Source organism: Argiope bruennichi, chromosome 10 (assembly GCF_947563725.1).
Source record: "Argiope bruennichi chromosome 10, qqArgBrue1.1, whole genome shotgun sequence".
Classification (NCBI taxonomy): Eukaryota; Metazoa; Arthropoda; class Arachnida; order Araneae; family Araneidae; genus Argiope; species Argiope bruennichi.
In genome coordinates, this window is record NC_079160.1 from 5,550,465 (window position 1) to 5,694,643 (window position 144,179).

Below are 144,179 nucleotides of genomic sequence, written 5' to 3' on the forward strand. Positions count from 1 at the left end.
ACATGCGCAGTATCCACTCCTATACTTAGCATTGCTTTTTGACCAGATTGACACCATGTTTAATACTTTTATTGGCTAGTCATAATGTGAGTCTTACACATTTCAGACGCTCTCGGAGTACAAGGATTGGTGTCTAGGTCGGCACAGCGAGACGCTAACTTTTGAAGTTCTTCAGTTGAAAAATCGCGAAGCGGAAAGTTTATTTCTATTTCTTTTTCTTTCTTTTTTTTAAAAATTTATTTAGGTATTTTCCAACAATTTTACGAGAGTTACTATAAATTATTCCAAACCATATATTTCAAAAATAAAATTTAATTTCAAAATATTTTATATTTAATCAGAATTTAAACAAGCAAGTTTACGCACATGCGTAGTATCCACTCCTATACTTAGCATTGTGCTTTTTGACCAGATTGACACCACGTTTAATGCTTTTATTGGCTAGTCATAATGAGAGTCTTACACTTTTCACACTCTCTCTTTGTAGAAGGATCGGTGGCTATGTCGGCAGGGCGAGACGCTAACATTTGAAGGTCTTCAGTTCGAATCGCGAATCTGAAAGTTTTTTTCTTTCTTTTTTTTTTTAATTTATTTAGGTATTTTTCTCCAATTTTACGAGAGTTACTATAAATTATTCCTAATCATATATTTCAAAAATAAAATTTAATTTCAAAATATTTTTATATTTAATCAGAATTTAAACAAGCAAGTTTACGCACATGCGCAGTATCCACTCCTATACTTAGCATTGTGCTTTGCAATCGGATAATCGGACTATTTTGCAATCGGATAACGACAAACCGTGGGGTAAACGAATCATTAAAAAGAAAAATCTGAATTTAAAAGCTTTGCAAATACAGTTGCATTGATCTTTTTTACTTATTACTTTTACATTATTTATTGCTTTTGGTGATCAGCACATGTGTTACGTCGAGGTTACTAGCCAATATAAAATTTTTAATTAAATGTTTTCTTCAGCAAAACATCTTGAAATTTCAAATTTTGATAGTCATATAATTCATACTATTGCAGACTCATTGTACCATTCTGTATTGCAGATTTTTTTAATTTTCTGTCAGCTCCTTGACAGTAATTCCTTAATTTAAAACGGGAGTGAATAAACTTCAATTAATGCAAAACCTTTTTTGTTGAAACCAATCAGGCTTATTAAATTTCTAAATACAGGGAATAGAATCATTCAGCAATAAAGCTTTATGTATATACTGAATATTTCTTTTTAATTTTTGAAATGACTTTGAATGATCTCTTATTCAATAAAAATTTCCAAAAATTCCTTCTTATTCTGTAATAATTTTGAAAGTTATGATGGAATACACTTCAAAATCTCATTTTATTTTTAATTCATAATTTTTAAAAATTTTCAGAAAAAAAAAGAAAAAAAACATTTTACACATTTTTATTTTCTAAGATGCATATTTCACTAAGATATATATAGAAGATCTAATAGACGCCACGCACAAACATTCGTCTAAGTTAATAATAAAGATGGACAAGTGTGTGTGTCATTACTTGTCTGGTTGTATTGGTACTTTTCAGACCAGACAATTTGAAATAGAATAAACAAAATCTGCATCTACATACATTGGACAGTGGGAATCATTTCTTTAAAATTTTAATTAACCCTTTCAAGGGACAAGGGAAGTATGCTCATCACCAAATTCAACAATTTTTGAATAAAGTTATGTAAGTTGGCATAAATTCTTACGAATTTTTCAGTAAGGTTTCAATTGTAGGTTAGAGGTTTCAATTGTTTATCTCAAATAAAATGAAGTGTCTTGATTTATTTCTTAGTTATTAATTGGAAAAATTAATTAATAAATCAGATTAAACTGATCTAATAAGTTGAATGAATTACTTTTCCTAGGCCAATCTTAATTTTAAAAACATTTTACTCCAACATGACTAGGAAAAAAAGGCCCATTAAAGGGTTAATAAAAATTATTAAAATTTTAAAGTTCATTCGAAAATATCACAGTAGAAAAATAATTTGTACATTAATTGTGAATTCAAATTTTTTTCCCCCACTTTAAATTAAATTAAAAATATTTTAGCATATTTTAAAAATATATTTTATTTTTGAATTGAAACTAAACGTTTTCATTGTTATCCTTATATTTCATTCCGGCTTTTTACCCATTGATGATGATTTAGTTAAAAGGTTAAAAAGATCTAAGCTAAAAGCAAAGGGGTAAAAATTTCTTTACTGAAATACAAATAAACCATGTGGCTGAAGAGAATGCTCCATAATTAGCATCTCAATAAATAAGACACTAAAAGTTCAAGATCTTAATTTTACCTCAAAGAATGATTTTTCTTGGTGATACATTCAAATGTATAAATGACACATTGTATAAATTATATTAGAATAATTTCGTATTTTATCGCTGATAAATGGTAAAATTTTAAATAATTTTTAATTAACAGAAGTTTTAATTAAAATTTTGAAAATTTCCTCTCGAGGTGAACGTTAACAGTTTTCTAATTATTTAATGGCGAAGTGCGTTCGCTCTAAGTCAAACAGTTTGATCTGGAGATCACCAATACGAACATTCATATTCATTATAATTAGAGATATTCGCAAGCGACCTTCATGTCTGACACCCTTATTCAAACTAGTTCTGTTTTTAAAAAATGAAAATGTGAGGCTATAGGTTATTAAGAATAAAGAATTTCAAATTACATGGAAGTGGGAGTTTCCGAATTTTTTTTACTCTCGTGATCAAAAATAAAATAAAACAAAGATCATATCCCGTCTTGTTTGTTAAAAATCACATCCAGTGAACTCGAACTGACCAAACAGGAGAAGAAAATAGTCTAAATGCCAGTTGTACGCATTAAAAATTTTTTAAATGCTAACATATGAGATAAAATTAGATCAAGGATTTAAAATAATGGCAACAATTTTAAAATTATTTATTCTCACATTTAACTCACACATTCACTCACTTTCAAGTGGATTAAAATTCGTGGATTAAATTACTCAGCATTAAGAGTAAAAATGTCAGTATAAACCACTTTCATATAAACAGAATCGTGCGATGTATATATAAGATTGTACAGCGAAATAAGATTAATATTTCAATACAAAAAATAGAACCTTTAAAAACTGCGCTTATATTAACTTTGAAAATATTATTAAAAACCAGAGGAAAAATATAAAAATAATGAAACTTATATCTCTACAATGCTTACATTTTTGTTCGAATTCGTCAAAGAGTGTGAAATTCTATAAGGTTTAAAGAATGAAACAAATATTCAATTTTCATATATAGTTTATTACGTTATAAAAATAAGGATTTAATGTAACGAATACTAATCTTTCCGAAAAATCGCACTTTAATATATTGGTTCTATATATCTCCCCGTTTTGAAATACACTTATTAATGAACACTAAAAAAAATAATTCATTAAAAGTTAAAGTTTCGTTCGTTAAGTAAATTCTGTAAATAAGTTAAGTGTCTTATTTCCAACAATAAGTTGCATAAGCAATGTCAATTCTAAAATCCTTAAATGAAAGCACGCTATAAAAAAGAAACTTGTCAAATTTTAATTATATATTTTTTAATTATTTTTTACATTAACTATTTTCTTATGCTAGAAAGCTTTAAAATCTTATGTTTCAAATTATTAATAATAATACGTTTATGTATGTATTCATTCCAGGTATATATTTTCATACTTTCAATTTTATTCTCGTTATTTAAATTTCATTTTGGATACGTAATTATTATCAAAATCTCAAAAGTAACACCTCAGAACGTAAGCGAGATTTTAAAATGCTTAAAAGGGCACGAGCAGGAAGACATCAATCATATCGTCCACTGATAACGATTCACTTTTCCTTATCTCACATTCCCTTCTCATTATCTTACAGCTTCAGATTAGGGGTAGGAAAAAACTGGAACCCGTAAAAATACGGGCAGTGACAGTTTTAAGGGAGTTTTTGTTTCCGTCTATAGACGGGTCCGCCGTTTTGAAGGGAGAAAAGATTCCGTCTTTTTCCAGGGTTGCCGCTTGGAGGGTTAAACTTTTTTAGGTATTTTTCTCCAATTTTACAAAAGTTACTATAAATTATTCCAAATCATATATTTCAAAAATAAAATTTAATTTCAAAATATTTTTATATTTAATCAAAATTTAAACAAGCGTTCACGCACATGCGCAGTATCCCCTCCTATACTTAGAATTGTGCATTTTGAGCAGATTGACACCATGTTTAATACTTTTATTGGCTAGTCATAATGAGAGTCTTACACTTTTCAGACACTCTCGGAGTACAAGGATCGGTGGCTAGGTCGGCAGGGCGAGACGCTAACTTTTGAAGGTCTTCAGTTCGAATCGCGAAGCGGAAAGTTTTTTATATTTTTTTTCTTTCTTTCTTTTAAAATTTATTTAGTTATTTTCCTCCAATTATAAGAGGGTTACTATAAATTGCTCCAAATCATATATTTCAAAAATAAAATTTAATATCAAAATATTTTTATATTTAATCAGAATTTAAACAAGCATGTTTACGCACATGCGAATTATCCGCTCCTATACTTAGCATTGTGCTTTTTGACCAGATTGACACCACGTTTAATACATTTATTAGCTAGTAATAATGAGAGTCTTAAATATTTTAGACGCTCTAGGAGGACAAGGATCGGTGGCTAGGTCGGCACGGCGAGACGCTATCTTTTGATGGTCTTCAGTTCGAATCGCGAAGCTGAAAGTTTTTTTAATTTCTTTTTCTTTCTTTTTTTAAAAAATTTATTTAGGTATTTTTCTCCAATTTTACGAGAGTTACTATAAATTATTCCAAATCATATATTTCAAAAATAAATTTTAATATCAAAATATTTCTATATTTAATCAAAATTTAAACATGCAAATTCACGCACATGCGCAGTATCCACTCCTATACTTAGCATTGTGCTTTTTGACCAGATTGACACCATGTTTAATACTTATATTGGCTAGTCATAATTGGAGTCTTACACTTTTCAGACGCATTCGGAGTATAAGGATCGGTGGCTATGTCGGCAGGGCGAGACGCTAGATTTTGATGGTCTTCAGTTCGAATCGCGTAGCTGAAAGTTTTTTTCTTTCTTTTTTTTTTAAATTTATTTCGGTAATTTTTTCCAATTATAAGAGAGTTAATATCAATTTCTCCAAATCATATATTTAAAAAATAAAATTTAATATCAAAATATTTTTATATTTAATCAGAATTTAAACAAGCAAGTTCACGCACATGCGCATTAGCCACTCCTATACTTAGCATCCACTCCTTACTCTGCTCTTTGACCAGATTGACACCATGGTGCGAGACGCTAACTTTAGAAGGTCTTCAGTTCGAATCGCGAAGCAGAAAGTTTTTTATATTTTTATTTCTTTCTTTTTTTCAAATTTATTTAGGTATATTTCTCCAACTATGAGAGAGTTACTATTAATTGCTCAAAATCATATATTTCAAAAATAAAATTTAATATCAAAATATTTCTATATTTAATCAAAATTTAAACCAGCAAGTTCACGCACATGCGCAGTATAAAATTCTATACTTAGCATTGTGCTTTTTGACCAGATTGACACCACGTTTAATACTTTTATTTGCTAGTCATAATGAGAGTCTTAAACATTGCAGATACTCTCGGGGTACAAGGATTGGTGGCTGAGTCGGCAGGGCGAGGTGCTAACTTTAGAAGGTCTTCAGTTCGAATCGCGAACCTTAAAGATTTTTTTTCTTTCTTTATTTAAAAAATTTATTTAGGTATTTTTCTCCATTTATAAGAGAGTTACTATAAATTCCTCCAAATAATATATTTCAAAAATAAAATGTAATATCAAAATATTTCTATATTTAATCAAAATTTAAACAAGCAAGTTCACGCACATGCGCAGTATACACTCTTATACTTAGCATTCTGCTTTTTGACCAGATTGACACCACGTTTAATACTTTTATTGGCTAGTCATAATGAGAGTCTTAGAATTTTCAGACGCACTCGGGGTAAAAGGATTGGTGGCTGGGTCGTCAGGGCGAGACGCTAACTTTCGAAGGTCTTCAGTTCGAATCGCGAACCTGAAAGTTTTTTTTATTTCTTTTTCTTTCTTTTTTTTAAAATTTATTTAGGTATTTTTCTCCATTATTCTTATAAATATTTTGGATTATTCCAAATCATATACTTCAAAAATAAAATTTAATTTCAAATTATTTCTATTTATTCGCTAATTATTATTCGCTAAGTTATAATAAGAGTCTTAAATTTTCAGACGCTCTCGGGGTACAAGGATTGGTGGCTAGGTCGGCAGTGCGAGACGCTAACTTTTGAAGGTCATCAGTTTGAATCGCAAAGCGGAAAGTTTTGTAAATTATTTTCTTTCTTTTTAAAAAAAATTTATTGAGGTATTTTTCTTCAATTATAAGAGAATTACTATAAATTCCCCCAAATAATATATTTCAAAAATAAAATGTAATATCAAAATATTTCTATATTTAATCAAAATTTAAACAAGCAAGTTTACACACATGCGCAGTATACACTCTTATACTTAGCATTCTGCTTTTTGACCAGATTGACACCACGTTTAATACTTTTATTCGCTAAGTTATAATGAGAGTCTTAAATTTTGAGACGCTCTCGGGGTACAAGGATTGGTGGCTAGGTCGGCAGTGCGAGACGCTAACTTTTGAAGGTCATCAGTTTGAATCGCAAAGCGGAAAGTTTTGTAAATTATTTTCTTTCTTTTTTAAAAAAATTTATTGAGGTATTTTTCTTCAATTATAAGAGAATTACTATAAATTCCTCCAAATCATATATTTCAAAAATAAAATGTAATATCAAACTATTTCTATATTTAATCAAAATTTAAACAAGCAAGTTCACGCACATACGCAGTATCCACTCCTATACTTAGCATTGTGCTTTTTGACCAGATTGACACCATGTTTAATACTTTTACTGGCTAGTCATAATAAGAGTCTTACACTTTTCAGACGTTCTTGGAGTACAAGGATCGGTGGCTAGGCCGGCAGTGCGAGACGCTATCTTTTGAAGGTCTTCAGTTCGAATCGCGAAGCTGAAAATTTATATTTCTTTTTCTTTCTTTTTTTAAAAATTTTTTTTAGGTATTTTTCTGAAATTTTACGAGAGTTACTATAAATTATTCCAAATCATATATTTCAAAAATAAAATTTAATTTCAAAATATTTTTATATTCAATCAAAATTTATACAAGCGTTCACGCACATGCGCAGTATACACTCCTATACTTAGCATTCTGCTTTTTCACCAGATTGACACCACGTTTAATACTTTTATTGGCTAGTCATAATGAGAGTCTTAGAATTTTCAGACGCACTCGGGGTAAAAGGATTGGTGGCTGGGTCGTCAGGGCGAGACGCTAACTTTCGAAGGTCTTCAGTTCGAATCGCGAACCTGAAAGTTTTTTTTATTTCTTTTTCTTTCTTTTTTTTAAAATTTATTTAGGTATTTTTCTCCATTATTCTTATAAATATTTTGGATTATTCCAAATCATATACTTCAAAAATAAAATTTAATTTCAAATTATTTCTATATTCAATCGAAATTTCAAGAATGAACTTCACTCACTTGCACAGATTTCATTTCTATTCTTATCTTTGTGCTTTTAAACTATATTGAAACTGTATTTAAAACTTTTATTGGATATCCCTAATGGAATTTCAGACCCTTCAGACGCTCTGAGGATTCGGGGCTTGGTGGCTAGATCGGCAGGGCGTATAACTGAGTATTGTAGGTTTCATGTTCGAGTCTTGAATTCGACTAGAATTTAACCTTTATTTCTGCAGAATTGGTTTTAAAATACCTAATAAGCTATTTTAATACTGCTTGCTTTGACTTTCAGTATATTTACAATCATTAGCAATTAATTGTTAAAATCATAACTAACGTTTAAAATGGCGGAGGGGGAGGGGAGAGAATTTTATCTCTACAAGATGAAATTCTTTGCTAATCTAACCTTTGTGATTCATTAAAGAGAAATTAAAGGTTTAAGAGAAAGATTTATTTTAGAATCAGAAGTATGTGTCAAAAAAGTTCCCACTTTCTATGCATGAGTTTTTTTTATCGTTTTACAACTGAGCATTGAAGTTATCTTAAATTATTTCGTTTAATATTCTAAAAAAAAATGGTTCAGTACATTATAGCAGACGAAGAGTTGCGTGTTCCAGAGATGTAAGACTTTGCTAGATTTCATATTTGGTCTGTCAAGGAATGAGTTTCAGACCAACCTGGGCCATCACTGACTGTGGTTATTTTGAGAGGCCTTTAAAATTTTCTCTTTAATGAGCAACGCAAGAACCATACAAATTGTAATTCAAATAGATGTACAATGTGATTGTCAATGGTGTGGTGGAGCCGAACTACCGATCCTGCAGTTTTCCTTAATAGAAAGAAATAGGAAATCAAAGCCGGCGTCCTGGCCTAGGAATATCGCGTCTTCCCCGTGATCTAGGCGTCCGGGTTGTTCTCTACCCTGTGTTCTATCTGTGAGGTGCGTGAATGAGCCCTCCTGTGAAATGCGGTTGTGAAAGCGAGTATGTTCGAGTTTCTTCTTTATATGAGCTAGAAGTCAGACTTCTGCCCTCGGGTGCTCAGGGTTATTTACCCTCAGAAGCTACTGTGCAAAAACTTGGCTTAAATAGACACACGACAAAAAAAAAAAAAATTACGTGGAAATGACTTAATTTTAGTATACATAAAAGTTAATGCAATTAAAAAAAACTGACAATTTCACCCGTATTCATTTTTTTATTCGCCATGCGCATTGTTTTAATGCTGAATCAAAATATATAAATAATTCTTTTAAAATAATGCAAGCTAACAAGCACATTTTTATTTGTTTGTTACGTGTGATCTCTATGTTCAGTATGCTGTTTTCAAATGTGAAAATAATTTTTTCCCTCTGTTCGTTCGTTCGTTTTTTTAAAGATTTGTAAGATTTAAAATTTATTAATTCTTACTTTGGATATACTAGCCGCTTTTGCCGACCAGTTGATTGGCAAGGAATTAATAATTCCTAAAGATATCAATTAAATATCATTCATAACTTAGTTTGAAGATCTTCACTAGCAAAATATTTTTAAATCTCAAAATTTTGATAGTCATAACATTTTTTACTATTTAAGGGGGGAAAAAACCCCATTTTGTTCATTCTGTTACACATTTTCCTAATTACTCTGTCTAGATCCATTCAGTTATATCAAAAGAAAGAACACAATACTAAAAAATGGGTGCTTGTTAAAAATATTTCACCATTTCTTGATTCTGAAGTAAAAGTTTAATTGTAAGTACAGCAAAATCTCAAAAATTTTATTAGGAGCAAAACTTATATTGAAAGCCTCAGCATGGAAATATAAATAGAAACTTTATATCTTGTTGAGCAGCATTACGATAAAAGGCAGGATGCAAAATTAATAACAACGGAACAGTCGACACTATTAGTCACTGTTATGAATTCATTTATTTACTTAGGATTCAAAAGTTTTTTTATGTATGTGTATTAAAATATAAATATATTAAATATCCTTAAAAGAATTCTTTAAAACGAAATACATTATTTTTCAAAAATTAAAAGATATATAATTTTAAATTTCAAATTTTTCCCAATGATTTAACTTTTTTCTATTATTTTTTCCTTTTAATCCTATAAAAATTTATTTGGAACAGAATTAGGCATAATTTTATAATTGCAAATAAAAATGATTTTTTTTGTAATATTTTCATGTACATGCTATGAATTTTTACAAGAATTTTATGTTTTTCTGAACTTAAATTGACTTTTACTTCTCTAAAACAATTAGGAAAACAAAATACATTTCCAGTTGCTGTTTCATTGCAGAATTTGAGAAATTTCGATTATAATATTCAAAGTAAAAGAATGTAAAACAAATTCAGCAAAAAGCGCGACTCGAACCTACGACATTCAACACACACATCATTCACGTTGCTCTAACTGACACTACTCACATGCACGTGAAAAAAAATTGAACAAAAAAGTATCTAATCAAAGTCAAAGAATGACGAAGAATTCTGGAAATGCGCTCATACTTCCGCGTCTCTCCCCTTAATGAGACAGAATCGTCGAAAAGTGGTCGTCTCAGAATACTGTAACGAACAGTACATTAGAAAGATAACAAAATGTGACGGTTTCGCAAATCAGTAATGTGCCATGGTTTGTTAGGAATAAAGATACCCAAAAAGATCTTAGTCTCACAACCTTGGAGGATTTCCCAAGAAACTATCAATATCAGACTAGAAAAAATCGTCAAAAGCGATAACATTGGATATAAAAAAAATAGAAAATTACGAGCCTTCACTTCCAAAAAATACTCTATTAAGAGACTTCGTCATTCCCTTCATGTCGGAGTCATCATCATAGCTTTGCCAAACCGACTTGACTTTGAAGAGAAATTGCTGAATAAAATTCATGTAAAATCTTTTCTGTCTCTCTTTTTCAATTCGCCCCCCCCCTTCGAATTCTTAGTAAAAAGGTAGCTATTAAGTAAATCCTTTATTTTTCTAAGCACAGCCATTTACTAAATAATCTTATTGACGCATTTAAGAATACTCAGATCAAAAACACCGTGACATTTCCCTCAAATCAGCCAATTGACTCTGAGAGATTTCGATTAAAATATTACATATAACTGAAGAAATAAATAAATAAAGCAAAATACGAGCCTCGAAACGACGACATTCCACACATGTATCATTCATGTCGCTTTAAACATTATAGTGGCATGTCCATGCTTTCAAGAGGAAGTTAAATATACTAAACAGAATATATTAAACAGAAGATTGAGTAAAAACAATGTAATTCTATGGCAAAAATATAGAGTTTATTTAACTACCTTTCCGATATGATTCCGTTATAAGGAAAGTTTCAAATTAATATTTCACAATGGAAGAAAAAAAAATCCAATAATTTGTTTGCTGAGTCAGAGAAATTTCGATTAAAATATTAAAAATAAATGCATAAATAAAAGTAGAAATATGCAAAAAGAGAATTTTATAACAGTTTAATTCGATTATTATAATAATTTCAATTCGAATATACAGGTTTCTGATTACTATGTCTCCAAAAGATACATTTTTTTTAATTATATTTTTCTGTGAACATGATAAATTAAAACTGAAATATGTATATGGGACCTTACATCATATTTGCAAATTTCTACTGAAGGAAATCTATTAAGAGGAAGTCTGTCTGAAAACCAATTTTCTTAACAAAATGAGTTAGATTAATAAAATTTGATACATAGATTTAGCATCTAAAATGTAAATTCAATTCATATTAGAAGCAAAATCCAACTGAAGTTATCATATGTCATTCTGTATTTGTGCATAACAATTGTAGATACAAGATCAGATTGGCAGCTGTAGGTCAAATGGTTTGGCCTGTAATGCACCAACCACACAAACTTATTCCATCTTTATTAGTAGAAAAGATGGCTAAGTTCAATTTTACGAATTATCCTTTGTGTATTCTACACTTTTTGGTTCTGTTCATAATTGGGGTTTACTGAATTGTTAAATAAAATGTAAACATCTCCATTTTGATTGTCTCATGGCACATGTGCAAAAGCATGAAGAGTTTCCATAACCAAGAATAGAAAATTTTTAGATTAAAGAATAAGATAACACATAAATATATATTTTTATTCTTATAGTGATAAATAATTTATAAAATGCTACCATAATGTAAAAATACTGATGATGGTTGAAAATACTGTACAAATTGTACTATTAATTATTAGGTGCAACATTTCGGAACGATATCTCACAACATAAGCAATTTATGTTTTCACACTTTGGAGTCTCACAGGTAAAGGCACAGTCACCGCTTCCACACTGTAAAGAGAAAAATCATTATTTTCCTGTAATAAATGCCAAAAATGAAAGAATGAATAAAGTATATCAAAGGTTACAACAAATTTAAACAATGAACATTTTATTGTCCTGTACTTTTTTTGGAAAATATAAAAATAATAAACTATTTTGTAGACCTTAAAAATTGAAAATCTTTAATATTACAAGATGAATTTACTAGGTAAATACAAATCAAATTAATTTATTTTTGAAATTTTGGAAAACAAAAAAAAAGTTAATTCACATCTGAAAAATTCTAGTTGATTTTTCTCTTACCTAATTTGTTGCCAGCGTATTTTATTAAAATAAATGTCTTAATTCTGAATTTTTTTTACCCTCTTCAAAATTTTTTAATATGTTTATACTACTTCTTTATTCTATTTTTTACAATATAAATTTCCAAACATATAATATAAAATGACACAATCATATTATAAACTTGAATATCAAATCTGTCTTCTGAAATTATTACATTTCATTGAAATAATCAAATAAAATCAACCATTACCAGATGTCTCAATAATTCATTTTAAACTTTTACTGATTCTACAAGTTTCCTATTCTTTTAAAAGAAAAAAATAATGCAGAATAATTGATATATTAACATAACCAATTAACTCTAAAATTAGCTTCGTCTAAGAATATAAATATATAGCTGTTTTCACAGAATACAGAGGAAAAAAAGAATCATAATGCTGCTCTTTAAAATAAACTGCTGTATTATATATAGCCTTCAAAATGAGTTGTACATCCATTAAATCCTTGCTTTTAGAACTAAATGTAATTGACATTTTAAATTTCAAACACTTTTATTTAAATAATAAAATATTTGTATGCTAATTTACTCATACCATTAATATGGCTCAAGATTAACAATTATATATATATACTAGCTGATCAGGCAAACGTTGTTCTGCTTTATAAATTATTTCTAGTGAATATTTTGGTTGTTAATTAAAAAATAACGAATGCATTGTAAGTGTTTGGGGATGGCATCTATGACAGAAAGAGGAATGAAGCGCTGTACACGATGATCGCCGATAATAATTAAAAAAAAAAAAAAAAAAAAAAAAACATTCATTTTCTCAATATAATGTATTTCATTAAAGTAACGAACATATACATTGTTTGATCTCTTAAAAATTAAACGTAAAGTGAAAAAAGTAATATATTTTTAATCATAAAGTTTAAAAATGAAACAAAGAAAATCGATATTCATTTCGCAGAGCAATTGAGTGTACGATATTTTTTGTCAGTCCGTCTTTAGCCAACACAAATAACGTCGATGGTTTGCCCATTCGAGAACATGTCACATATAACTGACCGTGTGAAAAACATGGTGTGCCCAAATCCAAACCGCAAACAGATATCGTTCGGCCTTGCGGCTTATTCATTGTCACTGCGAATGCCAATCTAATAGGAAATTAAACGCATTTGAATTCAATTGGCACGTCTGTGAGAATCATTGGAATTCGTGGCAGCAAAACATTTTCGGCTCGGAATTTGCCATTGAAAAAGGTGGCTTTGGTAATGTTTTTCATCTATTTTTTAATGATCAATCGCGTGCCATTGCACAGTCGTGGTGGGTTCAAATTCCGAAGTAAAATAACCGGAGATCTAACTTCAGTCGTAGAAGGTGTGATGACATGCCTGACAAATCCAGTGAGTTCAAAAACTCGATTGGATAATTTACAGCTTCGTTAGCATCGCAAACTGTATCGATCGATTTGTATGATACCAAGTCGCCTGGCAACGACTGCTGTATCTTGAAGTTTAAATCGTCGACGTCCACATTTTTTTGCTGCCAAAATGGCTCTTTCTATCAGCCACACATGATTTAGATATTGTGCGCGTACATCGGGAAATATGCGGTCAATGAGAGTATTTTGCGAATCAACGATAGTGCAGAAATTGGTGGGAAATTTTATGCATCCAGTGTTTTCATAGAAAGCAACTTTTCCATCGCCGATATATAACAATTGGTCCGAAAATGTATCAGCAGATAGATCTTGTAGCACTTGGACGCGCATGTTTATTTTTAGCTGGACTTTTTCAACATTACGCCATAGTGGCGATGATGTCAAGCAAGCGTTGATTTCATCAGCTTACGTTGAACATGGATAGGGACACCCTTATTACCCAACGTTATGAAATATACTTAACGACCTATTCTCATACCTACCAAATACACATAAAAAATTTCATAAAAATCGGTCGAGCCGTTTGGGAGGAGTACGAACACAAACACCGTGACACGAGATTTTTATATATTAGATATAATGTTATGAATTTTGTGTAATTAGATGTAAATTTTGTAAATAGTTTAATTGTATAAAAATTATTTGTAATGTAATCACGCACCAGGGAGAAAAGACTGTTCTACGGGGATTTCCAAAAGAAGATCGCCATATTTCACTAACTTGGCGATGTAGGTGTGTTGGTAACATAATGAGGACACTAATGACTTTTACTACACGCTAAAATGTGAAGTGGAAGCTGGGAAATAAAGATTTGCCCCGCCCTCTTTAGAGGGATGCTATATAAGACGCGGCGTGGTAGGAGCGAGAAGTCAGTTCAGAGAGAAAGCTGAGATAGTCGAGTTGTTCTAACAAGAGTTTGGCTGTAGCCGTAATTGGCCGATTGAATAGTGTCAATTAGCCGAGTATTTGTAGTTTGTGTTGTATATATTTGATACACGTTTCGTAGATAATAAAGTCTGCATTTTATAAGCATCTTCACATCATTCTTGAGAGAATTTTCTTAACAATATATAAATAATATTAAAGTTTAATAATCAGATTTAGTATGTATTTATGTAACTGATATCAAATGTTAAATTTTTTTAAAAAATTTATAACCCATATAAAATATTTGACACATAGCTAAGGGATTTATATATGTTTGAAATAAAAATGTATTTAACAACAGTTATAAAATTAAATAATATCTCTAAAGATTCAATATCCCAAATCTGAAAAATGAATATTTTCAAAAGGATTCTTTATAATTTTAGAACTTATTTTATTAAACACAAATAAACAATTTTTGCCAAAATCCATTATAATCACATGGAAATTATAAAATACAATAACCTAATTAATTTCAAAACATTGCTTACCGTATAGGTGCCATTTTCATTGCAACACTGCCCATTTGCCCAGTCACAAATAAGAAACTCTATACAGTTTACTCTCTAAAAAATAATTCTTTATTATTTAAATGGTTTAGTATATATGTCAAATTATTTTTTAGTATAAAAGAACAGTACATTTATAGTTCTGATCTAATCATTATTTAATAGAATCATTGATCTTTTCTACCCACATAATTTCCTAGATCTGAGTAGAAAATGATTTTTTTTCAAAATTACAGTTTGGCTTTCTGAGCCAGTCAGTGTTATGATCTTTTCTGTCATCATAATTTCACCTGAGTCATGGAATTTTGCATAAGATATCTCTTTTTCTAAAAAGTCTTAAATATACCAAATACAATTTTGCTCTCTTTTATCTAAGTACAGTGCAGATGTATGGTTCGAAAGCTGTCAAATATTAGTCAAGAACTGTCTCCCTCTCACCATTATTTTACAAATATATAAGACAATCTTTAAATCACAAAGGTTTCTAATATCTGTTATAGTTGACAGCTTTATGCTAAAGAACTAAAAAAAAAAAAAAAAAAAAAAACTGATACAAGATTTTTTCAACCAGCAGTAACATCCATAGCAGCAAAACTTCCAGCATTCATTTAAAAATTGCATTTCTGATCCCCTTCAAGGAAAATATCAATGTGCTAAGAATTTAATCGCCTTATACAAATAAAAAACCTTGTTGTTGAACACATTCCATGACAATAATTTGCATCCAAAAACCCATACAGACCACAACATCTTAAATAAAAATCGGCCTTACTTATTATCAATGCAACAAGCAAAGTCAGTCTTAGTGAAAAATAACTTAAAATAATATTCAAACCTGCTACATGTATTTAATAAATGATCCATAAATTGGGAGAGACAGCCTTTCATATTTGTGCTGAAAACTGTAGAGATAGAAATTTCTACTTAATCATATGGAAAAGTTAGAAATTGGCATTCTATCCATCTCCAAATTTCATTACATCATCAAATAATAAGGGCATTTGATCCTCAACTTCAAATTTAAAATGCTCTAGCCCTATATATACAGCAATCCATTTCAAATTTAGATATTCTGAACTCAAATCAATAATCTTAATCAATAATCATGCCACTGTGGTTCTAACCAGAGCCATTGTGATAAAAATACATCCAATGGGACTGGAACAGCTGAGAAGGGAGAAAAAATAAGCGCTGTTTGCTTTTTGCTTACCATGTTGTTTTCATTCTTTCTCATACTATCATTTTAAAATTATATCGTATAAATTTCAATTTATAACAATATTGTTTACTTATTTTAAAATTTTAATCATTTTGCATAGGTTTCAACATAAACTGATCAGTATATATATATTTCAAAATTAATTGGAAGCTTTCGATTTAAAAGAACAGTTGATTCAGAACAGTTGATTCTAAAAAATAATTTAAAGAATTCATTAGACAAATACAATGGCAATATTTGAAAACTTGTTACAGAAGTCAAATATTTTAAAATTTGTTAAAAGCATTTAACAGTGTCTTCATTTGGATATGACAATTTTCACAAATCAAGTAAAGATTATTTTGTCCCGGAACTTATTTCAAATATTAATTTTTAAAATGAGACATTATTATTCAATATTCAAATATTAATTTAATACAATCACTTCGTTGAAAATGAGGCTTCACATTATGAAATATGTATCCAAATTCCAAAAAGGCTAAGATACATGATTATACAAACCTTCATAGAATTCATATTATTTCAAATGTAGCTTCTACTGTTATTGGTTCTTAACTTTCTTCTGTTTGATGCTATTCAATAGAGATATAGTAGATGATACCAGAAAATTATTGTTCAATAGAAATACAATAATTGCAACAACAAAATTAACATTATCTGCTGAATCTGCCTCCAATAGGATCAGATTAATATTTTATTAACATAAGAATAATTCAATCCATATTGAAAATCTTAACTCTGTTATATGTTCTAATTGACAAAATATTTCTGAAGTATGTCTCCTCAGGTTATTTATTTTGATCTAGAATTGCATTTCTGTTTTTCTATAATATATCCAGTGAATAAACTCGTCTTTCCCCAAAAAAGCCAAAAATTATGCGATTCTATTTTTGTTACCGTACTAAAATTCTGAATCATTTAATAAATATAAGCTGAAATGACATAAAATATTTTTAATATTTAGTAACTCTTCTAAATTGTAATTTTAACAATTAATCACTAATAGATATAGTATTTAAGAATTTGAACTGTGAGAATTTTGTGAGTTTTCTCTATTAAATACAATTGAGAATTTTGGAGATACATGTACTAATTAAAACAATAGTGTTAATTTTATTTAAAAATAGAACAATTTCTTATTATATTAAGTATAAACTGCATTTATCAAAATTAATGAAATTGCTTTTGTTGTTGTTGCTCATGGCACTTGTCATAGACAAGTCTGCTGACAAAGTCAGTGAATTTAAGCCGAGTTTTAGCATCTCTTGTTTCAGTAGCGACATCTAGGGCCAAGGGTACGTCTTAGCTACTCATGCATCACAGCCTTATTCACGGGGCAGACTTCATTCATACATTTAATTCAGTCATCCACAGATCGCAATTTACACCTGAATCAGAGAATGATCTCCTCTGATCCAGTACCGCCAGTGGTATTGTCTCGACTTGGAGGACTTTGTGGCTATGACAGATTTATATGTGCACCAGCCACCATATACACCAAGAGCTGGCGGGGTTCAAATTCACAACCCAAGGGATGCAAATCCAGTGCCCTACAAACCAGGCTATCCTGGCCCTAAGAAATTGCTTTTTAGAGAATTATTTCAAAATTTATTTAAAATGATAGGATACAGTATATCATCTTTAGCATTCACGTAAGTACTTAAGACAATTTATTTCTTTTTATACGCAATAGTTTCTAAATTATAAGATAATTGAAATTTTATACACCTTTTTAAAAAAATGGATAAACAATTTCCAAATATCACTCGACAAAAATTTTTAACATTAAAAAAAAATTTTTAACAAAAACAAAGATTTTTATCATGAAAAGCAAAAGAGAATTACAGCAAATAATCTATTCTTAAAATGGTAATATAATATTCGAGTTATTTATATCATCAAAACACGCTTCTCTGCTTTTTACAATGAGTAGTCTAATGCTAATATAATCTTAGACTTAATGTTCAAGTAATTGCAATCAAAAAGTTTAAAGTGGAAAATACTGCTAAGAAAGAGAAATAAAACATATTAAGTCCTTACATGAATGTTAGAGATGATATATATTATGTTTTATGTAATCCGTTGGCAAACTATAAATATGTGCAAGAATTTTAAATTCAAAAAGTGTTTAGGAATCCAAAATGATTGTGAGGTTCCACTAGTTTGCTATAGGAAACTGACTGACCACAGGAGGAAACAGTCCATCACTTATTCAAGAACAGTAATGGCAGATGGAGTTAGAGTTCCAAGCCCATAAAACTTTATTGCTTTCTCAATGGATCCATTCTGACGCATGTGTGAAAAAGCTCTTGTTAGGTAAGTGATCAACATATCTTAAATCCTGCTCATTTAATTCTATTAAAATGCAAAAAAAAAAAAAAATTGCAATAGAATTATATGGCAGTTTAAAATAGAGGTTTGTAAAAGTAAAAATGCATTTTTAAAAAAATGCCATATGCAACATTAATAATTTTATTTTTTAAATGCAACATAAAAATGATTTTTGATTGATAAAAAAAATATATATACTTGTTTAGAGGGACAAATGACATCCAGACAATTATCCACTGTTGGTAATTTCCAGTTACAATGTTGTGCACAATCACTGCATGAATTGCAACAGCTGGAGTTTGGTTTTAAAGAAGAGCAACAATTCTTGCAGATGCCATGAGCCTAGGAATGCAAAATCTTTCATTGTTTAATATTAAAATATTTTCTAAAGCAAAAATAATATTTATGAATATATCAATTGAAAATACATAAATAAAATTTACATTGCATAAAAAATGGCAATTTGTTCCTTAATTAATGATTAAGCATTATCACTAATATTTTTCTCTTCAGCTGAATTTTTAAGGACCTTTTCTTTCTACTAGTAGCAGACTGAAAGGTTTTTGGAATCAAGAATGAAGAGAAGAAATTCCTTTGCCTCTTTAATAAAATCAATTCAGTTTCTAAATTCAATTGTTAATTAATGACGACACTTGAGCTTAAAATAGCAAATCAAGTATATTTAGATTTTTATCACATGAAAAACCGCAGAGAAATTTTATGTTAAGAGGCAGTTAATAATGTTTCGTGTTGGAATGTTACTCTCTCAAAATACTATAATATTCGGTTATAGGAAAAATAAAGATGTATTGATTTTCAAAGTTGTTTATTTATATAACCAATCAAGATATGTTGGTAATTTTTTTTTCTAAAACTTTTGACATCTCTACTTGCGTTTCATAATACATTCATAATTAGACGAAACTGCCTTTTATCACTGAAAAATTGAGCAAGATGCATATTTACATCACATCAGAATTAAAATTTATACCGTACAAGGAATTTTGTATACAAAACAAGGAGAAATGATTGATACAAGTCAGGGAAATATGGTAAAGTGGTAAAACAAACATTCCATCCGAATTCCAACAATTTTTAATGAATGATTAAACTTGTATGCAGTCTTACATTGATTGGTACACTTTCTTTTATCTATGAACTCTTGAAATTTATGAATGATGGATTCATTCTAATGAACAATTTGATGATACTATATATCTAAATTTATTATTTAATTCTTTGATGAGAGCGTGAAAAACACAATTGGTAAGTGATAAATTGTTTACATTGTTAAAATTGTTTACATACTACATACAATTTACTTATCATCACTAGATATCAATCACTTAAAAAAAAATCATTTTCCTCATATTTAATGAATGTATAACAAATCTTTATCCACACTGCCTAATGAACTCCTTTGAATTCATGAGGAACTAAAATATTGAGCTTGCTTACATATCCAGCTTCTTAAGGTTGCCATTAATGCTTACATGATAGATGTTTTACAACTATGCAATCCCTTGTGTCATACAGTGTGAATTTGCTTCAATTAAAGCCTAGACTCTTTGTCATTATGAACTCTGGTGGGCTACTGTGAAAAGGAGTGTCACTAAGATAAAAATTCCCTACATAAAACTTTAATAACCATCTCTGGCACTGATGTTCTTGCAAAGCATCATCACCATAAGTTTGATGTATGTTCTTCACTTTATAGATGTAAAAGAATAAAATATGGCAAAAATACATAATTTAATCTTCTATTTTACCTTGTTGTGTACCTTCCCAAAACTGTCAATTACTTTTTGAAAACACAGCTTGAACAATCAACTGCCTGACAAAATAGCAATGTAGACGGGAATCATTCTAGTTATTAAAATATGAAATGTCACCATATGTTGAATAAAATATAGCTGATCTTCTCCAACAACATAACAGTAACATGATAATTAATTTGATAGTTAAAATGTATTGCACTACCTGCTCAAAGTATTATGGGTATTTTTGTAGTTTTCCATTAAAAAAGGCCACTTTTAATTCGAAAGAGTAAAAAGGCTTAGTAAACATTTGATGATCAATGAATACGGTTATGATGGTTAAAAGGTAAGTATATTTTTTACAACCACAGAAAAGATTAAAAATAATTTTCAAAAATAGATTGTAAAAGAAATTTCATTTAATCACCATAATGATCATAGCTTGCTTTACTTCAATTTTATTTTATTACTCTTGATCACATTTGATATTTAAATGAATAAAACAGATTCCAGAAAAGTCAAAATTATATATTTATTTGAAATTTTTAATAACTTATTATTATTTAGCTAATAAAGAGGAAAATATAAATACCTCAAAAAACATAATCAAAAATAAAAACATTTACAGCACATTGGACTATTTTCCTAAAAATGTACAAAAATTTAAATGAATATAAAACAATTAAATTAATTACTTTACATTCAATGAAATAAAGAAATAACATCAAAAAATAAAATGATAAAAAAATACCTAGTGTGTGATGCTTTTACCCCCCCCCCCATTCTTCTTTTAGAGTGAAGAAATGCAAACACACACAATTGCTAAATAATGGTACAAAAGATATTCGGCAGTCAATGTGAATCTAATAAGATTGGAAATTTAATATTTCTTAATTCATATATAATTTAAATAAATTTAAGATGGACTTATTAAGACTGTCAAACAAAATCTATGTACCACTTTTTTCTTATCTCACCAAGCAAAAACAATTTTCTGCTCATATAACAAGTTCACAAAGCCAACTTAAGCTATAGAATGAATGGTTTTTAGATAATTTTATGTAATAAGATTTTTAAGTCATTCATTTTTTTTTTATTTCTCCATTCATCATGCTTTTTAACCACTGAAGAGCTAACAAAAAAAATTATAGTATATTATTAAGATAATTAAAGTCAATTGCTTAAATTAATTATTCAAGAAGGAAATATCATACTATAAGGCATTTTCTGATTAATAATCCAATCATGAGGAAGATTATATATAAACTCATAGCTAAACAAAATATTGCAGCAGTAGGTAAAGGCCATATCTCTACATTCTTTTCACTATGGGTTTCATTCTGTAAAGAGAAAAAGTCAACATCAGACGGCTAAAATAGTCACAATTATAAAGCATATATGTAAAAGTAGAATTTAAATGTTAAAAATAGAATAAATTAAATCTAGTGTTTCTAAAATCTAAAAATATTTTATGTGCTTTTTCCATTAGAAGAGTCCCAATTGTCATCAAACCTAAATATTGATTATGCAAATTTTTTCTGAAGCCCCACTAATAAAATCATACCAACCAATTAATATATATATATATATATATATATATATATATGTAATGATATTTTAAAATCTAATTTAAACTTAATTAATTTCCTAATTTTTAGCTTAATTTAGCCCATAGTAACTTTATTCTAAAATGTTCTCTTATTTCCTGATTCAATTCCACCTTTTTTATTTAATTAATACAACAGAAGCTCTGTAAAATTGCTGAGATTCAGCAGTTCACATGCTCTAAGTGAAGGGATAAAAAAACTGTCGAGCTAAGACATTCTTTTAAATGATCACTATAATTCCCTTACTATAATCGACATGTGTAGAGAATTCCCTATCAAAATCTCACAGTATATAATCACAGGGATAAAATTTTCATTAGCTTTTCCTCATTTTCACTCGTGTCATTCTGTGTGATGTGTTTTGTCACTTCTGCTTGTAAATAAATTATGTCTCTGGGAATGCAATAAAGCAAACTTAAAAATTCAGAGTGTCTTCGGTCATGATTCTACTGCTTAAAAATTATGATTACTTAAATATATATATATAATATTATTTGAAATATATTCCACATTTATAAATTGTGCATAACAAATAGTTCTACACACTTACTGTATTAAACAATCACATTTTATATTCCAAATGCATAAAACTGTATATTTAATTTCAATACAAACCTACTAATCTTAAAATTGCATGGAATCCCCAAAGTAAGATCTTTTTTAATGTAAGCATTGTAATGCAATGAAACATTAAAATGTATTTAAACAAAATTGCATTTCAATGGAATTTTTTTTAAGGCTGTGATTACATTTTTTATTACTTGAAAATGTGAGTTTTTATTGCATTACCTTCTATTTTAGGTTTTTGACAGCATTTAATAAAACCCAACCCACAGTCATAGGAAGGGAGGAAAGAAAAAGTTAAACTAAAGGTAGAAGCGAAATCACCTAATAGCTATTGATTAAAACATACTTTAAAATCTGAGAAAAAAGTTTGGATCATTTAAAAATACATATATCAAGACAAAGATTTAATAAAAGTTATGAATAAATGTAGCAAAATATAAAAAGACATTGTATTCATAAAAGCAGAACATTAACTACTTATTTCAGGTAATTACAAGTGCATACACAATCACAAATAACTTACTGATACCATTCGAACAGTAGTTTGGATTTAAAAAATTCCTTCAACAAAAAGTAAATATCAATAGAAATTATGCAGCAGGTAACGTAGAATAAAATGTATCGATTACAAAAGGCACTTTATATCAAAGGATTACATATCATTGTATACAATATAAATAATTTGTATTATATACAATTAGTAATCCGACAGTCATTCGTTTTTAATGAATATAGCTTTCTGGTACTTTTTAAATCATCATTCAATTTTCAAGAATGGTAATTTGAAATGGCTTTTTTACGAGATGAAATTTTTATAAGATCTATGATAAAAGTAATCATCCCCAGCTTCTGATTTTTACATGAATAAAAACAGAATGAAATAGATGCAAAAGTTGCTATACCCAACCTACAGACTACATAAGTTAAAGTAAACAAACACTCAAGAGTAGTTGCAGTTGAAGTTAAATTTTACCGGCTTGTGCTGCTTGGACAGAACGAAAAGTGCTCAGGTTTTTTTTTTCTTTTAGTAAACAGAAAAATTTCTAAAGTCTTATGGTAAATCTCTTAAAATTCCATATTATGTTCACAAATGCGAAAAAAAGAAGGGAAAAAACTTTACTTACGATGATAACCCTAATTAGAAAGCTTATTTATATTTTCCATTTCTTGCTACGCAATAGGATGAATCTTACTCGTTTTCTCCAGTTAAATGTGAGCATGTGCAGAAAATATTCTAGATCAATTCTGTCGGTATGCGCTTCCCTGTTTATATTCAATTGAAGCTCTGCTATGTTACCGTTGTCATACGAACCAAAGCCAATGTTTGATGTTAAAACCTGCAATAATTAACATTTGTTATTTTCTTTAAATAATACTGATTCGGTTGCAATGGTGTCTAAATTACATGTTTTGCCAAAAGCATTTTCCGCTATTCAACGAGTAAATACTGAAGAACTTGCTCAGTTATCAGAATCGGAAATAAGACCTCTTTTGCCATGCTTGGTTCGCATGGCCCTTTGCGCTCCTTTGGATCAAACCTGGGACTGGGCTCAAAAACGAAAAGTGATTTTGCAACTTTTATCAGGAATTGAAGTCGTTAATTCGCTTGTTGCGTTATTATCAATAGATTTCCATGCTTTAGAAGTGGACGTCCGGAAAGAACAACAACGGTTTGTACATTCAATTTCGTTTGGATTTCCTCTCTCTCTCTCTCTCTTTTTTCCTTCCCCTATTTAAAAGAATAATGTTAAGTTCGCGCTAAGTTGGTTAGTTGGATAATAATCTTATTTTTAAAATTGCCTTTCTATGATGAAAAGTTGAAGATACCTTGGACATCGAATTAATTACTTAAATCTCTAGCTTATATTTAGTATATGGTCATCGTATTTCTTTATCGCAATTTCTTTCAAAATTATTATTTTACATTGTACAGGAGTTCGTGTTTTTTTTTTTTTTTTCAAAATAAAGTTTTATTGCTTATGAATTTAGATCTCTTGTATAATGGATTTAGGAAACCCATTATACAATTATTCTAAAATTTTTACCTGGTTTCTACATCTACTCAGTAGCAGAACAGGCCAGCTTACCTAGTGGCAAAAAGGTCCTCTTGGACCTAAATCAATGGGGGGGGGGCTTGGATATTTATGTCTTTTACAGATCAAATTCAAAAAATTAATATTAACTGTGGCAGAGTGAATCTTGGTGCAAACAGTTTTCAAGTTTGTATTATATACAAATACATAAAATAAGAATGCATTACTCATAATGTGTTTAATCCAAAGTATTAATCATCTTAGTGACATTGAAATACATTCTTGAAACATGCTGCTATATGCGATTATTAAAAATTCCAATCTTTATTCTTAAGTGAAAAAGTTCTATATGTTGCATTCCACAGAAATGTAATAAGTTTTAATACATTCTTTGACATGCAAATGTTTGGGGATAATCAATTAATAAATATATTACGAATAAACTTTTTATAGTATATGATCAGTTACTACAGTTTATAAATATTTCTCTTTGGTCTTTCTTGCTATTTGGCATTTATTTGTAATTTATATATCATCCTTGTCATTATTTGTAATTTATGTATCGTTTATATAAATCCAAAGCTCTAGTCTTGATATGTGGCTTATTTACGCATTTGACTTAAATAGGACAGTGTGAAAAATAATGAAAATTATTTTGCAGATTTCTTTTCAGTTTATATATGATTAAATTTATTTGTTTAAATAATTAATTGATAGGTCTAATCAGTTTCAGCAATTCCTCAAAAGTTTATTTGTGGACTTTGTGACTTCTATCTTCTAAAATGTAAATTGTTGCTATGACTTCTTTTCAATTAGTAATGATTATTATTTGTTTATATTCTAAATTTGATTTATTTATACAAATACAAACAATTATTGTGAAAACAGATATTTATTTTAATGACATCTGTATCTGAAACTGAACTGACTGTATCTGAAAAATATTAGCCCAGGTTGGTTTCACTTCAGACATCGTTTCTATAAGTATATGATAAAAGCTTCAAGTATCAAAGAATATTGCTGTACAGAATATGGAAGAGCATTCTCCTTATAGCAGGCTGCTTTGAAGTTCTTCTTGCCATGCATAGTGTAGATTGATTTTTTTTTTTTTCTTTTTTTTTGAAACTCAAACAGACTGCATATTATCACATACCAGTAATATATGTCTAAATTCATAAAATTTTTACATGCTAATTTTTATATAAATTATCAGAACTAATACAGAATTTTGCATTTTATTGTGACCATAATGGGTGTCACTGAAAAGTGCATTTAATATTTTCTGGAAGTGAGACCAGAAAATTGAACAAACATAATATTTTCAGATTTCTAAACAATAATATTTGTCATTTATTTTACGCCATGTATAACATTATTAATTGAAGAAGCTCTGTATTTTATTAAATAACGGTACAATTCCTACTGTAATACATCAGTGGACTATCATTGGATGGAATATGTAGGACGGTCAAAGGAGATCAAACAAAACATTAATAAATGTTACCATCTGTTGTTCTATATCAAATGACCTGCTCCCTTTTGCTTTTTTTTCCCCACATTGTTTGTATATTTGGTATACCTCTTGTAACTTTTCTTTATCACCTCTTTGGGCTTTATTGTACTTAGTGTGCAAAGAACATTGATCCTTTCTGCAAGTTTCATGTACTAACTCTCTCTCTATGTCATCTGCGATTTTCTGTTATTTTACCTCCAATGTCCACTTCCAAATGATATTGAAAGCAATTATTATACCATTTCTTATAATAAAAACAACAACAATTTTTTTTTTTTTTTTTTTTTTTTTTGTTATGCATATCTCCAGTGTATCTAAAAAATCATCTCGCTTAATTCCCTTTGTGAAATATGGAATCTTTGTTACTCTGCAATAAAATTCCAAAACAGTTAAAAGCTTGTATTCCAAAGGAAGTCATGAAATAATAACAGTTTGGTATTAGTGCACAATATAGTTGCATTGCCAAATGTGCAAAATGTTCATCTATTATTTAGTTTTAATCATATTAAATCTAATATTAAATGTAGTGAATTATTAAATGAAAAAAATTCAAGATTGATATCTATTCTGTTTTTTTAAGTCCATCCATAATCACATTGTAACTTTTCCTTTCTTTTAAAATGTAATCATTACTACTTTTATATTAAAAATGCTATGAATTATTAGAAAGGAAATATTCTTAAATGTAGCCTTTTTCATTTAAAAAGAATTTCTTTCTTTATTACTAGCTCGGCAATTGTTAGTAAATTCAAAATAATACTTACCTATTAAAACAGTAGCAACCAAATTATGCACTAATACAACAACTTTGTATTGTAAAATATGATATTTTTCTCTAAGTTCTCTCTGTAAGGCTTTTATATTTACTCGCATGTTTGTTGTTGAGCAATTTCATATATAATTTCATACATTTTTGTTGAAAATAAAAGCATGTAAATTAATATAAAATATTGATTTTGAAGCAAAAAGTTATAAGTTGCTCATTTTCTAGAATATATTGCATATTAATTTTTTTATGTTCTCAGATGCCGACTTGGACCTTCAGCTGGAGAAAATGCTCTCATATCCTCTTCACCAAATGGTTTGGCTTTGGAATTTGAGCGTAGTGATGCTGCGAGGAGACTCAGATTATTTCTGAGTGAATTACTGTCTGTTATGGCTCAGGTAAAAATAATAATAATAATCTTGTCCTATTTTAATGTTAATTAGAATTTTATTAGAAAATTTGGATATTTATTTTATTATTAGTTCATGTTTTATCATATCAAACAATTAGTCAGTGCTTTTATAATATTCCTGATTATTTTATTTAACTAAATTAATCATTGATTATATATATCCTTTATATAATTCCTCATTTCTTCATGAATGTGTTAGAGTAACATAAATATAAAATTCATAAATTAACACAAAATCCAATATACAGTAAAATTTATTTTTGAAAATTTTAACTTATTCAAATTTGGAATAAACTTATCAATGAACTCCTTTTTCTATATGCATTTATTATTGTTACGAAGTATATCTTTATTATTCTATTTTTATATTTATTCATGAATTTTAGCATTAAGTTGTAAAAAAATTATTTATAAAATTCTTATAGATAAAAAGAGAGATATAATTCTAAATCTTTGAATATTTTAAATTCTAATTTTGAAAATTTATCTTTTTTGTTTTATGTCATCATAAAAGTTTATTCTATTCCTTTATTAAAAAAAATATCTCTGCCTGTAAAACTAATAAATATTAAATTTATGAAGCAGAGTTAAAATTGATAAAACAGTTTAAATATTATCAAGCATGATTTTTTGTAATAAATTTATTCTGTTTTGCTTTTTTCGGGGGGGGGGGGGTAATTCTTTTTTTAAATTATCAACTATGTTTATGTTATCATAGAATGTTATATTATCAACTATGATATCAATTATGTTTATTTATTTTGCCAAATAAGAATCATCCAGCTTGTTGGCATAATTAGTAGTATTTTATTAGTAATATCATTTCAGTAGCAAAGTCCTATAAGACTTTTCTTTTAAAGCTAAAATGGTAGTTATTTCAGATACTACAGGCATTATATGTGTATTTAATCTTAGGGGGGGGAATTCAAGAATGTTGATTCTTTACTTTCATTTCTCTGATGAAGGTATGTAATTAGTTTTTTAAAAATGATGAAAATTGCTTGGTTTTTAATTAACAGTGTACAGTTCCAATTTCTGCTTCAGAACTTGCTATATATCTTCTAACTCAATATATTGAAAATAATATAAACTTGGTGATTTTATAAATTATGCTAAGCAATTTTCTAAAGCATAACTTCATCCAGCAGTATTTAAGTATTAGTACTTAGGTTTCATATTGTGCAAAGAATTGTCAATTTTTTAAAATTTAAATAAAGTGTTAGATTATTGGTAATTTTATGATTGATATTGTATTAATAACATAGTTCAGTGAAATTTAAACTATCTCTTCAATTTTAATACATATGCTTTTTAAAATAAATTTTCTGGAACTAAATTTTTAAAACTTAGTTGATTTTAGATTTTGCTTGCTTTCCTTTGTTTTCATTTTAGAATAAAAGAAAAACGAAATAAAAAAAGAAATGTCCAATTCAGATCTAGTTTAAAAGTTTTATAAGGTAAAACTACTTTGAACAGTCTGTAAAATTCTGCTTCCATGATTAATTGGTCGAAAACATGATTTGTTTATCAAATTCTGAAAAGAAAACTGCCAACATAACCAAAATAACAATTTTAATTTTTGAAAATTCTCTGTAATTTAATCTTTATATGTATACTATTGCAGCTTTTCACTCTTCTGGTTTGTCTGAAAACCATTATAAATTTTTAAACATTAAAAATATTTCAGTAGACTTATCAACATTTGGAATTATATATATTTTAATGTTTATAGATAATGCAAAATTAAACTTTTATATTAGTAATGTTTTCAACTTATTTTTACTGTTTTTAAATTAAGAGAAAAAGTTCAACGGAAGCACCAGTTTATAAAAACAAAGATTTTAAATATTATAAAATCTTCAAAAAAATTAATTCTTTTTTTTTCTTTCTGAAAAATAAACTGTAATTCAGATTTCTTAAATTTGCTAGTAATGAGATTGTTTTATTAGTATGATGATACTAATTTCTATTTATATAATTAATTTATAAGTTGAAGAATATGAGAAACTATTCACAAATTTTATTTTTAAAAGGTCAAAGAAGGGAATGTCGATGGTGTACAAAATGCAGAATTATTTGAAAGTATTGTATATTTAGATGAAATTGCTGATGTTTTATGCATAGCACAAGCAGGTATGTAACATTTTTTCAGGTATCATTAATTACATTAGACGTTGACAAATAATCTCAGAGTTTTATTCATTTTTATTCAGTTCTTTACAAAAACTAAGATTTCCAATATGAATATGTGCTTTAGATCACTATGCCATACAATAACATTAAATATTTTGTTATTCACAAGAGTGAAAACCTTGTAAGTTTGCTAGTACATTACCAGATATTTGATTTATGAAAATGAAATAGGATAAGCTATGCATGCAATGATTGTGGCATCTACTAAACATTTTTAATTCAGAAAAACATTTTAACCATAGAAGCATGGTTAGCTAATTATTTAGTTACTATGTCAAAAAAAAAATCTGCCAAATGGTAGCAATAGCTGTACATTTGGCTTTTTTTTTTTTTTTTTTTCCCTTTCTTTTTTTTCTTTTTTTTTTCATGATAACATTTATCACTTGAAAGAAAAAAAATTGTTGCAAACTAATATCCTGATCTGAATTCTGCACCAAACAGTTGGGGAACTTCCCAAGGTGTATTATAACTAGAATCTATTCCATGAAATTTTTCCTTGTGCTACAATAATTTTATTTTAATCTTTAATGGTCTGTGACCTATTTATAGGACAGTTACATTTCATTTACATGACTAATCGAAACCCATGCCATTGTTTTGTTTTATGCAATGTATTTTCCTAAGCTCTTAAAAATTTTCAAACATGGGCTGCCTATTAATGAAGTTTTTAAGTCAGACTGTAATCATTTTCAGATTTGATTGAATTAAATAGAAAAAATGAGATTATTACATTGCATTACAAACAGTGAATGTGATTGTCATTACTAAGCGGTTAATTGAAAGCAAAAATTAGTTATTCCACACCAATGTAGTAAATGCATTACTACAGTAATCCAACTTTACTCTGAAAAATATTTGATGCATTATTTAATTGAAAAAATTCTTTTCATAAAAATGTAGCAATGACACTCAAGAAGAGGGAGATTAATTTTTAATTGTTACTCATGTCACTAATTGTTAACAGCTTTGACCTTAATATTTGAAGGGGATTAGAAACCTCAGTAGTTTGGTTAGATTTATTTGTAGGAAGTTTCTGTAGAATTTTAGTGAAAGATGGGATTATTTTTCTGCAATTTCTCGTTTTAATCAATAAATTATTGGAGTTTTTTTAATCAGAGTGATAAATAATATCTGTGCTTTTTCTGGGAACCCATACTGTTGTTATTTTCTCACTCTGATTCTGTAAACTCCCTCTTGTCTCATCTGCCTTCATAGAATTGAAATACTGTATTCCTTATATGCTTGATAGAATAATTTGGAACCTGCAAGTTGTTTTCATTAATCTGCATGCATAAATGCATATACATAAGATTTTTTTATACATCCAGCACAATATTCAAATACAAACAGCACAATATACAAATTTCAGTTGTATTTTTCTTAGTAAATACAATAGGGTTGGGTTTTTTTTCCCTTGTGTTTAACTAAATATTCTTTCATGAAATCATTATTTTGTTATCCAGGAAATTTTTTTAAGTCAAATTCTTATTTGCTTGAATACTGTATATTATTATTTCTGTGTGCATCTTCCTCTCCACCAGTTTTGTATTTTTAACCAACCTTTTCCATAAATATTAATGCAAACTAAGAAATTTTAACGAATATTTTTATGTATTTATAGTTTCAATATTTTTTAGATATCATTATTTTTTATGTGCTTGTTTCTTGTATTTTTAGAGCTTCCTGGACTTTTGTACATTCCAGATATTGCTGAAGCTCTTTTACACATTCCAAATGGAATTTATTTACTGTGCAGATTAGTAGCTAATTCCCCAGATAGCTTTCAAGAAGGTATTTGAAAAATCTTGTATTTACAGAAAAGTAATAATACATGAAATGTGTTTTACAAGAAATCTGTATTTTTTTAAGGAAATGAATAATTCAAAACTAAAAACCAAATGTTACAATTTTGAAAGTTCTATGAAATCGAAATAGTCTTCTTTTCATAACAACCCAGCAATAACAGTTCATAAATTTACATATACCGAATATAATTTCTTATATTTATAAATTTTTCAAGGTGTATGACTGAAATTTCATGAATCCTTATTTTCATTTCCATATTATTACTTTTCAATTTTTATTTGCTTATGCTGTGATTTCCAAAGCATTACTGAGCTTCCACTGACCACATAAATATAGCAAGATGTGTTCATCCCATAATATTGGCAGATTTATATTTGTTACTTTTGCCTGAAAGCATATCTTGATGTTTAAAAATTTGTGAATCATAGTTCTCTGCTCTTTTACTTTGTATATTATTAAGATATATGATTTGCAAGAAATGGTCAATGAGTGAAAGATCGTGTTTTTCTAATAAAATATCTTAATGTGATTTTAATCATTTTAAAGACAATAATATCAATAATGATGTTTATATATCAGACTTTCCTTTAGTTAACGATGAGTCTGTAAACAACGTATTAATCATTAAAAATGTTTGGCAGTATAACAAAATAGATATGAAAAATATTTTGATGCCTTCTTTCCTTTTTCTAGCAATTTTTAAATCATTGTATGTGAGAAGTGATTGATATTTTTAATTATTTAAATTTTTTTTTCGATCAAATTTTGCTGATGATATTCCTAGAAACAGACAGACACTTTGAACAATGTATCAACAAAATCGCTCTTAAAGATAAACCTAATTGGATGGGGGGGGGGAATCACAGAAAGCAAATGAGAAAGAACTTAGATAAGTTTTTTCTGTTTTGTTATTTCAAACAATTGAATATTTGAAGGAGAAAAAAAAAAGCCTGAAATATTATTGGTCTAAATGACAAATACTATTAACATTTAATTTTAACTAATATTATTGAGTAAAATGGATTAGTTTTCTTATGAAGTTTCTTCAATTTGTAACGGTTGAAAAATTTGATAAAGATAACTACCCATACCCAAAATTAAAGTCTATGACCTAATAGAATATCTCTGTAGAAGATTTCTAGGATTTAATATACTTGGAAGTATTTTAGCATAAATGATATACTTCAAATTTATACAAAGTTGGAAAATGTTTCAACAGTTCTTGGATCAATCTTTTGGAATGCTTACATACTTTATAAAAAAAACAACCCAATGGAAGGAGGGGAGAGGGACTTCTGGAGTTTCACATACAAATGATTATGGAAAGAATTCAAATGGAAAAATCAACTAAACTGAAACATCTAATTATACACTCAACCATTTGAGATTGGCAGCTTATCATTTGAGAAACCATATATCTCCTAATTCAATAATAATAATATATATATATATTTAATAAAGCCTCACAAGGAATGATTATTGTTGCTCAAGAAAGCTAGAGGAAGAAGTGAAATTTGCTAGGATTAGTGAACCTTGTTTTGGAGCTTACATGTTCAGCAGATTTTCTTAATTTCTGTAAATATTATATATTTCAATTGATGCATATATTTTTTTTTACATTCATTGTTTCATAAGACAAATAGAAATATAATCATAATTTAATTTCAGAATTTTGTATTTACTTGATTATATTTAAAATTAATTTTTTTGGGCATCTGTCTTTATGATCTAAATCAACATTAAAAAAAATCTTTATAACAAAAGTATGCTTCATATTTAAACTTCTAAGTATGTATAGATTTCATATATATATATATGCAGAGGGTTATCAAAATAATGGGAACACCTGTGAATAAGTGACATTTTTGAATGTGCTTTGTAAGCATTAAAATATAATAATAGCCACCAGTTTTATATATATATATATAGCAATGTATATAGTCTGGTAGTGTGTGTTAGCTTTATTAAAGTTCTGTAATTCTTGTATTTTTTTTAAAAGCGTAAAATTCCGGACGTCTCAGATTTTCAAAGAGACCAAATTGTAGGATCCGGTATAGCTGGAGCAAGTGTGACCGAAACATCCCAACTTTTATATGTTTCTAGAGGTACAGTGTCTAAAGCCATGACAGCATACACACAGTGTGACAAGACAAGCTCAGCAAAGCAAAATAGTGGGTGGAAAGAGAAGCTCAGTGAAAGAGACCAACGAGTATTGAAGCAGATTGTAAAGTTTAAAAAGCGAACAACTGCAGCAAAAGTGACCACAGAACTCGATACCCATCTCAATCTTCAGTTTCAGTGATTACAATTAGAAGGCACTTTCATAAAGAGAATATTCATGGCAGAACAGTAATTCCCCAAGCTATATGTCGCAGGTGTTAATGATAAACATCTATAATGGTGTTGCACTCACAAAACCTGATCAATTGATAAAGAAAGTAATGTCTGACAAATTGCATTTCACACTTTTCTCTACAACAGGATGAGTGCATGTTTGGAGAACACCTGCGCAAGCGTATGATCGTGATTGTCTCCTTCGAACTGTCAAGCATGGAGGTGGATCTGTCATGATATGGGCAGCCATGTTGTGATATTCTGCCAGACCAATCGTAACCCTGAAAGGAAGGATCATTGGGAAGAAGTATAGAGAAATTTTAGCTGACCAGGTCCATCTTATGATGTAAACTTTGTTTCCTGCAAGAGATGGAATTTTCCAGGATGATAATGCACTTATCCATGCAGCAAGACTTGTCCAGTCATGGTTTGATGAACACGAGGATGAAGTTAAACATCTTCCTGTCTTGCACAATCACTCAACCTCAATATAATTAGAACTGTTATGGTCTATTTGTTAGCATTTAATGCGGAATCGATATCCTCCACCAGCATCTCTCCCGGAACTTTCACAATATCTCCAGGAAGAATGGTACAATGTTCCTGTAAATACTATTCAACATTTGTATGAATCAATTCCTAGGCGAATCCAATCTGTTTTACTTGCTAAAGGTAGTCCTATACTAATGTACTAATGCTAAGAAAGGATTCTTTATAAATATGAGGTGTGTTCTATTATTTTGATAACCACCTATATATATATATATATATATATATATATATAAAGCAGTTTTGTTTGGAAACATGAGATTAATATAGTATGATGTTGCTTTTGAATATGCTAGATTCTTTAGATTCTAGATTTTATACTTTAAAAATATATATAATTATGTGCTGAAAATACTCCTTTAGAATAGACTTTCTTTTACTGCCTGATTTTTAAAATATACAACAAATATGTATTGAGTATTGACATGTACTAAGAAATAAAAATATATGCATATGATTGAGTTTTGATATAAACCAAATGATTTCAATAGGTAGAAATTAAGCATTTAAAGAACCTCAATTCTATTTTTATCTGTCATGCCACATGAGACTGGGCAGTTGGAGTCTATTATACTTCCAGTTTATTTTTATTCAATGTTTATATGAGAGTATAATACCTCTAACTTTTCTTTAAGTGTTTAAGCTGATGCTTTTTTTAGTTTAGAATGTAACTTTCTTTCATTTTTCCTTTGAAAAATCTATAGTTTGTACAACCTTGATCACTAATGGGGATAAACAGGATGAAGATTCTCCTGCTGGGAAGATGAGAATACAAGCTTTAAGAACATTATGTCAAATGAATAAAGCAGAAATATTGTCAGTTAGAGGAAAAGCTGTAAGTTTTTCTTTTAAGCTAAAAAATGTTTTATTTTTAAAAAATTGTGACAGAAGAAAAATCAATACCTTCATCAAATAGATGACATTTTATCTTGTACTTGTCCAAGCAAAATATTTTATATAAAATATGCTAATTTTATGCCTCCTGATTTTTGATATGAATTGAATTGTTTATTATAATTTATGCAGTATTCCTAATATCAGTCTGGTTTGTTATATGAATTTTCTACCATTAGTGACCTACCCAATCATTCCTACTATAAAATCTGTTTCATCTAGTACCAAAATTATAGAAATCAAACATATAAGGCCCTGTTGAAGTGCTTTTTTTGTAAAACATCATGATTATGTAAAATTCTTTTATTAGCAAATGTCAAAAAAAAAAATTTTTTTTTTGACAACTTAATAAATTAGACAATGTTCCATGATGTGTATCTTAACCATTTGAAGTATATATTTTATCCAAATTCAGCCTGTTTCATACTATGCCAAAGATTGGCACACATCCTCATGTATTGTTAGAGATTAATATTAGAATATTTGAATTAACAAATCTGTTTGTAATCAAGAGTATGGTATTTATTGCTTTAATTATCATTTTTCTCTCTTTAACTTTTCAGTTTTAGTTAACTTAGTTTAGTAACTAACTTTAATTTAGTTCTAAATTTTGTTTTGTTCATTTTTTAATGGATTTATATTTTTTAACCTTCTGAATTAGGTTGAGTTTTGTCATATGCCTGGCCTAGCAATTCTTTTAACACTAGACTATTGTCGTATAGAGCAGGAAATTCATGGAAACCATAGTTCAGTTTTAGGTGATCTAATTGCATTCATCAGTGGTTTGCTGCTTGGGAGTGATGATAAAGTCAGAAATTGGTTTGGACAGTATTTCCGAAATAGCCAAAAGGTGAATATTTTCTTATAAACTCATTGGTTTCTTCCTGAATTAAATTAACTGTATGGAAAAATTTTTATTTCTCATCTGTTATTCTCATATTTAAGCATGTAAAACATATATACAGATTAAATTATTTTATGAAAATAAGAATTTTAGATGTTTTGAAAGAAATTTCAATTTTTTAAAATCAAAATTGTAATAATTGTTGCAAAGTGATTGTAGCAGTTGAACACTGGGGAAAAAAAAATTTTTAATACAATTGTGAAAGTTGTCTGATACCATCTTTTTTTTTTTTTTTCTTTTGAATCCTTGATAATTTTTAAATAGATTTTTCTAGGATATATAGAAGTCTCTATATATGCTATTACAGATAATGTAATAATGATAGTAATATTAATAATACAGCACCCATTAGAAGTATAAGATTCTATGAATGTATTTTTAAATTATCTAGCAAATAGGTTTATTTATATATATATAATGAATGCAGAAATCAACTTTATATTGAAAAGACATATTATAGATATATGCAATATTAAGAAGTAAAAACTATCCAAAAATGTTCATTATTTGATTCCATCTGACTATCACTTCTCAAGCTTCTCCTGGTCATAGAAACTTGGAATTTTAAAAAATTGAAACTTTTATTGTGTTACCAGAAGTTTTGTGGCTTTGCCATTGGATAGCTAGTTAAAAAAATGTTGGAAATATCCATTACATTTTCAATGCTTAGTTAATAATCTGTTTCTAAATTAAAAATGACAAACAATGAGCTGATTTTATTGCTTTGCTCCTCCTACCCAAGAAGCTTTATATCACTGCAAAAGTATTTTAGTTTCTCTTTTGATTTGCTTTGCAGTATTTTATGTGATGTTTGTGATCCATAGAATGAATTCCACTCTTGGCTTATACATTTTTTTATTATTTTGTAATGGGAGAAAAGTTAAAGTTTGTTTTTACTTTAAATAATAAAAGCATAGTAATTGGGACATTAAAGATGCATAAAGTTTGTTTTTACTTTAAATAGTGAAAATATAGTAATTGGAACATTAAAGATGCATTGGACTTAATGTATCAATACTGCAAGCTATTTTTATTAATTAGTATAAGTGTTAACTATTTTATTTCAAGTAATTGAAGATAGTGGAGAATTCCCCCCCCCCCCCCCCGTCTTTCATGAAATATTTATTTCTAATAAGTTTTAATTCTATTATTATTTTTTTAGAAACCAGAAGGAGATGGCAATCCTACACATCTTTTAAGAGAGGAATTGTTGCAAAGATTGAAAAATTTAGTTTTATTTAGCATTGATCACCATAATCTGCCTGATGCAAAAGTTGTCCAAGCAAGCTCTCTGCTACGATTATATTGTGCATTAAGAGGAATTGGTGGTTTAAGGCAAGTTTCTATTTATATACATTTATTAAAAACTTATCATTATACAGTTATATTTTAAGATTTGATATTACTTATTAATGTCTATTTTATGAAGCATCAAATTAGATTTGCATGCATTTTTTTAAATAGTTTCTTTAAAATGTTTTTCTTTTTGTTTGTGTAAACAGAAGTTAACTGTAGTTGTAAATTATCTTAGTCAAATGGTTAAATGTATATTTTTAATAATCATGCAGAATGTATTGGGGGGGGGGATAGTAATTAAACTTGTAACTGTAGTCTTTTATTATCTTTTTTTTAATATTTGCTAACAAAAAAATGGTGGTGGTTGTTAATTTAAATAAGTAAAATATTAATTTTGCCAAGCATCTGATATTTATTTACAATAACAAAATTGTCTTTATTTCCCTGTTTAAAAACATTCCTGTGTTATATTTGCTTTTATGCATTAATATATAATTCTGTTATCAGGAAACATTTCTAGTGAATTGCTATATCTTATGTGTCTCCTATTTTTTATTTAATATCCTGATATTCTCTTATTCATTTCTGTATAGCTTGCCATGTGTTTTTTTTTTTTTTTTTAATGCTATGTGTCAAAGCATGACTAAATTTCAGCCATAATGGGCTCTATTTACTCTGTTTTATATAAATAAAAGTTAATAAAATTCCTAAAAGTTTTTCATTTAATATTTTGAAAAATTAATAGTGATACCATTAATAAAATTGATAATTTCTTATAAACTGGTTATAAAGGAATAATATATATTTATATAATATGAGCATTTTTACTTAAATATCAAGCACATTTTCAATCCCACTTTCAAAGCAATGTTTCCATTTTTTTAAGATTTTTAGATCAGATATGTTTAAAATTTCTCTCATGTTATATAATAGCTTCTTCCTTTTTTTAAAAGTTATCATCCTTACATGCATACTTAATCAAACCAACAATTGCTTTTACTTATCTTGTTTAATTTATCTTGCTGCCATTTTTGATCAATTTGTTGAAATATGAAGCAGAAGTTATTTCTCATCTTGGTTGTTCTCTGAATTGAATACAAAAATGAATTATTAAATATATATATGAATGAACTTGTGAGCAGTTAACAGAATACACAAATTAACTTGTAACTGGACAACAATATGTTTAAAAGTATAGGAGTTTCTCTTAGCTGGCACCTAATTGATTGCTAATAATAATTCTGAAAGTATGAATTTTAATCCAAAATTTAGAACTATGCAATTAAAAAAAAATATATGTAATAAGTTATTGATAAAAGGATGCAGCTTTGGGTAGATGTAAATGATTTTGATCCCATCACACTCTCTCTTGAACTTGTATTAAAAGAAGAGAAAGATAGTGAAGCAAGAGGGAATAAAGATGACACAGTGACCAATAAAGTGACACAGGAGCAAGCAGACAAAGGATTGTAGTCTATTATAATGTTTGATAAGAGTATTTATTCCTTTTGGCATATAATATTATGAAGCTTTTTTGCCTACACTGTAAATTTTTTAAATTCTCCAGACAATTTTGTAAATAAGTAGATTTTTAAGGATACATGCCATTATACTAACAAGTGTATAATTTGTAATAATATGGATGGTAATTTTAAAACATTCTTAATTACTTCCTTGAAATATAAAATTATATGTATATGTTTTAATTTGAGAATAATCATTAAATGATTTCTTTCATAACAAAATAATTTTGTATTTTATTTCACCCACGTCCTTAATTTTGTATGACTTGCAGTTAAAGAGCATGAGAGGCAATATATCCACTCTCTTGATATATAAATTTTGTCATGCTAAGTTCTACATGATAAATTACGAGAAATTTTTTTGTATGTTAATATAATTAAATAACTTCCAAATTATATGAAATAACTTCTTTTAATATGCTGTTATTTCAAATAATAATAATAATTCATTGTTGCTTCCCCTCCTTGCTTTTCCCACTCCTTAAAATCATATTGCATCATAGCTAGCACATGAATGCTATTTGTGCATTTCCTCGTGTCTTGAACATACGTACCAGCGGGGGGGGGGGGCAGAGGATTTTTTCCCCTAGATTTGAGTGGAAACCCAGATATTTACTTAAGTATATACGTAATGTTTTGAATTAAATTTTGCTTTTAGCCATGCTTCAATTAAATAGTTGTGTAATCTTACATTTAATTAATGTATGTGCAGTATTTAAATTGCTGTTCCTTGCAATTGACCAGTATGGTTCAGAACATTATAAACCTTAGTTCATAAACATTTCTATATGTATTTCAGTTAATTTGCATGATTTATATTAAAATGCATATTAATATTGAAAAGAACATCAGCATATTCAATAGAAAATCAGTTGCATATACGATTTGCACTTTGTGTTACTCTTGATTCAATTTAAAGATACAGTTTACGTGACATCCTTCTCCCTTTTTAAGTTTTTAAATTATGATTACAAATCACAAAATCATTTAAATAAGATGGTGGTTATGAACAATTTTCTTTACATTACTATTTAATTTGCTACAATGCAATTAAATTTTATAATTTAAATGTAATTCTGATTCAATTTGAGAAATATTTATTATATCACTAAAGCAATTATTTCTATTTTAGAAAGTTCCTTTTCTTATAAGCTTCTGTTTTTTTTTAAGATTTTGCCAATCTCATCTTTAACAAAATAAAATATAGGATACAGGTTTATGAAACTATTGCTAAAAGTTCCCATTTTGTTTTAATATTTAGTATTTTAACATTTTTTATTTTGTTTAAACTCAAATAATGAATGAGAAGTCTTGTTTATAATATATATTTTTCCTCTTTTTTTTGTTGATTTGATAATTTAATTTTCAACCTATGATTAAAGATCATTTGAGCTGAAGGTAGATCAAGATTTGATATTTGATTATTTTTGTTCTCCATATAATACAACAAAATAATTTCCAATTTCTCTTTGTTTTTCTTATAATACATTTTGGTATTCTTGCTCTTAAATTGCTCCATTATTTGTGTAAAAATGAGAATTAATAAATACTTAGTTTAAAATACCTAATTAAAAGTGCCAGCTTAATAAATATAGCTGTTAAATAGAATTTTATCAAATAGGGTTAGAAATATCATAACTGGAAAAAAACGTGAGTTTAGTTATCATTTTATCTGTGTATTTATTCACAAATTCATTCCTACATTAAAAAAAAAAGTCTAATATATCAGTATTTGATGTTTTAATAGTTTTTTTTTTATTTGCCTTTTTAAATTTCTCACATATTCTAAGTTGTAATTTTATTTTCTGTGTGTTTGAATTCATACCTGCCCAGTATTAATTCTCTAGCTTTTTTTCTTACATTTCCGTATATTAAAATAAGCTTCATGAATTAATAATAAGATTGATTTTCTCAAAATATAAGGAATAATTATCTTTTCATTAATAAGCAATAACTTATTATTAATATAAAGATTACTTTTAACTTTATAATGTTTTTACACTGCAGTTTTACTATGTTTTTACAAAAAAATTTTATGATTTTTGATATATTTCAAAACTATTTGCAATTCTAGATCTTGTTCAACTTCTTCCCTAAATAGTACAGCTCTCTTTTCATTCATAAGTAAAACATTTTGAAATAATTTGTAAAATATTTAGCTTTTCAGGATCATTAATTGCAATTCATTAACAGAAAATGCACATGATAAAGTATTACTTAAAATCTTCAATTACCTTGCATATAATTTATTTCATTATCATACTTCAATAAATTTAAAATAATTTTTGGTATTTTAGAAAATGTAGCTATAGAATTTACTTTTAAATGCCTAATTATGCATGTGAATTATAATTGAGAAGTATTGAAACGATCAAGCACACAGCAAATGAATTTCGGTTTATGTGTGTATGAAGGGAAAAAGCATTTATATCAAATAAATATATCTTTTTGATAACATATTTGACTACAGTAAGTACTTACAATTCTTTAGGCTAGACTTTTCTTAAACTGTAGAGGTCACACATATATGAATTTAGAAATTGTAAAAAACTGCTAGTGCATCTAGTAACTATATCAAGCAAAAGTATTTCTTAAAATTATATGCCTAAGAGTTTTTTGTAATATTAAATCTTCATCAGTAGGTAATGATCCAACAACATATTTCCCAGCAAGAATAAAGTAAAAGTTAGAAAATGTTTTATGTATTTAAATGAGGTTACAGTTAAATTAACAAAATGTGCTTAAGACATTGCAGTTTTATCTCTTTATTTTTATCATTTAAATTTGTTCATCTGCTTATACTGATGTAAATATTTAATCTATGTCTTAAATTTATTAATTATGTTAAAAGGATTTTTCATGTTTTAATCTGAGGTTATAATAAGTCATTGATAATAAGTAAATATATTCATTAACTAATTTGTTAATAAATGTATTTACTTATTCAAAATTTGCTAAAATATAAATGAAAAATTAATTTAATTATCAAATATCAAAGCATGTTTTTTTAAGCTTTTTTTTTTTTTTTCATGTAACAAATATAATGATTAAATGCACTTCATTTTTATTTTTATGTAACGTTAGCTCCCTTTATTGTTCAGGGTCAAAATTTTGGTTTTCATATTCAATTGCTTCTAATGTGCTGGTATAGCTATATTTCTTTTAGACAACATCTCATTGATTTTCAAATTCAGGCTTTTGCAATGTTTTGGCTCATTGCAACAAACAAAATGAAACATGAAATCCTTACTGTTATTGATTTCATGTTTCCAAATAAAATAAAGTTTGCTCTTTTTATTTTTGTTTGAATTTGGATGTACATTTCCATCAGACATCATCAAATCACTACATAATGTTTTTTTTAATTTAGTTGTATTCTTTTAAATATTTTTAACAGGGTAAGAAACATAATCAAGGTTCTTGTCTTTTTATTTAGATTTAATGAAGAAGAAATCAACCTGTTACTCCAGCTTCTAACTTCACATCCACCACCAAGCCCTGCTGGTATTCGATTTGTGTCCCTTGGTTTATGCATGCTTCTTGCCTGCCCATCGCTGCTCACATCAACAGATCAGGAAAAGCGAGCCACTGATTGGATCCAGTGGCTGCTCAGAGAAGAAAGTCATTTTGGCAGGTGATTATAGTAATTTCTTTTTCCTCTGGGTTGCATAGTTTCCAATTTTATCATTTTTGAGTTGTTACTAAAGGCCCTCTTTTTCTCCCCTTTTGAAATAAGATGCCAATTTTCAAATAATGAATTACCGATATTATTTTATTCAATAACAATTTGCTGGGGTTTTTTTAAACTTTATATAATTGTGGGCTGAGAACTTCTAGTCAGTATCAACCAAAAATTTAATCAATTTCAATTTTAGAACATCATTATCAGTAATTAAATTTTACTATTCAATGAATTTTACAAAAATCAAAGTGTGTAATAAATTAATGGAGCAAAGTCTAACTACATGTTTTTAAATAACAACACTTCCAGGCCAAAGTCCAATAATAATTATTGATGAATTGCTAAAAAGTATGTGATTTGAGATTATCTTGTGAAATCTGATTCCTTTTCAATTTACCAGTTTACTACATTTTTCTTTGATAGTTCCTTCAGTTTTGCTATTTATTGACTATTCACAATTGAATAAATTGCATTTTCTCTATTTGAATTAATTACTTAATATTTGGGAACTAAGATTATTACATCTTTATAATCCCACAAAGATGATGGCTTAATTTTCTTTATTACAATGCAATCTTTCAGACTTGTTTATTTCATATGCTCCAGGATCTTTTTCAGTTTTAATGGTAAATATTTAATTTTTTTAATCATCAGTTATTATTTATTTAAAAACTGCATTATTTTAATTTATTTTAATGTAGAAATTGCAGATGTTGAATTTGTTGTTGATGTTGATGAGGATTTTTGAGGTAACAAATCCAATATTTTTCAAATTCTTGTTGATGGGTAAAATATTAATTTTGAGTCTTTTATTAATCTCCTATGCTTAAATATGTCAGTCTGGGTCAATTATGATTTTAATTTGGTCATTATGAATTTCAGTTGATTGGTAGAAATGTGAATTATCATTTAATGAAAAGTTATTTCTACAAAATTTGATAAACCGATCTGATGCATGCATTTTTTTTAAAAATCATCAACACTTTAAACTACAATAACATTGATATTCTTTTTTCTTCAAAAATAAAAATTAGACAATTCCATTAGAAGTAATGCTCATTTTTTTTTTTAACTCGACATGAAAATAAACTCAATCTAATAAGCTGTTGAATAGAATAAATCATACAGCTGACATAAATTATTCATAAAGATAACACTATTTATTTGGAATATCAAATATTTTTCCTGCAATCAAATATTATTAAATTTTTCCAAATATGGGGTAGATTTTTGCCTTATTAAGCTATGAAAATGGTTATTTTTTATGTATGCAAATTGACTGTGACAACCTTGTAGCTATATTTAATCAAAGGGATATTGAACAACAAAAAAGAATAGCAACAATGTGTGATTTAGTTATGAAATTGAGAAGAGATATTAGATACAAACATCATATTTCCAACAGAACAAACAACTTAGTGGGTAGTATACTACTTATTTAGTGTTAGATGTGGTACATGATGATGCTACTTGTTCATAAGTCAGTAACTAAGTAAAATCATATATTTTTTTTTCAAATATAATATTTAAATTGTATAAATTGCTACTATGAATACTTTTGTATTAAATGTAATGAAGAATCTGTGTGTGTAAAACAAAAGTAATTGTGAAATTTATAGTGTACTGAATGAACATTTTTGTGTGTGTTTATTTTACTTTTTAGATTGTATATATTTATTTTTCAGGATGTTTAAACTTTGTGATGTTTGCTTTTTGTGTGTGTGAATAATAACTTAGTTTATTTTTTCTCTTCCTCTTTTACTGAACATAGTACAAGTGGTGTTAATGCTTCTTTTGGTGAAATGTTGCTTCTGATTGCTATTCATTTTCATAGTAATCAAATGAGCTCTATAACAGAATTAGTTTTTTCAACACTGGGAATGAGAATTCCTATAAGATCCAACAATCTGGCAAGAATGAAGACTATATTCACTCAAGAAATATTCACTGATCAGGTAATAATTTATATTTTTTTAGTGGTTAATGTAGGAGTTACTTTAGAATGTTGTTATATATATATTTTTAATATTTTGCCATTTAATATTTTTTCATTAATAAATATTTGTCTGTGATAACTGAAAAATATTTTTATTCAGTATTTAAAATGACATATTAATATGTTATCTTTGTGCAGATTGTTACTGCACATGCCATAAAAGTTCCTGTTACGAAAAACTTAAGTAGAAATGTAACTGGTTTCTTGCCTGTGCATTGTATTCATCAGCTTCTGAAAAGCAGAGCTTTTACTAAGTACAAGGTAAGAATTGTGACTTGAATATCATATATTACATGTGCGCATTCTTTAAATTTTTTGATACATTAATTTTATTTCTTTCTTTTAAACATTTATTAATAATAATATACACATTCCAATTTAATTTCCCATACTATTTTTCCCTCTTTGTATCAAGTATATGTACATAGTATTTTATATAACATGTGGCAAAAAGAGGAACTGGTTGTATCAGAGTATTAGCAATCAAATCTCACAATTGTAATCTTTTTTTGCATAATTTATTTTTATTTTTTATTTTTGGGGATGAAAAGAAAAAAACATGATTGTATCCATGCCTACAGGCTACTTATAAAACAATCATAATCACTTTGAAAATTGATGTTTAAAGGCTAAAATTCCCATTTTGTCCTTGTAGAGGTCTTAATTGTCTATCCTAACTTAGAACATACTTAATCTGATGAAAGAAATAATCTCAATAATGACATAATTATCTGTAAAATTATTTTCTACTTTTTAATGTAGAGCAAAAAAGCCTTTATCTTTCAGAAATTTTTGGTAAAAAAATGTAAATGCTCAAAATTTTTAGCATTAAATAATAAATTTATTTAAAATTCTGAGATAAAAATTTAATTGAGTTGGATTCCAGAGTTGCCAATCTATGTATGTAACTAACTTTAAGACTTCTTTGTTTATTGTTGTTGAGTATTGATTTCACATTTATAGTGAGGTTATCTTAAATTTAAATTGTATTATTTTATTTGTATGTATTAAATTTTATTTTATTTTATTGTATGATTTCTTTAATCATACAAAATCATTTCTTTTTTCTTATATTTTGAATGCAATCTGTGATGTATTAATGTGCGGTAAGAATTTACTGTACATTAATACATCACATTTTCTTATTACGCAATCTAAATTAATCCAGAATTTATAATGTTTTATATCATATTTTGATGTAATTTAAATTATATTGCAGTTTCTGGCAAGAATTGTTTTTAAATGTCTGTGAATATATATATATCTTGACTGTGCTTTCCAGTTCCTTTTTAATATTGATTTTATCATATTTTTTAGGTACCTATCAAAGAATGGATATATAAACAAGTTTGTAATACAATACCTCCACTGCATCCAGTTCTTCCAGCACTTATTGAAGTGTATGTGAATTCTGTTCTTATTCCCAGTTCAAAGAGTTCAATTGACACAACAAATGAACCAATAACAGAGGAAGAAATTCTTGCTGTGTTCTCAAAATCCGTTTTCATGCCTCAAGAACAAGGAGCTTCAATAGAATCGGAACAAAAACCTTCTTCGTTAACTTCACAACTTTTACTTCTGTATTACCTCTTGCTTTATGAAGATACAAGACTTTCGAATATGAAAACAATTTTAGCTAGTGATCGAAAAGTCAAGCGTTATTCTCCACAATTTATTGCTAAAATTCCAGTGTTTTACTTAATACAAAGAGCACAGAAAGATCAAGAACAGTTTGCTGGATTATTTTCGCCCCTTTTGCGTTTACTAACTACACATTATCCTCATCTATGCCTTGTACAGTCATGGTTAACTGAAGAAGAAGACATAGACTGTGCCTTAAAAATCTGCCGTGTTAAATTACAAGGCTGGCCAGAAGGTGGATTTAGCAAAGATAGTCTTGACAATGGTAACTACTTAAAATATATTTTTTTAATCATTGAAGGAGGATGTTGACTAAAAATTAAAAGAAAAATAGCATTAAAAGCAAAGCCTAGCATTATAAGCTTCTTTTTCTCTTTATATACTTAAATAGCTAGATAGGAAAAGTGTAGATAAAAATATTTTAATGTGTATTTTTAAAACGTTTGACTTATTACCTTTTTGTCTATTCTGTTTGAAATTCTTTTTATAAATTGACTTTATTTGTATTTGTATCTCAAAAGAGTTCAAACAATTTTTTTATCCATAATATTTTATATTTAAAAACACATTTTCTTCCCAGCATTTAAGCAAGTACAAAGCTGCCCATTCCAACTGCTTTCCCATCTGAATCACCTTTTAACTCTTCCGGTTCAACAGTTGTGGCCATATGCATCAAAATTTGTTGCATATTTACCAAAACTACTGGATCATTCAGACTGCTTACAAATTTTAATTAAAGCCAAGAAAGTATGGTGGAAATTGAATTCTATTTTCCCTCGCAATTTGTGGGTAATGACAGTCAATGCATTTCCTCAAAAAACTTTTTCAGCTGCTCGAAAATTGACATTAGATGACATCATACTAGATCCCCTCCATGTCCTCAGGTGTGATAAAAGAATTTTCAGGTGAGTTCCTTTGTTAAAGATATTGATTTGTTGCAGAAGAAGATTTTGTCCATAATTTGATTAATTTAATGTGTTAATTAAAAGTAATTACATTAATTATATATTATAAAGTCTTGTTTTAAGCATTGATAAGCTACCTTGCTCCTTAACTGCTTTTTCGAGTTCTGTCCTCTTCTCTTGTCAAAGCATAATATGGTAAATAATAGAAATAGATGAAGATTATTACTACAGATTACAGAAGATTGTAATCCATGAAAAATTAGATTCTTTAAAGGTTATTTAAATGAGATATTACTTGAATATATAAAAAATAAGCATAGATGAAAACATGGGAAAATAAGGCTAAGAATAAAAAATCTGGCGTGTTTTTCCTCAAGAGCTAATTTGAGTTTTCCTCTAAAGCACTCTATAAGAAGTAAACTTTAAAGAAAGTAATTTTTCCAAATTTTTAATGGTTGCTTACTATGTATGTTCAGCTGCTAAGTATGCAATCAGTAAGATTACTTCATTAATCGCTTGATGGATGAAAGGCTAGTGCTATACTCTTAATATTCCTTGATATAATCATTTCTAATCCAACATTACTTTTAACTGAAAAGTGTTAGTGTTTAACTGTTATCTGACTTCAAGCCATTTCCCTTATTACTCTCACCTCCAGAATGTTCTTAAATTATAATGCAACCTTTGCATGCAACTGATATTGATTTTGTTGTTAATTGATAACTGATATTGGTGTTAGCAACAGATAATGATATATATAACGAAATATCGGTATATTTTATGTTTCTCTCCCTTAAATATACAGTAACTTTAAATCATGGTAATGCTTTTAATTGCCTTAGTTTTTTTTTCCCCTATAACTAAACTGTATTTCTTAATTACTGTGTCTTCCAAAGTTTACTCTACTTCTTGCTACATAACAAATGAAACTATTTCTTTTTAATTGACATCAATTATGATTTTTAATGTAAAGAACTTTGTAGTAACATGCATATCTTATAAAGTTTTTTTTTTTTTTTTTTTTTGGTATAAGTTTTACCAAAAGCATTTTGCTTTTCAGAGGCTACTAATTGTTGTCATTATAGAAAAGTTACTCTTGCATGATTTTGCTCTAATTTTACTGCAATAAATAAATAAAATATCTGCTTTACCTTTTTTTGTAATTTAAATGTACTGTCATCAAAAGGAACTTCTAAGCAATCTTTTATATTACATCTTGTAAATTCTATTCATTCAATCATTATAATTATTTCTAATGATAGATTGGTAAATGTATGCAATTATTCTTTCTGAAATGGAAAAATTCTTTAATATTTTTTAGGGAAGGCAAGATATATTAAGAATGATATTAGCCAAATTGTTTATTTTTATTTTTAAATTTTTCCATTCCTTTAAAATAAATGTGAATTTACATAGAAGAATTTTTCAGGAACTCTTAGCTTTATTTTCAGATCTGCAGTTTAATTGTTTGATTTGCCTTTTTCTCTCAAGTTAAAAAAATAAAAGAAAAAATTAAAATGTGGGAAATTTTAACTTAAGTAGCTGTTTCTGTATCTTTAAACCCTTTGTAGCATGGTTGTCACAACAACAACAAAAAAAAAAAAAAAAAAAAGTGAAAAAGTTGCACATATTAAACTTTGCTTTAAAAAAAAAAAAATCCATTTTGGAGTTTGAAAAATTACTGGAAAAGTAATACCTTTAAGTAGCATCTGGTCTCCTTTCAGAACTATAAATGGTAGCTGGATGGACTGTGGCTTTCTTTATAGAATTAATTTTATACTTAAACTATACTAATCTATACTTACTTTAATATGGGATTTTTTGTAATTCGTAAAGATTACTGTACTATATTTCTGCAATATCCTTGAATCATTAATTCATAATTTTGTATATGAATGAAATTCATTTCTGAATAGCTCAAAATCATTGTCCCAAAGATGCTCTCATAGGAAGGCACCACCCACTTTGCAATATCTCTCAATTCTATATATGAAAAGTGTAACTTTATCTAGAAAATATGCTTAATATATAAAATATGCATTATTCTCTTATGTGTGAGGCATATAGGCACTGTTAACTTTGAGCAATTTCATTCAAAACAATGTAAAATTTTCAAATGTTATTATTTTTTCTGTGATATTTTAAATTCTAATAATTTAAATATAATAAGCATTTATTTTTATATCTTTGGTAATTTTAATTTTTAATTGCCATTTAAAAAAACAATTTTTTTACATTTATTAAATTATAATTTTTGTAAGAGTTATATAAATTATGTATTTTTAATAATTTAAATTTCTTAGAATTTAAATAAAAATGTCTATGAACTTTAGTGAGAAATCCAGTTAATTGTTTTAGCCTCTTCATACTTTTGAATCATGTAGGAATAATTAGCCTAATGTTACTGCATCTGAAACTTTAAAAATTAATGAAATCTAAAATTGGTTGCGCTGGTGCCTGAATGGTTATTTTGTAGTAAAAGATTTAAGCAAATTCCATTATTTTTCTTTTGTGATGCTAGCCACTAGTCTTTTTCTGCGAAGTGGGGTAAAACTATGTTTTATGTACTACTATTATGCAATAAAACTAGAATTTCTCCTTGCAGAAAAAAGGAAACAATGACTAAGTTGGAACTTTATGAGACTAATATCATTACTTGTTTTTCCTCTAAGCTCTGTACACAGAAGTTTTATTTCAGAACTGATTCTACTAAAATACTGACTTAGCTAAACACAGAAGTATCTGGTAATGAATTTGTCCAAAACTACATTAAAAAAATCAGAAAACTTAACCTGCCAAAGTATGGAGACAGTTGCTTGGATTTTTTAATTCTCTAGACGAACCAAGTAGAGATTGCTCAGTGCAGCAACTGTTCATTTGAAATTGGTGGAATTAACGATTGCTCTTCGTTATATCATCCACCTTATGAATCAAAGGTGATGGCACTAGGAGAACAAGGGGAGGGGAGCAGTTGCTCTCTCCCCATTGGGTGAAAAAATAAGATTTTTTTCAACAAAAATCTGCACTGTTTTGAAAAGGAGGTGCAGAGAGCTGGATATCAAAAATTCTGGTAATTTAAATCCTGCTTTAAAATTATAGTAAACAGTCAAAATAAGCAAATTTTCTCCTTATTTAACAACGATTATATCTGGAAGTTGGATATATGATTCTGTTATCAACCACTCTATCTGCTTACATTTGGCAAAATAACTGACATAACAACAAATGATTCGGATGTCACATTTTGCCAACTTTCTTTTGGTTACCAACTAAAAAATTAACGAATGAAAATTTATATGGATTGCTTCTTTCATCGACTGTTTTAATCTCTTGTTAGTGGAATTGTTAGGGAAATGACAGTATCAGTATTAGACAATTTTTAAACACTAAGTGCATGAGTGCTTTTTGACTTATTTTCCCAGATTCAAATCTTACTGAACACTTGAGAAAAGAAGAGACTGTTTATTTATCTAATTGTTTATTTTTGCAGCAATAAATTTTCAAGTTTTTCTAATTTATTATATTTCTTTATAAAAATATCTTGCCTTATTAATGGTTAAAGCTAATCTAGTCAAATCATAAACATTTATTGTCATCATTCTATTGCAATATGGGCTTATCTGACTTGGCAGAAATATCAAACGGAAGAAGTTATTAAGGTCAATAATATGGTAATATAGCAAAATTATTAAAGGCAGTTTTAAATTTTTTTTCAACGTTAATAAGTTTGAAATGCTAATCAAGCCTTTTTTTGTATTTTATATTTTAATTTTAGCACTATAAATTTAGTTTTCAAATTGAGTATTTTCTTCTGTTATCTTTTAACATATATCATACTTACGAAAGAAACTTAGAAAACAATTCAAATATCTAAGAGTTTTGCATTAAAATTACACTTATAAATATTTCACTGTAACTCATGTTGTTCACTATAAATCTTTTAAAAGAATTATAATTGATATAGTTTGAGGAATTGAAAAACATAAACTTTTAATTAAAAAAAAATATTTACTTTTAGAAATTTATTTAAAGGAATATTTTCTTCAAAATGCATTTTAATTATAAAAAATTTAATGCTAATAATTTTCAGTGTGAAATATTCATTTTATTTTAAATAAATATTTATATGTCACCAAAAATACCAACAAAAAGGATGATTTATACTTTGTTGAACAAATCAAATTGATTTCACTTTATTTGATGTCCATTTAATAAATTCAATTAACATAATATATCGTTCATTAGTGAAGTTTAATAACACATTATTGTTTTCACTTATGGTCATTATTTATTTTGTTATGTTATAAATTTTAAATAATGAAGTAAAGATCTATTTTTAATATATCAGGGCAGTACATTTTATGGGAGATTATATTATTGATTGTTTGTTTATTGCATTTTTATTCCCTAATACAATACAAATAATTGTTTACTATAATTAAATTTTCTATTAAATAATTAACTTCATTTTAATAGAGCATTAACTATTGTTCGTCATTTTGAAGATAAATAGGAATAAAATCCCCCCCCCCCCCCGAGATGTCTTGCTCTTGTGATGGAAAATTTCTGCTGCTGTCTCTGTCTTGAATAGTTAATGATGATGTAATATGTAATGGTTAATGATGTAATTGTAAATATTAGTAAGGAAGAAGTGAATAAAGAAAAAAAAGGACAATCATATCTTCTATGGTAAATATTCAAGTAATAGGTGTCTGGAGTGATAGTATAATTGCCTACTGTAGAAACATCAAAGCAGTTACATGTATTTCACTTTTCTTCATAATATTTCAATTAGAAATAAGTTTTTAAAAAAATAGTTTGGTCTGTCAAGAATTCAAGCAAGCAGAAGTTTTTATTTTCAAGTCAATATATTGAAGGCTTTTAAATTGTAACTTTCTGTCTTAAAGATTTCTGAGAGTAAGAATCAAACATGTAGATAGTGATAAAAAAAATTTTTTTGAAAAGGAGGATTTCTTAGATAAGAAGTTCTGTCCATTTGTTAGGACTTATTTATTAGAATTGTCAACTGTTATTGATATTTTAATGAGATTTCAAGAAAAGCTAGCTTACCTATTAAAAATATTTTCAGCTTCCTTTTTAGAGAAACTGGCTTATTTGTTGAATATATTCTCAACTCTTGCATTGAGATCACTAATACCTCTAAAGAGAGATACCATATCAAAAGCAGATCAGGAGAAATCATAAGAATTTTTCATTGATTAGACTTGTGAACTGATTTTAATTTTTAACATATGCAGCTGCATGACTTAAGTGTTACATTTAGATAGTGTTGTAAAATTTACAAATCAAAATTCAATTTGTAAATTTCACCATGTGGTGTGCAAGTATTCTTCAGATTGTAAAATATTTAATTCATCTTAAATACATCATACATAATTTTCTACTGTTTGCATCGGGAACTGGAAACTATTACTTTTAGAGGATTTTATCTCTCAAAAGGGTGATAATTGGTAAGATAAGCACATTTCTAGGGTTCTTTGTTAGGACTTGATTTTAGATTCCCATTAGATGCATTTGTGTGTGTGTGCATGTGCTTTTTGTTTTGACTCATAACATATTAAGTTAAAGCTTGTGTATTTATTATTCATGTTCAATTTTGAGGATTATCAATATTTCTATGGCATCTAATTCCACCCATGTGCAGGTTTTGCTATATACTCTGTTACATGTTTTGTATAATCCTATTTTGATAAAATCAGTCTCATGGTGCATATAAAAAATATAGAAGGTTTCTGTATCTGAGAATAGACTGTACTTATGTTTTTGGCTTATATAATGAAAAGATGTTTTGTGCTTGTTTTGGAAAGTTAAGATGTTAGTTATGCAAAAAATAAAGATAATTAATTCAATAAATAGTTATTATTTATTTATTTGTTTTTCGTTCATTTAGAGACTTTTTAATCATTCTGAGTGAATTTAAAAGGTATCTGTACATTTGTTTTTGGTTAATGTTGTCTAAACCTTTCTAATTTTTATTATGAAATACCATATAGGTGCCCACCTTTCCTGGAAATCATTTTACATATGCTTCAAGCATTTTTAGCTGCATCCAGGACTCATCTGTACCACCACACACTCGAACATCCTATGTTAGAAAAAACCGGCATGTTAGAGAGTGAAAAGGACCGAGATGATTTAAGGACAGCTTTAGTGGCTGCTCAGGAAAGTGCTGCTGTTCAGATACTGTTAGAGTGCTGCTTACCGACTGAAAAAGATAAAGTAATTCCACTCATCTATAAATAGCTATCGATGTGGAGTGAAAAAGTGTCACATATTTATATATAGTTTATCAGAAAATTTATTGTCTCCTTTCCTTATAGAAAGCCAAGGGTCTTCTTACTAACTTAAGAGAAATTCAAAGCCTTATTTGCTCTCATTTGCATCAGGTTTTTATTTCTGAACCCAGTTTGGCTAAATTAGTTCATTTCCAGGTAAGTACATCTCTCAAATTAGTTTATAATGAAATTTATTTTTCATAAGAGCTGATAACTACTTTATTTGTATTTATTTAAGTCTATCCAAAATTTTAAATCTTGACTACATTAAAGAAATAAATTATAAAAATATTTTCTATTGACATGCAAAATCTAAAGGGATTCTCTAGTATTTCATCAGGATTCCCGTGACACCGAGAAAATGTAGGGAATTTAAAAGTCATCTAAAAAACAGGGGATTTTGAAAATTTCCATAAGAACTGGGAAAATGCAGAGAGTTTTAAGTTTTGAGGGTTTTTTCCTCCCATCTAAAGATGCCGATCTCAGAACATTACAAGAATAAAAGATCGTAGCTATAGCACCAAAACTGAAACTACTGTGTAATCGAGGAAACTCGCACCATTTTTACTCTCTCTCTCCTCTTTTTTTCTGTATAAACCAGTCTAATTTCGATTTCAGTTATTTGCTTTCCATGAGATTCCCGGATTACTGCTAATGAGCATGCGCGAGATCTATAATTGCTTGAGAGAATGGAATAAATTTCTTTGGCGGGAATAGAAACATTCAGTCTACGGAAACATCGCGGCGGTGTTTAGTCAATCACACATAGGTTTATTAAATTATTTGTTTATTACTTGAGAAATTGTGTGCTTATTCAGAGTAGATTAGAGGATTTTTTAAAATAAATAATGAGTTGCGCAAAATAAGTTTTTTATGCAGACTTGGCGGATAAAAATATGAACTAATTAGTTTCGTTGAATGGTTTAGAAGAGTTCCACGGAATCCGTTTGCTCCATACTGCTCGCTTTTGAAGAAAATTTATAAGTTTATGGGAAAACAGGCACTTATTAATCATGTCAAAAGAAAAAAGCATACATAATTGCGTGCTAGTTAAAAAAAAAAAATCATAACTGATATTGGACTTCATATCTAAAAGGAATAGAGGACACGTGAAATTCGGTGTTCCGAAAATAAGCCGATTTCAAACTTTTTAATTTAAGAACAGTCATTTAAAGCTGAAGTCTTACGGACATTAAAACGTGTTGCATCACATTCGTCCTTTAGTGCATTCAATGATATGTCAGAAATATTTTCACATATGTACACTGATAATGAAACAACTAAAAAGTGTACATTATTTCATGTAAAAATGTTCTTCATTTTTTACAGATTTGCAACAATCTATTAAGAGGTCTTTGAACAATAAAAAAATTTGTAATATGCTCTGGCAAGGTTTTGAATCGCATTTCGTAAAATGGGTCTCATTGTAAGATATTGATGTGAATCAAGCAATAGGGTCACCACAAGATATTAGAATTCAATATTTTTAAGACATACCACTGCTGAAGTATTGCTTGAGAATTTTAAAGAAGTTATATCAAGTTTAGACATACAGTTACTTTTACAAATTAGTATGGATTGACCAAATGCAAATTTAAAATTTTTGAAACATCCAGCAGAAGAACTTCTGTTCAAAAATAATTGTAAAATTTTAAATCGATGTACTTGTGGACTATACATAACCCCTTGTGCAATTCTGTATGAACAAAAATCTATTGAATGGAAAACACGTTTTGTTCTAAGAGCAACGTATAGAATATTTAAAGATGGTCCAGCTAGATGTGTTGATTTCCTAGAAATTACTGGTTCTTCTAAATTTTCATTGATTTTTTTTTTTTTTCCTTTACATTAGGTAAAAAACTTCAGTGTTTGCGAAGGTTTTTAACAACATAAAATCATACACAATTTCAGTAAAAAAAAATTTAAAAAATTCTTGAATCTGCCGCGAATGATAATGTAAATGCTTGTCAGGACAAAATTAGCTTCTTTTATATTGCTAATATTCTTCAGCCATTTTTTTTTTAAAAATTCGGACATTTGAACCAATCATGCCTTGAAATGATTGAAAATGTTGGGAAAATGAAAAGATGGGGGGGGGGGGTGAAAATCTTTCCATTTTTTTCTGAAACAATTAATAAAAAACATTGTCAAAGGAAGCATAATCAAAGGGAAAAAAACATTCTATACTTATTTTTGATAGAGATCCTAAAAGTCTAAAGTTGGCGAAAAAAATACCAGTTTTGGAGTAGATTGATTACTAGTAGTTACTACTTGATTACTAGTAGTAATCAAGTAAAACTAAAAAATACTACTAAAACTATTTATGTTAAAATGTGAACAATTTATATCTTCAACTTACTTTTTCTCTGAAAAAATTCGTGAAACATGCAATGCAGTATATAAACTATCAGTACAGGGCCTTCTATTTTAACACGACACAAACGGTTGAAATGATTCACCGGGCCACGTGCACGTTCTACGTGGCTTGATATAAATGAAGGGCTTGATGCTCAATACGAAGTAAGACAATATCTATTGTAACAGTGAATTTTGGTATAAAAACTTTGTCTTCTGGTATTGGTGGGCAAATAAATAAGTTCATAGAACTCCAGCCTATCCGGCTGTTTTTTTTTTTTTTTTTTATCCGACCAGATATACTCGGATATGCTTCCACATATACTTCCGCCACATATACTCGGATATGCTTCCACATATACTTCCGCCACATATACTCGGATATGCTTCCACATATACTTCCGCCACATATACTCGGATATGCTTCCACATATACTTCCGCCACATATACTCGGATATGCTTCCACATATACTTCCGCCACATATACTCGGAAGTCTACTGTATTAAGATAACGTTTAATGATTCTTTCTCTTTTCTTTCTTTCATCCTTTCCCCCCCCCCTTTTTCTTCAACAATGTACATTGCCATTTATTAAAATATTGGAATAGTTATCCGAAAACAGCAGGTGGAAATATGTACTATGTCCAAAAAAAACTGTGGTATATGCTACTTAAAATTTTTTAAAGAAATTTTTTTAAAAGATTATTATTTTCCAGGGCTTGGATTCTAACCTTTTATAATGATTTTTTCTTTCTTTATATAGAATTTCTTTTTTCCAGTGAAACCTCTCTTAATATATAAAGGTTTGTCCTAAGCAACGTGCAGCATAAGCCATTGAAGTTGGGAGTATGAAATTTGGGAAGTTATTTTGGGGGCATTAGAGGTCCACTAAAAACGGATTTCTCAAACTTTTAATTCGAAGTTTAATTTTTAAAAAAAATAAAAGCAGAGTTTTAACGTATTTTCATCATAACACAAAGCATATTACCTCACAAAAATTATTTTAACGCCGTTATAAAGGTTACAAATATAGCTTTTCAATTACAAAGTTTTGTTTGTTTAAATGATTTTTTTTTTCTTTAGTTTTAATAATTTTTAAGAGATTAGTTTTGGACACAGTTTATACGTTTACGTAGTATAGAGAAAGTATAGTGATCGACAAAAAATTCGAACTCCAGATTTTGACGAATCTCCACTTTTTAGACCCCCCCCCCCCGCTGAGTTTGAAAAACACATTTTTGGAAAATGTATGTCTGTTCATCTGTCTGTGACAAAGATCACTCAAGTTAACTGTTCAGTTAAACGGTTGAAATTTGATAAACAGCCTTTGCAACAAATTTGCAGATTTCTATTAAATTTTGAGTAAAATAGTTTCAGAAAAAAATCCGGCTGTTCAAATAGTAGTTAACACGGTGATTACAAAATGAAGAGAACTAGATAGATTAAATTCGGTACACTGATTTAACATCTATAATGTCGGCAAATTTCAAATTTTGAGCCAAATCCAACCATGGGCGGCTGACTGTCTGCCAGTCTGTACGCGTTAGCTCAAAAACGCAGTCACTTAAAAATATCAAATGTGGTATGGGATTTTATAACTACAAGCGCAGTTTTCTGTCGAATTTTTGTTTCAATCGGTTGAGAAACACGTATTTAAAATAAAAATTCGATTTTTGGTTATCATTAACGCATGCCAGGGATTAGCCGCCAAATAACTCGCCAAGGATGGCACGATAGATTCAGTAAAAATTAAAATTAACGCCGAAAGTTCATATTTCGTAAATATTGTACGGCAGTGTCATGTAAGACGTTTTCTGGCATGGCAAGTTTATTAAAGAGTATTCAAGAAAGTTTTGGGAAGACCATTCCTGCTGGTTATTATAATGAAATTGAAAATAATATCATTGCTTCCTTATTTTATCCATTGCTGAATCATTTTATTCTGCAGATGTTAAAATTGAGATAAAAGAAAGAAAAAAGTTTTTTAAATTTGGAAAATTTTACAGAAGTTTATGGAATAAAATTCTTCATTTTATGAGTTTTGTTAAATTTTAAAGTAATGCGGTATATTGTCTCGCGCTGGCTTAAAAATATAAATTCTTTTTTTAAAAAATGCTTCAACTTACATATTTACTTTGTCATATACAAAATATAGAGAAAGATTTGAGAGTTTGACGAAACTCCACGTCTTAAACCTCCTTGAATTTGAAAAACATATTTTCGGAAATGTCTGTTTCTCTGTGAGAAAGATAACACAGATACACTTTGAGCTAGATCGATGAAATTTAGTATACGATCTTTGCACCAAATGTGCAGATTCTTACTGCATTTTGAGCAAGATCCATTTAACGGAAGTCTGATTGTTCGAATAAAATTTCGCATGGTAACTACGAAACGGAGAGAGCTCGATAGATAAAATTCAGCACACAGATTTAACATCTGTCAAGTTTTGAGTCAAATCTGTAAGGGGTTCATGGTCCGTACTTTCAGAAACGTGTAAATGCGATACTTAAAAAATGCATTGACTTAAATATATCAAGTTTGTTGTTTAGTTTTGTGACTACAAGTGTAGTTTTGAGCGAAAGTTTTGTTTTGATCAGTTAAGAAGAATGCGTCTAAAACCAAATTCGCTTTCTAGGCACTTCCCACCGCATATCAGGGATGAATCGCCAAAACATTAGCCAAGGTCATTCGACAGAATCAGTAAAAATGTTTTATTCACTCCTGAGGTTAATATTTCGTACCTTTTGTCGTCAGTGACATGCGAGGCATTTTCTGGCATTACGTGAGAAAATTTTGGAGACACATTTGAGAGGATTTATTTTCATTTTGCTTCTAACTATCGAGCGGTGTTTTTTCCCGACTTCGTAAATTTGCTCTTGTTTTTGAAAGCTACGGCTTGCTAATGCACTTTTATTTCTTCATAAAACATATATAACATTTCTTCTGTAATTTTTTAAAGTAAGAATTTATACTTATAGGTTAAAATGCAGGTTTTCATTAAATTTTAGGAAAAAGTTTCAAAAAAAGCGTTTATTAAGCTTTAGAAGTGAGAGGCGATTAGACAAATTTTATTTAATCTGATCATTTGTGAACAGTGCTATTATTTTATATTAAAAAAATTATCTAAAAAATTCACTTCGAACAGGAAGTTGTTCTGTCATCAATTTCAATACAGTTTTGCCAGTCATACATTGACAGTCAGAGGAATGCTTCAGTTCTTGGTTTTATAAAATTGCAAATAAAATTATTAAATGGAATGAGTTAGTGCAGGAAGAAATTTGATCTTTCCATTCCAGTCATATTGTATCTTATTTGTTGTTGCCTATATAAATATCAGATACAGAATTTTCAATCATACTATACTTCTGCATCAATAGAAATATTTTATCTGTCTAAATGAAGTGGTAAAATTGGTAACTTTAATAAAGGCTGGAAAAGATCACAGAACTTTATTGTTAATCTTAAAAAAATTGATTTAATTTTTTGTTATTGATAGATTCCCCCCCCCCCCTTATTTTATGATCCTTTTTGTGTTTTTGTCAAAACTAAAAAAGCATTATTTTTGAATAAAAGACGTTGTGCAAATACAGAAATAAATATTAAAATGCAAAAAAATAAGCATTTCAATTTTTTTTTTCAGTGAAAGCTATGTATTATTAGAATAAATGTTAGAGTAACAGAAAAAATTCTTATGCTCAGAAAATACATTGTTTACATATGAGTATTTATACAAAGATGCTTAATATTTTTGGCTAAAATACTTAAAAAGTACTTAATTTTTGCAGCAGTTTTACACTATACACCCTGTTATAAATTTAAAAACTCTTCTTAGGAATTTCATTGTTTGTTTTCTTAACATTTTTTAACAATTTAGGTGATATATCTTATATTTTTGATTGCAAAAAGTTTCACATTGTGTGATTGTGTCCCACACCTTTAAAATATTTTATTATTTCTATAATAAAATGGTAAGGAAGATAAGAGAAAATCATTTGTTACAGGGCATAATAAAGATAGTTTGCACTTGCTGTATGATATGATTGTTTTGCTCTCCATTATTATTAGTGACTTAGCAAAGTGCAAATGGCATCCTTTTGGGTGGTTTTATTTTTATTTATTTTGCTCCTTCTCGCAATTTAAAAGGTGAGATAAACACACTAATGCTTGTTTCTATGAAATACTTGTAGACTGTCACCCAGGAGATTTATGCCTGTCTTGCCTACAAGGCAACTGTGCCACTGCACATATCAATAATGTTTTACAGATAATTCAGCTTTTTCTTCCTCAATTCTGTTGTCTCATTTTATCTTATATTGCTTTTTAAAAAAGCAAATCCCCTCCCTAAAAAAACTGAACACCAAGTATCATTTCAATTTTAATTTAAGCTTCTGAAATAGTTTTCATTAGAAAAAAAAAAACTTTCATATTGATTTAAAGTACTTAATATTATCAAACAATGTATTTTCATTCAGAAAGTTGGCGCTAATGTTGATTTTACAAATAAGTATGCATCAATAATTTAATTTCTTTTTCCTTTTAGACTTACTCAAGTGAATTGCTCCCTGTTGTTGTATCTTCTGTACCATCGTTACATATCTGCCTTGATTTTCTTCCAGAGCTTTTAAGCCAGGCAGACTTAGATAAGCAGGTATATTCAGCTAAATTTGGTGATTATGTGATTTTTTTTAGATCGAAAAAGTTTTTGTGGAAGAGATAGGTCTGTGAAATATAATGCAAAAATAAATTTAATCTTTATTTTTTACTTCAATTATTTAATTTAAGAAATTAGTTGAATTCACTATATTATATTTTACCATTCTTCCCCGTGAAATTTTCAATTCTTTGAAAAAGAATAGTATTTCAAATTCAGCAAACAAACAAATTTAATAGATAATTGAATTAAAATATTCTAATGATGTATATGTTTGATTAGTAATTAAACATTTGACTTGCACATCTATACTAATTTTATCAAAGGTATAATATTTCATATCTTATTTTGAAACGTAACATCAAAATTATCTAAAGGTAATTGTTATTCTTTTATGCAATCCCTATTTACTGGAAACAATGGATTTATCTGATTTTCACAGTGAAATTTCAATCTGCTTGTCTTTTCATGTTATCTTATGTTTTTTTTTTTTTTTTTTTTTTTTTTTTGTAAAATTTATACCTTTTACCTGCTTATGCAGTGTTTTTCTTAAAGTTTTGCTTCGGTAATAAAAGAAAAGAATGCACTTTATGGTGGATTCTTGCTTCATTTCATTGTATAATTTTAGCAATCTTGGTACATAAATTGGTAAAGCTTGAATATATTCCATATATATTGTTTAAAAATTATCCAGTAAAGAAAATAGAAGTGAAGGAAATCTCAGTAAATGAAAATACTGGTATAAATTATATCAGCAGTATATTTGTGTAATCTATATGCACTAATAATCTTGAGCAAAACAATAATAATAATAATACTTTTATATTACTGAAGATTTAGCTACAAGATAGCATAAAATAGAGTATTCCTAGAGCTATGAAACAATTATTAAAAGAAGTTACATATTGTAATAGTTTTTTCTAAAATGGTAAATAAAATATATGAATGAAATCAAATCAATAATAAATATGAACACAAGAAACGCATGTGAGAAATAGAAAAAGATCAACATATCTGTATAATGCAGCCAATACAACAGATGTCCTTGCAAGCACATCCATTAGGAACTAAGTAGAAAATATTTTACTATCCATTTTTTTTCTTTTTAAATCATATTTTGTTTATTATTGTCTATTTTTACTGAACAGCTATATTATTTCTCATTGCTTTCTTTTGTTTCAGTATAATTTTATTGTCGTGATATAATATTACATTTTTATTTTTAACTTTTCTTTTATTATTAGTGTGTGTGTGTGCGCGCGCACAAGCGTGTTTATATGAAATGTTAAAAGTTATGTCATTGTTAATGATAAAAACTCAAAAACAAATAAATAAAGGGTACCAGCATCATGAATAAGTTTTAAACTTGAGACCAAGTGCTTTGCATTTTTTTATTGGGAGACGATAGGAGAGGTTAAAAATTTTTTGAAAAATGCCAAGAAATTTTTTTGTGTCTTCAAATGATTGAATACAGCAAATTGAAAGCATAAGCATAAAGCTTTCTTTGCTAGATCTATCAAGAATAAGCCAATAAAAAAGGAATCTAGAGTGGTGTTGATCCAGAAGTTTCACCACACACTGTTACAATAGTGCTTAATGATCTTTTTTTACTGTTCTCTCTTTCTTCAACAATGGACCCTTCCATATATTGAAATGTTGGAATAGTTTATACCCAAGAAATAGTTCAAAATATGGATTTTGGCTTAACTTGCTGTATTCTACTAAGAATAAGTGGCCTCCTGAGTAACTGTGATGTCACGAGAGTAATTGGTGCCTGGGCATGACTTATTTTTTTTAAATTCAAATTTCATGAGGTTAAAAATAGACATAAATTCATTTATCTTTTATCCCCATGGCACCTCCTAAAACTGATGGCCAGAATATCTGTACCTCTTTGCTACTTCTCTGGTTGTTAAGCATTTGCAAACTGGTTACAACTCGAAAAATGTTCGAACTTCTTTGATTTTTAAAATTTTAGATGTTTATGAATTTATCAGTTTAGTTAGTATGTATTGTTGATTGTTAAAGAGGAATACACAGATTGGCTTTGATGAATGAAAACTAAAAATAAAGCAAGATATACTGTGGTAAAGCGATGCACATATTAAACATGGGAGAAGCTGTTCTAAAAACACACATATAAGTTCTGTGTGACATTTAACTTCTTTTGCTCTATTTATGACTAGATGCTTTTGGTTACACTATGATTCACCAGAGATATTGGTTACAATTCATTTAATTTAAATTGTTCAGTTATAGCTTCAAATTTTTAGGGATTAAAGCCATCTTTTTTTAATTGCCTTAACATATGTTTTGTTCATTGTGTACATGAACCTTTCTTTATGCCATTATGGAACAGTCTCGTAATGTCTTAGTGTTATTAAAAATTTAAATATCTGATTCACCTGTCGTTTAAATTTCATAATATTATAAGTGTCTGTTAACAGAGGATAGATTCTATGTTTAAAATATTACAAATAATTCATGTAGCTTTTATAAATATGATTTATCTGTTTCCAGTTCTTTTAAAATATATGTTAAATGCAATAAAAATACTTCAAGAAATACACTATTGTAAGTTATGAAATCCTTTATGTATTTGACGGTTTTTCAACTAACTGTAAATTATGTTGACAAATTCTAAGGTTAAAATTTGATTTGTGTCTAAAACATTTTTAAAAAAAATTATCTAATAATTATGTATTACATTTAATTATATATGAATGAATTGTCTTTTCACTTTTATTTTCTTATGATCTAGAATTTATATATTCTTATATATGTATAGAGTGAATGGGAATGTCCTATATTTCAGGATGAAAATATCAGCCATTGTATTAATTTGACTACTGATGAAACAAATTAAGATGTTTGATATGCTTGAACGGGTTTTACAATTCAACACAAAATTATCACAAGTCCAAATTTCCAGTGATGTTAATTATATGACAAATTAAATGAAGCAATTCAGTTATTAATGATTTATTTATGTATATAAGTTAATTCTTTCCTACAATCATTTTTCAATATCCTAGTTTATATATGTAAGTTAATATATGTAATATTAATCCATTTCTTTTCTTTATTAAATTGATTGTTTTTATTTTCAGATATTTGCAATTGAATTGACATCACACTTATGTTCACAGTATGCCATTGCCAAATCTTTAAGTGTTGCTAAGTTGTGTATCAATGTTTGCAATACTCTGCTAGGAGGTAAATCTTTTTTTTTTCCCCCATATTATCTTAATGTTTGCTACACTGATGTGAACATTTATGAGGACGTATAATTTAAAAAACTTTTGGGAAAAATGGGAAAATTTTCTTATTTCTGAAGAAAGGAACTTTTTATTGGTTTAAAAAGCATTTTATGCCAAAAAATTTATTACATTTTGATCGCAAAGATATTTAATTTTCAATCAGATATGAATAATTTATAAAAACCCACTGTGTCAGCTTAATGTGTCAATTTGTAATAACCATTTATTCAAAGTATGCCATAAACAATTAAACTTTAAATAGCAGCCTCCTAAAATTTTACTTTGGATTTCAATCTTCTGTTTGCTCATCAAATTGAATATCCTATATTAATTATGAATTTTTCCTGACATGTAAATATTTTTGTTCAGTAAAAAAAGGAAAATAAAAATATTTTTCAAAATTTAAATCAAGGTATAGTAATGAATACCTAAATTTAATTTTATAATGGTTGTAAAAATTATTAATCTATTATCATCTGGGTTATTAAAACTTAAAACATTTGTACATTACTAATTTTATAATAAGAACAAGCAGATTTATTACTAATGATTATTACTGTTAGATTCATTATTGTTTTTCTTACAAGATTTGATGAAATACATTATTCATAATTGCATAATGTTGTTTGAAAGACACAATATTTTGATTCCATTTTTGTCTGTATGATTATTTGATTGCCTGCAAAATTTTAATAGATTTTTCTGTAAATGAAGTTTTATTCAATTTTTTTTAATTCACATTTATCTGTGAATAGTTATAAAAATATATGATATATTTGTAAGCTAATGTCAGTGTTTGTTTTCTGAGCTTTTCCATTCCATTATTGAAAAGACATTTCAACTATAGTAGAAATAATTTTTTTGAAATATATAATGTATATAAAAACTCTGAAATTTCTCAGCGTTTTATAAATTAAGTGGAAAGTTGATTGAAATATTCTTTGCAGTGTTACCCAGTTCTGAACAAAGTAAACTTTTCTTGCCCACCTTACCAGCACTTGTTCGGATGTGTGAAACTTTTCCTCCTTTGTGTGAAGATGTAGCATTTTTACTTTGCCAGCTAGGGAGAGTCTGCTTATCGCGGATTTGTGCTACAGCAAGTGTTCGCCCAACTACTGCAGGTATTTTCTTTCACTTAATGTTTTCTCATTTATTTTAGAAAATAATCATTCGCTTTTAAATATTTATTATATATCATCAGTAAGAATCTTTTAAGTCCAAAACTGTAGTTGTGTGATATTGACAATTTCAAATTTTGAGTCATTATGAAAGTAAAAATTATTATTTAGGATTTTAACTCCAACAGTAGGTTTATCAATGATTTGAGATTTGTTTAATAAATTAAATAATTGTAAATTCTAGTCATCAAAACAAAACAAAAAAAATTATGGGCTTAGTGATTTTTACTTGTCAAAGTGTAAACTACTTCTGTGACTTTTTTTTTTTTTTTTTTTGAATCAGTAATAATTATTTAATTTATTTGCTTATATCCTCATTTTGATTTATTTTTATGTTATAAATTAACAAAATTACCACAGAAATGTATATCATTAATTATAGTTTATATTGATATTATAGATTATTACACTTCATTAAGCTTGTCTTTACTTTAAACATGTTTTGGGTATTAGTGCCATCACAAAATCTGCTTATAAACCATCGTAACAAACAATTAATACAAAAATAGTTATTTTTTTTTTGTAACACATTTATTATATTTCCAAATTCCACAAAAAGCACTTTAAGTATGAGGATGGGAATCTTCCATTATGAAAGTTTATCCTCATCACCCTGGTGATTTCAAAATTGGTATTATTACTCTGTGCACCCACTGATAATGTGGTCTTATTTCTGTATGAGGTGTATGTGCTATTCATAATTAAGACTATGCATCAGTCACAGTACCTACCCATTGTTGTGTGTTGCTGTGGTTACACAGACAACAATTAACCTTAGATATTACAGTGGAGTGGATATTTACTCTTAACGATTATTTTATTTCTACACAAAACCAGCTTAATTTTCTTAATCATTTTTATTAATTAGTTCTGGAATCAGAAATTTGAAGTTCTTCGAATTTGGCAGAAATTTATATCAAGAATGAAACTCTTATGATATTATTCCCTTAAGGTCTCTATAATTCTGCTCAGAAAATTAAATATAAATCTTCCAAAACAATAGTCCTTAAACCTTTCTGACTTATGGCTCAATTTTTGAATAATTCCCTGAGTGAATGCACGAGAAGAATATCGTTCCAAAGTATTTTACCTTCAGCCAATTAACTTTATTTTATTCTGTGTAAGCAGACATGAAAAATTTAAAAATTGTGGAAATCACTGAATTTAAGTACAGAATAAGGGAAAAGCATTCTTCTATTTTCTAATGAAGCGAACTGCCTGGAAAATATTCATCAATTATGTGTAGTGTCGACAGGCACATTTTTTTTTTTTTTTTTCTAATTTAGTAGTGCTGTACATGCTATCATATTCCATTTTAAATGTTGGGATTGCAAAAACATTTTGCTAAATAACTTCAGTGTGAGCTCTTTGAATCAAATACATCAATAAAATTGTTCTATTTTGGCTTCTACTCTGATCCCCTCTGTCTTTATTCCATTAGATGAATGTTCCATAGTATGACATTCAGTTAATCAGAATCTCTAGTACCAAATAGATTTTAGAAATCAATCCCTTGTTATAGTCTGGGAAAATCTTAAACAGTCCCAAATTTCAGCAACAACCTTTCTCTCTTTGTTGCCAACCATTTCTTACCATTTAGCCACCAAGCGGTACAAGGAGAAATTATCATAACATTCCAGCAATATTAGATATCCTGTAAATTCTCTTTGTAATTCATATAGACCACTGAAAGCCACTAAGTAAAATTAGTTGTTTTTACCAAATGATGATCTTAAGAAATATGGACATTCCTATTCCTCAACTATGGTAATACAAAGGAGTTAGTAATTTCAGTAGGTTTTACAGCATTAATTGTAGATGACAATGAAGGATGAATTCCAAAACTGAAGTTTGTGAACTTAGTGACTTTTGCTTGAAAAATGGTAATGCATTCTATTATTATGCTGGCAACTATAAATTTTATTATTTTAACTGTCATTTAAAATGAATTTGAAATTTAATTGACATCTTTGTGTGTTACATTTAATTCAATGAGCAAACTAAACTTTCTAGAGATGTTAAAATAAAATCAGGGAATCAAAATAAATAATATTTTATTAAAGAAGGAAGCTTTGTTTACAAATTTAAATTTGAGACAAATATCTTATCTCAGAGTTACCACTAAAATGTGGCAAAAATATTACCTGTGTACACATTCAAGATACGAAGAAATGCGCAAATAGCACTCATGGGCTATTATAATGCAGTATTAACATTATTCGAAATAAAGTATATTAAAAGGAGATTTATATTTACATACCAAAAAAAAAGATCTCTACTTAGAAGGCAAAATTTATATATTGGGGGGGGGTATTACCTTTCATACTCTTTAACTGTAAATTGTACAAAATTAATTACTCGGGTGAAATAAAACACAAAACCTTTTTGTTACCACGATACAAACAATTTAACGATCATTAACAAAAAAACATTACAAATCAAGATACTTGCTTTTAATTTATTCATTTTTGCTATACTCTATTTCACCCTAACTTGGCAGTATTGTAAAAGGCAGAAAATGTGACGTTCCGCTTTGGGAAAGAGTTCCCCATCAATTTTGACTTTAAAATAGCTAAAATGCGCAGAAATTTATCAAATGTCATAAATTACAGAAATCCTTTTTTTTATCAGTATGTATTTAAAATTATTCTCAAGTTTGAAGTGCTTATCTGTTAAATATTTTGTAAATAAAGCGAACGAATAAACCAAACGATTGACACAATGAATTCCACTTTGCCTAAAACCGGTCTTCAAGGTCAAATATTTGGCGCACTTTTCTTGCACGTTTCCGCCAACTCTGTTTCATTCAGTTCGCAACCGTTATTATCATAACTCGTACTTTTTTATTCTTGCTTTTTTTTATCAGCTGATATTTTTGATACTGTTAATCACATTAGTAGTTATTAGTTTTGATTGTTGAATATTTACTCAATTCGTCATTTCTATTCACTTCTAAAATGTCTGAAAAGGTGTTATCACCGACTGCGCTGTACACACCTTCAAGGCGAGTAAAACCAACAAGTTCAAAGAAACATATTAAATGTTTATTCTCGACTCCGAGAAGAAAACTCTCAAGAATCTATCAATCAAATCGTCGATAAAGCTTCGCATCTTACAGGTGTTTCACAAAGAACAATTTTCCGTTTGAAAAAAGAAATAAAGGCATCCAGTCCTTTAAGCACCCTCGGAAAGAAGCGATCAGGCTCGATAGGTAAACATTCAAGTCTTGTAAAATATAATGGTTTTACACTATCCTGTATTTGACGAAAAATCCATGCATCTTTTCTTAGAAATGAGATTCCAATATTAGAAAAAAATTTTAAGTTGTGAACGATAATACAGATATCTTTTCGAAAAACATTAGCCGAACTACGTTTTACAGAATATTAAAATATTTGGTATTTTCTTTTTAAAAACGATGAAACGGAAGGAAATAACTTTAATGATTTATTAAAATAATGTATCAATAATATTGAACAAAATAATGAAAATAAAAAGAAATTAATTCTCTGATTTAAAATGATAATAAAGTTAATAAATATTTACTAGTTGGCAAAAAATTTGTTAGATAAAGTTTCGCCAGCGATCTGCATTTCTAGTAACTTTGTAGTTTAAAGTAACCCAGTTCCCCTGACAACGACTGTGATTCGGCATGTCTAGAATATACTCTACTGCCAAGTTAGGGTGTAAGAGTAATACAGAGTAATTTATGTATTTGGCCAATTTCTGCCGAATTATAGAATTGCAGAATTTTCAGCTATTAGTTCCATGGAGCTAATCCTTAACAAAACAAGATAGGACATTTTTGTACGGCCTAACATATTTTTTAGCTATTTCAGTGAACATATGTGAAAATATTTCCATATATCATTGAATGCATTAGAATACGAATGTGATGCTCCAAGTTTTAATGCCCAGAAAAATTCAACTTTAAATTATTGTTCTTGAACTTCGACATCAGTTTATTTTGGGACATTAAATTTGAATAATATGTAAAAGAAGTATAGGAAAAGTTGACGAGTTCAATTTCAATGATGACTCTTTTGAACAGGTAGACAGTTTTGTATGTCTTCCTCTTTTGGCATGACTAGTAAGTGCCTCTTTTCTCGTATTACTTAAGCTTATTACAAAACGAATAGTACGCAACAAATGGATTTTGTGGAACTCCTCGAACCCATTCAGCAAAATCGGGATTGATTTCTTTTATCCATCCAATTCGTATTAAATACAGATTTTGAGCAGCTCATTGTTTTTAAAAATATATATATCTAATCTACTTTGAATAAGCTGACAGTTTCTCAAACGAACCATTCATTAAACTCGAGTATGGTAAACTAAACACCACCGCGCTCCGCAGGTTGAATGTTCCCGCCAGAGAAATGTATTCTATTCTTTCACGTAGTTACAGAAGTCTCGCGCATGCTCATTCGCTGTAATTCGGAAATATCGTGGAAAAATAACAAGTCTCGCAAATCAAAACTGGACTGATCTATACAGAAAAAAATATGGAGAGAGTAGAAAAGGAGTGTGTTTCTTCATTGCACAGTTGCGAATTGTGTTGTTCCGTTTTTCGAAGCTATGACTACGATCGTATATACTTGCAATCCTTAGAAATCGGCATTTTTTAGATCGGAAAAAAATAACTTGGGAACTTGAAATTCCTTGTGTTTTCCAGTTTCTCCCAGTGGCATGGCAACCCTGTATCTATTAAGTTACTTGAAATATATTTCAATCAAGCATAGTTAAGTAATTCATGCTGAATTATTGCATATCAAATCATTTGAAATTATCCTACATGTGGATATGCTTAAAATTTTTCAGTGGTAGCATTTAATAATCTCGGGTTTCTTTTTTGAGAAATTCTATTATACTGAAGAATATACTCTCTAAGAGTATGCTTCAACCATGCTGAGAAACCTGAGCTGAATAATTTGATGCCCCTTCGGAACGACAACTAGGAATATGGAACACCTAGATTATGAAATTTAATTCGATGATATGATTCACTACATGAAAGTACCAATCTAATAAATTATGGAAGTGTATCAATAAGTAAGATATAATTTTTGATCATATTAATAATAAATGCAATAAAAAATGAGAATGAGATGTATATGTAATATGAAATGAGAGTATTGCCAGTTTACTACTTTTCAATTTAATTGACATTCATGTTGAGGGATTTGTTCCCATGCTGATTAGTTGTAAAATCCAGGTAAAACATCATCAGTTATGAGTAGAACCTTGTTGCATAGCCTGTTTAAAGTTGTCATCAAAGTCAAGCTTTTGACTAAGGAGGAATTTCTTTATTGGTCCAAACAGATGGAAATTTCAGGGTTCAATGTCCAGGCTGTTTTTCTGCAAGTCCCGAAGAACCATTTTTTTCTCATTTCTGTAAAACTGCAATGATTCGATTCGGAAGTTGAAGTACCCACCATATTGCCTGGAATAAGAACCCTCAGATTTTTTTTATCTGTTTAGCCCATGACCATTCCTAGGCAGTCAGAAGCATGATTCTGATGTTGACTTCAAATGGAATGTACAACAGTATTTGCAACTGATGGCATTCTACAAGACCTTGATATTTAAACAGATTTAATGCTAGGACAAATACCTCAACATAAATGCCAATTATGCTGAAAAATAATAAATTGGCAGTGCTTTCATTTTCTTTTATATTGTCATTTATTGAAGTTTCTTATTGTTGTTTTCAAAATTATGTGCTCTACTTATTGATATCTGATTGTTACTTATTGAATTACTAATTGATTATCAAGAATTTCCTTGAGTATTTCAATTTGAACATTTGTAAACAACCAGGAAACTGATTATTAAATCTTACATAATTAAATTTTGTACCACTTTTTGATTTTATATTCATTTCTAATAATACTGTTTTAATTCTAGATCTGATACTGCCTATACAAGAAACGAAACAAAGAATAGACATTGAAAAATTAGAAACTCTCATGAAACAGTTAGATCCAGAGAATGATTTATGTTGTGCTATACAAAAGGCTTTTATGGATCTGTGTTGTACTTTAACTCTTAATAAAACATTATACTGAAAAAAATTTTCAAAAATGAGAATCTTGAATGTACATTGGAGTTAAGTGATATGCACACTCATGAATCATTAGATTATTCTTGCATTATCTATGAAGTATTAGAATCATATGTACATAAAGCCATATGTAAATTTTCTGTATATAAAATTTGATGCATGTTTGTTATCATTTGTCATTTGATTTGATGCTAAGTAGGACGAATTAATACAATATGTATAGATATAACCCATTCCCACAAAGATGATAGTTTTTAAAGGGCAATGTGATATAACAATGATGCCTCACTAGCTTAAGAGTCTCAAAGATGAGACATTGGTGCTATAAAATGCTATACTCAATGTGTTAAGTTAGCTAGAAATTGAAATTTTGAGTATCCTATGAATGTACCACATATGCTTATATGGTTTAATTTTTTTCAGTCATAATATTTTTGTATATTTTTATTTTATTAATAAAATCTCCAATTTATAACAATATGTTGAATTTTTTTAATAATTAAGATAGTTTTAATTTATATCAAAAATTTGTCTACATAATTATTTATGTAAATATTATCAAGTATAATTTTCTTAATGAAAATTCTAAAAGTTTTTTTTTCTCTTATATAAAAATTAATTTTGAGTATTACTTTTGAATTATTCAAATGGCAACTAAAAAAATCGACTAGACAGTTATTTTTGAAAAGTCTTTTTAAACTTTTGGATCTAATGAACTGGAATTAAATATGGGGAATTCTGTGAATAATTGAATCCACCATGAAATTGAAATCTACATATTTATAATATTTAGGAAAACCAAGGAACCAATCCCACAACCTCAAATCACTGTACCGATTACACTAGCTTTGTTTCAATGATTTGATTCTTGCCCCCATTTTTTTTTTTTAAGAGATCAAACAGAATAAAATCTTGTCACCATTTCAGCAACTTAATCCAATTTTACTATTTTATATGCACAATCAACCAATCAGAATGTTCTGTATTTATCATGCAAGAATAATTTAAAATAGTCATAAGTATAAATTTAGTAATGGAACACAATTAACAGGTAGTTGTTAGAAATGGCTAGTTCCATTTTAATCCTTTTTTTCATAGTGCATTTGGTCTTTAATTTGCACATGGTTGTTGAAAGAATGCAATAAGGATTTTCTGAAAGAGCACTGCCTTGATTAGTTATTTAAAAATGTTATGCAAGATGAAACCTTTAACAATTCAAGCATGATCTTGTTTCAGTAATAATTTAATTAAAATAAAATTATAACAGTTAAGTTGTTTTTTTTTAACTGTATTGTCATAAAGCATGATAAATTATTTGGTGTATAAATTAAAAACTGGAATCAGCACAGAAGATATTATATCCTCATCTTGCTCATTCCTCTTGTTCCATATCACATTCCAGCAAAAATGAAATAAAAGAAAATTACATGACTGATGAATAATTATCAATGTTTAAGAATAATTGAGATATTATGACTGATGAATATTAATTATATAATCCTGTACATGCGGCCATAAATTTAATAAACTGAGGAGAGTTATTTTCATTCCTTCTTATGAACAAGCATATGTTGAAAAAGAATTCAACATTAATTAATATATAGAAGTGAGAACTTTGAATGGAAAATATCCTATGTGTCACAACATGTAATCTATGACCAAATAAAACAGAATCCACTCTGCAAACATAACTACAGAATTGAGAATGTTAGCAATATCAGCCCATTCAAAATATTGCCTATTTTGGGAGAAACAAATGGCAATGACATAAAGAAAGCTTGATCTCTTAATGGAAAAAGAAATTGCTGAAATACACTCGTTCGATAAGCTAGAAACATTCCATTACTAACAAAATCGAATGAGTTGGGAAAGTTTCGAAAAATAACTAAAAAGGAAGAACTTTTTATTTACATATTTAATAAAATTAGCATGAATTTTATATTCTAGATCTGTTTATTTATTCTTTAACCTTTTTTTCCTTTATACTACTAACTGTAAAACAATTGAATAATTTAAGATATATAATAAAAAGATTTTCAATCAAAACTTGCATTAAAAAAAACATTTTAAATAGTTTCATTATTGGTGAAAAATATTAAAAAATTCCAGGTAGTATTTTATGTTTACATTTATATAAAATTGGACATTTACTTAATATCTAATTTATTTCATTGAGCACATAGTTCTATAATAAAAAATATTATATTAAAGATTGGTTATTTTTTCTTTAAAAGTGCTTGAAAAAACTATTTTTTAGGATAAAATTTGTCCCCACACCCTGAGTAATACTTAAATAAAAATAGATTTATCTTGGAACTTACTAATAATTAAGTTTTCCCATAGACAAACCCTCTGAAAACTATAACCCAACATATATAAAAGAAATTAGGACCAATATTATGGAACAAGGAACTAATTACCATTTTATGGATTGGCTGTACATTGCAAATGTTATCTGTATATAATTTGGCTATGAAAATATGTGCTAAATCTTAAATTACACAAAAAATTACATTTATTTGGAGATAGTTTCTTATTGTAGATTCTACCCTATTATACTATGCCAGCGCCCTATCCACTATAATATTCACAGCCCGGTAACAGGGTCACATTATTAATATATAAGCTACACTGAAAGTTTGATGGCAGTTTTCTTGAAATCAATTGGCTATTGAGTTTTAATAATTCCATGAATGAACATTCTAAATGTATACTACCCATTATGCCAAATCTCATCTCGAAATCAATTTTCAACCTTGTGTCTTCCTCTTGTAAGGTATGTAATGACAGCCCCCAAACATGAATTTAAGCATTTTTCATCTTCATAACCATTCTTAAGATTAAAAATAAAAACTGAAAATTCTTTGAAAAGTAGAAAATATTGTTAAAAAGATCATTAAAAGAATCTCAATGAAACAAAAGGATGATTTATTCCATCCAAAAATATTCACATCAAGCTCTTGTCACTAAAATGCCATCAATTTGGATGTCAGTTCGAGAGGGATACACAACTTTCAACTGTCCTTCTTCATCTACAACTTTTATTTGCTGAATAGGGAGAGTATTTCTCTGTGTTTCACTTTCTTCATCATTAATGGCTTCAGCATCCAAATTTCCAAGGCCTAATTTCAGCATCTCTATTAATAAAGTATCCATCACTTTTTTGCATGTATTCAAATTCATTCCAGTCACTTCCAAAAGGATGCGTCTAGTTTCAGTTGATATCTGAAATAAAAATTTAAAAAATGTTTGAAAATTAAACTTTAACTAATAACTATATAAATTAATTAGCACAATACCAAGTTCACTACAGAAGATTAAAAAGTGTATGAAAGTATTATTTTATTAGGTAAATACTATTTAAAATAATTTGATTTTAATTTAAATTAAATGAGTTGTTATTTATCATTATTTGACAAAAATATATAAATAAGAACTATTATAAATTCTACTATTTTTCTCCCCTTCTGAACTGCAAAAAAAAAAAAAAAAAAAAAAAAAAATCAGCTACAAAGGCATTTTAAAAATTATATATTATAATTTCTTATAAATATTGCATAAGTAAGCTGCAAGAAATATTGAATTTGAAATATGTTACTAATTGAGATTTATTTATGAACTACAAGTAATTTGAGTACATATTTGTAACATAACTTGAAGGTGGTCACTTGTACTCTGTCCAATAGCTCAAGCTCAAAATTAAAATAGAAATCATATTTTAGTTGAATTAAAGTCAGAAACATATCTTGCAAACATACTGAGAAAAGTTTTGAAAAATTCATAATCAGCAGGCAAGTGTCCAAGGCAGGATTATAGCTGTTCTAGTTACAGTTTATTTCATATAAAAGAGGAAAAGAATTATTGATTCTAACATAAATAATGAATTAAGTAGTTGTATTTAATAAAAGGGTTTATTATATGCTAGTTACCTCAGGTGCTTGCCGAGGATATTGGTTATATTTGTTTTTAAATTGTTTAGATATAACTTTGTATCCATAATTTCGCTAAATTGTTTGATATTAAATCCATGTTATTTTAATTGTTAAAAGTTTTATTTACTCTATGAATTATATTTATAAATCCTTCTAAAGAAGACAGTCCCATAATGTTATTATTTTGACACAATTAAAAACGAAAATACCCAGTTCTTCTAACTTTTCTTATCTATATTATAACTACTTTTTTTAATTGTTTTATAAATTATGCATGTATTAAACAGAATCTTTCTTCATTAGCTTTCAAAAATGTGAAAATTAAATACTTTATGAAACAATAAAAATGTTTTGAATCTCAGGACAACAACATAATTTATTTTTTAAAATTAGGGGGTTGGGAGGGGGGGTTAGGTTAGCGAATATCAGAGAAATAAAGTTAGGGAAGGGAAGAAGAGTCTTCTGCTGAGCGAAATAATCGTCTCTCTTTAAATAGCACTGCAATTGAATTACAGAGATAGAATGAATCTCGACTATCTGCTGATAGAGAAAGACATTTAAATTTGAGACACAGGAGAAGTGAAAGAACAAACGTTCCTGATATTTGGTCCGAAAAAGTAGTTCACCACTCTGAATTTCGATCCATGTGTGGATTACAGAAATGATGCTTCGGTTTCAATAGGAACAATGTCTATAATCTGTCCATATTGTTCAGCTTTAGGAACAGCTTTGATATACAGTCATTCTCGTCAAAAAATAATTTATCGACAAATTTTAGTAAAATGGCCGAATGCGGCGAGAACGGCAGCAGTAAGGTAACGGTAGCAAAAATGACACTGAAAAATTGCCAACCTCGCTAGGCGCAAAATGACTATATATCAAAGCTTAGCCCAGCTTTAAAATGGAAAGATGAATCAAAAGGCATGTGTTGTTTACAAGGGAAAATAAACTATTCTAACAGTCTAAATATGGAACAGCATTGATATGTCATTTTCATCCAAAAAATTTATCGCCAAATTTTAGCGAAATGGCTGAATGTGGCGCGAAAGGCAGCAATAGCGTTTCTAATCTAAAGATTCCGAGGAACGCTGCAGCAAATTAACGGAAATATAGAAAAAAAAAAGTCAATAAATGCAATAAAATGAAATGCATGCAAAAAAATTTAATCGAAAATAATGAAAGTAAGCAGAAGTATGTGCAGCAGGGAAATGAAAAGGAAAGATCGAAATACAGTAGCATACAGTGACATAAAAAAAAAAAAAAAAATGGCGGCCATGTAACCCCAAACAAAGCGCCGCCGAAAAATTGCCTACCTTGCAAGATGGTGCCAAATGACTTTATATCAAAGCTTAGTCCTAAATATTTCTGCAAATGTGTTATAAAAAATTGTTTTGTAGTTATTTTTCATGATTTCTAGATATCTTTTTGATCCCGCATGATATTCCCATGTCATATCGGGTGGAGGCTGGACTTAAGTCTAAAGCTAATTTTCCCTCTTTGATGTTATGCCACGGGCAACGCTGTGCGGTACTGCTAGTGTTTTATATAAGACAAAACACAATTTTTAAGAAAGTAAAAAAAAAAAAAAAATTGAACTTTCTTTTTTTTTTTCCATATATTTTCTGTATTTATTTCTTTTCCACTTATTTCATTTATATAAAGTTTATTACTTTTAAAATAATTATTTTTTTCTTTATAAAAATATTAAATTTAAGAAAATCAATTTGTCACATATACTTTATATTTGAAATTTTTGAGAAGCTTAAACATTCAACTTTGAAAATTCATAACTTTCATCATTAATTTTTATATATACTCTCAAAAAGCACTTTTATCTTTCCTCATTCAGAATTAGATAAATTTTTAATCATAAATTTCAAGATAGTTTATTAAAGAATGCATTTTATATAAAGATTGGCTATGTTTTCAACAAGAATAGGATTATTTTTAATCAGATTTTCAAGAGCATTTAGAATCTGTATCAGATTTTTATGACACTGTTCACTTTAGAAAGTATCATATCATACAAATCTAAGCTACATTTTCGGTATTTGTACTCGCAAGAAGATTTCTATGTTTCTGCTACTCTCATTTGCTTGCTGTTGCAGCCATAATGTTAAATGAATCAAACACTAGCACATGCATAAATCGACTCCAGCCCTCAAGTAAAAAATGAAATACACTGCTACTGCAGCTTATGCTTCTCTTTTCTTCACCTAACTCCCCTATGAATATATAGGAAGTAACATGTGCAAGCTTTTATAAATTCCTATAATTTCTAAACAAAAGAGAAAGGCTGGGGTCAAATACCTTGTTGTGTGCTGATAGGTTAAGTAAATAATTTAGGCCTATGTTCAAAATTGTTAAGCAAAATGATTTTTTTTTAAATATGATATAATTGAGATTATTTATCATTTGGAACAAAAATGATATTAAATTACAAACATTTCACAGTGTATAAATTATTATAAAAAATATATTTAAACTACATTATAACTGAATAACAAATTAACTGCTGCTGATGCTTTTATGCTGAAAGTAAACTAAATTATTATTCTGTTAAATACACAAATGCATATACACAGGAAAAATATCTGTGTTCTGTGTTGGTGCTTACAAACCAGATCATTTGAACTAAAGCTATCAAATCTGATACAAATACATTTTGAGAATAGATATATGTATCTCGGAACAAACTGTTTTCAAATTTCAATTCATTTAATTAAAAATTAAATGAGATTTAGATGTTTCCATACAGTAACTTCCAAAAATATTATTGTCCAAACAGATTTTCATACCACTTTGAATTAAAACAATTTTTTAATACCATTTTATTTTTCCTGTAATTTTCAGAAATTTTACAATTTTTTTTAAATAGGTTATCAATAATTCTTAAAATATATTTCATTTTTGCAATGAAATGCAAAACATTTTTATTGTTTCATCAAATATCCAACATTCTGTTGTTGCATTCCTTCTACAGTTAAAAGCTAAATAAAGAATTTATTTACTATCTACCTAGTCCATATAAGGAACAAGTTTTAGCACTATGAAAGACAAGGAGCAATTAAAAGATGGACTACAATATTTACTTTGCTTATTACATTTTAATGGAACTTTAATATGGAATTTCAGTTAATAACATCTCAATTGTCCATCACAATTTCGTGCATAAAAGTACATTTCTGAAATCATGAATATCCTAGCATATGAAATCGAATGCAACCAACATTCTTAATGAACAATTTGACCACAATGGCAGCTATAATATTAATCATTTTTTTTAATAAAAAGCCTCTCTTTTTTAAAATTTTTTATTAAATATCTCTGTATTGTAAACTACAAGAAATTTAAACACATTTGAGACACCACAAAGTTCTGAAGTTTTTAGTTAAAAACATTTTAAAACAATTACCTTTGTTCCTTCACTATTTGTTATGGGAGGGAAAGATATTACTACACCAGAAGAATCAACTAGACATGGATATAATGGCTTGTCTTTCAACATATATAAATACCTTTAAAAGGAAAATTAAAATTATAATAGTATCTTTTAAGATATTTTATTTCTAATTCCTCAAATTTTAAGAAAAGCAATTACTTATGGATTCCTGAATATGTATTTTTTTTCTTTTCCTTCCGTAAGGCATCAGCTTCATCATTCAGTTGAGAGTACAGTTCAGCTGCTGTGTATTCTTTCTTTCTGTTCAAAGGTATAATCTAAAAAGATTCAGTGATGCTGAAAAAATTCTTGAGACTAAATATTAAAATTTACAAACTGCGATATATAAGAAAATTATAAAAATAGAACTGAAATTGATATTATATATATATATATTACTGATATTCTTGTGTGATAGTAAGTCAATTTTTATAAACTTTAACATTTCTGAATACTTTCCTTAAAATAACATTCTTTTTCCTGCATGTTTCTAAACCAACTCTAGAATAATTTGTTTCAGATTTCAATTAATAAATATAACATAGAAAATACAACTAAACTAAAAGATTTGCAAAAAAAAAAAAAAAAATCACTAATAAAATTTTATTACTAGAAAAAAAAATTTCTAAAAACTGAAAAATCAAGAAGCAATATGAATTATCATTACTATAAAAAGGCACATTTAAATAAAGAATTAAGCAACACCAAAACAATTATCCATCTATACTAAATGTTATTTAAATATTTACTATCATACTAAAAAGTTAAACAATAATGTGCATCCTAAATTGATATAAAATATTCAATTTTTTAAAAATGAAAACAAAAATAGCTAATTTACTGTCAAAATCTAAATGAGTCTACTAACTTTAATAACTAGAGAAATCCACATGATGAATCCAACACAGCAAGCATGTTCTCATGGCGAGAAACATCAATCAGAGTAGAAAATACCAATTTCTATTTTCAGGATATGTTTTTAACTAGCATTGTTTAAAAACTGGTAGATTAATATTGGCTTTACACAATATATTGCACACTATAGTTGGACTGACTATTGAAGTTTTTTATTCAAACAAAATACAAAGATAAAGTAGTTCCCCTGAAAGTCCTTTAGGAAAGCAGCTACATTCTTAAATTCTACAATTTTAATTTTTTTTAAAAAAAGGATTTAATTCAACACTTCCATTTACTAAATTTTTTATAACTAATTTGTATTGCCCCTTACCTTAATCTCATTAGGTGGTCTGGCATCATAAATCAAATCTCCATTTATTTTTGACAAATCATGTGTTGCTATAGTTGCTGCATTTCGCTTGTCACAAATGCCATCATGAAGTTTAGTCTTGGATGAGAAAGAAACAAGAAAACTTATAATATGTTTCATTAATTCAATACAATTTTCACAGAGGAAAAAAAAAAATGTCTTACTTGTAAAGTAATAAATTTTTTCAGTAAGCCAGGATTTGCTAAATTAACGTCCAAAACTTTGCAGCAGACAATATAAGGTCGAACTTCAGTAACTTTTGGAGTTAAAACAACTTTTAATGTATCATCATTGACATGAAGAACTTTGAGTTCATCTAACAGTTCAATAACCTACAGTATAGAATAAAAATATTAATTAAACTAAAAATCTTTATGATTTTTCAAAATTCTTAACAGAATATTTTTTTTAAAAAATCTAAAGATTAAATGTTAAAAAATAATATAAAAATTATAAGTATCAAATAAAGTAGTACCTGCCCTCCCCCCAAAAAAAATTCTACATCATCTAAATTTGAATACAAATGACTATAGTGACAGATGATGTAAAAATGGAAAAGGAAAAAAAGAATAAAAGCATGATAAATGGAGAAATAAATATAAATTTTTATCACCTTTTTTAATAATAAATTTTGTCTAAAATGATATGTAGACAAAATAAACTATTTCTTTTATTAACTACTTTAAGACAAAAATTGTAAATAAATAGATTTATAATAACAAAAACTGTTTTCTTGTCAGATTTTCTGTCATTTTCTGAGAATTTTAATTATATCCATAGAATATATTGATACATTTAACATGACTTTGACAGAAATAAATATTTAACTCAAAAGAAAGCAAGCTACAAGAGAGCAATGTAAAGATGTGCAAAGGAGAGTGTTACATCTTTATTCCATATTTGTGCAAAACTAGCAATAGTTTAAAATTACATCTGTTCTAAATAATCGTTATAAACAATTCAAGTTGCATACTTTCAAATGAAAATAATAATAAATAAGATTTTATTATGTTAATACATTTCAAACATAAAGGAAAAATAAATTTCTTACATATGTGCATTTGACATTTTTACAAAAGAATTTTGTTTTTCTCCATTATTTCAATTACATAGATGACAACATCTGTATGAAACTTTTTCCATTTTTCAAGACTTTCATAATTGTTTTCAGCAACCTCAGATTATGTGAACTATATAATGTCAGAATGAGTCAAGAACTGACTTTGCAATATTTGTTTATTTGAATTCTGTAAGGGGTTCTTTTATATAGAGAAGAAATATATCAGAATAAATGGTAATAGTGTTCAGAAATAAAATAGTATTCCAACAAATATTCAATTTGAAATTTAATTATGGAACAACTGCCATGTCATCCAGGTTATCAACTACTCTTTAAATAGCTTGTAGAAAACAATAATTTAACGCTTTTTAAAGGCCTTATGCTATCAACAATATAATCATCACTACTCATGCAGATTAACTATTTAGTACTGTAAACTGGGGCAACTTTGCTGCATTTTTCTTCCTTTTCAACTGCTTTGTAAAGTAGCAAAGTATAAAAATACTTCAAAACTTTAATAAACCATTAATCTCAATCACTAGTTTTACATTTTATAGACTCATGGTATAATAATAAGTGTTTAAAAAACACAGTCCTTTTTCCTTCGCAAAAGAGATGGGTCTACCTTCTGGAGATGTGGAACCACATTCCTTAAAGCTCTATTGGAATTTTAAGTTTGACCCTGATCGAATTCATTTCCATACTGTTCTCTTGGCTAAAGTAAGCAAAAAGTCAAAGTTACATGAATTTACTAGATAAATGGCTCTAGAAACAATTCACAGCATTCCATCTTTGGTTTAGAAAATGTACACCAATGGTAGTAAAGGAGATGCTGGAATTTCTGGTAGAGGCGTACACATAGAGATTCTTGAAGTAGCTACTAATATTTTGATTAGAAATCCTGACAACTGTTCTGTATTTAGGTTCAAACTTATTGCAATCTATAAGGGCATTTAATATATTGACACGTCCTCTTGACTTGTCTTCAAGGACACTTTGATTTTAACAAGCAATCATGCCTTTATACAGCATCTTTTTCATTGGACGAAAGTGGGGAACAAGACTAGCATGAATATCTTAGACCTTATTTCTCAGGCTCTCTGCAGAACACTCTAGACACTTTCAGTGGGTCCTCTCACATGTTCTTTAAATGGTAATGAGACAGCCAATAACTTAGCTCAAACAGTCTCAGCTGACATATTTGACGCCACACTAACATATTTTAAAATCTCCTCTATCAAAAAGGAGTCGAGTGCACTTTGGAGGGTCCCACCTGCTCATCCTTGGTACTTTGGTAAGAGTCTTGGTTGGTGACATCATCTGGATATCTCTAGAAAATAGAAAACGGCCCTCTCTCTATCTTGTTTTTTGAGTGGACATACCAAATCCCTCACCTTCCAACATGTCCGGAGGATCTTTGTTGAATGTCCTTGGTGCAAGGCAGATGAAGCCTCCCCAAATAATACTCTTAAATGTTTAAATTTTACTATTTTTGAGATTTTAAGGGATTTGCTTTTGTTTTTGGACTTTTTAGAGATCTCTGGTTTCATGGAGGTGGTATAGAGCAGCTATAACCACCTGGGATCAGAAACAACAACACATTTTATAGAAGCATGATAATTTAAATAAACATTGGTATATTAAAAGAATAATAAACACTAACAAAGTTATCCAGGAAAAAGGGCAATTTTGCCAATTGTGTTAAATTCAGATAAAATCTCCCCCTCCCCCACAAAAAAATAAGATTTTTTAATATGGAAACATTTTACATTAATATTAAATCTTTATTGTAAAGAAAGGTATATAAAAATATTCAAAATATAAAAATTGGATTATGCATGATGCAGCTTTACTAAAAGTTTTTTCCTGTTGCGCAAAGGTATGATATTGCAAACTCCCTGTCTCTATATAATTGAGAGAGTTTATCAATAAAATCTTCAATGTTCTTTTTTTAACCCAAAAAACTTTGCCATAACAAACATTCCAAGTTTTATTTATGAAGAACCATACCACTAATCTCCCAGATAACATTCAATTTCAATTTTTTAACACGTTAATCAGATGCGTCATGTAAAGAAAATGCACAACCAAATTAATCTGTGGTATTATGATCACTCATCTGATTATTTTCCCATTTACAAGTCCTTCACCTACAATTTTATTTGCTGTAGAAGTATTTAGAAGGAAGCGGTCTTTTCCCATCAATTGTAAAATTGAATAATTTGCCTTCCCAAATAATCGAACAAATCAATCACGCAGCGCATAAAGAGGCATTCCTCCAGTTTCCACAAGAATCATTCATTTTCTTCATCAGTCAGGATACATAGTGAGAAACTGCTGCAAAAATTAAGTACTTTTTAAGCACTTTGGTCAAAAAATTAAGCCCCGTTGTACAGGTATGGATATGTAACCTTGCATATTTTCTAAACATAGGATGTTTTCCCATTTTATAATAATGCATTCTTTATTGAAAACAAAATTAATAATTTTAATTGTGTATCCATTAAATTTTAATATTTATTGTTGTATTTTCGTAACACCTTCTATTGTAAAACAAATTATGTCTTTTTCATTTTGACAAAAACATAGAAATGATTAACTAATCAATACCAAAAAATTAATAAAATTTTTATAAGGTTAACAGTAAAGATCTGTGACTTTCTCAGCATTTCTTAAAAGTAACAAAGTTCCAGTCTATTTAGATGATTGTATCATTTTTGAAAATGTCGATAGTGATGAAGCAATAAAGCATTATCAAAAATTTTGCATTTGATTCTTATATATGCAACAATAAATAAAATTCAACATGGCTGGGATTGGAAGAGTAAATTTTTGTCCTGCACTAATTCTATATTAATTATTTTATTTGTAGTATAAATCTAAGAATTAAAGCATTCTGGAACGGCTACCATCATAAGACCAATAAAGTTGCCATGAAATTGATGACAGACCAATTCCATGAGTTTTTTTTAACAGAAAAGTAAGCGACAGAGTCCAGAAATGGTCAGACTTTTAAAAAAATTGTCTTACTGTTTCCGAGTTCTGTAGTTAAGTAAAGGCCTTTTTAGACGTTTAGTCTAACGTTCTGAAAATTTAATAAAATCCTGCTTTTTAATAAATACGCAAAAACAAATCTTACTTTTAAAAAAACGTGATTATATTGTACGAAGAAATGAAAATGCTTTAACGAATCCTTATTTTCTTAAATAGCGGAAACAAATACATGAAGTTAAAAAGGAGCCAGCTTTGTAGTTAAAAGCAAGCGCCAGACGATATATCGCATTGCTTCAAAATCTCTCTTCTCTCTCTCTATATATATATATATAACGCTTACGTAGACTCAAAATCAAGCCGAATTTGTTAATCACCGTTTGGCAACACTTCGACCTCGCCCGGGAACATCAACACTCGATTGATAAGATTTAAGCGAAGTTAAGAGTTTGATAAGATTTCAAGCGAACGCTATTCTTGCATCGGTTTAAAAAATTTTAAATAAAAAATTTACGGACAAAATTTTTTACGGAGAGTTTAAGTCGTGCTGTATCGATTTTAAAACGAAATCGACGAAAAAGAAAATGCTCAAGAACTATTCTTGCATCGGTCTGAAAATGTTTAAACAAAAAAATTGTCAAAAACCAGACAAAATTTTTTACGTTGATGTTGTGCCGTATCGATTTTAAAACGAAATCGTCGAAAAAGAGAAGACAGGTCGAAGGAAAATGCTTAAGAATCGTTCATGGAAGATCCAGTCGTAATGAACAAGATAGGGATTAAACGTTTATGTGTACAGAGCGAAGTTTCTGAACTATAGGAGTATAGTTGTGGGTACTATGCAAAAACTCTGTTCTTTTTGCCAGACATGTTACTGAGAAAAAGAAGTAAATTCAAGTAGCAAATACACGAAATGTTGTCATGATAATAAAATTGTTTTGAAACATCTGTTGAATCCACCGGAAATATTGAAAGCCTTGCTGTTTCTTTGGTGGATGTATATAGTAATTTAAATGAAAGATTATTTGTGTTTACAAAGAACTTTGATGCAGGTAATTTTTGCTTTACATTTTTTTATTTCTTTCATTGTTTTATCATATTTTGGAATAAACTGAATCCGAATATATCTGCTGCTAGACTAAAGTAGTTTAGTAGGTAGCGAGAAAGCGAAGCGAGCAGTCCAGTATTCAACATATGAGAAATAAAACTAAAAGCTTTTCTTCGCCCTTCTTGAAAAAATTAAACACTCTTATTAAAGAGCTTAAAATTGGTTTTCAACTCTAAGAATCTTTTAAGCACTTTTCAGGACTCTACGCACTGTAATATCTTGATCAAGACTGATTTAAATAAGAGAATAGTGTGTAACAATGTAATTATTTTATTTACAGCCTTATACATTTACAAAGAACAACTTGTTCTCATTTAGATTAATATTATCTACAAATAAGTCACCAAAAAACCGCTAACAGGCTGTTATCTCTAAACGGCTATTCCAGAGCCGCTCCAAAAGTCCACCGATCTTTATCGGGTGGGCACTAACACCGAAGTCCGAGTCACACGGAGCTTTTAAAAAAAAACACAGGAACATCTTTGCACTTCGACGTTTTTCCGAATTCCATTTCAAACCTTTCTATCCTCTCTCTGGAAAAAAGAAATCGCAGCATTTTATTTCCATCAGCTATCCACCTCCGGTTTCCCCATGGGAGAACTTGAGTTCTCTGTCACCCAATAGCTGCTCAGGAACACTTCCTCAATGGTCTCCATTCGACCACCGTGGAAGTGTCTGTTAAGGATCCATCTTTGTGGCCGACCGCTTCTCGAGCACATGTTAATTATAATCAATTCACAGCTCACACCGGCTGAAGTGCACCAGAGTTTGACCCTTAATGCTGATGACTGATCGTTTTTTGATGACTTCAGGTGTCTCTTTATAAAGGAAAAAGGTTTAGCATCTGGATGTTTGAGAGTTTTTCTCCCTTGAAGACATGATGGATATATTTAAGACAAAGGAGCACACATCTGTGTTCCCATACCTGGATAGCAACAAATGACCAGACACAATGACTCTCCTAGTGAAAAGGATTCATATCTGGCAGTCCGTATGCACTTAACTATGTGTGGGGAAACTAATGGCGTTACATCTGTTGGAATGCCAATTACCGTGACTGCCAGTAAAATTCAGATTGTAGGTTCCTGCAAATGGAAACGCCTCTCTTCAGTGATTCTTTGAGGAATATTATAATTTGCAAGTGTTTTTCTATGTCATTTTCTTATTAAAACATAGCAAAGATAACAAATTTGCAACATAGTATCATCATTTTGATACCTGCAGCTTCCCAACCTGGCCCTAATGCATCTTAGCAACACAAAAAACACATGATTTGAGAAAAATATAAGAATTTGAATAGATAAAATACTAGCATTGACTAAGATGTCCTACTTTTACCCAGATTTATGAAATAGCTTTGCAAAGTTATATTAGTAAACAGAAATGTAACATAAAATATAAATCTAAGTGATTCTGATACAGAGTTCTATTCTGAATTATGCAAAACAAGAAGTTTTTACTTATGTTTGAATGACTGAGCTGCTCAATTCACTTAAGTTGACCAAAAATGATTGTTGAACAACACAAAGCTTAAATAAAAGTGCTAATTAAAACGTAAAAATTAAAGCCTGCAAAAAAAATCTATAATTAAGTATATTTTTTCTATATAAAGAAATCACTGGAATCTTTATTGGTTGGTTCAAGAATTTATGAAAGAATTAATCCTACTCCCTCTCTAAAAAGATAAATAAACTGGCAAAATTTTTGAAATTTTAATACAGAATTCTATGGGACTTTTTTAAAAATTCGTATACATTTAGAAGCAAATTATTTCTTTTAAATCAGAAATGTTATTGTAATTATAAATTTTTCTATAAAATATTTCATGAGTGTTATTCAACATATTTTGCATTGAGCATATCAAACATATTTTGCATCACCCTCCTAACACTTTTATTAGTAATGTTATCCAATCAAAAAAAAATCTGAGTACTTTCATAAATCTCCCATTTTAATTCTTGAATCTATTAGTGAATTCAACATAACTTAAATAATAAGACACGATTTTCCAATTATCATACATTTACTGAATTAAAATAAGAAACATAACATGGGAATGCTTTATGAGATTTTTTTTTTTTCAGGAAAAGGGGTAAATAAAGAAAAATTCATCAAAATCCCGAGATAATGCTTTTTTTTGTAGTTGTTGTTGTTGATATGACCTATATATTTTTCTCAAAATAGAAACTTAACAAATCATTTAGCTGCAAAGAGACCATTTTCTGCTGACAAAATTTGGCCAATTAGATTTTTAATTGACTTTTTGTGATAGTACTTAACTAGTACCCAATAATTAGCAAATATTTTGACTAAAGGAAAAGTTTTGGTTTCATTTTGATTTTTTTTTTTTTTTTTTTTTTTTTTTTTTTTGTTCTCACAGTACTAGATTTCTTTATAATGATTTTGGAAGAATGGTGAGCTTTCTTCATTTCACATATTTCATACTGTTTTTGAAAATTTAAAGTAATTATACCTTCAAAATAAACAATTCACCCCATGCTTGCCTGTACATATTTTGGATTAAATTTTTTTCATTGGATGCTGATTGTAATAATGATCAAATAAGTACTAATTTTAATTCTTCCAATGGAGAAACAACAGCTTCTTAAGAAACTGCAAGTAAATCATCGCTTCAAGCTACAAGAGTTAACTCCACTTTATTTGAAGTGAAAGGAATGGCATCTTGTAATATTTATGTTGGAATTAGTTTTTCTACTGACATTTAATATTTGTATATAACCTATAATATTCGAAATCCTATACAGCATTTAAAGAAGTATATTTTTGGATAAGATATTTCAGAAAATAAGGGGAAATGGTTTTGGAAGCATTCTGTAATGGGGTTCTCTAAAAAACATTTTAAAATTTATTTTTATGCTTCTTTAACAGCAAAAATGCAACTAAATTTAAGGATTGCAACGCATGACTTAAATAGGAAGATAAGATTGCATCGTTTTTCTTACAATTACAATAATATTTGTCATATGGATATCATGCCCTTTATAAAACAATCATAACTAGGCCTTTGAAAAATTTTTATATGTATTTCAATTCAATGATTGCATACAATTCACCAAATAGTCCTTTTCTAAAAAAATCTATATCATAAATGTGCGCCTGTTTCTATAAAAAATATCTAAAATGATACAGATTTTTTCTTTACCTTGCAGAGGAACAATATACTATGATTAAGATCAACACATTTATAGAGTTCTTTTTGTTAAGCCTTGGCCTTTCCCTGTATGTTCCTTTCAGTTTTGTTTTTTTCTTTGCTTATTTTAAATTTAACTATTTCATTTTAAATTAAAATTTGTGTAGTTATTGTACATATGACAAGTTCATTGCTGTATTACTTGTACTTACATAAACTCAAATTCTGCTAATGATCAAGGTACCTGTACTAATAAACAAATGTAAACATCTCTTGCCTCTTACATTTTACTCTTATCTTTATAAAAGTAATGTCTCTCCTGATACATGTGAATAAGTATGGAGGATTTACATATCTGAAAATGAACAATATTATCTTGGAATGAAGATTCCAAGAACATATTTCAATAGTAAGCCAAACAATAAGATAATTTTATTCCATTTCATTAACACTATTCATTTTTTTTATTATTAAACTTACTTATATACAGTAATATATTCCTTAGTAATATGAGTAACTTATGTATTACTACAGTTGCTAAAATGAATGCCAAAAATGTTTAAACCAGAATTTTTAGTCTTATTGAAGGGGGGGGGGGAAACCAAGGACTTTTTAAAATCTTGCAATGAAAACCACACATTTTAGGCATACAAATTCAAATGATAAAGCTGAAATAAAGTATGTCAATATTATGTATTCAAAGTATGTTCACGGTTCAAAAAGCAAGATAACAAGAGCTTTCTCTTTTAGGTGCATTATTCCTGGTGTGATGCCTATGTCTAAATAGAACAGATGATTACAGCAATCAAATTTCACAGAGAGATGGGACTAGTTAAGTCATAAATGTCTGAATTCTCTGTTATATGATGGTACATAGATAGCAATCGGAAATGAAAAATAAAAAGATCTTTGTGTTTAAAACAAGCATACCTAAATGAAATTCATTATCAATTAGTGTAAGATCATGAAAACAGATGTGGTTTGGTGTAAGGAATTTGAATTAAACAGAACAGATGCACAAGATGAGTCAACATTAGAATTGTGAAGCACATCCACTACATGTGCAGCGCTGATAGTTTGTTTCAAGCCAATTGTTACATTCTTGTGAGAAAGATTGCACATGAACTCAATATCTCCATTGGCAGTGTACTAAATATAGTGCAAGAAACAACTGATCTACCAGAAAACGTGTTCTTCTCGGGGTCTTATTATTATTTATCTTATTTTAAATCAGTCAATTCAAGTACATCTAGTTGCGGCGCAGTTTATCCAGAGAATGGATCTTGCGCTAGTATAATATTCACTCACTCAATTCAGGTACAGTGTTTTTCTTCTCATTAATTTGAGATTAAAATCTTTTCTAATCTATAATTTAGACGTATTTAAAGAGATTATTTGCACACACATATATATGGGTCATTTTCAAAATTCGGTGCCATTTGTTGTCCATGTGAAACATTTTTTTTACAAGATGTTACAAAGTTTAAATGATTTTTCTTTTTACCATGCTTTTTAGCAGGCAATTTCCAGTGGAGAAACAATAAAATTAAAATAATTCATCTGATTTTTTATTTTTTTTTCTAATAAAGAAGTTGAGAGGAAACAAAAATTCAGCTGTCCAAATCATAAAACTCAAAATGTTTTTTGCTGCATTACTTTCCAAAAATTAAAATTTTTATTCTGACATATTTTTTTATTGTGAAATATACTTTTAATTATGTTATAAAGAAGGTTTTAATAACCTTTTAAGAAGAATAGATGATATTTACCAATTAAATACAGCTGTCCAGACATTAAGTCATGTCTGTTACCATACAATATTTTCAACATTTTAAGCAACAAGATTGAAATTTTCAAATGACAACACTTGTATACCAGTGAAACATGTTCTAATAAAGAAATGCAAGCAGCCATCTTGAATGTTTGATGTTTGATTGAAGAAGCTGAAGCCTTTTTGTGTTAAGTATTTTTATTGCATGTCATGTCTGTTACCTTAATATTTTGTATAAAATATATTTATTTATTAATTTATTCAACTGATTAATTTAGATTTTTAGGTTTTTAATTTTAATTAAAATTTATTTTCATGTTTTTATGGAATTATTTAGTTTCCTTAATTTTTGTACTTTGAAATGTCATGTCTGTTACTGGTCATGTCTGTTACTCTATATAGTAACAGACATGACAATCTTGGTAACAGACTTGACATGTTTCAAGATTTGAAATATGGTTCAATTTTTGGGTTTGTTTTGCTTAAATTTTAGTTGATATTTTAGGAAGAATTTTTTAAGGGGGGGGGGGGGGGAATAAATGTAAGTTCTTACTTTTTAAAAGCGCATGTTTGTTTTTCATTTTTTCTTATCTTCTTTGTTTTTTATTATTGCATTGTATTTACTGAATTGATTAATGTTTGCAATGTTATCAAATCATTTGCTTTATTAAACTTTATTTCTGAAAATTATGTGTGCAAACATGCTACAGAAGTGCAGGCATTTCATTTTGGAGGATCGAGAAAGCAGGCAACTCTGCATGTTTATATCTGAAAAAGCAGGCAACTCTGGCGTTTTATATCTAAGAAACCAGCATGAACCAATTTCGTTCTGCACAATTTCCGAATGTTACGACCATGGTCCTGCAGCAATTTGGGCTCACCTTCAGCCAATATTCAACGAGCTTAAGAGAATTTCCCCTGAAGTTGAAATTATCCACTTTTTTTCTGATGGCCCTACCACGCAATATCGGCAGAAGAAAAATTTCTTCCTTTTGAATGAGCATATAGCAAATAATAGTTATAAGTATGGATCATGGTCTTTTTTTGAGGCTGGTCACGGCAAGGGTGCTGCTGATGGAATAGGGGTAGCAATTAAGAGAGCTGCTGACAAAATAGTTGCACAGGGGACAGATATACCCGATGCAAAAACTCTGTTTAATGTTTTAATAAATAAAACAAACATTCAGCTTCATTATATCTGTGAAACAGATGTAGAAATGTTTAAAAAAATGATTCCATCTGATATTCCGGTTTTAAAAGGAACGATGAGCGTACATCAAATTTTTTCTTTTGGGAATGACTCAATGTTTTTTAGGGATTTAAGCTGTTTCTGCAGACAGAAAAATGTCTGCGACTGTTTTACAGTTAATGTATTTGCATTAAAAGAAAATGAACAAGAAAGCACAGCCATGACAATAAATAACGCAGAAAATAATTGTAAATCTTTCTCTTCTCCTTTATCCAACAATTTTCAACAAGATATTCAAGAAGGAAGCTTCGTACTTGTAAAATTGGAGGGTAAACGATCGATAAAATATTTCGTTTCAGAAATAATCGACATCCAGGACAACAATTTTACAGTTAAGTATTTTAAAAAAGTCAGGAATCATGCAAAGTTCTTTTGAGAGGATGATAAAGAATATAATATTGAAGCAGAGGATATTGTAATGAAATTTCCAAATCCAAATCTAACTGGATGCTCTTTTCGCCAATTATAATATTTGATGTGGATCTCTCCAAATATGATGTTGAATAAATAGCATTGTAACTCAAGAAAATACTAAAAAATAAAATGTGTACACACGTTCCAATTCTGTATCTGTGAATTTCAAATAATATATACATATTTTTTTTATTTTATAGTAAAAAGTTATGTACTAAAAGAAAAACACATTTTAGCTTAATTCTATCTTTCAAGCTTTACATCAAAATTTAGCTCCTGAATTTATGTCATGTCTGTTACTCAGTGTCACGTCTGTTACTCAGTGTCATGTCTGTTACCATTTCAAAATTTTCCTTAAAAAGTTTAAATTGACATAATATTGCTGCAATTAGAGTTACATATTAATTGACTCTGCCTAGTATATATAAGAATGACAGACATTTTGCATTAATTGTTTTTTATAGTATTTTATATTAAAAAAATCCTTGTAAGAATTCTATATTAGTACCAGACATGACAAACGACAGTATAAAAATACCATAAGAAATATTTTTTTATTCGAAAGTCTTTATTATATTGGTAAAATGACTCTATACTTATATTAAATATAGCTTTACATTATTGTACACTGAACTTAAATACTAAAATTACAAGAAAAATGTCAGGTAACAGACATGACAATTTTCATCATATCTGACCAAAAAAACATCAATTAAAAATATATAAAAGAAAAAATGTATCAAAAATATTCAAGTAATATACAGAAATAATGTCTGTTTAATAATATTAAAAAAATTTACTAATTAAAAATTTTTTTATTTTTGTCTTTTCAATTTCCAAATGGCACCGAATTTTGAAAATGACCCATATATGCCATTTAGAAATTCACTAAACACATCACATTTCTTCATTTAATCTAAAATCAAATGTTTTGTAACAAAATTCTTCTTTAAAGGTATTTTACCTTTATATTTTTATTTAAAGGAAATCCCCTTTCAACTATTATCTGGATGCAGGATAGTAAATCAGATTCATATCTACCTCTTACTTTTTAACTTTCTAAATATTTTGATAAAAAAATTTATCAATCCAATTCTTAAAATACTTTCACTGAATACTAATGAAATGCAAACCATCTTATTTGAGAAGTTGTTAAATTCTATTCTAATTCGCTTTTTGTTTCTTTGTAGTCACATGTAATTCAAGAAATGAGACTCTTTCCTCTTGTTATAGCATGAATGAACTTGCTGAGCCATTTTTCTCAATCTAAACAATTCATACTTAAAGAAAGTACAGTGTTAAGAATGGACTTATCAAAAACTATTAATTAAGGTATATTGGGACAAGAGTCCTGATATTTAGGTTTTCAATCTCTTATAAGTTTTTTTTTTTAACCCACTAAGTAAGCTTTCTTAACATCCTGTCTTCTAAAGAACCTCGTGCTAAGCCTTCATATATGCTTTCAAATATACCTTCAAGAAACATTTTTTATGACACGGAGAATTTTCGATGACCTGTGATCATCTTTTTTTATCCTATGACAAAAGCGGATAATATGTATAGTACAATGTTAAAAATGATTGGATAATTTTGGTCAATGACAAGAAAAATCTTTTGTTAGGTAGGATCAAATGTTTGCAACATTTTATAACAAATTTATATGCTTTTGTAGGACAGAAATCCTGCTTTTTTCAAGCATTCTCAATATATGACCACAAATCATTCCACATTTCAACTGTGCACTCAGTACTGAATGCATTTTCCAGACATCTATTTTTCGAAAATTTTTGTAGTTTCCCACTCTCTGAAAACGTTCGGCAGCTCACCCTTCTCTCTGAAAAACCATAGAAAATAATATGCACTAGAAGAAAAAAAAAGATTCAATACCTGATATGAGTAATGTTTCACTGTATTTTAAAAGATATGCTGATAATATTCAAGTTACAGTTACCAACATTTATTAATAATGTTGATAATTCTTTTTTAGTGTTTCTTCATTCAATACACTAAAAAAAAAAATTTCAAATATTGATGGCCCACAAGTTGAGATGAATATCTTTTTTAAATCCAGTTTATTTGTCTTCTTCACAAAATTAAGAAATTCTGATCAATAAAATAAACCATGAAAATTGAAGTCATTTATCTGATATGAATTGAAGCCACTTATCTGATCTTCCTTTGCAGCCCGAGTATAGTAAAATAAAATACTAGGCATTTTCAAGATTATAATGAACTGTGGGAACTCCTTTAAACTTTAAGATCTTATAAAGAGGATCAAACATAATTGTTAATGATGCATACTAAAAAATATGTTGTAGAATTTAAAATGTCAGCATATTGGAAAACAATAAATTTCACTACCATTTGCATTTCTGTTGATTGTACATTTAATCCACCAAACCTATAATTTTATCAAATGACAATTTTTCATATAATTGTAAATAATACAAAATAAGATGAATAAAATATATTTCCTATGGATTAACAATATATTGCATCATTACCATGCAATAACAAGCCCTAAAAATAAATTGTTTTAATATCACTATGATATATTAAAAACATTATACATGTATTTATTCAATACTTAAGTATTCCATACTTAAATCATGTACTTAAATTTTACACTTTTCTAAGACTTAAAAAAGGTAAATATTTTTTAAAAAATGAATTATAACGAGAGAAAATCTGAAAATATTCAGAAAAAAATTAAATACAAAAATTATTACCTCTTCTGTTTCAGTCTTCTTTGCTTGTTTTGTCTTCTTTTTAGATTTTCCTTGCTTATTACCATCAGCATTTGCTTTGGGACAATGGCTTCTTATATAATCCATGACTTGTTTAGCATGACACTGATCAACAAGTTTTAATAAACGCTTATCTTTTAATTTATTACCTTTAAGATTCAATTCTTTTAATTTGTTACAGCTTCCAAGTTCACCTGGTATATTGACCAGCTGATTCTCACCCAAATCAAGAACCTTTAAGCTTCCTAACTGCTCAATTTCAACGGGTATCTCAGAAATCAAATTGTTATTAGCTATTAAATCTGTAAAATGAATTAGTTTTGGATTACAAATGCTTACAGGGATGGTAGTAAATTTATTGCAACAGATATTTAATGTAACCAATTTTAACAATTCATTTAAGGCTGGAATTTCCGTCAGCTGGTTAGCGCTAACGTTTAATGACATAAGTTCACTTAAATCTGATAAACCAGACGGTAATTCGGTTAAGGCATTATGAGAAACATCTAAAAATTTCAATTTTTTCAGATTCTGTATTTCTGATGGAAGTCTATTTAAATCATTGTAAGAAACTATCATTCTGGTTAGGTTACTTAATTGGCCAATCTCAGACGGTAACTCCTTTAAACAAGTTTTGCTAATTTCTAAGAAATTAATATGAGTTACTTTAAAAATGCCTGGATCTAAGCCATTTTTTTCGATACGTTCTGCGTATAAAGGTCCAGTGAAAACAAGCTCACATCGTTTTTCATCCTGAGCTTGTTGAACTTCTTTCCAAGACGACATATTTAATGTAAGGAAAATGAAAACAACGTGATTCCAATGTGTTTTATCACAGACTCGCGGACTTTTCGTTCATTCCCAGAAATTCGAAGCAGTTACAGTTAATTTTAGTTCCCCGCCCTTTTCTTCTCAATTTTAAATAAAAATATAACTCTGAATTTTCGAGATGAACTTGAAATATGGGATGAATTCCAAATATCTGAGATGAACTCGGAAATTGTTACAGATAGTTTTCAAATCTTACATTTTCTCCTGGCATATATACCACTTTATACAAAGAAATAAAATTTTAAACTTACTTAACTGTAACTTTTGCATGATATTTAGTAAGATAGTTTTGATTTGAAAAGTGTTTTAAATTTTGGACCCGGAACTTTCGGACCCGTGTTAAGATATCATATCATCATCGCACTGCGCTTTAATTTTGATCAACGTTTAATAGGATATGAAAATGTTAGATTTAATTCCTAAATTCTCTTTGTTTTTCATAAAAAGAAATTCTTTCGCTACAAGGTATAGAAATAATTCATTGATCCCGTTACGAAGCGAGCTGTATATAGTTTTTTTCTTTGAATTTTATTTCTCTTCCAAAATAAAAGTAATGTTCATAAGTGCACTTTTTTTTTTTTTTTTTGCAATTTAATACTGTATTTGAAGGGTTGAATCAAAGTAGGAAATTAAGGTTTAAAATTTAAATAAAGGTTTATTTTTATAGTATATTTTTTCTTCTTTTTCAGTTGTGGCAGATTTAGAATATATACTCGTACAGGTGACAAAGGTTAGTGATTGTTATGTTTACTCGTATGAATTTTTCGTTGCATTTTAAATCTTGTTTAGCTACGGAATACATGTATATTCAATCACAAAAGTAAATTTGCACCAGATATCTCGGGTCATGAATTCTGTTGTTTCTAAATAACTACAACACAAAAATTGCTCTGCAGAATGTCATGTATTTTTTTAAATTTTAGCATTAGAAATATCTAGTTAATGCAGTCCTTAATTCTTTGTAATTTTTTTTTATTTTCTCAAGTAAAAGTTTTAAATTGTATGCATTTTAAGAATTTGTACTATTATAACTTCTGTAAAGGTTAAAATGTAGATCATTTTTATTTCTAAAAAGTGGGAATTTTTTTTATCATTTTTCCAGAGTAAGTATTTGGTTTTTCATTGATTCATCAATGCCATCATATGATTTTGAAGGATTTTAATATGAAACTCGTAAGGAGAACAAATTTGGGGATATTAAGCAGTACAACGTGGAACTTTAATATAAAGTAGAAGTACATAAAGATGTCATCAAATTGAAAAAAATTAGAATTTATTTATTAAAGTGGATGCAGAGACCTAGAACATAGAGATGGGTATGTTACTTAACATCAACACATCCATGCACTATAGTATTCACAGTGAAGAAATGAATGAAGATTCTTTGTTAGTGAATTATCATTCACTTTGTGTATTATTTAGAAATAACCTCTTGGCAACCCTTCACAATTTGAGTTATATTTCCATAAATCTCAGCCAGATTTTTGAATTCATTGGTTGATGTTGGTAGTAATTTATAAAAAAAAATAATAATTTAATTTTTTTTAACAGAGTACTTAAAAAAATTTTCATATTTATGAATTAGAAAAATTGGATCATACTAAGAAAATAAAAAGAAAATTTGCAAATTAGCATCTCGTGTAGAAAAAAAAAATTAGGAAATCATGCAATCTTGAGAATTTGTTGTATGTTATGAAAGACAGGATATCAGTCAAAAATATGTGAAGAAAATGAATTGTAAGAAAGGACAATTCTGCAATTGATTTGGATGAAATGGATATTGGATTCAAGTGAACTTCTTAACAATTCGATTTTGGATAAATATCAAGGAGTTTGGAGAAAAGCATCAAAAGTTTGGGGCAAAACTGAATCTCAAAATCAGTCGAGTTCCAAAATTTTGTTTGCCAACTAGAAAAACTGAAAATGAAAGTTTAAAAAAATTATTATATCTAGAGAGAGACAGAAGCCTCATGATTGTTCCAAACCGGTTTAAACTGTTTAATGACTTAAATTAATTAAGACAAATAATAACTTAAAAAATAATAATGTCACATGATAACTTGAAATTTGCAATTGTAGATTTCATTTTTTTTATTTACTTATTTTTTATTGTTTGTTTATTATGCTCTTCTAAGATGCCACTTAATAATTTTATTCAAAAATAATGCACTTTCTTAATATATGATAAACACAGAGTTACACTGAGATGATCCTGTATGCCACAAACTACATGCTATATTTTTGTAAATTGATCATTCCCTCTATAATCCCTTCCCTGTAAAAAAATGCAGAAAAATAGCCCAAAAAAAATAACAAAGCATCCCATTTTATTGCAACTTTTTTTTTCTTACACAAATTTTATAATTTTGTTAGTAGATCTTGAAAAAATTGTAATACTTGAAAATTAATATTTTAGATGGACTATATTGTTAAAAAAAACTATACTTTGCATATTAAATATATTAATGTTGTATGAATTTGACATTGCAAAAGATTTTATTGTAGTTTATAATCAGTTACTTAGTACCCTCTCTTGAATTCTTTATTTATTCATTAGATCTTATTACTTAATATCTTCTTAACTTTTTTAATGTTCATTTGTGCAGTCCTGTACTCTGCATTTTTAACTTGAACCAATCTTGCCACCACTTCTGTATAGCTCTGGATAAATATAAGTATTGAAATGCTCGATTTTAAATGAATATTTTCTTCTATATATTCAGTCAAGCTGGATGAAGCAATAATTAGAATTTTCTATGTACCTTTCCAACTTTTTAATTAAAAAGTGTTTTTAGTTAGTTACATTTTATTTTTTCAATAGTTATTAATATGCATGACAAATGCTTTTCTAATCAAAAACTCTCTTTTTAGTTGCTTTATTTGATAATTCTTTTCTTACCATTTTGTATCTTAAAGGATCTAATATAATTTCCAAATAATCTTATCTGAATTACAAGTTGCAAATTATGTGGTAATATAGTTTTTCATCAAACTTGTTTTGAGTATTTTTAAGATAACTATGCATGTTATTTGATAGTGAATTGTTAATTATCATCTTTTTCTTAATCAAATTAATGAGTTTTATTATTGTTTTAAAGTTATATCAAAGTGATAAAATTATTAAAAAAATAATTTATTAAAAGTTAAATAATCGTCCTATTCCAGTTTAGACTCATAGCTTTAATTTTTTTTTTTTTTTTTTTTTTTTTATGATTTTGTTGCTATTTTACTTTTGTTTATAAAAATCAATTATATGTATTTATTGGAGCTGAGGTTGCTTAATGCATTATATGGTAAAATTAGAAAAAAGAAAAAGCTGAATATGGATCTTGTCCAGAAAAATAAATTAATAATTTATCATCTGTATATTGCCTAAAAAATAAACTTTGTTATCGATGTTTTATGCATTTATTGCCATATGTACATAGTATCTACTTCTGATCTTATTTCTGTTTTATCATAAAAAAAGTAATCTTATATTATTGTAAATTTTATATTTTAAATATTCTACAGAAAGAGTAGTTTTAGGGTTTATTTTTTGATAAATTTCTTTGTTCAGAGCCAATAGTAATTATTTGAATGCAATTTTTGGTGCAGTATGACCTATTTTGGCCCTTGTGCCATAAAACAATAACTCACTCAATGTATTCTTGAAGGAAAATCTTCTACATTCACTGGAGAAAGACGGAATAAAGATGATTATGTATTTGAAGCACTTGGAACCACTGATGAACTTACAAGCACAATAGGATTTGCACGAGAATTTTTACCTGAATCATGTGAACATATCAATAAACAATTGCAGGAAGTAAGTTTTTCTAAATAAAACTATTTAAAAATTATTCCAATTAAAACATATCAAACTAAGACAGTAATAAGGATCAAATCAGTAGGAGCTAATTTTGAATTAAAACATATTAGAACAATTATGAATCATATTTTCTAAAGAAAAATTGTTTCAATGTACTTTATATTTCAGAAATACAAAAATAAATTTAAAAATTTCTTGCTAATGCTGTTATTTCTTCTTGGATAAATGATTTCCTATTTTAAAATAAATTCTATTCAAAATTATTCTTTTAAAGGCTATAATGTACTTTTCTATATGATTGTTTCGGCATTGATGGAGTATATTGTTAATATGACAATCAAACTGAATAAGTTATTTATTCTAGCTATCATCTTGTTGCTTTTCATCTCTTGGCAAAGTCAGATCCTCATTGTTAAAAGTAAATTTCAGAATTGAGTTAATATCATTTAAGAATGGAAAGCAGTCAAGCATTAGTATTTTCAAACATGACATATATATTTTTAACTTGTTGGTAAGAAAAATTGCTTTCCCAAGAAATCAAAATTTAAGACTTAAAATATTTTCTTTTTTTATTATGGTTCAACTTAATCTAAACTTGATTTATAATTAGATATATAGATTTCGAAATGTACAAGTTATGTGTAAGGTATAAAAGTATTACTAAACCCTTACCAAGTATTATATTGATTGATCAGATTGTAAAAATTGTTAATGAATCCAGATTCTGATATACTTATTCTAAATTAATGTTGTTATTAAAACCATGCAATAATTGCAAAATTGTAATCTAGGTGCAGTGTATAATACAAGATCTTCAAGCAGCTGTGGCTACTCCTAAGAGTTCTAGTAAACAGCGTCATACTGGTAATCTTTTTTCATAAGTAAAGAAAATCTAACTGGTATACATGCATGATATATATATCAATACTTTAATTCAAAGAATTTGAAGAATATGATGTACATAAACAAAGTGTTTAGTTGTCTAATAAAATTATCAAATTCCATTGATTTCTCAATATTTTTAGAATTCAGAATAAAGAAAGATTTTTGTTTTTTTTACTCTTAAACCCTTCATTAGACATTTCAATTTTTCAGAATCCACAAGCATCTTCCAGGTTTCTTACAAATAATTTTCATTGCAAATATTGCTTCTCTTCAACCCTATGATAAAACTATGGGGGGGGGGGGGAAGTTCTAACATTAGTCACATAAATTTCAGATAATCAATAATAATTTCTTATATAAATTCACCTACCCCATTAAATCCATTTTATATTAAATATCTGCAATAGTATACAACTTACAATATCTAAATAAGAAATAAATAAATCACCTTAATAGCTTTAGGTGAGGTGATCTGATAAATCAAAATTGTGATTGTATAATAAGTGTAATAATAAATAGTTGAAATAGGGACTCAATTAATTTTCTTTCTCTGAAGGTAGCTAAAAAAGCTCAGAACATTTGCTGATTTTAGACTGAAATGCAAAATAAGGCCAAGTGATAGAAGTTATAGGCCTGACAAAGGATTAAAATCATTGATAAAAAATTATATTGTAATATGTAAAAAATTACGCTATTATAAGTTTCATTTTATATTTAGAAAAAAACATTGAACCAAATATTTATATCTTTACAAGAATTATCATCCATGTATATATTCTTAATTTTCTCTGGATAGCAGAAAAGATATTCAAATTTTTATATTTTCTCTTGGCAAGAATTTCTATTCGTATAAAGCAAATGAAGGTTTAACTTGTAGAAACATAAGAAAAGAAACGTCAATATTTCTAAGAATTATATTAATTTTGTTAAACTATAATATTTTGTAGTTTTGGAAGCTGAGAATGGAATTTTTGATAAGTAAGTATATAAACATTTTTTACTATGCATATTAACTTTTCCATTATATTCTAATTGGATTTTAAATTCAAAAACTAAAAGTTCTTGGTAAAAACTACTTATTTAGAGTAAGCATATATTTGTTTTAAATAGTATTCACTAACTTTACCAATGCAATCTTCTAACATTTTTGTAGATTTGGAAAAAAATTACAAATTATTTTTGAGGGATTAAATCAATCATTTATAATTTGCAGCTATTAAATGTCTATATGGAGTTAAGTATCAAAATAATCTCGGACATTCGAAATATAGTTTTTAATTTTTCTATCTGAATTGTTTAGTAAAATTTTGTGCTGAAACAAGTTCCTTAGCATATGATTGTATTTGCTTCTAAAAATAAAGAAAGCACTAAAGTTAATTAACTGTATTAATTTGAAGGAATATTTCTGTTTTCCAGATAAAACTAAGTTTCCAGGAGCACACATAGATACTTTAGAGCATTGGATTGATGAACATACTAAAAAACTTCCACCACTGAATAATTTCATTCTGCCTGTATGTAATAACATTAAACAAAAATTTGTGAGTTTTAGAACAGGACCTGCTAAAACATATTAAATATACATTTTTAAAATGTTTATTTCTTTTAGTCTGGAGGACCTGGTAGTGCTGCTTTACATATGGCTCGATCCATCTGCCGACGTGCGGAAAGAAGGTAAATGAGTAACATTGGAATAAATTTATGTAGTCTTGTGGTAGATATTCTATTTTTTTAATAAATAATATGTGTCAATCTATGAAATTATTTTAATAATCTATACTTACATAAAGCTCAGTGTGTGTGTGTGTGTGTGTTGGTGCTCTACAGGCCATGTTTGACCTACAGCTAGAAAATTAGTCGGGAATGTGCATCTGGGGTCCCTTTATTTGAATTTTTAATTAGAATTTTAATTATTAATTAAAAACTAACTTTTAAGCCAAAAAAAATCTTTTCATTTCCCCATTGTCAAATGAGTAAGGCTTCAGTGTTTTTTTTCCCCCACGCTAAAGAGGATAGGCTTAAGAATTTTTCGGCAGATTATTTCAAAGGATTCTGTTTATTTTCTTAATGTTTGATGCATTTAAAATTAAACATTGTTAATTAATCGATCTTTCAGATTCATTCTGAAGTACTTTTGAATTAAAATAAAACAGAATAAAGGAAATTAAAAATTTCTAATCTGCATAGCGTTGCCCCAACTGGAGTAGAAAATTCACGCACTTGTGTTACCATAACTGGCGTTGAAAATTCACGCATGCGTATTGTGTTTTGATTATTGACAAGTATTTTCAACGGATAGACTTAGTTTTGAAGGCTTAATATGTTTTCGACAGATTATTTCAAATGATTCTGTTTGTTTTTTTAGTGTTTGATGTTTTAGTTTTTAGTTTTAAAACTAAACATTGTTAATTAATCAATCTGTTCATGATGAATCTGAGAAAATTTTGTTGAAAACTTCTTGAGATATTATATAAATTAAGAAAAATATTCTTTAGTGCCTGTAAGGTTTAAATACTCAGCGACTCTGTTTTCAGTACTCATATTTAAAAAAAAAAATGCTTTGTTTAAGTAAAAAAAATATTATTATATTAATTGCAGTTTAATCATTTCCACCTTAATTTAAAGCATAAATTTTACGGGAGCTAACAGAAAATTAGAGAGATACATATTATGTTATGACTGAAGGGCTTTATAATATAATGAGTGAATTATATGACTATCAAAATTTGAAGGTTTGAAATATTTTAATGCAGAAGCTATTAAAGTAGGGATTAGATAAAATATTTAATTATTAAAATTTTAACAAGCATTAATTTGGCGAACCGGCTGGTCATCAAACGCGGCTAATATTAAATAAAAATATTTAATACTTACTTTATAATTAAAAACCTAAATAAATAAATACATTTATATTATCTGAAAAATTTAATTCTGAAATTATTTGTATTCATAGTAATCATTAGAAATGTCCCACTTTGGAGAGTTTTCTTACATCAAGATTAACGGGACAATATGCTAAAGTATATATAAAGGAATTTATGTGTTTCTCTAAGCAAATTAGTCTTAATTTAACTTCAAAAATTTCAATGTATAGGAAAGATATTCCGATTACATAAATATAAATTTAAAAAATATTCTAAATTTTTTTCACTTGCTTTCTTGATTAATATTATTATATATATGATAATTTCATGTTATCGGTTTCTTAAAATTAATTATTTTCTGGTCATATGAATTCAAATTTCACTTTAACCTCTGTGTATGATTTCCTCCTTATCTACACATGCTTGAAATAATTGCTATCTCACCTAAATTTTGCAAAAAAAGTGCTTTAAAACTGAATTTTGGCTTAAAACATCATGAAGAGAATAAAGAAATCATTTAAAGAATACATATTGCCAACTACTTTATTAGAAAATTCATTTCATATATAACTACATCATTTTAAAATAGTAAAAGTTTTTTTTTTTTTTTAATTGAAGGACTTTATTTGATATTGAAAAGATGCTTAATGTGTGTATTAATTTTAGGGTTGTACCTCTAGTAAGAGATGATGAGGTTGATGAAGCTCCAATGCGTTATTTAAACAGGTACGAAATTTTGAAATCAATTTTATACTGTGTAGTTTATTTTGATCTTCAAAATGCATCAAAATATACAGTTTAAATCATTTTTTTAAAAAAACTCCTGAAAATTTACCTAGTTTATTATTTGCATTTATAAAATCAAAATTAAAATTTTATTAAAAAATTTTCTTTATTTTTTAATAAAATTTTAATAGCAATGTTCAGCGCAAGACAGTTTTATTCTGCAAGACTTCATAAAGTTTCATTATGCCAAGTGAAAATGCATTACACATTTATTGCCACTACCTTGGCACTCACTTTTTCATAATTTTGGTTGATAAATAAAAGTATTAAAAGCAAGTAATCCATGCATACATTTTTCAAGTATATAGATTTTTTTTATTCTTCAAGAATTTGTATACAGGATTTTGATATAAATTTTATTCATAATCGTAAATTTAACTGGCAGGTATCGCGCATATTTCTGAGTGATTCTTTATTAAAGAAAGAATAAACTGATAATCCCATAACTGTAACAGTATATTTGATTTGATATGTTGTTTTAAATTGCATTTTTTAGATGTGATAAATATCCTCATTATATGTGTGTATATATATATTACATCATATCAAACTCTGAACATTGTCACGATTGAAAACTTGAAAATGATTCAGCCTGAGAAATAAATCATGTTTATTAATTAATTTTATTTCAAGACATGATTAGTATTTACCTCAAATGCATTAAATGTTTTTATCATAATTGTGATAAATGATACAAAATAGAACTGAAAGTTTTTGAAAAGAGAAATTTAAATAAGCATTTTTGCTTGGAGTTCGAGAGTTATGGCATTCAACTTTAAAGTTTTGGTGAAAATAGAGTTTGTACATGCAACATCCTTTCATTACTAATTAATATATTTTCTTGTTATTATGTTTGTTTGTATAGCGATTTGTATTGAAATTGTTTAGTATTTATCTAAAAAAAAAAAAAAATCTTTGTATAAAAATTCATTTACATTATTTTTTTTAATTAAGAACAAAAAAAATATCTTTATTTTTAAGACATGTATTTTAAGACATTATTATTCTTTTGCTTTCCTTAGGCTTAGTGATTATTTGTTTACAGTCGCCAGAGTAACAGGCATAGCATGTGGACGAGAAGAATTTATTTACTGGCAACCCAAGCCAAGAAATGCGAAAGAATCTAAATAAGCATTCTAAACTCTTACATTATATAGTTTCATATTTGTTTACTAAGTTTCAATGGATAAATATTATTGATTGTTATATTTATCAATTCATGGTGCCTGTGTCACCATGTATAATATATTAAGAATTTAAAAAACATACTTAATATTACTTAAGATATAGAATCTATTTTAAAAATAACAACATGATATAACAATTTATGTATTGCAATTTATATGTGTATTGTTATTTTTGAATATATATATATATATATATATATATATATATATATATATATATAAGTGTTAGTTCCAGAAGTGAAACAATAATTGCGAAATTTAATTGTTCACTCCTTCAGGCTGCAATTTCTTTGCTTGTTCACTAAATTAAAAATTATCAATTTCCTTAAAGTAAAAAAAAAAATTGTAGATAAAAAGAAACTTAACTTAAACATTTAATGAATCAGCAAAAAAATGTTATTAAACTCATTAGTAATATTTCAAACATAAAACAAATGCTGATTATTGGCTTAATTTTCTTGAAATAGGCAGGACCACATGTTCCTACAAATACAAAAGTTAGGAAACTCTTATTTCTTCACATCACACTTTTAAAGAATATTTATACAAAAATAAAATGCATTTATGGTCAAACAATTTGAAAAATAAGGACTTATTTTTACATAATATATATTATTTTTCTTAATATTAAAATTGCTGACACTTTGCCTTTTCATTAATTTAGCAAAGCCATCTAATTTTATTTCTTCTCATAAATCTTTCTATTACAATTAAATCTTAGCAAGATTACTAAAACTTTTGATATATATTTGAATTGCAACAATTCATGTGTTGTGTCTGCTTAATTTTTCTTTGGAGCAGAAATTTGAAGGGAAAAGATAAACTTTATACCAATCCAAGTCTTGTTGAAGGTAGCCTCCCTCTATGTTTGGCCATCTTTGTGCCTGCATGATTTAAGTTTACTTTACATATGTATCACTCATTTTTTAAAAGCTTAAAAAAAAAAACTAAATATTTTTATTTAAAGGAGCAATGTGATATAATAGATTTTATATTTCTATATAATTAGTATATATATATATAAAACCAAATTAGTAAAAATAAAAAGGAATAAAAGTAGAATCAAAAGTACAATCTAAAATAATATAAGAATCTGGCCTGAAGACTTTCTCAAGGGTCACCTTTATGCAGGGATTCAAAACAAGAGATTTTTTTTTTCTGTGAGGGGTCTGATTTTTTGTCCAACAATACTGACCCCCTTGTAAACCGAAAATCCCCTGAAATTGAGGCCTAAGAGAATATATATATATATATACACTTTTTTTAAGAGTTTATAAAAAATATTTTTCAAGGAATATACAGCTGGATTTATTACTTACCATGTATAAAAATCATTTCTTAAATTTAAAACAATTTTTTTAAACATCTACTGAAGTTCTTTTATTTGTATAAAAGCAATATCACCTAATCAAAAATGTCTGCATGATATATTATTTTTTAATTAGTATGACAATATCATGTGTACCCAATATATGATTTATCTGCTGTATTTTACTCATTCAGCATCTGTTCAGTTAGCAGAGAAGTATCATTACAACTGTACCAAAGTGTTCTACTTGAAAAAAAAAAATTATTTTAAGTCTTTATGGTGCAGTAAAAATCTGCATTCCTGTACATGTGATTCTCTAAAACTGTAGATGTGACCAAAATGATCAGAGTTAATGATATTTTCCTTTTCAATTTCTCCTTAAAGGATTTTCTGAAAATTAACTAGACTGATTGACTGTCTTTAATAAGATTATCATAAGCACATAATGTTTTTAGAATCTAAATTCAAATCAAGCAATATTTTTTTATTACAAGAACTTCTTAAAATTTTGCAAATAACTCACGAGTAACATTTAATATATATATATATAAACGATGTCCCGTTATATTTAATTCATCTCAGTATTAGAAAAATCTTCTAATGGTCTTCCTTCAGTTTTGTTAATCAGTAAACATGTGCCAAATTCACTAATTTTTCCTCATTCTAGTATGGTTGAATTGAATAATTATAGAAACAGTTGAAAATTGCTCCAAAAAGTCATGAGAAACAGCAGCAAAAGATTAACAGTTGATATTCAAAAATAAAAGTAAATGAAATCATTTATTGAATTTATTTTATCATAAACAACCATGCAAGAATGTTAATTAAAATAATAGTAGATGATGGCCAAAAAATTTTAGTTGGTTATTTGAATTGTTAAATTGATAATAAATTCTTATATTCAAGATTGTAGATTTATAATAAAATACTTATTTTATAATAATAAAAATACTTATTTTATAGATCTGATATTTTATACAATTTATATGCATTTAAAATATTTGTATTTTAGTTTAATATAAGAAATAAAATGCATATTATATGTGTTGTTTTTTTATTAAAATTTCTATTGAACATACATACAACAGAATGCATAAAATTCATAAGAATAGTGATAACAAACCTTTACATATTTAGACAGGGATTTATTTTATTGATTTTTATGTGTATTTCATATGCTGAAAACAAATATAACAAGTTTTTTTTTTTTTTCACTATCTTTTGTTTGTAATATTTGACAATAGCATTATTTACAGTAGCATAATAAAGTAAACTTAGAGTTTTGGCATGAAATTAAATCTTTATCTGTACAAATTATGTAAACTTTTTGTATAATTATAAAAAGCAACAATAGTTCTGACATAAGAAGAATGAAACAAACAAAAAAAAACTGTTATTAAAATTTCTTCTGTTTAATATTCTGATCCCCCTTTTTGCAAATTCCTATAGTAACCTACCATTGTATGAGTATTCCATCTACCATGGTATAAGTTCTCCATTGTCTTTATGTCCTAGCGAACCATGTTCTTTGCTATTATAACTTAAATGACTAAGGAAATAATATACTTTTATTACAATCATGGTCATGATGTTAAGCACATTGTTAATTATATCAAGTTACTTTTCAGTCACAATTACCCAAAATATTCTTAATAATAAACACAAATGAAATTCATTCTGTCTCATTCATGAAATCCACAAAATGATAATTATTATTGAACTGATTAGAAGATCATCAATAATTTCAGCATAAGTTTCTGTTCATATTCCATCATTTTTCCTATGTATACATAGCAAGAGCTCTTATTAACACTAGCTTTATATGCAGTAGGGGGCAAAATGATTGTGTGTTGTTCGCAAATTGAATTTATTTTCTCTACCCAATATTCTCTTTTATAAGACTTTTTTTTTTATCCAACAGTACTGCTGTTCCTACAGTGCCATAAACATAAGAAGCAAGATTATTTTGTGTATTCCCTTTACAAACCAACGAGAGAAATTATTATTTTCTACACAAATCACTTGTATTTATGGAATGTAATCTTCTTTATGATGAAAACTATAGCACCATTTTTCCTTCAATCAAGCAAGGTTTCTTATGCGAGAACAAATGTAATATTCTTTGTTTTTTTTGTTTTTCTCTCTTTTCATGTAATTAATTTGTCTGGAGGACAACATGTTATTTAAAATTTCAGTATTTAGTTACACTGAATCTCAAAAAGTATAGCTAATAAACAAAAGTTGTTCTTATAGTTGAATCCAGCAACAAAATATATTCAAAATCGGTTTTTAAAAATTCGAGACTACAAACAGATGAAAAAAACTGTCGACCAGTGTAATAATAAATGCAGATACACCTTTGCCTTTTAAAAAAATTCAGCTTTATAATTCCAATTTTTTTTTTTAATTTAATTCTGTGAAATTAATAATTTATTAACATTTTTAATATACAGAATATGTGAGTAAAAAGTAAACTTTTACATCCTGTGTTGCAAATGTGCAATTAAAACATTCATGAGTAAATACTTGAACTTTTTTTTTTTTCCAAAAAGTTCGAAACATTTCAAATTACTGTTACAGAATTCTGAAGGAACTTCAGCCAGTGAAAATCTTTTTTAATTTTGAGAAGTTCACTTTTGCACTCAAATACAGTAGCTCAAAATTTTTCTTGTACCAGTTCCTAAAAGCAAAGTTTAAAAAGGAAATAAGTAATATAATAAAATGCACATACAAATTAATGACAGAATATTAAGTGTAAGAAACTGCATCAAAGTAGAAAGGGAAATTAAACCAAGGAAAAGAAGTGCAAAAATCAAGTTACATAAAGTTGATAATAAATAACAAAAAAAAAAAGTTCAAGGATTTTTTTTACTTAGTTTTATATCCACTTATCAGGAGCATGAACTTTAAAAATATACAGCTCTTGATGCTTGGAAATAAAAGATTTTTGAAATAAAGTTCCCACCACGAGCCTTTACAATGTTTTGTACACTGACATGTCAGTAAAAATAATTAAATCTTAGTTACAGCTGTGATTCGATAAATTATAGTCACTTTATATTACTTTGGATACTTATAAAGCTTTATCAGCTGGAAAAACCCATGTGCAATGAGTGAAAATTCTTTGTAAAACAAAACTAATTTCATTTGAATAATAAATTCCTGAGAAACTTGATATTTTAAATGATGGGTAATCAATCAGGGCTGCCACTCAAAACTGAAAAAAAAAAAAATCCTGTGTTTTCCCCGTCTATTTCTGTGTATATATTCAGGATACGAGGAAATAGCACTCATGCTGGTTATAATACAATATGATTTTAAGAAATGGAAAAGAAGTAACAATTTAACATTATTTGAAATAATGGAAAATTTACATACAAAAAAAAATGTATATATTATCTAGAATTTAGTAAAACAAAATTTATATATTAAGGGGGGGATATATTAACTCATGCTGTTTGAAAGTCACACAAGTTAAGGACGGGTGAAATGAAACACAAACATTTATGTTATAATGATATAAATCATTTAATGATTACTTAACAAAAAATTGTTATAAAGCAAGATTATCTTTTTTTATTTATTTATTTATTCCTTTTGTATACAATTCATATATTTGGGCATCAATTTATCCAACTTCAAAATATTTTTAAACCATCAATCGGCTTTTTTTTGGATATTAAATTTGACGTATCTTCTTCTGTATTCCTTCTAAATACTAACATCGATGATGACTTTTTTGAAATGGCATGAAGTCTTGTATATTTTTTCTCTTTTGGCATGTCTAGTAAGTGCCTGTTTTCCCATATTACTTAGATTTATTATCTTTTTACAAAGTGAGAAGTACGCAACAAATGGATTTTTCAGAACTTCTCGAACCCATTCAGTAAAATCAGGATATTTTTATCCGTCTATTACGGATTCTGAGACGCTCATTGTTTTAAATAAATTTATAATCTATTTTGAATAAGCTCACAATTTCTCAAATAATAAAAAAAAAAAAACCTTCAATAAACTCAAGTATGTTTGACTAATGTTGAATTGTTATTGAACAGATTGAATGTTTCTATTTCCTCCAGAGAAATATATTCTGTTCTTTTACACAGTTACAAAAGTCCCACATGTGCTCATTAGCTGCAATTCAGTAGTCTAATGGAAGAAGAACAATTGTCTCATAAATCGAAACTGAACTGATCTATTCAGAAGAAAAGGGGCGAGTTTCCGCATTACATAATTGCGAATGGCATTGTTTTGTTTTCGGAAGCTGCGACTACGATCTTTTATTCATGTAGCCATTAGAGATCAGCATTTTTTAGACAGGAAAAAAAATAACTGAGAAACAAGATTCCCAGCATTTTCCCGGTTCTGAAGGAAATTTTCAAATTTCCTTGCATTTTCCCTGTTTTTTCTATCGATTTTTAAATTCCAAGTTTTCCCAGGGGCGTGACAACCCTGTAGTGGTGTATCTATAAAAAATAACATTTCTGGTAAATACCAAAGGTGACCCATCTACTCTTTTTTCTTTTGAAATATGATTTGTATTTTCTTTCCGCTACATTTTTATCCTGGGGAATTTAAATATTAAAAATGTCGTTAATTTTAAATAATATATTTTTGAACACTGTACAATTTGATTTACACTTTACAAACAACCATATATAGAACTTTAAATAAAAATAAGTAATTAGTCTGAAAGGTCACACATTTCACAAAATTTATTTTACAATCAATTACAAACAAATTTTATAAAATCATTTCAAAAGTTTATAATAAAAGTCAGTTGAATTTGCAGAGAAAATGTATTCATTCTAACTTTAATCACTTAAAAAAGTTTTAAATATGGAGTGCAAACAACTGTCAGTATGAAAATTTTGAAATATTAGAAAAATGTAAGATAAAGGTACAGATCTCCCATATGAAAATAAAATGAAAAGTGTAGAAATCCTTAATTTATTGGGGAGGGAAGAGGCAACCATACATATAAAAACAAAAGAATTACATATATTATATATAGATTCTAAATACAGAAATCGACATTTTGTTAATATAGATAAAATATATAGAAAAATACAGAGACAAATTAAACAAATGTTATAATATATTGAAACTTTTCATACATACTGTTACATTTATCAAAATTTGCAATTAATAATATTTAATAAGCTTTTATCTAGCATTTTATGACCAAATTTTAAATTCATTATATGAAATTGAACTATCACAAAAAATTTTGAAATGCTGACTGAAACATGAATTTAAATTATGGTGGTAATAATTATGACATGTAAGATTACACTTCTTTATTTCCTAATTATTTTTTATGTACCTCAAAAAGTGTGCACAATATTTAAAAAAATTTATTCCAGGTATCCAGGATGTCATAAATTTATCTTCTTGGCATAAGTGTTTATAATTTCACTGAAGTATTTTTTCCCCCTATTTCTGTTTTCTCTATACTTAAAAAAAATAAGTTATGTCTTTTTTTTTTTTTTTTTTTTAGAAGTTACTTTTTTTTTTTTTTTTTTTTTTTTTTTTTGCTATTTTACTACTTGCTAATCATTGTAAAGATTTAAAAAAAACTTTTATACATAAAAAAAAGAGCTTAAAATTTACTCTGAATTTTAAATCTCTTCATCCATTTTTTTTCACATTAAAAAAATGTTACTTAAAAGCAAAATAGATAAAAATATTCTTAGTGTCAATATTAAGGTTTTGTTTGTAAAGTAACATTTCTTCAAAAATAAAACTTCAGACAAAAAGTATTTTGAAGTTTCTCTAAAATTGCTCATTCCAAAATACATATAATACTTTAATTAAAAATATGATTACATAAATATAAACGTAAGAATAACAAACAAAAAAATTAACAGACAAATTTAAAGGTATGTTATTTTAATGGTTTGATAATAAAGGCAAATTGTAAAGTACTCATTAATGTTAAAATCCATTAGTAATAATCATCTAACTAATTTATTATGGAAAAAATTGCTTCATATTTTGCAGAAACTGAGTTGCTATACATATTTATTCTATCATTCGAGAAATCATTTTTATTTATCTTAATTTCAGTGTCAATACTAACTGATAAATTTTACTTGCATATATTAGGAAATTATTTATATAGAAATTGATTTCTCTCTCTTCTTGTATTTTTTTATTATTATTATTATTATGTGTTTACTACTGGTGCTGTATTTGATTCTTATAAAAGAAAATTTAAAATAAATCACAATGTTTTTAGCACAAAAATTATACTATTAAATCAATTATTGAGTACTAAAAATAATACAATAATAATGAAATAATACGGTGAAATAATTTCTTTTGAAGCTGCAGAATTCCTTTTAAACTAAGGCAAAAAAAAAAAAAACTCCACACTGATTGAAATTAGAAATTATACTTTTCTGCTAATTATTTGCTAACTTCAGAAGAAACAAATATCCAATAAATATGAAAGTTATAATGTTTATCTTCAGCCATAATATGAGAAATTGGAAATTTCTCACACATGTGGAATTAATTTCAGATTATTATCCTTTACCCCTCCCCTGTTCTCCAGACAAAAAAATTTAAAAGTCTATAAACTAAATTTTCCAGACTTTTGGTCATGAAATCTCTGTGGTTTAATATTATTTGTCGTTTTAAATTGAAAAATATAACTGGAACAAGTTTCCAAGTTGTAAAAATAAATTTTTATCTAATATTTGTCAGAAACTATTTTAATTTTTAAGAATCCTGGGAATAAGAGCAAAGGAAAAATAACTTTGAATCTTTTGAATAAAATTACTAGATTTCTTAATTTTAAACTGCCTGGCGATTGCATCCAGGGCATGTGCTCTGTCTATCCTACCAATTATCATTATTTGCAATAGTAATATTGTATTTTCCATTACAACACTTGATTTTCAATAATTCTGTATTATTAAAAAAATGAACACAGCTAAATAATTAAAAAGATACTTACCAATTATATGCAATATGTTTTGAATAGTTTCTTTTTAAGAAATGCTCATAAAAGAGAGACATATCATCACTTTGTGCTACTTCATCTCTAGTTAAATTTTTCTCTTTTGCCACTTTGTCAATGAACAGATTCCTGGACTAAAATACAAATTTATTCAATAAGCGATCAAAGAAATTGTAGCTATAAATATGATAAATTAAAATGGATAGTATAATATTGATGCATTTTTTAAATATTGATGCTGGGGGAATGCAATCACACAATTAATTTTATCAGCATGTTAAATATATAAACTTGATTTTATTTAAACCTGCAATAAAAATTGCAATTTATACTGTAAAGTTCAAGATGATACTATTTCTACCTTGTATTACTATATTAAATTTGATCATTATAAAAGATTCCTCCCTCTTGCAAGAGTGAAAGAATATAATGTCTAGTAAATTTGATATTTTTTTAACTGCTTAAAAAAATTTACACAAAAGTAAAGAGATAATGTCTGGTGATGAATGTTAGAAATTAATAGTTTGGATTATACAAATAGCATTTGCATTGGATAAATTGAAACAGCTGTTTGAAATTGTTTTTCTCTTAACAAATGATTTTTTTTATTCCTCCCTTCACTGGCATAAGTAGAATTTTCATAATTGAAAGCTAAAAATAAATGTTAATACATCTTTCATTCAATTATATTTTCAGCACCTATTATTAATACTTTTTACAGTACCTTAATATTTTATTTTTAATAAATCTGAATAAAAATACTATTTGATTTAATATAAACTGAATTATTGAATAAGCAGTAATTATATTTCTTTTCTTTTTATATATATATCAAAATTTTTTGAAAACTTCAGTTATTGTTTTTATTATAATATAGGAGGCGAACCTATATCATATTACAAGGAGTGTCTTCATGACTTTCTCATACACAAATACATATAGTGTGTTTTGTATTGAATATTAAAGAGAAAGAAAACCAGGTTTGATTCAGTTGACATCTTTTCAATGGACTGAGTCCAAAATTTGAAGAAGATGTAATAATTCATATACTTAATTTCATCCATCTTACTATTTTTGTTTCCATGAACTAAGGATAAACAGACAATTTTTGTATACAAAATTGATTACAAAAAAAATCTGCAAATTTGGTGGAAAGATCTCCCAACAAATTTCATATTTGTAGTTTATTTCATTTTCAATTATTATGTTAAAATTATCAAAATTCAGACTGAAGAAAAGTTTTTTAAAAAAATGAAGATTCATTGAATTTTTGAGGTCAATTTTTAAAATACTTATTTGAAAACATGAAAGTAAAAAGGCAGTTAATAAGATTAAAAAACAGGTCTTTAAAGATGTCTTTAAGTACTCATGCATAATCATCAAACCTAGAAATATAAAGAGAAATTATGCCCTCCCATCCTATTAATGTCTTTTTCACAATAACAGACACTCAGCAGCAAACTCTACAATTATTTTATAAATAATTAATATTCTGTCACATCTATTTGCTTGAATATTTTTTGATTCATATGTAATTAAAATTAATTTGTAAATTGTATTATATTACTGGATTTAGTTTGTGGAATTCAAAATAGATAAACATAATGGGAACTCTATCCAGGAAAAGAAAAATTGATGATCAATCAAAGAAAGTTCTTTTGACATAATGCTAGTAATGTAAATAAATAATGGCTTAAGCAAAAAGAAAAAAAATCTGACTGAAAAACGCTGTCAGAAAGAGACCATAATAAATTAAAAAGAGAAATACACAATATAAAGATAATGCACTAAAATGACACAAAGGGGAAAACATATTCCAATAAATGTTCATAAAAAAGTGATTTCTAGAGAAAAAGCAAAAAAAGGCTAAATCATCCTCTGCTGATCTAAGCAAGCACCAGCAAAACCTTATCTAAAAAATGATAATAAATATTTTCAAATGAATTAAATAAATAAGAAAAAAAGAAAGCAATATTTATTAATTATAGAAAATTTTGAAAATTATTTGTTTTTTTAAGCATTCTTTCAAGAATGTCTGAACAATTTGCCTCATTTTTTTTTGGGGGGGGGGGTCGGAGGCATATAGTGCATAATGTCATGTAGCACCATCTGCCCCTCCCTTGTTTTCTCCTTTTTATCTCCCAAATATCTTGCTCTTAGGTTTTTATTTTTATTACTGGCTCATTATATCTTACAAATATTTTTTTTTTATTTCTTTTGTTCAAAATGAATTTAACATATAATTATAATTTTTCTGTATGGGAAGTAAAAATGTTTAGTAATATACAAATTTACTATGCCTGAACTGTTGCATAACTATGAATAAAATTAATTTCACAGACATTAAAACTTCTTCACTTGGTTTTATAAAAATCCAGAAAAATTAGAATGTCAGAATGAAAATAAATATTTTTGTTTCATAGAAAACAAAAAGCAGTTTTTAAAATAATTTTGCAGCATTTTACCATTTTAAGCTTATGAGTTACTATTGCACATAGTTACTGCCAACATTAATATTTTGTGTGTGTGTATGTGTGTCTGCTTGTAATAACATATTTGGTTTGCCTATCATAACTTTTTTAAATGATTGGTGAAACATATTTAATCAAATCAAATTGAATCAATTTCTAATATTCAGTGGTTTACATTTCAACTGATTTTTTACCTTCTAATATCATACATGAATTATATAACAATCATGCAGTACAGTTGTAATCTTCAATGGATATTAATCATCAACAGGCATAACTATTAATTTATTCATAAAATATGAAGAAAGTGTCAGCTCTATTTTGAAACAATTAAAACAAAACAGACACAATAGATGATGCAGATCATTTTTCAGTTATTGAAAAATTAAAATCATAAAATTTTCGATAAATTGTAGTAAAAATAAGTGCATTTACCTTGTGAAAATCATTATTATGTGCTTCCCAATATTCGTGATTCCATGCTTGTGTTTTCTTGCATTGTGAGTAAAATTCTCTTTCTTCCTTAGTAAGATCTGTAGACTCAGGAAAAACTTTAAGTCTTAGTTGAGAAACAGGATGTGGAGGCCCAATCCAAACACCATCATCAGAAGCCGGTTTTATCTCAGGTGGAATATCCTTAAAATAAATTTTTCCATGCAAGATAATGCATGAAAGAAAATAATTTCAATTAAATTTCTCCATTGCACTATTTTTCAAAAAGCTAGCTAAAATATTACCCGAAGATTAATCATTTATTTAGTATATAATTTTGCATAGATTATTTAATTTAATAACTTGAATAAAATTTCATATTATGATGAAAAAAAGCAAATTGTAACAGCTTATTGAAGATTATAAAGGGGAAAGAAGATTTAAAAGAAAGAAAATTAGAAATTTTCAGGCTTAGTTAAACTAACTGATGAAATCTTGAGTTGCCACCTATAATTAATACTATCAGCTATAATTATACTACGGCAGTCAACAAGATGTGAAAGCAATAAATTTGATAATTAGAAGCTCTGTAATGAAATTGAATACTAGCCAATATTATGTTTAAACAAAGGTAAAGAATGTAATGAAAAATTTACAGAACAGATGTGAATAAATCTTGGCAATTACATCTTTATTTTAAATCTAACTTAAAATAAAATATAAATGCTAAAATAATTATCACTTATTTATTAATACAATAATAATGCATTGCATATATTTACTTGAATCCAGTATATCTACAGTGGTGGCCAAGGTTGTGGAAACCCTTTAGAAAAAGTTCAATTTTGAGGTTAGGTTTGAGGGCTCGCTTCAATAATATATTTATTGTCATAAAATTACGTATCATGGAAAGATAATTTAATGATAAACACGATGCAAAAAAGTGTGTTTAATTGTCTTCATTCTATTCAAAAGTTATAGCTAAATAACAAGAGAACATTTTTATATCTTGTTTAGTTTGATATGAATGGCATTTCTTTAATTGATTGCAGCCAGTCAGCTGGAATGTTTAGAGAACCAATTAGGTATCATTTTGTTTTGTCAACGAATTAATCAGATTACGGTAGGATTAAACTTTTGATATCATTTGTTGATTTAAACAAAAACATTTGTCAGTGTGTTGATTGCTAGTAAATTGGTTGTTTTTATTATTTTCTTTTATTTAATAAGCTTATGAAATGTAATAAAATTATAGAAATGCCACAAACAGTTGACTGGTCACCTAGAAAGCAATGTAAAATAGTGCTCTTATGTGATCAAGGCTACAGTTATGGAGAAACTAGAAGAAAAATTGGTAGAAACTTAACCAAAGGTGGCATTTCTAAATTTTTGAAGAGATATATGGAGATTCAATAACTACAAAATACAACTGGTAAAGAAAGAAAAATATGCACAACATCAACTAATGATAGGAGAATTGAAAAATTAAGTTTATATGACAGAAGAATTTCCTCTGTGAATATACAAGAAGAAATGGCACAATGTAATATAAAGGTTAGTGCAAAGTTTGTTCGACGCAGACTGAGAGAATTTGGTCTAAATGCTAGAATTCCACAATAAAAATCATTTTCAAAGGAACAAAAGTTGAAAAGATTAAACTGAGCTAAAACCCATGTTAATTGGATAATGGGACAATGCTACTTGATTAGACCAAAATCTCTCTGTTTGGTAGCAGTGGCCCAAAAACATAAGACGAAGAATTGGCAAAAATGTGCATCCTGAATGCATTTACACCTACAGTGAAACACCCAATTAGGATAACATGCTTTTTGATTTTAATTTACTACAGTTCCCCATTTGACTTGCATTCTCAATGACCATCAACAAGGTGCAAGGTCAATCCCTTCAAGTGTGCAGATTGGATCTGGAAATTCATGTTTTTCTCATGGCCAGTTGTATGTTGGATCTTACAAGTTTGGACATCCAAGAAATTTATTTGTTTTTTTATTTTTTTCTGAAGACAGAAAAATAAAAAAATATTGTCTACCCTAAAGCACTTGAATAATAAAGTCAAAAATTAATATTATATATACTTCTCCTTGATATATCATTCATTTTCAATTAATGTATTCATTGTCAACAAGAAAATAAATATCACTTATTCCATCATTCCTAATTAAACAAGATAGCCATTTCAAATGTTTCCAAAATAATTTCTTCTATGGCAGTAGCACACCCAATAATAGCTAGTTAGCATAACATAAAATATTTTAAAATTGAAAAAAATATGCTTTTCAAGATAAATTATTCTCTTTCTAGAATTTTTTTTTTTCCCTCTAAATTGATTTTTATAATATTTTACAATAATATTTGTCATTATTTAAGTGAATGGGTTTAAACTCATAAATATTACAACAGCATAAAATGCAATTTTTTTAATAAGTATACATGTTGATGCTATATAATTAAAAATATTTTTTTAAAGTAAAATAGATAAGACAAATCAAGCATAAATATTATCATGTTACAATGTGTTGAGTTACCAGTTCCAATCTCCTTTTCTTTCTTTTTTTTTCTTTTTAATTATATTATACCTGTTATAAATATGCTATTTCTTTTGTATGTATGTATGTGTGACTATGTATTTTTACAGATATTTTTGTAGTTATTAATTTTTAACCATCCTAGATAACATATACCCTTAATTTCCTTTTATACAATGACTTCCTTATATGTTTTGTTGTTTAATGCAAATAATATATATGATTCAATACTGCCATTCTGTAAGTAAAAGTTCAATTTGATTCAATTGATAGGACTTGGACAATGCAAGTAAGACTAAAATCTAATTATTGTCAACAGGTATCTCAATATAGAAAAGAAGCAGTTTTTTTCCACAAACAACAAAGTGTCAGTAATAAAAAAACTTTCCTACTGTTTAAATTTACCTTTTCTTTGTTACTTGTATGCTACTGAACATTAACTAAATAACCTAGTCAAGCATTTCATTTACACGATAACTTCATACATGTTTCTTGTTAATAATGTTTGGCTTACAATAAATTAGCATTTTTTTCATTTCTTGTTAATAATGTTTGGCTTACAATAAATTAGCATTTTTTTCTATGAAATTGTTGCTATCATCTGTAATTAGCCTCAAATTAAACCTGTATAATAAATTCATTAATTCTTTCATTCATAGTTTCTGATCTAAAAAGAATATAGAATTCAGGCTACTTATATGAATGTTACTTCTTCAGCGATCTTGTGTTATATAGTTGAAGAAATAACATTCATATTAGTAATGATAGTGAAAATACGGAAGAAATTTAAAGAAGCAGTTTGGAAAGCGAAATAAAGACTAAGAATAAATCCAAAATCTACATTATAAAAATACCATTCAGTGGTATTATATGTATATATATGGCTTTAGCCTTTTTGTTTCTGACTTTAATTTAAGTAACAATATACGAAAACAAATAATGTACGAAAAAAATCCATCTTTAAAAGGAAATTCAATAAAACTTACTTGTTTATTAGTTTGGAGCAAAGAAACGCAAAGGTGAAACTCGACTCTATTTTGATTTTGGCTCAAATAATATAAAAATTTATTTTGTTTCAAAAAATATGTTGTATGACGAAACAGACAGTCTCTCAAAAAGTGCATGCTGCTTGAAACTTAAATTTTATTTCTTTAATGGAACAATAATTTGGAATTCGTTTCTTCCTGTTTCACATCTTTTCACTCCAAATTCAGACGCATACGATTCTTAAATTCATTCACAAATTATTTCAGTGCGGTGTTGAGTCGATTTCTACTAAACGTGCTCGGATCCGGATTTGCAAAATGAACACAAGATTCCGTATCTAATTATTTGGATTGGTGGAATGAATTCCCATTCATATTCTTTGAATTAAATCCAGCGACCTGATAAAAACAAATTACAATCTTTTCTCCCCCCCCCTCTCCCTTTATTTCTTTCCGAGTCGGCATTTCGTTACATTAATCGGCAAATTTTGAAAGAATGATCAAACGTTTCCCTATCAGAACAAGATATCTCTTCAATGTTGGTCAATAATCTGATTGCCGTACAATTTTTAGGATAGATATTGTTAATGGCCTAAAAGTAGGACCATCAAGAAGGGGGAACATAATTCTTATTCTCCTTCTACTTTCATCCAGGAATATTTGTTTCCAAAGTGGAGAACAACATATCCGGGGAAAAAATAGAAAGAGATAGAAATTAATTAGGAGGTTGACCTTAAACTCACATTTAATAAGACTGCTGTATTTGAATTTATGTTATGATGGCGCCTGTCACAACATCATCATGAAGAAAAGGAAAAACTAACTATTACGAGTGGAGACAACGGACCAATCTAAGTTGGGGTTTATGTGGAAGAAACATCGGAAATAAAATACTTATTATTATTATTATTCATGACTTAATTTTAATTTTTCTGGGGGGGGGGTTATATGTTCTTAATTTTGATACATGGACAATATCAGTAGCTTTGTTTGTTAATGCATTTGGTTTCGAAATTTCATAATTTACATCTGAAATGTTAGTTACTATTTCATATGGACCTGAAAATACTGGAGATAATTTTCTACGATTTGGATAATTAAATTCCTCATACATTACAATGTCACCACGTTTGAATGGAGAATCTATAAATCTAGCATCATATCTTATTTTATTTTTATCATGAAATTTTATTGTATTATCTTTAGCTAATTTTCTGGCTTCTTCTACTGGAGGATACAATTGATTTTGAGTTAAGGGAGGAGAATAAGGTAAAGTGCCAAATAACAAATATGCAGGAGGAAATTTTGTAACTGAATGGGGTGTTAAATTATATTCACTGATTACTTGTTCTAAAAGTCTAGTCCAAGGAATTTTAGTAGGAGAAGAATTGACCTTGCACTTTAGTTACTATTGACTGGTTAACTCTTTCACATTTCACATTAGTTTGTGGATGATGTGAAGATGTTAACAGATGCTTGACACTGTAATTTCTGAGGAAATGTTTGAATCTAGATGAGGTAAAAGCATCATTTCTATCAGTTAATAATTTGGAAGGAACCTGCATTTGAAAAACTTGCTTTAATATATTAATATAAGTTAGAGAATTTTCATTTTTGGAAGGAAAAGCCCAAACATATTTAATTGCATGATCGATTATTATAAAAAGAAAAAATTGTTTAAAATAGTTTACCGTTTTCTCTTAGGAGAAAAGATTTGCAAAATGCTCAAGAACAATTTGGGCATCCAGGCACTCAAAAAATGATAAATTTAATTACTTCTCAGTATTATTGACCCCATATTACTTAAGATATTGCACTTTTTGTTAAACATTGTGATGTTTGTCAATTAAATAAAAAGAAAAAGGCAAAAAAGATTTGGCTTTAATTACAATGCAAGCATAATTTTTTGAAATTAGCTGGAAGTTCGACGATAGAAAAGACACTTTGCATTTTTAAATTCGTTTTATTCTCTTTAATCCATCTCGGGAAGGCATAATTATTTACAAGCAGGAGCGACGAGCACACACACAACACAGAGAAAAATTGATTGATGAAAAAGAAAGATTGATGGAAAGCTGATGAACATTTTATACCTGGTCTTATATAACATGAGATTTCTGACAAGTATCATTTCTAATTAGAATTTCTCACATGTGTAGACCTTGATAAGAGAAAGAGAAGGATTTTTTAGAAGAATATGTTTACATCAGCGATTTTCTATCCCTTCACTCGGCATGTGGGAACCTCTGGCGCAATCATTTTTACAAAGCTCCAGTTAAATTAATTAAAAAGAAAAAGTGGAATGGGATCAATAAAAAAGAGAATACTTCAGAATGACTTTCACATGGGCTGCATTAGGCTAAAAAAATTAGGAAATTAATTAGGATTAAATTAAATTTTAAAATATCATTACATATATATATATATATATTACATTAATTATATATCACTCTTCATAACATAAAGAATTGTTCTTTGAAATAAAAAAAAAGTTCATTTTGCCTCTTAATGCTACTTATTTAAATATGAAATTGACTTTCGACATAATTGAGGCTATATATATATATAATTTTTTGTATATTAGTATAATATATTTGTATATTAGTATTTTGTATATTAGATTTTTTGTATATTTTGTATAAATTATAGCTTTACATAATATAATATCTAAACAAATTAAGTAGTTCGAAAAGAAAGGTTATAAATGTATAATTACTTTTCATTATTAAAAATTCGAATATTGATGATAGACATTGATTGATAATCCCGAACTCTCCTTTTAATTTTTACTAAATGCTTCTTGACGTCGATTTATGCTTCATCCGGCTTACAAGAATGTGCATGTCTGAAATGCAGTTGTGCATTTCAGACAGAATATAGTTGTCTTTTGTTTTCAGCAGCCCTTTACACTTTTCAGACTTTTCGTTAACGCAGCGCCATGTTTCACAGGAATCGGAACTTTTGCGCTCGGTAAATCATTCCCTACCCCTGTTGCTGTCATAGGTTTACTGGGATTTGGACCTTTGGCAAGAAAACTTGGCGCCGGTGACGGTTTTTAGTTTTCCATAGCTGCATTTCCGGTCGGGCTTATTGGTAATAATGAAATGGCGATAATTTTTGTAAAAATTTTATTTGATCTTTCATTTATGAGATCTTGTACATACATTTATCTTATTATTATTAATAAGAGCCTTGTTCATTGCTCCGAAAAATTAATATATATGAATTTTCCCAGAAAATTAATCTACATATTTTTATCACTCAAAATTTAATAAAATAATTAAATAAAACGCCAAAATGATGCACTGCCTTGAATGGTTCCTGAGAGGAGAGATCTAAGTGCTAAGTGTAAATATATTCATGTCTCAAAACAATTTGTTAAATAAGATTCAAAGGTTAATGTAAAAGGATAAACATGTAAACGGATTACAAAGGGTAATTGAAAGGACCTATGAAAAAATTTAAAATTCTTAATTCATCGGAGCTTTTATTGACTCCAGTAACCTAAATTGTAATTGTTTAGTTCATTTAGACCATTTTGTTAGTAGATGCGTGCCCCTGATTAAAATTGACTGATGGGCGCTGATTACAGTGACTATCCAATAGATATACAAACCCTGTTTACCTTAAATTTAATTGTTTGATTTAATTAATAATATAGATATTGTAAAAGTTCATAGAAATCTTTTCCTCCATTTACTTTTTAGAAAATATATTTCAAATTTATTCGCTTCATACAGACACTAGCTGAAATTTACACTTTTATATATTTAATTTACAATAATATTTGATTTATGTTTTTAATTTGAACTTCTTTCAATGTGATGGCAACAGGTAGATAACGGCTAATTTTTTCCCATTGACGTGCTCATGCAGATTAAATTTTATTTTTATTTTGTGCGAAGTACATTGTTGAAAAATATAATTAAAATGTTTCTTTAAAAACACGTTAAAAATCGAAACTTAATTTGTAGATTAAAGCATTGGTATCATTAAAAAGATAATTTTTTTAGCTTTATCGATGCAAAAATCAATTTTGTGTTTTAATATTTTCGGAAGTTATAGCGTTGTAATTTTTAGAAAGTGTATCCATTTTTAAATCTTGTTACTCCTTAATGTAACAAATTATTGTATGTATAAGGGTCAATGTCAGTGAAATGAATTAATATTAGATAAGTATATTATCTGTAATGCTCATAAACAATGCTGATTGAGAAAGTTTTCGTATTAGTTGAAATTTAAACACTTTCGTTTTTCAAGTTCCCATTTTTTGTTGAGATTACTAAAAATTAAAAAAGATGCATTGCGCAAAAAGCGGAATAGTATACGGTTTTAAGAACAATAGTAAATGTTACATGTCCAATAGAATTTGAAGTTAAATATGCTCTTGTGAGTAAGCGATCAATGACAAGTTAAGTAAACTTTAGCAACCATAAATCTGAATTATAAAACTAAGTTGGCCATTGCTTTCATAAAAACTTTTAAAAAAATGCTTTTTAATGTGTATTAGCATTTGTGTAACAATATATTTTGCAACTATTTTTCTTCAATTCATGGTTATATAGGAGTAATCATAATTTCTATTTTGAAAAAAGCAACATTACTACCAAGTTATTCAATGAATCTCTCAAATTTTTTTTTTTTAAATTTTAATTACATACAAATGAACAAAAAATGCTGTTAAGCTTTCAGAAATGCGGAACAGTCTTGACTATGCTGAATGTCAGAGAGATAAATGTTTAGTTTGCAGTTAGTTTATTTTTTTATTTCTTTATTTATTTTTGTTAAATGTAAGTGACCATATTATGCATATTGTGAATGCATATTAAAAAAAGAATTATTTAGAAATTATATTCATTTTTTTTAAATTCACCTTTTTATTATTTTCATATTATTTTTTTATGTATAAGTAAAAATTATAACAATTCCTAGATGAATATTTAGTCTGAAATATTCCAGAACTTTAATACGAAATAACGAAATATACAAAAATTCAATTTAATTTTGTTCGTTTCTTTCTCAATTAAACCTATTTAATATTATTTGAATAAATAATTTACTTATAAAATTCGAAAAAAAATTAGGGACATTTTATTAAAATTCGCTGTTAGTACTAAAACTATTGAGAGAAAGGATTGAGCCATTCTTTTGTGATGAATCCGAGGTCTTACAATTTCATAGGCACATAGATGTTGGCCGATTCTCCTGGATTGAAAAATTAATAAAAGCAATTATTGATAAAAATAAAATCGTGTCAAACGAAATACTATAAACATTGAATTACTCCTTCTAAATTACAGAATTCGGAAATGTTAATTAACAGAATTATAGAGAGCAAGTAAATGTCTCAAAATCGAAGTGCTTCAATAATTAATCAGTGATGAGTTCTATGTTCTAAGAGCCCTTCTAACATTCACGCGGGCCTCAGTATGATTTTCTGTGCAAGAAGAGAAAATCCAAAATATCCAACTCAAAGAGTATTTTTTCCAAACAAGTTTGGGTGACTCATTAACCCCACCAAACCCCTCTCGTGATGTACAAAGACAGTGACCTCTTCAGAGAGTAAGGGAAAGTTTTATTGATTAATCGTTTTATTGGGGGTGGTTGATGGGTCAGTTGACCGCACAGTTTGGCGTATATTGTAAAATCGCCAAATCTTACATGCAAAGATAAAGTTTATAATGTGGTAGTCTTTCTTGACACTTGAGCGGAAAGGGGGAAATTTATCGAGCGCAAGTGACATAGAAGCGTTTCACATTTTCAAGGCTACAGCGATACTTCCGATATTGATATCCATTATACACAACTGATGGCTTTCCTTTTGATGTTTCGAAAATTTCTATACTGTTATTCATATTTAAAATAAGATCCAAATAACGGAGAGAGAAAAAAAATCACACCGAGCACCTAATCTAAAATAAACTTTCAAAAATGTTCCAGGCATTCTTAAAGATAACTTATCAGTTTTACCGTGAGAAAAAAAGTGAATATTTCAAGGAAAAGGGCCCTCAATCATCAATCATTCTCTTATCAATACGAGAAATGTGCATTTTCTATAGCCCTTCTAGATTCACGCCAGGTTTTCCTGCCAAAGGAAATTAAATTCCAGTAAACCTACAATGCAAGCGCAAAAGACACTTTTTAATGAGTTAGTGCAAATGCGACTGAGCGCAAGTTCCACAATCCCAACTAAACACTATCAACACTAGGTTAATTATTATTTATCTAATCCTCCTCCAGGGTGTGAGATGCATGTTACGGTTTAGTGCCTCTAGAATTCTGAGAATTTGAAACAGCTATGTCTATTTCTAAAATTTCTACAGTTCCTCTACCACTTGAAGGGGTCTTATTCTTGAGAACTGTGCTTTGCTATTGTGAAACCTAATAGCCTATGGTAATTTATAACCTCGCCATAACGTGACCTTCGGAATAGATTTCTGCTTCATTATTAAAATCAAGGGACCAGATATTTCCCAGGTACAAAATATAAATCATGTTCTTAAAAAAATGGAAATTTTCCGAAAAACAATTAACGAAATCCTTTCATTTGCATTTACGATTTTTTTTATTTCGTTGCATTAAAAAATTCCATTTATTTTATTTAGAATGCAAAGAATTATTTAATAAGAACATATTTCAAACTGTTTAAGTATTTTATCCTAGAATATGGCTCAGAATATCCTAGAATATGGCTCACTTTTTGAACAAATCAAAATTATTGACAAATTTACCAAAATAAATGCCTTTAAAATTTCCAAATAATAAATACATATAGCAATAAAGTAAAATGACTATAAATGTATTACAAGAGGAACGCAATATTTAATGTGAGCAATGTTATGATCACGAACGATATCTGCGTATGTGCAACATCTAAAAATGGAATTACTTTTTCGAATATTCAGGATAAAATTTTATTTTATGATGTGGAACTTCTGGAACATTTTGTTATAGCTGTATAATTAGTCTGGAGTCATTCAAACATACATAAATAAAAATATCTAACACTTTTCATCGGTTGCAGAATTCGAACTGAGGACCTACAAAATGCAAAGAGAATGCACTGTGGTTATACCCTTCAGACAGTACTTTCATAGGGAGCCAATGCGATCTCAAATTCTATACACAATTCACATTTGCTAGCTTGAAATAAAATGAGTCTGTGATTGAAAAGCATAATACTATGATTAGGAATCATTTCTGCGCATGCGCAAGATTTTGACGTCTAAATTTGAATTACTTTTATAGATAATCTTCGTAAAATTATATTTTATGCAGAGTAACTTTTGGAATATTCCGTAGTAACTGTGTAATTAGTCTGGGGCACAACATTAAAAAAATAAATAAAAATATATGAAACAATTTTCATCTATTCCGGGATTTGAACTGAGGGACTACAACATGCATATTTAATGCGCTGTCGCTATAACCTTCATACTTTAGAAGGGAGCCAATGAGGTCTAAATTCTATATACAATTCTCTTTTCACAACTCCAAAATGCCCTCCGCTCGTACCATCGTGAGTCTGCCGTAGCGTTTCGGGATTGCAGCGGCCCATTGGCTGCTCTCTTTCTACTGGCTTCTACTCTTTTGGTTTCAACTGAGGTGTGTAAAAATGGGTGCCATGACTGTCTCTAAATCGGGATTTCACAGCTTGTGAACTCATCAGTTAGTATGTAGAACCTTCACTGCTGATTCTCAGTGAGAAGCTACAACTTGATTGGTTTTCACAAAGTTCATCTTTATGTTTGGCATTCATAATGTCGAAATGAACCTTGGTAAGAGCTCATTATGCTTATCTATCCAATGTAAAGGTCGTCATATGACCGTGGTTCAAAATTACGAGGTCCATTCCAAAATAGCCCTAGTGTTGCTTCAAGCGGGAAGTTAATATAATCAAACCAAACCAATGTAAAAGATTTGACACTTGGTTTGGAATGCATAAACTCTGAACTTGCCCAGGTTAGTCCTTTAATCTCTTCTCGATGTTACTTTACTTCCGTTAAACTTTCCATTTCATACCTTGGACATCTTCTATACAATTTTTAGCATGATTTTAAAATTTTTTTTGACTTTTAATCCCATATCATTTTTTCCAGCTAAGATTAGATCCTTCATTTCTTCTTCCCTTCTTGACAAAGACAGACCCAGAACTTTCACATTTGGCACATGTATAGTAGGTATTTAGTATTGGGATTTTGGGATTTTTTGACGCAAGAGCCATATTTGGCTAAACTGCGGCATGCATATGGAGTTATTATATGAATTGTGAATTTTCGTAATGCGTTTTGCCTGTGTCTTGATTTTTATTTTGGATCTGTTACTTATTTTCCGTTGTGATATCTCATCATTGTTTTTTTTATTTTATGCAGAATCCAAATCTAGAAATACCAACAAAAAATTCTCTAAAGTTGGAAGCGGCAATCAAACGTCTGTTGCCAGCAAGAAGAAAGATAAAACAAAATTAAAAGCTGCCACTAAGAGAAAGTTTATCGAGGTTGGCGAAGAATCCTAAGCCACTACACACCAAAACGAGCTGTTAGAAAAAATAAAGATTCTGGAAATCATTTAGACAAACCTGGTGTTGAAGAAAAACAATTCTCATCTAAAATGAGTGATGTACCGCACAGTGAACCAAAAAGGCGCCGCCGTGTCAAGTCCCAGATCTTTTGATCTTGGAAAGAACAAAAACAACGAATGGCAAGAGTCGTCTTTAAATGAAAGAAATGATGAACTTCACACCAAAGAAATGGGTAATTTTAATGAACCATCGGACGATTCTCCAGTCTCTTCCGATAGACAGAACTTGTCTACATCGAAATCTGCTGAAATTCATTCTGAATGGCAAGACGAGCTGAATCCACCGTTATGTTTTCCCACTGAAGAATCTTCGTCGAATCCCGTATCTGAAGAATCAGATACGGAATCATTAGCAGAAATGAGGCAAAGGACGACGGTTCTATGTTATTCACTTCCGAAATTGATATATTTCTTAAGCAGAACGATGCAGCTCACTTTTCAGAAAATGATTCAAACAAGGAAAAAGTGCCCATTTTGTCAGGAAATGATTCAGCTATTAATCACGAAAATGCAGCTACCTCTGCTCCTACCTCTTCTTGATGCATCATCAGAGAATACATCTTGTTCTGTCGATAGAGTTGGGCATTCGGTTAATCATGAAAAACTTAAACATTAAGAAATTGCTAATGCTATCTTTGAATCTATTAATCCGAAATCCTTACCTCATTCCAGAATTTAAAATTAAAAAATTATTTCACCATGCCAGATTCTTCTTCCTTTCATTGCATTTGTCTATTTTTTATTTTCAAAGGGGAGGGGGCCATGTGCTTATGAAATTGTTAATTTCCAAATGTAACTTGATGTTGAAATATTGATGTCAAAAAAAAAAAAAAGATATACATATCTTTCTGCTTCAGTTTGCACTCCTTTAATCTACTTTATCGCCAAAAATCTCATAAGATATACAGCTTGTTCTGTTCTTGTTGAAATGCGTAGTATTCCAAGTCAACTGAATATTTTTTTATTTAATTGGGAGCTTGTTTATGATACATTCAATTCAAATAATCCCAATCGCATACGTCAGCCAATTTATCGCTGAAGGCTGTAGAAGTAGAATATTATTTCATCATTCAATTTCTTATATTTTTTTTTATTGGATTGGATTGTTAGTTTTAATGGCACAAGAGCCAGAAAAGGCCATATATACTGCGCCCACCATACGTATGGTCAATAAGGAAACTAAAATTGTATAAAAAGTTCAAAGAGTGTACAATAAAGTAAAAGGTGCATAAAGTGCAATGATAAAACTGCAGAACAATGCAGTGATGTATTTGACAATAATTTATATAGAGTTTTAGATGCAGTGGTAAAAGCCAGTTGCTTTTAAAAACTTAAAAATGTTTTTGTGAGGATTTTCCTCCAACTTTCGCATGTCCAGTGATGAGCAGTTAAAAAAATATATAAACGATGAAGATTAAAATCAGAAACTTCTATTAAAATATGAATAACTTAAAATTTCGTGGCATCTAGAGCAAAAAGGAGCTTGATCACCTAATAAAAGATGTTTGTGTGTTAAGCGAGTGTGACCAATGCGGTGTCGAGTCAATTTGACATCGAGCTCACGCACTGGAAGAGCAGTCCATAATGTAATTGTGGGCCTGATAGAATGTAATTTGTTATTTCTTTGTTGATCCCACGATTCCAGCCATATATAATAAATACGACGCGCAAACGAGTTCTTCGCATCATAAAATGGTACCTCACGCTGCATAAACAAAGACGCCGTTTTCGCAGAGTTGTCAACCTGTTATTTCCTGTTTCCGTGACTCGGAACCCAGCAGAATAAAATTTCGTAGCCCCTGTTTTTCAGAGTTCTTAAGAGACCCAGAATTTCCAGGGCGGTGGGATGAATTTGACCATAAAAATGAGAAAGTGTTTTCAAAGAACTCATGCTGTCTGTATAAATACAAAATTTGCGCTCAGTAGAGAGCAATTGTTTGTAGTACATAGAGAATAGCCGTTAATTCAGCAGAAAAGACTGAAAAAGAAGTATGCAAGCGATAACTGATTGTGTATTTAAAATGATACCACATCCAATATGACCATTTGATTTGGAACCATCTGTGAAAATTGGCATAAGAGTCGAATACTGACAGCGATGAGAACTAAAAAGTTTTTGAAAAATCACAGAGGCCGTTGTTGGTTTCTCAAATCTATAAAAAGGAAAATTGAGGGATATTCCATGGAGGAAATGAGAATAAATCAAGAGTGTGAATACTCATATCACGTAGTTCCGAATCCTCGAAGAGTAATTTAACTCTATCACAGAATGGAAGAATGTGAGAAGATCGAGCCGTGTATAATCTCCAAAGACGAACAGGAAGCATCAAAGAATGTAAAGGATGTTTAGGGATTGACAAAGCTCGAAGGTACTACAGTACAGACATTTTTTGGCACCGTAAATTTAATGGCAGCTGGTGGCAGACAACGTAAAGACTGTCCACTGGTGAGCTCCGAAATGCTCCTGAACAAATTCTCAAGGCAGAGTGGTGTATGATATCCAGTCTGCGTAAAACGGAAGACCTTACAGACCCATACACCGTACATCCATAATCAATGCGTGAAAGAATAATTGCTTTGTAAATTCGAAGCAAAGATGTACGATCTGCTCCCATGAGGTGCTTGATAATACCTTGATAATATTCAATGGCCTGTCACACTTCTTCCGCAGATGTAAGACATGCGGAAGGAAGCATGTATAGTAGGAAATGAGAATGTGTGTTGAGACAATCATATGTTGGTTTGCTTTTCGATGAGTTTATGTATATATATTATGACAAATTGTATGATCTCATCTAGTAAATTATCACCCTTACGATCCATGTTTTAAGGCATCTCTAATTTGTGATTTAGCATATTTTTTTTAATTATGATATTTCCCTGTGCTTAATTGACTGGAAAGTTCAATACGTTTAGTGACTATGTATCTAATACAATAAACAGAAAGATGGTAATAAATAAGAAATTTTTTCTTTCAATTTAACCCTTTGTCTATTTACTTCTGGAGGCAAGATCTGATACATTAATTTTTAATATAAACCTTACTGAAATCCCGAGGTAAGAAAAAGAATCACTAAAATTTATGTCATAGTATTCTTCAGTACCACAAAGTCCAATTTATCATATTTTACTCAAAAATTTGGTCATCAGAATTCGCGTGCAATTTAAGCAAAAGTGAATAGAGTTGCCTTTTGTAATTTTTATACTAGAAACACCGTCTTTTTGATTTAAATGAAATTTATCTCTTATCTTGCAATTTTTACATTATTGGTTTCATTATATGCTTTGAAAAATACAATTGGAACATCATTTTTTAAAAAATATTTTACGCAATAAGTTCTGCTCTGCAACAATGTCATTTTGCGCATTTATTGCTTCTTATGCATTTTCTGAAATTTAATTTTAGCCATCTTAAATTTAATTTGAGGCCATTTTTAATCTTATCAAAGGTGTTGAATTATTGTCAGTTTTTCATTATAAGAAAAGGTAACTTCAAATGATTCTTTTGAAAATTAACTTTTTAGAACATCCTATATAATACGTTGATTTTTCGATTTCGGCTTAACAATTTCATTAAATTTCTTGAAATTTATTCTTTATCATTAAAGTTTTCTTTCAGTTTATTTTTTTTAATTCTTTTAATTTATCATATCATCATAAAGCAATAAGGACCATCCTTTCTTATTTTTTAAAAGCATTTTTACAAAATAATTTAGGTAACGTTATTTTTATTTAGATAACCTTTTTCAGTGATTTCAGATATTTGTCCGTCATTTGGGACAATGTGTGTTGCCTTCCTTGTCTTCGTTTCGATCGTTCCCTTTTTCTGCAGGATATTTAACAACTTCCATTCACTGTGTGGTGCCCCATCACTTTCTTTTCCATGGAAAGTACCATCATTTTTTGTGTAACATTCCGATATTCATTCTACTTTTGATTCATTATTCTTCAATTCTCTACTTATATCTGTAGGATTGTAAAATAATTTGATCTATTTAGAGTTGGTCAGTGGGTCCGGAAATGCTCTCCTATCCTGAGTTCATCCAAGAATTGCCCTTGGGTGAAGACTGTCGTTATGAATTATAAGTTAAATTAATTAATCAATAATCAAGAACCAATGGGAAACCATTCGAATTTAATTAAAATTTTAATAAGAAAAAGCAAAACAAAAAATCGAAATATTCAATCAGCAAAAAAAAGAAGAAGAAAGTAATAAAACGTTAGCAGTCTTGCCATTTCCGCTCAGATACTTCGCGATGCGTAGTAGCTTCGAAATTTTATTTGGCGCGGGTTCTTGTACATTTATCAAGTAATCCTAAATTTACCTCTGGAGTGTCATCAAAATTTGAGCGATTGTTTTGATTTTAACGAGATGTTTTAATGAGTTGTTTATTTATTTATTTTCCTCTTTCACTATTATGGCTAAGGATTTAAAAACACATTTGAGAATTTTATAACTGTGTCTTTAGATATTTTGAGAAATACGATATTCTTTTTACGAAATAACTGGCGCAGTTCCTTTTCAATCGCTTTTGCCACTGAAATATAAAACTATCTTCGCTGTGAATCGCATCGTATTATTTTATTATTAATAAACTGGTTAAAGTAACTAACAGACAAATAGACTGCAGAATGGATCTTTTGTCAATGAAGGGGACAGTTGCTTTGTAAATCAAATTAAAAAATGGAACCTTTATAAAAGAGAAATTTTTTTAAATCCAGAGTCGTATTTTTAAGTTTTATTATTCCAATTATATGCCAATGCTTGTCAAAATTACTGCTTAAGAGGATTTATACAAAAATATACAAAAAAAACAGTGAAGATTTATACAAAAATGAAGTCAGCTTTTCCCTCGGAATGACAGGAGCATTTTTCGGACACTTCTACCCTCTTCCATCGTCCGTGACACTGGGGGAAGGCAAGGTATGTGAATCGGGTTGGCTTGTTCTCTACCCCGTGACCCTGGCATCTATAACCGAGGTGTTTTCTCATGGCTGCCATCTCACAGGATACGCATGTTCTAGACCCCACCTCAAGCACCGAAGACACTGCGTTGCCCAGGCTCTCGCACGTCTTCTTGGATTTGGTAACTTCGAAAACCACGCAGTACCTGCAGAGAAAGAGAAAAGATTTATGTAACAGGCGTAGTGAATGGTGCAGCAAGGGCTTGCCATTACTGTTCGCACCTATGTAAGCAAGTTCCAGGGGACATGTGATACATTTATGTATTAGAGTTTAGTAAGAAGCAAGAAGAATGCATATGGTGCTCAAATTTGTCGAAAGTACTTTTATAAAGAAAATTTCGTCAGGGAATAAAAGACATTACACAATTTTTATTTTCTCGTATACATAGTATAGAAAAAATATAATAATCGTCAAAAAATTCGAACGATATTTTGATGAATCTCCACGTTTTAGATCTTCCGGAGTTCAGAAAACAAATTTTTGAAAAATATCCGTCTATCTGTCTGTGACAAAGATTTAAAATGTTTATTTGTTAAAGATAGAGTTAGTTCTATAAAACGTTTATTTGTTAGAGAAACAAGGAATTATGGAACGAAAGCATTTGCATCCAGAGTGTTCCAACTAGCATATCTCAATGAATACGTTCAGCGGAACTGCACAGATGGCAAAAGAATGTTGATTGCTTCTCAAGATGTTTTTCTGATTCGATATATACGTACGAATGGGTTTTAGCTTATAGAGGCGAGGATGCATTGAATGAGTGGGAGGAAATGATGGGATTTTTCCAGATATTTGCGTCCAAACATAACTGTGACTTCACAACAGATTGATTGTGGCAGAGATTTTTGACCAGACATGAGTTCAGCGGATAATCAGCTGCAAAATTTTCTTTAAATTCAAATTTCTGAATAGAATGAGCCCATATCTGGAAATTGCAATTAATAATGTGCAATTGTGTGTCTAGAAATGTAAATAAATATTTATAATAAACTGAATATTTAAGATTATTTTTCTTGTTACATGAACATACTTCGGTGCATTACTCAATTATTGCATGAACAGTGCATTAAATGAGAAACCAACATTGAGCTTTTCTCTCACTGTGCAAACAAGATAGAATCTCTCGTATCCTGCACCCACTTAATCGACAATACTTAAAATAATCGGACTATTAAAGATATGAGTTTTAATCTAAATTATGTTTATGGTTAGAAAAAGGCAGGTTCGTGAATAGGTGAACAGACTCTCACCAAAGTTAATTAGTGTTTATTCTCCATTCACCTCTCACTTACAAAAGTTGGTAAACTCATCGCCTTCATCCCCTTCCCCACTTTCCAATTATGCATGAAAGTTACTGACAAATCATGATTCACTCAAGTAAGGTAAATATACCCTTCCAATCCATTATGGGCCTTTGAACACACACAAGTGAGAATCTTGCGCGCATTCTAGTGTCTTTCACTATCCAGATATGGCTTTCTCCCATTCTGCATTTAAGTCCATCTCGTGCCCCAGCTGTTGAGCGGCATCTATTTCACTCCTACTATTCCCAAACTCAAAATTGTTGCAAACTTCATCTACTATCTGAGCAATAAATGCCAGAATAATTACTAATTGGGGTCTTTCAGGAAACTTGCTTGTCTAGAACACTTCAGTTAAGCACTAGTAACCCGACTGCGTTCTGTTGAATCAGAACCATCCGCAACAGACATTCACCAAGGTAACAAGCTTCCTCAGACATCCTTTACTGCCTAAGCAGTTCGGAAAAGTCTCACTTTCGGCTTTTGTAGAAATATAAACAATTCCGGCAATTACCACCCAGTCGCTATCTCAATAGCAAGGTGCTAAATTGCCATTCCTTGGGGGCTCTCAATTAAATAAATTTCCAATTATGTAGACAAAAAAAAAAAAATCGTATAATATTTGGCTTGAGTTTGCACTCCTGTGGGTAGCTCCTCAGAAACACAAACTAAAAGAAGGGAAGAGAAAAGATCCCTGGTTTCTTCGGGATTGGGACACCCGTACTCACTTAAAGGGGATGAGCCCTTAAGAGGCTGAATAGGAGGAACGAGATTAACTGGAAGTGAAATAATTCTGTTTCTCTCGCATTCTTTCTTCATAACGACAAGTACGAAGTCGGAGAGGGCCAGGTGAACTATAAATCCGACCCACCTCAAGAATAAATGGAACCGGACGCCGCGACAGCCCAGGCGAGAACTAAGATTGAGTCTTAAGGACCATCAAGGGACTGTGTAACCGCTCGGTCAGGAAGCGCATTTCGTCATCGGTAGGGGTTAACTAATCTCCCAATATTTTTGTACCCAACAGGGTGGCAAGAACCAACCATAGGCCCTGGAAAAAGAGCAAGATGAGGATACAGATGATCAATAAAACTACTTGAAAAGAAACAGAAGAAGGTCGGATTACCGTAAAGCTGGAAGGGTTTATCAGCAATTAATGTTATGAAGTTTCATCAATACTGCATTTTCAAAATTCTAGCGATCATCTTTGAATAGAAATACATTCGAAGTTATATCTTATCACATTACAAAATGCTTAACTTTTTTTATAACTTTAAAATGCTTGTTTTCTGAAAAATGAAATTGCTTGTCTTTGCGATAACTTCGAATAATCAGAATAGTTTCCGATTTTCCCGTTTCATGTTGGCCGACAGATCGAGAGACGGAACCAATGGACCTCGCACGTTGCAATTTCTACAGGTGTTGCGACAAAGCATAAACAGGTACATTCAAGAAATACATGTTCATTCATTCGGCAGCGATGAATTCTAGGATGAAACAGTATTGAAATAATGGACTCACTCTTTGCTGTTTTCCTCCTCCGGATCCTTTTTGTATTTCAGGCGCAAGTTGGTGCGGATATCTTGAGTGGCATTCAAGTGCCGGATGCTTCCGTAGGTCGCCGGCAAGATCATTGCGATTTCTGAAGAAATGAAAGCAATTAAGCAAAGCAAAGTAAAAAGTAATTAATTGTAATTGTAATTAAAATAAGCAAAGTAAATTAAAAAGTAGCAATTGTAATTAAGGTAAATAAGGTAGTTAATTGAAAGAAATTAAAAATATGGATATAGATGTTGATGATGAGGAAATCTCTTCTCTTTCCGAGAATAAGGCCTTACCAGTTATCCTAAACCGAACAGAAAAGTCTTCTCGGGACCTTCAACACACTAATAACAAATTTAGATAAATCAAAAAAAAAAAAAAAAAAAAAAGAGCATTTATATTAAACTACTGTCTGAATATTTTGAACCACATTATGAAACCAAGTCGTTACATCTATTCTTCCAAATCAAGCTGCCTAATAGCGAAAAAAAGAAAAAAAAAAAAAAGAAAAAGAAAAAAAAGATGAATGATTTACCAGCTTAATAATCTACTATATCTAAAAGCAAATGTGCTTCAAGTGTAGTTTAAGCAGGGGTGTTTGTGGGACCCCAAAAAATCCCCGGAAACTTTTACGGACTTACTACCGACATTTTGGAGTTTCGAGAAGGGGCGGTGGAGAAATGAAAAATTACGATTATGAAGTATTGAATGACCTAATTAAAAAAGTTCAATGAATTACTTTTTTTGCAAAATTAATAACCATTAATTTTGCAAAATTGAACCCAGGTCACGTGATCGTACATCTGGTCGAACGAAGTCTCTCCCTTTTTTTTCTGCCGCGCCTACTTGCCGAAAAGAATCCAGAAGAGAATGTCCGAGAACCGGGGGAATGAGTCATAACTCGCAATAAGGAAAGAACAAAAAAGAAGTTTTTTCCCCCTTTTCACGCATTATCACTGCCTTTGGAGAAAGAAAGGAAAAGTTTTCACCACACACACTGACCTTGCGTTTTCTGCTTTCAAAGCAAACAAAATTACCCAGATCAAAATAAATAATTCATTATTATTCCTACTTCCTTTTGAACGACGATCCCCGGAATTTCCGGGTATTGAAGTTCAAAATCCCCGGAATTCCGGGGTTTCCCCGGAGCACAAACACCCCTGTTTAAGGCATCGTGTTCCGGTGCTTGCTTCAAAAAAAAAAAAAAAAAAAAAACAGGCTGTCGAAAATGTAATGCTGAACCCATGCGCATTGTCCAATAGGGAGGATGTGAAAAACTCCTTTGGCCAAGAAGTGTAATGCTCCTTTGGGCGAAAAGAAATAATTTACTGCGCAGACATATTCAAGAAAAACAAAAACTCAGATCAAAGCCTCGAATCAAATATTCAATCAGAACTCAAAACTAACCAAAATCGTAATGAACCCCCTTCCAAATCATCAGATAGTTTAAATGAGATTATCTTTACTGGAATTTTAAAAGGCTATATTGTAATATTGAAAATATGAGCACCCTAGCTAAAAACTTCAGAGCAGCAGATAATCATTTCCAAAATATCCAACTTTTCACACAAACTTTAGGATATTAGAGCCCAAACCAATCTGATTCTAAAATAGCAAAATCAGCGAAGGCGATGCAAGTTCTGATACAAAACCCACACCACATGGGAAGTATTCACTAATTCAAAGATTCAGTACTGACTAGGCAACTCCCCCCCCCCCCCCCCGCAAATTTACGATTTCCACAAATACTGCTATGATAAATTGAAATTTTTCCTCCTTTATTCGTACTTTATCTCAAAAATTTTTACTCTAAATTTAAATCTTCTTTTTTTCTTTTCTCCTAAAGCTTTTTTTTTTTTCTTCGCCTAAATTTCATTTTCTGTTCCAATGTCTGATAGGCTAAATGCCTTCACATTGATGTGGTTCTGAAGTTTGAAGAGGGTGAGTGCCAGCTCAAGTGTCATCCTCATAATCAGATCATTATTCAAAATTATGATGTTCATCCTAAAATAGTGCTAGGGTTGCTTTAAAACGGGACGTCAATATATAACTAAGCTAAAACTAAACCATTCCAAGATGTAATAGCTTTAAGTCAATTTGTATTTCCCTATATTATGCAAATGGAAACCCTATTAGGAAGCCAATGCTCTTAATTTCCACTTACTAAATTACTTTTCTGCCTAAGCTTGATCTTCTTTCCGCATGTGCATCACAATGAAATTTAGGTGAATGCATCCTCAGAAACATTTGTTTTTAGAAGCCAGTTCTCACCTAATTCTCTTTCGGACTCTCCCGTCCACTAAGGCACTCTCTAAGGAAGATGTAGTGGCTTACCTCTGTTGGCCTTGACACTGGTTCTGGACTCGCAGTGGGCTCCGAAGCAGCTCCTTTTCTGCAACAGCTCGGGGCAGTTGCGTCCTCCGTTCTTGGCATTAGCGAGCACGTGACGCTTTCTGGTCATAGTGCCGGTGCCACAACTCGCGCTGCACTCAGACCATGGTCCCCATTCAGACACCTGGCAATCTAGAGCTATAATGAAAAAAAAAATAATTACAGCTGACTTCCATTAAGTTCCTCACCACGTTCACTGTCGTGAGCATCACCCATGGATCACACTTTCTAGTTGTACCGAAACAATCATCTAATCAGATTACTTTTTCTCTACTATAATTAAGCGATGGCTAATAAGGGATCATCTAATCAGATAGGTGGTTCGAGCCATGGCAGTGAAAATGTCAAAACTACATTCATGTCAATAAATTAAGGATAATTCAGAGTCACGTGGAAATCGAACTCTAAAATACATATATCACCCGTAAAATGACCACATACATCTTCAAAAATCATATGCAAATTGCAGGAAGCCACCAGATGACACCGATAGTACGTCACAATGACGAGAGCGTAAGAGAGTGATGTATAAGGAATACAGGCAAAGAAGTAAAATTATTCGCAAGCGCTTTATAAGCCTTTCAGTGCAATAACCGCATAGTTATAACGCAAAGGACGCATTTGGATGATTTTTTATGTGGAAGAATTATCGGCCATCTGGAATGTGGGCATACACAGCTGGAAGTATCCGAGGAACTTGGAATCGCCCAGAGTGTCTCATCACCAGGCTTTGGCAACGATTCCAAGATGATGGTAATCTGAGTAGACGTTACAGCACAGGTCACCCCAGAGTTACAACGCCGAATGAAGACCGGTATTTAGCAATAACTACCAAAAGAAACAGACGGAGCACAGCATCAGACCTGTCTCGTCAGCTCTCTTTAGACACTGGTACAACAATTTCAAGGTAGACCGTGTACAGACGCTTAGGGAAGATTGGTCTGTATGCTCGCAGGCCTGTCAGATGTGTTCCACTTACTGCAACTCACTGTCGCCTGCGGTTAGCCTGGAGTAGAGAGCATGCATTGTGGACACCGCAATAGTGGGCTTGTGTGATGTTTTCCGACGAGTCTAGGTTTAGCTTGCCGTCTGATTCTCGCCGGACTTTCAAATGGAGAGCGCCAGGTACCTGTTACCACCAAGAGAACATCACTGAACGACACCGTTACGGTGGTGCTGGATTGCTCGTTTGGGGAGGAATTATTCTGGGCACCAGAACTGACCTTCATGCTCAAATTGGAACCATGACAGACTAAATCTATCGGGACGTCATTTTGGAACAACATGTACGTTTGTTTCGGAGCGCCTTGGGCCCAGAATTCGTGTTTATGGATGACAATGCCCTCCTTATCGTGCAAACATCGTAAACGAATGCCTTCGATCGGAGGATATCACCCGTATGAACTGGCCAGCATTCTCACTGGACTTGAATCCAGTAGAGCATGTGTGGGACATACTTGGCCGAGGAGTTGCAGCCCGTCAACCACCTCCTACATATTTACCGGAACTTCGAAGAGCATTGCTTGATGAGTCGTGTAATATTCCCCAAGATCAGATCGATAATTTGATACTCAGCATGCCTATGCGCTGTACGGACTGTATTGCATCGTCTGGGAAGACGTACTGTCTATTAACCATTATACCAACCATGTAATATTGTTTTTTTTAAATAGGTTTTTTTTTTTTTTGTAATTTGCTCCAGGGAGTAAAAAATTGCAATTTTTATTAATGATATCAAACATATAGCATCTTTCTTTACCTTTTGTTTAATTACTAGGCTTTACAAATAAGTCACATTTGTTTTGCTTCTGACTCTTTCTTTTTCTGAACTTGCATTATCTTTAATTAATGGACATAAGTGTAATTTAAAATTATTCTCTTTTCTTTCCTTCTTTATCTTTTTTTAAACAAAATTTAGATAATTTATACAGACGGTTTGATCCAATGATATAAATCAAGGTGGCGATAGTGGGAGTCCTAAGATAATAAGTATCTCATCAGCGCAAAAAAAAATATTTTGAGGAAAAAAATTGCTTCAAAAAACTTTTTTTTTTTTTTTTTTTTTTTTCTTATTGACGACATTTCTTTATTTCATCGAAGACATTACGAGATTTACTGGACACTCATAGATAAAGTGTGATACCACTATATATTCCACTATATAAAACAGAAAATTTGACCTTCCGTGGTAATCATATTTATGTATTATAAATAAATTATTTATGTATTATAAAGTCCTGTGTTTTATCATATTTATTCATTATAACTTAATTACATGTTTGTATTGTTCAATGCATTATTGGATATCTGATTAATGAAAGCGAAACTACATTATTTATATCTAAATATTTAAATTGCATGCTACTCTCACGTTTAAATATATTTCATGCACTCCGACATTCTTACGTGTAATACCTATGCGATGAATATAGTATAATAAATGCTAAAATGTTGTTTGAAAAAATTGCTGAGATATGCAAATGATTCATGTTATTATTTTCTCGTATATGAAAGATATAGAAGTATTGTAATTAAAAAATTAGAATCTGAGATTTTAACAAATCTCCACGATTTAGAGCTCCCTGAATTTGAAAAACGCATTTTTGACAATATTTATGTCTCTGAAAAACCTCAACAACACTTTCAGCTGGATGAATGAAATTTAATGCATCGTATTATCTTAGCCAATTCGTAAATTTCTATCAAATTTTGAGCAAATTCCACTCATTCAAATATAAGTTAAAACGATAGATACAAAATAAAGAGAGCTAGATGGATAAAATACACAGTTTTAACATCTTTAGCGTAGATGCCTTTTAGTTTCTGGGCCAAATCCAGCAAAAGTTGAACCGTGTGTCGTTCTGTACTTTCAGAAGCATGTAAATATGAAAACTCAAACCAGACATATGTTTTTGTGGCTATAATTGTCAACTTTTAGTTTCGATCCATTAGCAAAGTGGGTCTAAAACACAAATTCGATTTTTGAATACCATAAATTACATGATAAGGATTAATTTCCCAAAAACTCGCCCAGAATCTTATTCGTATACGTTCATGAAAAATCTTTTCAGCGTTGTATTTGGTTTTTGCGTCAGAATTTAAGTGGTATCTCCAAGGATTATTCAACAAAAAATTCAGAGCATAAAAGTAACTTTCTAATTAAAAAAATGATAATATGTTTTTATATCTCCAATTTTTATTAGTGAAAAGAATAGCAATTTTCAAAAATAAATCAACTGAAAAAATATCTTTCATCTATTTTTCATCAGAATAAAAATTTGACTGTAAGCATAGCAAAATTTCAATCAGGAACCTGCTCAGTGTGAAGCGCAGGAGTGTTAGCTGAATTCTCATGCTTTGATTCTGAACAACGGAATAAAAATTTAAGATGAAACATTTCTAGAATCAATGAAAACCTTTTGAGATTATTAATTAAATTCAAGGATAGAAGATATAATTCTATTCATTTCTTAAATGCATTGCTATAAAATCTGCATAGATTAAAAAAAATAATTAAAATTTGACAAAAAATTGTACGATAACTAAACTGATATTATTGAAAAGATAATTGCTGGAATTTTAAGGTTCGGAAAAAAATTTGGGTTGCAATATTTTCAGAAATTACAGAGGTAAAACTTTAAAATTCCTTTACTTTTTAATTAATTAAAATATTAGAAATATCACTCTGAGGTGCACATTCCCGTCCTTAAAAATGCAAAATATCAGTAGCTCCAGGTCTAACAGTCTGTTTTGTAAGACGCTAATGCATACATAATTTTCTTCGCCGTAAGTATAAACATAGAGTATGAAACCTGAAGTCAGATATTTTATGAACAAAAGAATTTTTTTTTTAATGAGGTGAAAATAGGAAGATAAACGACTAATGATCCGGTAACATAAGAATTAGTTTCAAATTAAAAAATATACATATATTTTTATTATCAGCAAAGTTCTCATAAAAGATGCCACAAAATAATTTGGTGTCTATGTTCTCACCCTACTACCGAAGTCAAATCCACTTGAAACATTCCTAAAATGGCGGTAGGCTCAAGCCACCTAAACTTCTAAAAAATTTTATTTAATAGCTTATCCCTGTCACTGGTCTAAAGAAAACTTCAATAAGAAAATCTTAGTGCTCCTGAAACGACAGCAACTCTTCTGTACGTTAACCACCCTATTATGTTTCTTTCTCTCTCTCCCTTTAGTATATATATAAGGTGTCTCTGAATTCAGGGGCCAAACTTTAAGGATAGGTAAAATACATATAAAAAGTATTTTGGGATATCAATTTGAGGTTGGAAATGAAAAGTATTGATGGAAAAAACAAAATCAACATCGATGCATGGCAGCTTCTAGCAAATGATTGGTGTACTCTTCGAAAATGCTAGATGTTTCACGAGCAGTTGTAGCAGCGACTGAAAGTTTTGCATTGAGATCCTCATCAGAGTCTGCAGGAGTTTCCTGTCTTGTTTGTACTTATTTACACGTACTTGCTCAATCTACACATTTTGTTTCGAACCCCATATTACTATATAAAAAAATGCTTCTTTATATGTATTTTACTTGCCCTTAAATTCAGAGTTGTAGGCTGAGCACAAGAATTCAGTGTATATATATATATATATAAATTAAATCCTAATTGCTTTCTAATTTTTATTTTAATTCGGCCCATATTAACTTCATTCTAAAATGTTCTCTTATTTCCTGATCCAATTCCACCTTTTTTATTTAATTAATGCTACAGAAGCTCTATAAAAATGCTTAAAACAGCGGTTCTCGCACTCTGAGTGAAGAGATAAAAAATCTGTCAAGCGAATTCTTTTAAAATATATCTATTTCTTCCTTTACCTAAATTGACACGTGTAAAGAAATCCCTATAAGAATCTCGTATATAATCATCAGAAAAAAATATTTATGTCGCTCTTTTCTCTTTTGTGTCGTGCTGTAGACTGGCATACCTCGTCGCTTCTTGCTTCTAGATAAATTATGCCTCCCGGAATGGAATAAGAGCGTAGTTTAAAATTACAAAAGTGTTATATCTTCGGCCAAGACTGTCCTTAAAAAGCATGTGTTTACATATATATATATATATATATATATATATATATATATATATATATATATATATATATATATATATATATATATATATATATATATATATATATATATATATATATATATATAGAGAGAGAGAGAGAGAGAGAGAGAGAGAGAAAGAATGATGACTGGAATTCTTGTGAACGAATTTCACTAATTTGGGAAAATCTCATTTAAAATCGTGAAAAGCTACAAAACCAGTTTTTTTTTTTTTTTTTTTTTTTTTTCAAATGGCTTGCTTAGAACGTTTCATTAAATTTTGTAAAATAAATAAATAAATAAATAATCAATTAAATTGTTATCATTGAAGGTCTCGTCAATTAACAGGTTCGTTTATATGTTTTATTTTGTTATCTGAAGCAGCCAATATTATTTCGGATTGGAAAGCAATCGCGGAACATTTAAGACAAGTCCTTGGATGAATTTATATATATAAAACGTTGCTGCATAGTTTGGGTATGAAACATGCAACGCAACGGCATATTTCTCTAAAAGGATAAATAAATCTGTACTTTTCCTTAAGTTTGATTCATAAACGTTACTTACCTCCACACACTTCTTGAAAATCATGACAGCAGTCCCCAACTCTAAGGCATGCATGGTCACAGTAGCAGGGTCTTCCCTGGTCGATGGAGAGAGGCTGCACCAAGCAGCTCCCATCCCTCCCCGAGCAGCACATTTCGGCTTCTCGACATGAACCCCTTGAGTTCCCCAGGGCCCGGCCGAGCACGAGAATCCAAACAAAGACCCACAGACGCACCGCCATCACTGCTCTCCAGGACAGGACTGGCGACGCTCTCTTCCTCAAGGAATGAGTTTTTCCTTATCTTCATTTTCTGACTTTCCCTTCATCTGCGTGTCCCCCCCCCAAGTTAACCTTCGAGGTTGCCAAAGGGAGCAAGCACCACAAGTGGTGCCAAGATTTCGCCAGATTGCGGACTACAGCCACAGACAATTGTTTCACCTCGCTTTTGAAAGTGCACATCATGACAATGCCCAGGGCTCCACTCATCGGAATCGGAGGCCAATTTTCATTTTATTTTATTTTCTTACTATCTTTTTTCAAGCGCTCTCGACCCATTTCCGGCACAAATAAAATCCCTTCCTCCTCGAGAATGTTTTTTTTCCCCTCACTCTCCCGAAGTATTTACCGCAGAAATATTTCATTTCATTTGGCATGCTCTTACTCTTTGATCCCATTTTTAAAAAAAGTTTAAAGATACAGGAATTATTAATTTAAACACCGTTCTTGTTCTTACAAGTCTTGTCTACAATTGGTTTTGCTTTTGATTCAGATCTGACAT

General features: G+C 28.8%; 6 protein-coding genes across 7 annotated transcripts; 2 read left to right on the forward strand and 4 right to left on the reverse strand.

Moving 5' to 3' along the window:
- Positions 1 to 11,695: 11,695 nt before the first annotated feature.
- LOC129988856 (uncharacterized) lies at positions 11,696 to 23,475 on the reverse strand. Of its 2 annotated transcripts, none has more exons than XM_056097134.1 (5): positions 23,060 to 23,475; positions 21,577 to 21,702; positions 18,804 to 18,947; positions 15,038 to 15,112; positions 11,696 to 11,901 (listed from the first exon to the last, which is right to left on the reverse strand). In XM_056097134.1, exons 1-5 carry the CDS (start codon positions 23,066 to 23,068, stop codon positions 11,797 to 11,799), a joined length of 459 nt encoding a protein of 152 aa, XP_055953109.1. In that variant the 5' UTR covers positions 23,069 to 23,475; the 3' UTR covers positions 11,696 to 11,796. The 2 variants fall into 2 exon arrangements, with proteins under 2 accessions (XP_055953109.1, XP_055953110.1); XM_056097135.1 differs by having other exon boundaries at positions 23,439 to 23,457.
- Positions 23,476 to 23,784: 309 nt separating this feature from the next.
- Positions 23,785 to 71,269, forward strand: LOC129988272 (integrator complex subunit 2-like). Its single transcript, XM_056096459.1, has 18 exons — positions 23,785 to 24,206; positions 27,108 to 27,246; positions 29,294 to 29,393; positions 31,131 to 31,244; positions 34,847 to 34,977; positions 35,698 to 35,886; positions 37,103 to 37,275; positions 42,196 to 42,393; positions 44,213 to 44,396; positions 44,576 to 44,698; positions 45,755 to 46,343; positions 46,659 to 46,983; positions 52,998 to 53,223; positions 53,325 to 53,435; positions 60,179 to 60,286; positions 63,400 to 63,505; positions 64,497 to 64,670; positions 70,635 to 71,269. Exons 1-18 carry the CDS (start codon positions 23,926 to 23,928, stop codon positions 70,793 to 70,795), a joined length of 3,432 nt encoding a protein of 1,143 aa, XP_055952434.1. The 5' UTR covers positions 23,785 to 23,925; the 3' UTR covers positions 70,796 to 71,269.
- A 2,433-nt stretch (positions 71,270 to 73,702) lies between these two features.
- Positions 73,703 to 94,980, reverse strand: LOC129987852 (leucine-rich repeat-containing protein 47-like). The gene is made up of 6 exons (XM_056095815.1): positions 93,906 to 94,980; positions 79,597 to 79,764; positions 79,394 to 79,510; positions 78,325 to 78,443; positions 78,139 to 78,241; positions 73,703 to 74,016 (listed from the first exon to the last, which is right to left on the reverse strand). The coding sequence occupies exons 1-6, from the start codon at positions 94,707 to 94,709 to the stop codon at positions 73,744 to 73,746; spliced, it is 1,584 nt and encodes a 527-aa protein (XP_055951790.1). The 5' UTR covers positions 94,710 to 94,980; the 3' UTR covers positions 73,703 to 73,743.
- Positions 94,981 to 95,047: 67 nt separating this feature from the next.
- Positions 95,048 to 106,300, forward strand: LOC129987853 (corrinoid adenosyltransferase MMAB-like). The gene is made up of 8 exons (XM_056095816.1): positions 95,048 to 95,219; positions 95,444 to 95,484; positions 98,411 to 98,562; positions 99,357 to 99,429; positions 100,867 to 100,964; positions 101,060 to 101,124; positions 102,981 to 103,040; positions 104,123 to 106,300. The coding sequence occupies exons 1-8, from the start codon at positions 95,152 to 95,154 to the stop codon at positions 104,229 to 104,231; spliced, it is 666 nt and encodes a 221-aa protein (XP_055951791.1). The 5' UTR covers positions 95,048 to 95,151; the 3' UTR covers positions 104,232 to 106,300.
- Positions 106,301 to 106,738: 438 nt separating this feature from the next.
- On the reverse strand, positions 106,739 to 119,384 carry LOC129988985 (COA8 family protein CBG23705, mitochondrial-like). The gene is made up of 4 exons (XM_056097282.1): positions 118,996 to 119,384; positions 115,470 to 115,670; positions 112,561 to 112,697; positions 106,739 to 108,276 (listed from the first exon to the last, which is right to left on the reverse strand). Exons 1-4 carry the CDS (start codon positions 119,131 to 119,133, stop codon positions 108,192 to 108,194), a joined length of 561 nt encoding a protein of 186 aa, XP_055953257.1. The 5' UTR covers positions 119,134 to 119,384; the 3' UTR covers positions 106,739 to 108,191.
- Positions 119,385 to 132,292: 12,908 nt separating this feature from the next.
- Positions 132,293 to 143,688, reverse strand: LOC129988797 (somatomedin-B and thrombospondin type-1 domain-containing protein-like). The gene is made up of 4 exons (XM_056097069.1): positions 143,422 to 143,688; positions 137,719 to 137,913; positions 135,364 to 135,484; positions 132,293 to 132,686 (listed from the first exon to the last, which is right to left on the reverse strand). Exons 1-4 carry the CDS (start codon positions 143,639 to 143,641, stop codon positions 132,401 to 132,403), a joined length of 822 nt encoding a protein of 273 aa, XP_055953044.1. The 5' UTR covers positions 143,642 to 143,688; the 3' UTR covers positions 132,293 to 132,400.
- Between the last annotated feature and the right edge of the window lie 491 nt (positions 143,689 to 144,179).

Excerpts from the sequence above, each read along its gene's own strand:
- LOC129988797 (XM_056097069.1), bottom strand. The coding sequence starts at position 143,641 with ATGGCGGTGCGTCTGTGGGTCTTTGTTTGGATTCTCGTGCTCGGCCGG. Across the intron at positions 137,914-143,421 it reads TTTTCAAGAAGTGTGTGGAG|CTCTAGATTGCCAGGTGTCT; the intron begins GTAAGTAACGTT and ends TTTTCATTATAG. Across the intron at positions 132,687-135,363 it reads GAGGAGGAAAACAGCAAAGA|GTACTGCGTGGTTTTCGAAG; the intron begins GTGAGTCCATTA and ends CTTTCTCTGCAG.
- LOC129988272 (XM_056096459.1), top strand. The coding sequence starts at position 23,926 with ATGGTGTCTAAATTACATGTTTTGCCAAAAGCATTTTCCGCTATTCAA. Across the intron at positions 31,245-34,846 it reads CCCAGATAGCTTTCAAGAAG|TTTGTACAACCTTGATCACT; the intron begins GTATTTGAAAAA and ends AAAAATCTATAG. Across the intron at positions 35,887-37,102 it reads ATTTCCGAAATAGCCAAAAG|AAACCAGAAGGAGATGGCAA; the intron begins GTGAATATTTTC and ends TTATTTTTTTAG.
- LOC129988856 (XM_056097134.1), bottom strand. Across the intron at positions 15,113-18,803 it reads TCATTTGTCCCTCTAAACAA|AGAGTAAACTGTATAGAGTT; the intron begins GTATATATATTT and ends ATTATTTTTTAG. Across the intron at positions 11,902-15,037 it reads ATGAAAATGGCACCTATACG|TGTGGAAGCGGTGACTGTGC; the intron begins GTAAGCAATGTT and ends TTCTCTTTACAG.
- LOC129987852 (XM_056095815.1), bottom strand. The coding sequence starts at position 94,709 with ATGTCGTCTTGGAAAGAAGTTCAACAAGCTCAGGATGAAAAACGATGT. Across the intron at positions 79,765-93,905 it reads AGAAGACTGAAACAGAAGAG|GTTATTGAACTGTTAGATGA; the intron begins GTAATAATTTTT and ends TCTATACTGTAG. Across the intron at positions 78,444-79,393 it reads GACCACCTAATGAGATTAAG|ATTATACCTTTGAACAGAAA; the intron begins GTAAGGGGCAAT and ends GAATCTTTTTAG.
- LOC129988985 (XM_056097282.1), bottom strand. The coding sequence starts at position 119,133 with ATGCACTTTTTGAGAGACTGTCTGTTTCGTCATACAACATATTTTTTG. Across the intron at positions 115,671-118,995 it reads TGCTCCAAACTAATAAACAA|GATATTCCACCTGAGATAAA; the intron begins GTAAGTTTTATT and ends ATTTATTTTAAG. Across the intron at positions 108,277-112,560 it reads AAACATATTGCATATAATTG|GAACTGGTACAAGAAAAATT; the intron begins GTAAGTATCTTT and ends CTTTGCTTTTAG.
- LOC129987853 (XM_056095816.1), top strand. The coding sequence starts at position 95,152 with ATGAAAATGTTAGATTTAATTCCTAAATTCTCTTTGTTTTTCATAAAA. Across the intron at positions 95,485-98,410 it reads TACTCGTACAGGTGACAAAG|GAAAATCTTCTACATTCACT; the intron begins GTTAGTGATTGT and ends GTATTCTTGAAG. Across the intron at positions 100,965-101,059 it reads TGAATAATTTCATTCTGCCT|TCTGGAGGACCTGGTAGTGC; the intron begins GTATGTAATAAC and ends TATTTCTTTTAG.